The sequence below is a fragment of the Neoarius graeffei genome, chromosome 18, assembly GCF_027579695.1.
Source record: "Neoarius graeffei isolate fNeoGra1 chromosome 18, fNeoGra1.pri, whole genome shotgun sequence".
Taxonomy (NCBI): domain Eukaryota; kingdom Metazoa; phylum Chordata; class Actinopteri; order Siluriformes; family Ariidae; genus Neoarius; species Neoarius graeffei.
The window spans coordinates 45,668,233-45,790,923 of record NC_083586.1 but is presented as its reverse complement, the minus strand read 5'-3'; the positions used below and the strand labels follow the sequence as shown (position 1 = coordinate 45,790,923).

Sequence of the window (122,691 nt, the reverse complement as noted above, 5' to 3'; positions counted from 1 at the left end):
TAGGTGTGAATGTGAGTGTGAATGGTTGTCTGTGTCTATGTGTCAGCCCTGTGATGACCTGGCGACTTGTCCAGGATGTACCCCGCCTTTCGCCCGTAGTCAGCTGGGATAGGCTCCAGCTTGCCTGCGACCCTGTAGGACAGGATAAAGCGGCTAGATATGATGAAATGAAATTTGCTAAATATTAAAGGATTTCTAAAACCTGATAGTTATTGCTGTCAGAAACAAATAACAGAATGGGGACTCGCACCAACATCTTAAGGTGCAATCATTTTTACTCAATCTACTGTTTTTACAATATTACACTATGTTGATGGTAAATTTGAAGTTTTTTCAAGTCCTTGTAGTGAAATTATGATCACGGTAAAAGGCTACACCTATGAAAATTTGAACCACAGAAAAAAAACCCAAATGGTTTTCAGTCAGTTTTATCAAAAGAGTAAGTCATTGTTCTTTGGAATATTATATAAATATTCTTCCTTAATATGTAGCTAGTCAACATACTAAAAATTTGTTGGATATTTTGTTTTATTAATGGCAAGACTGGTGACTCTAAATTGACCGTAGGTGTGAATGTGAGTGTGAATGGTTGTCTATGTGTCAGCCCCCTGTGATGACCTGGCGACTTGTCAGGGTGTACACCCGCCTTTCGCCTGTAGTCACTGGGATAGGCTCCAGCTTGCTTGCGACCCTGTAGAACAGGATAAAGCGGCTACAGATAATGAGATTACATGAGAAGATGTACGTTGTACAATCTTCCTGCCCCAGAAAAAGAATAGTTCAAAGAAATCACTGAAATATTGCCATGAAAATATGTTAAAAAAAGTATGAAAATATGTAAATGTCTGACTGCAACATATTTATTTATATATTCATTTTTTATACTTGCTGATTGTTAACTACACTTATGTATACTCAAGATGCTGTACAAGCGTATTTTTGCAGTTAAAAAAAATACAAACCCAAGCAAAAACCTCTCCTTGTTCCTTGATTCCTCTGAATATATTTAGATTGCAGGATTGAGGAATCAATGAGGTATAAATTAGAGTTTTAGTGTGTGTTGTGCATTCTGCAAGATCAGAAATACATTCGTATGACCATAGTTAAATATGTGTAGAAGCCTGGAAAAACCTTCACATAGTCAACTCTTCCCCTTCCCCAAACTAGCCACACACACATGTACATACACCTGGGAAACTTCAGTCCTAAGCTTCAGTCTGTGCAGTGGTGGTTTCAAGCCCCAGCACGGATGAGTCCTTGAGCAAGGCCCTTAACCCTATCTGCTCCAGGAGCAGTGTGTCATGCATAGTTCGAATTACGGGGGGTACTTGGGGGGTACTATACCCCCCAATGAAGACCCAGTACCCCCCAAAGAGACAAAAATATAAGTTTTGGGGGGGGGTCCGATATTTTTTTCTGATATTGTGAAAAGGATTATATAATTCAAACCAACTCCCATTCGGCATTCTTATTGTAGGAACATCTCATCTCATTATCTCTAGCCGCTTTATCCTTCTACAGGGTCGCAGGCAAGCTGGAGCCTATCCCAGCTGACTACAGGCGAAAGGCGGGGTACACCCTGGACAAGTCGCCAGGTCATCACAGGGCTGACACATAGACACAGACAACCATTCACAACCTACGGTCAATTTAGAGTCACCAGTTAACCTAACCTGCATGTCTTTGGACTGTGGGGGAAACCGGAGCACCCGGAGGAAACCCACGCGGACACGGGGAGAACATGCAAACTCCACACAGAAAGGCCCTTGCCGGCCCCGGGGCTCGAACCCAGGACCTTCTTGCTGTGAGGCGACAGTGCTAACCACTACACCACCGTGCCGCCATTGTAGGAACATATTAATGTAAATTGATTTCAGACAGACACCCCCTATTGTGGACCGTACCATTTTTAGTCACCGCAGCGCTAGAACGCGCTAGAGCAGGGGTTTTTTTAAAGTGTGGGAGAGTCAGCCCCCCTCCCCCCCCGCAGAGAGCAAATAAACAACAGCGCCCCCCCTTACAATTTTGTTGTTGCTATACTTAATGTTACATTCATATTTAAAAAAATGGGTGTTGTACACATTTTTATTTTTTTTCTTTTACACATTTTAAACATCTGTGCTTTTTGAAAGCATCTTTTTTTACACATTTAAAACATATGAGCTTTATTAAAACATCTTTTTTTTTTTACACATTTTAAACATCTGTGCTTTTTGAAAACCTCTTTTTTTTTACACATTTTAAACATCTGTGCTTTTTGAAAACCTCTTTTTTTTTTACACATTTTAAACATCTGTACTTTTTTTTTAAACATCTTGTTTTACACATTTTAAACATCTCATAGCATCGTTAGCTAGCACCTCTTGGCAGACAACACACTGTGGCAGTGGAGCATCTTCAGATCCAGTCCATGAAAATCCAAACTTTAAATAATCGTGGTCATACTTCCTTCTTTTTTTGCTTGGCCCAGACTCTGTCTCCTCACTCACTGTAGCTTTAGGTACTAAAAATCGATCCATTTTGTCTCTGGCAAAGGCTAGCTGAAGTTCGCTAAATGTCCGCAATAGTAACTTATTCTGGCTTATTTTTCCTCACGTTGTGCCCCCCCGAAGAACTCTGGCGCCCCCTAGGGGAGACTCGCCCCACACTTTGAAAAGCCCTGCGCTAGAAGCAACAGCTTCTAGTCCACACCGTATTCAGTTGATTCATCAGATGACAGTCCATGGGTTTGCAGCAATTTATACAGTCTGTGGTTTGCAGCAGAAGACGTGCATTGGTAATGTTAGTTGCTAACCAACTTTTAGCCTGTTGAAAATGTGTTATTTTACAACTTTCATTTATTAAAGTGATTTGTTCTTTCAGCTCATGTCACATCTTTATACGTTGAATTACTTACCCACTGAGGCCAGAAGGCTACAGTGGACGGACATTAACGTTAGTTAGCAAGATAAGCTAAGTCTCTATTTAAATCAAGCTTATTACAGTGTGGTATAGAAACGATTCTCATTTCAAAGGAGAAGAACTCCATATGTTTCCATTCTCATTTTCATCTCATCTCATCTCTAGCTGCTTTATCCTTCTACAGGGTCGCAGGCAAGCTGGAGCCTATCCCAGCTGACTACGGGCGAAAGGCGGGGTACACCCTGGACAAGTCGCCAGGTCATCACAGGGCTGACACATAGATACAGACAACCATTCACACTCACATTCACACCTACGGTCATTTAGAGTCACCAGTTAACCTAACCTGCATGTCTTTGGACTGTGGGGGAAACCGGAGCACCCGGAGGAAAACCCACGCGGACACGGGGAGAACATGCGAACTCCGCACAGAAAGGCCCTCGCCGGCCATGGGGCTCGAACCCCAGGACCTTCTTGCTGTGAGGTGACAGCGCTAACCACTACACCACCGTGCCGCCCCCATTCTCATTTTATCATGAAATAAATTGTGCCCTTCTGAAATTAATTTGGCACATAGGCCCATCCTGTGTGTGTGATTAGGCACAAGAAGTTCTGAATGTAGGCTGAGCTAAGCTATGTAAAATTACAATCAGAACCTCTGGGAACTGGGGGCAACATAAAAAGAGCCAGGTAGTAGGCTAGCCTAGGCAAAATAGCCTAGTACATGGATGTTTTCTATTGTTTTTACTTACATTCCTTTTGTATTATTTTTAAGATAGTCATAGTTTCATCTGAGTACCCTGTTTGAGTTTATTCACAGAGACAGTAGGCCAAACATGAGGAAAAGAAAAGGGACAGACATCAGGCATTTTTTGGGTGCTAAAAGAGTAAGTAGTAAATATTAGCACTAAGATCTACAGACAATTACAGTACAAGTGTAGGTGCAGTTAGGTTTTATACACTGTTCATGTGAACAAAGAAAATGGGTTCCCAGCAGACAGGAGAGGCACAGCAGGACGAAAGAGAGCAAGACATTCAGCAGGACTGTTCTGCATGTGTGTAGTGTTGATACCCAGTTTGTTCTGACAAAGAAGGTTATCAGGTTGTACTGCTGTTTTTCTTCTGTGGTAGTACTGTATGGTTTGTCATGCTTCTTAATGACATTAAAATTATTGTTCAGAGTTATTGTGTTGAGTTACTGACACCGACTTCCATAGACGAGACGGGACAGGACCGGGGGGGGGGGGGGGGGGGGGGGGGGTGATTGATATGATAGTGGACCATGATGGTACCCCCAATTATGGTGGGGTAATCGCACTCTGGTTTCATGTACCTCCTTGTTGTATGTTGCTCTAGATAAGAGCGTCTGCTAAATGGCTGTAATGTACAGTGGTGCTTGAAAGTTTGTGAACCCTTAGAATTTTCTATATTTCTGCATAAATATGACCTAAAACATCATCAGATTTTCACACAAGTCCTAAAAGTAGATAAAGAGAACCCAGTTAAACAAATGAGACAAAAATATTATACTTGGTCATTTATTTATTGAGGAAAATGATCCAATATTACATATCTGTGTGAGCGGCAAAAGTATGTGAACCTCTAGGATTAGCAGTTCATTTGAAGGTGAAATTCAAGTCAGGTGTTTTCAATCAATGGGATGACAATCAGGTGTGAGTGGGCACCCTGTTTTATTTAAAGAACAGGGATCTATCAAAGTCTGATCTTCACAACACATGTTGTGGAAGTGTATCAATGGCACGAACAAAGGAGATTTCTGAGGACCTCAGAAAAAAGCGTTGTTGATGCTCATCAGGCTGGAAAAGGTTACAAAACCATCTCTAAAGTGTTTGGACTCCACCAATCCACAGTCAGGCAGATTGTGTACAAATGGAGGAAATTCAAGACCATTGTTATCCTCCCAGGAGTGGTCGACCAACAAAGATCACTCCAAGAGCAAGGCGTGTAATAGTTCGGCAAGGTCACAAAGGACCCGCAGGGTAACTTCTAAGCAACTGAAGGCCTCTCTCACATTGGCTAATGTTAATGTTCATGAGTCCACCATCAGGAGAACACTGAACAACAATGGTTTGCATGGCAGGGTTGCAAGGAGAAAGCCACTGCTCTTCAAAAGAACATTGCTGCTCATCTGCAGTTTGCTAAAGATCACGTGGACAAGCCAGAAGGCTATTGGAAAAATGTGCTTGTGGACGAATGAGACCAAAATAGAACTTTTTGGTTTAAATGAGATGTGTTATGTTTGGAGAAAGGAAGACACTGCATTCCAGAATAAGAACTTTATCCCAATCTGTGAAACATGGTGGTGGTAGTATCATGGTTTGGGCCTGTTTTGCTGCATCTGGGCCAGGACGGCTTGCCATCACAGATGGAACAATGAATTCTGAATTATACCAGCGAATTCTAAAGGAAAATGTCAACAACATCTGTCCAGTGAACTGAATCTCAAGAGAAGGTGGGTCATGCAGCAAGACAATGACCCTAAGCACACAAGATTGTTCTACCAAAGAATGGTTAAAGAAGAATAAAGTTAATGTTTTGGAATGGCCAAGTCAAAGTCCTGACCTTAATCCAATCGAAATGTTGTGGAAGGACCTGAAGCGAGCAGTTCATGTGAGGAAACCCACCAACATCCCAGAGTTGAAGCTGTTCTGTACAGAGGAATGGACTAAAATTCCTCCAAGCCTGTGTGCAGGGACTGATCAACAGTTACCGGAAACGTTTAGTTGCAGTTATTGCTGCACAAGGGGGTCACACCAGATACTGAAAGCAAAGGTTTCACATACTTTTGCCACTCACAGATATGTAATATTGGATCATTTTCCTTAATAAATAAATGACCAAGTATAATATTTCTGTCTCATTTGTTTAACTGGGTTCTCTTTATCTACTTTTAGGACTTGTGTGAAAATCTGATGATGTTTTAGGTCATATTTATGCCGAAATATAGAAAATTCTAAAGGGTTCACAAACTTTCAAGCACCACTGTAAATCATACAGAGGTGGACAGAAATTGAAGTACATTTACTTGAGTACTATACTTAAGTACACTTTTTGAGTATCTGTACTGTACTTGAGTATTTTTTTTTTTTGGAAACTTATGACTTTAACTTCCCTACATTTGAAAGACAAATATCGTACTTTTCACTCCACTACATTTCTGTCAAGGTCCTCGTTACTATGAAGTGGCTTTGAAAGTGGATGCTTTTTTTCTTTTCCTTGCTAAAACATGATTGTCTTTTCACAGGTGACACTGAGACAGCCCATCAGTAATCACTAGGGTCACGTCCATAGACTGGATAAAATCAAGATCAGTGATTTCTCAGCAGCATTATTTAAACATGATCGGTTGATGGCCGCATGGAAGGAGGCGGTTCTTCTGGGGAATGCACGCACCCATGACCATACAGAAACACCATGTTTCAGTTTTGTGTATGGATTAAAGAGTTGTTTCGTTTTAAATGTTTGCTTTGTTTGCCTAAAACAAACCACATCACAGCCTACAAAAACTCACTGTCCAACCTGCGGAAGTATATTGAGGTATATAAATGTTTTATTCCAAGAGAAAGCTTGCAATGAAGTTTTCTGTGCTTTTAGAAACTAGCGATAACATTGCAATAGCTATGCAGTCTGGTGAGTCAAATGATTTTTATATGGATTTGCCCACCAAGTTGCCGTAGCTTTGTCCACAGCTAACGTTAACACATAGCTAGTTAACTTGGACACTGTTAGTTAGCATGTAAAAATGGAGTTCTGCTAACATGAATAATGTTAACTTGTCAGAAGTCCTTTCAGAAATATGTTTTAGCATAATCTTGCCAAATAAACAGAATGTAGAAATCTTTATTTTCTAGTAGCGTTAGCGACCCAATATGATTTCGAGTTTGAAAAGCGTTTGCTAGCATGTCAGGTGGACCTTCACTGACTAGCTAGCTTAACGTTAAACCACCATGATGGCACAGCATGTGTTCATTTTGTAAACCCAGTAGGTTGCTTCAGAGGCATTTGGTACTGTAAGCGTTGTGGCAATAATACAATGCATTGACAGAAAACATAGTTTTAATACTTAAGTATTTTTAAAAGCAAATACTTCAGTACTTTCACTTGTATCAAAGTAACATTTGACCAGTGGTATCTGTACTTTGACTTAAGTAATGAAGTTGAGTACTTTGTCCACCTCTGAAATCCTAACACTGCATGTATAATTCACTGTACTAAACTGGGAGTTACATATAAGCTTCAGTTTCTTGTTAGCAACACTGCCTTTGTAGCTGCAGTGCAAAACTAATCAAGCAAAGTACAGGATACAAACCTGTGTAAAATAATCATGTTTGGTTAAACTTTTATTTTCACAAAATATATTATCCATACCACAATGACAAAGATATACAAAATCTTTACTTTTCATTCATTCATTCATAATGGTGGCAGACAATTGTACACTTCAGGAGAACGTTTATGGTGTTTATAGAGTTTACACATTTTTTTTAAAATTCACATCCCTTCAAATATAGACAAATTTGTTTATTTATGCAAAAAAAGGCAGACAATTGCACACATGAGCTAACAGTTTATCATGCTGAAAGAATTTATACATCTTTTAAAGATATATTTTCTGTACAGAGATAATCATAGGTTTTCATAAACCGATTCAAATATCCCCTCCTCTACTGGTGAAGGCTTGGCCTGCAAAGGAAACAATGCAATAAGTCAGAACAACTAGAACAACATTTCATATATTATTTAGCACAATATTGGTTGATACTATATTGGGACAGTTTTTAAATTTTCATATTGTCTTCGTTTCTTGCCATTAATAAAACAAAATATCCAACAAATTCTTAGTATGTTGACTAGCTACATATTAAGGAAGAATATTTATATCATGTTCCAAAGAACAATGACTTACTCTTTGATAAAACTGACTGAAAACCATTTTGTTTTTTTTTCCGTGGTTCAAATTTTCATACGTGTAGCCTTTTACCGTGATCATAATTTCACTACAAGGACTTGAAAAAAACTTCAAATTTACCATCAACATAGTGTAATATTGTAAAAACAGTAGATTGAGTAAAAAATGATTGCACCTTAAGATGCTGGTGCGAGTCCCATTCTGTTATTTGTTTCTGACAGCAATAACTATCAGTTTTTAGAAATCCTTTAATATTTAGCAAATTTCATCTCATCATCTCTAGCCGTAGCGCTGTCGCCTCACAGCAAGAAGGTCCTGGGTTCGAGCCCCGGGGCCGGCGAGGGCCTTTCTGTGCGGAGTTTGCATGTTCTCCCCGTGTCCGCGTGGGTTTCCTCCGGGTGCTCCGGTTTCCCCCACAGTCCAAAGACATGCAGGTTAGGTTAACTGGTGACTCTAAATTGACCGTAGGTGTGAATGTGAGTGTGAATGGTTGGCCGTGTCTATGTGTCAGCCCTGTGATGACCTGGCGACTTGTCCAGGGTGTACCCCGCCTTTCGCCCGTAGTCAGCTGGGATAGGCTCCAGCTTGCCTGCGACCCTGTAGAAGGATAAAGCGGCTAGAGATAATGAGATGAGATGAGATCTCTAGCCGCTTTATCCTGTTCAACAGGGTCACAGGCAAGCTGGAGCCTATCCCAGCTGACTACGGGCGAAAGGCGGGGTACACCCTGGACAAGTCGCCAGGTCATCACAGGGCTGACACATAGACAACCATTCACAGTCACATTCACACCTACGGTCAATTTAGAGTCATCAGTTAACCTAACCTGCATGTCCTTTGGACTGTGGGGAAACCGGAGCACCCGGAGGACGGAGGAAACCCACGTGGACAACATGCAAACTCCACACAGAAAGCCCCTCGCCGGCCACGGGGCTCGAACCCGGACCCTTCTTGCTGTGAGGCAACAGCGCTAACCACTACACCACCGTGCCACCCAATCTCATTATCCCTAGCCGCTTTATTCTGTTCTACAGGGTCGCAGGCAAGCTGGAGCCTATCCCAGCTGACTACAGGCGAAAGGCGGGGTACACCCTGGACAAGTCGCCAGGTCATCACAGGGCTGACACATAGACACAGACAACCATTCACACTCACATTCACACCTACGGTCAATTAGAGTCACCAGTTAACCTAACCTGCATGTCTTTGGACTGTGGGGGAAACCGGAGCACCCGGAGGGAAACCCACGCGGACAACATGCAAACTCCGCACAGAAAGGCCCTCGTCGGCCACGGGGCTCGAACCCGACCTTCTTGCTGTGAGGCGACAGCGCTAACCACTATACCACCGTGCCGCCTCTTTAGGCAAATTTATAACCAATAATTCCTTTTAAAAACAGTATGAACAGATTAAATAAAAACTACTTTTATAACATGTGACTAATATATTAAGTAACATTTTATAATTTATTACTTGCAGTAGCAGCATAACAGGATTAAAAAAAACCCCAAATATCATGATCAGTCTCTAAAATTAAAAATATACTCAGTAAAAATCTGTACATACTAAGTAGTATATTCCCCAGTGTACAGTACATCTTATTTTTATGAAGATGTTCCATAAAAAAACATTTAATGCATATGAATCCATCCGTGCACCATTTAACCATAGCGATGAGATGTTTCATTATGCATCCATTACAGTACATCCCTTCAAATTTCCTCTCTCCACTGACCTGCATTTTAAGATGCAATTAACCTGAACCATGCTGTTGAACATGATTACATTATAACTAACTACACTTCCATAAAGGTACACAAACTCATCCTGGCTTGAGCTTTGATCATACCTTTTTCTTTGGTGTTTGGTTCTCTGTACTTGCTCTCCTGGCTTCATCGACATTCAGCACATCATAAACTGAAACAGTCCTGTGCTCGAGTGCCTGGGAGAATGAAGGAGAATGATACACCTTTTATTTTACATATATAATGGAAGATTTGTTTTATGTTATTGTCAATAATTTTTTTAAGCTGCTTTCAATTGAAAATCATTCAGGGTTAGGTCATTTGTCTGTGGGATGTTTTATGTAGAACCAGTGTGGGAAATAAAGGCCGGACTGATGGACATTTACTGGTAATTTTCGCTTTTATCCCCCTGTATTTCAAAAGCATCGGACCGGATGGCCGATAGAAAATACTTAAAATGTGTCCATCTGTATTTCAAAAGCATCAAACCGGATGGCCCATGAAAAATGGTAAAGATATGGGTCTAATCTACTTCTAATTTTCTTCCAGATGTTACACTGGGCAAATACATTATGTTGCAAAACGGCCTGTGAAACGGGGTCCCCTGTGGGTGCACATCACATTCACACACACATCACATTATCTCTAGCCGCTTTATCCTTCTACAGGGTCGCAGGCAAGCTGGAGCCCATCCCAGCTGACTACGGGCGAAAGGCGGGGTACACCCTGGACAAGTCGCCAGGTCATCACAGGGCTGACACATAGACACAGACAACCATTCACACTCACATTCACACCTACGGTCAATTTAGAGTCACCAGTTAACCTAACCTGCATGTCTTTGGACTGTGGGGGAAACCGGAGCACCCGGAGGAAACCCACGCGGACACGGGGAGAACATGCAAACTCCGCACAGAAAGGCCCTCGCCGGCCCCGGGGCTCGAACCCAGGACCTTCTTGCTGTGAGGCGACAGCGCTAACCACTACACCACCGTGCCCCCCCCCGTGGGTGCGAATTTAAAAATTCATAACTCAGCCACTGATGGTCCTAGCCCCGCCAAAATTTTCAGGCACATCCCTCTCCCTGAGCCCTTTTGAAACAGCCCAGGCACAGCCTGGTATGACCCTGTCTTGGCCTGTTTATTTGCCCCCAAAACCCCCCATGCGAGTGCTGCTTGCCGAAAACTTTAATATGAGCCCTGGCTCCAGCCAGCCTTTAAAAATTCATAATTCGGCCACTGAATGGCCCAGCGCCGCCAAACTTTACAGGCACATCCCTCTCCCTGAGATCTTTCAACGAACCTAGACACGGCCCAATCTAAGGTCAGGAGCTAGCCCTGGCTCCAGCTGCTCTTGGGGATTTAAAAATTCATAACTTGGCCACTGATTGGCCAGCCCGCCAGAATTTACAGGCACGTCCATCTCCCCAAGTGGCACACTAAATAAGACAATAATAATACACCCAGTATTCACTGTTATTTTTATTGCACGATGCAGTTGAACTAGTGTTTTTGGGGTTGACAGTATCTGACTGAGATTAAGAATTCAGTTTACATGAAACTTTGCAGTACAGTATTATGTTATGTGCCAAACTTGCCAATCAATGGTTATGTTATTAATATTATGTGCTTTTTTCATTGATAATAAGAATGACAATCCATAGTCATATGCTTTGCAGGATGTAGATTTATATTTTAGAGTTTTTATTTTCTTCTCTGTTCTAAGTTCTCGTCCAGCAGATTTAATCTGAATGCCAAATGATATGACCATGTCTAGTTTTTGAGTTGTTTTAAAAGTAATTTTGTTACAAAGTTACTTGTAATCTTGTACTCAAAATTTTAACTCTTATGTAAGAATAGTTGTATTTTTAATGACTAAATTTCTTATAAACTTATTATACACATAGTATAAAAATTGTCATTGTTGACAATGTTTCACGCGTGTTATTATAGTACCCTATATATGAGTATCAGTAAGTTGTAACCAACTGGAACACCCTTGTCCCCATACTTTTTTCTAGACATGGAACTGACCTTGCTACTGTTTTCTTGGGTGGAACTTTAAGCATGTTTTTCTTGAAACTTCTGGCATTTTCTTGTAAATTATATTCAATTTGTAGTGTAATTAGCAACTAATGTCTAGTGGTAATTTGGCCTTTGAAGATCACAAAAATGTGCCTGGAAATAGCTGAGAAGTCATCTCCCAGGCATCTAAAGCCCTTCAGCTTCTGGGGCCCTAAGGTGGGCCCTGGACCCCCTTGGCCCCGCCATTCGGACAGGCTGAAATTTGGACATTAAACAGACATACATTTTAGACTCGTCTGTCCTGTGACAGTCTGCTTAAAATTCCTTATTTCCCACACTGTAGAACCAGCAGAGTGCTTCCTGATCAGAAAGATTTCCAAATACAAACATTTTCAGAACCATTAATTATCCAGTAAACCCATAAAAGATCACTTTTTCCACCTAAAATTGTAGAGCCAACATTTCAAAACTGAGACATTAAGCAATTTTGTATATATTTTTTGGTCTGTTGGGACATTTTGGAGAGAAAATGGGCTGCTCAGCAAAATAAAAATTCAGATGCTGGCTCAGCGGATCTGAAAATGTGAATTCCTCTTTCATGAAGGACAAAAATGCAACTGAGAATAAATCTGCTGCTGTTTGTGATTTCCTGTATTTAGCTGATGTGCTCTGAATCATGGCATTATTATGACATGCTGATCATGTTGTCTATTAAGTCTGATTTCTTGTAAATAAAGTGTGTATTGGGATTAAGCAATTGAGATAAAAAGTCAAAGATGAAAATGAAAATCAGATAGCAGGAAAACAGGCTCACCGTGTACACTGAATCAGACGTGGCTCCTCCTTCTTCTTCTGTCACAACCGTATTCCTCTTTCTTTTTCCAGCTTTCACTTTATCTCCATTTCTTCAGATGGTGAATGTTTCTACAACAAATATTGCATTCAAACACTTTAGAAGTATAACACTGATTCAAGAAAACTGTAGTAGAGTTTATACAGTATCCAGTTCTTTCCATGATTATTGGCACCCCTTGTATTGATTAATAAAAAGGGTTAGAAAAAAATCCACCTTTTGGTGAAGTCGCTTCATCTCACACTGAAAAAATGAGAAAAATCCAACCTTTATTGAAATACATTTATTCAGAGAAAAACAAATCCCTCACTTCTGCCATTTTGTTTGTGTTCTTTTATCTTTCCCATGTTGATGTTGAAGGAATTTGGCCTCTGTGTCATCTCATATTTGCACTCCAGTTAATCAGGAAGTCATGGATTACAGCTTGAAAGTTCCTACACACTCCAATCAACTCAAAAATACTGTACAACTTAAATGAGAAACATGCTTCAGTTACGTTGTGTTCACTATAATTTCCACCAATAATAGTGGCACATGTGTTTTTGTTGAAAATAATTATTTCTTGATGAGGGATTTGTTTTTCGCTGAATAAATTTCAATTAAAGGTTGGTTTTTCTCATTTTTTCAGTGAGATGAAGCTACTTCACCAAATGGTGGATTTGTTTTCTAACTCTTTTTACTAATCTTTTTTTATTTTGGGGGGGGGGCAATAATTGTGGAGGGCACTGTGTATAGTAGCTTATGTTATATGGCTAGGTAGCAACTGGGCCATCACTACTCCCTTTTGAGTGACTAAAACACTGTTATTTTACTGGAATTGAAAACAATGGCTTGATGAATTATGCAGTGTGAATTTTTCAACACAATATGGTGCTCTGATTGAAAAAGGAGAAAACGTTTTCTAAAAAATATTTACATAAAATTAGAGAATTAGGACAAAAAAATTGTTATCTTTATACATGTTTCTAGCTTGTTGATGTTAAAACACTATTAGGTGTTTCTTACTCACTGAGGGTGTGTTTACTTTAGTACAGTACATTACTGATGAATGGCCTGAATCTGCATATTGAAATGTGATTGGTTCTTTTATTTTATGATGCAACACTTGTATGTTATGTGTACTATCTATCTATCTATCTATCTATCTATCTATCTATCTATCTATCTATCTATCTATCTATCTATCTACAGTATATATAAATTTACTTGTACGGTGAATGATCCACAAAATGAATATTAATTATAAACAGATGATAAAACATTCTTTAACAAAGAAAAACTTATCAGCAATATAGTAAAGTTTCTGTAAGGAGATATTTGGGGTCACATTTCTGGAAGGAGTCCCCAGCGTCAAAGTTTGTAATAGTCAGAGTTTCCTTTAAGTAGGCATATCAGATGAAAATTTAAATTCAATCCAAATTGCTTGGAACTGCTCTCATTGAATTTAGAATTGAATGCAGACCAACATACTTTTTTACAGAATTAAAATATGTTTATCCATTCTTGAGATATTACAACTCAAAGGTTGAAAAAATAGCATAAATTTTAGAATGTAGGAGGATCACATGGTCCAAAATGGGCCTCATTAACCAATGAAATCAAATGTTTTTTCTTAATAACTTTTCTATTTTTCAAGACATTTACATGGAAATTGGCAGGCACATAGATGGTTGTATACTGCATACAAAAATTTGAAAAATTAGTAAAAACAAATTATGCAAATTCATAACTAATTAGGATTAATTATGCTAATTAGGTAAAATGTTAAATTGGTACATTCAAAAAAAGTAATATATAGATTTAGGCACTGCCTAAAAGCGGAGCTCCCATCTGTTTCTGGGTTGTAGAATTTTCTTATATCATAGCCAGTCTCTTTTGTTTTATTTCTTTACTGGCTAGCACTGGCCACTAGGCGGTGTGTATGACTAGTAATTACTAACACTGACCACTAGGCGGTGTGTATGACAGATAATTACTAACACTGGCCACTAGGCGGTGTGTATGACTGGAAATTACTAACACTAACCACTAGGCGGTGTGTATGACTGGTAATTACTAACACTGACCACTAGGCGGTGTGTATGACTGGTAATTACTAACACTGACCACTAGGCGGTGTGTATGACTGGTAATTACTAACACTGGCCACTAGGCGGTGTGTATGACTGGTAATTACTAACACTGGCCACTAGGCGGTGTGTATGACTGGTAATTACTAACACTGGCCACTAGGCGGTGTGTCTCATCTCATCTCATCTCATCTCATCTCATCTCATCTCATCTTATTATCTCTAGCCGCTTTATCCTTCTACAGGGTCGCAGGCAAGCTGGAGCCTATCCCAGCTGACTACGGGTGAAAGGCGGGGTACACCCTGGACAAGTCGCCAGGTCATCACAGGGCTGACACATAGACACAGACAACCATTCACACTCACATTCACTCCTACGGTCAATTTAGAGTCACCAGTTAACCTAACCTGCATGTCTTTGGACTGTGGGGGAAACCGGAGCACCCGGAGGAAACCCACGCGGACACGGGGAGAACATGCAAACTCCGCACAGAAAGGCCCTCGCTGGCCATGGGGCTCGAACCCGGACCTTCTTGCTGTGAGGCGACAGCACTAACCACTACACCACCGTGCCGCCCGGCACAGATCTTAACACAATAAATTTCTTTGGAAAGCAGAGATTATAAGCTTTTTAATGATAGTATTCAGGATAGAAAAGATTCAAGAGTTAAACAATGACAGATTTGGAAACTTAGATAAGCATCTGCGTGCACAATTTTCACAGCATAGCCAGCGAGCGTCTGATATGCCTACTTTAAGTTGTTTTTTTTTTGCCACAGAAAAGCTGGAGGACAGAGGAAGTTATGTTTTGTGGTTTCTCTGTAACAAGCTACATTGTTTTGTCTCATTAACTCAAGAGGAAATGTACAGTTGTTGTAACAGGAATTGACTTGATGCTCCACAACATTAAACATAACTATAAATGGATAAAGTGTATGCCATGACATTCATTAGTAAACAAACTATTACTGTATTTGTTGGCAAATTGTTCTGGTGGAATAAAGGGAATAAAACATACTGTCCAACAGTATGACAAATAATCATGTCAGAGTGGTAACATCACACCATCCCATTGTTGATTATTTTCTTATACTGCATGCTCACCTTGTACATCTTGAAGATATAAACTGATCCAGTGATGTTGAGAAGCAGCAGAACAGTGAGGACAACCAGCAAAAGGATGGAAACCATATCCATATGGGGCATACCTACATAATACTCATCTGGGAAAGAGAGTAAGAAAGACAGAAAGATAAAGAAGGCAGGTGATTATTAGGATGTTGTGAGACTGGCTCTTGAAAATGGTTCAACTTCAGATGCTCTTATCTTATCCAGAGCGACATACAATATACCCAGAGCAGCCTGGGGAGCAGTTGGTGGTTAGGTGCCTTGCTCAAGGGCACTTCAGCCATTCTGCTCGTTCATGGGAATCGAACCGACAACCTTTTGATCCCAAAGCTGCTTCTCTAACCAGTATCTTACAAAAGTATTTATCCCCCTTGGTGTTTGTCCTGTTTTGTTGCATTACAAGATGGAATTAAAATGGATTTTTGGGGGGTTAGCACCATTTGATTTACACAACATGCCTACCACTTTAAAGGTGTGAATTGTTGTTTTATTGTGACACAAACAATAATTAAGATGAAAAAACAGAAATCTGGAGTGTGCATAGGTATTCAACCCCTTTCATATGAAACCCCTAAATAAGAGTTGGTCCAACCAATTCACTTCATAAGTTACATAATTACTTGATTAAGATCCACCTGTGTGCAAAGTGTCACATGATCTGTCACACGATGTCTGTATAAAGCAACCTGTTCTGGAAGGACTCTGACTCTGTAACACTACTAAGCAAGCAACATGAAAACCAAGGAGCCTCCAAACAGGTTAGAGACAAAGTTGTGAAGAAGTATAGCTCAGGGTTGGGTTATAAAAAAAAATATTCCAAACTTTGAATATCCCAGGGAGCACCATTAAATCCATTATAGCAAAATGGAAAGAACATGGCACCACTACAAACCTGACAAGAGAAGGCCGCCCACCAAACTCACAGACCGGGCAAGGAGGGCATTAATCAGAGATGCAACAAGACACCAAGGAGAACACCGAAGGAGCTACAAAGATCCACAGCGTAGATGGGAGTATCTGTCCATAGGACCACTTTAAGCTGTACACTCCACAGAGCAGGGCTTTATGGAAGAGTGGCCAGAAAAAAAGCCATTGCTGAAAAAAAAAAAAACCTAAGAAAACACGTTTGGAGTTTGCCCAACAGCATGTGGCAGACTCCCCAAACACGTAGAAGAAGATTCTCTGCTCAAATGAGGCTAAAATTGATCTTTTTGGCCATCATGGGAAATGCCATGTATGGCGCAAACCCTGATAACACCATTCCTACAGTAAAGCATGGTGGTGGTAGCATCATGCTGTGGGGATATTTTTCATCTGCAGGGACAAGAAAGCTGGTCAGTACTGAAAGAAAGATGGATGGCACTAAATACAGGACAATTCTGGAGGAAAACTTATGAGTCAGCCAGAGGTTTGAGACTGGGATGAAGGTTCACGTTCCAGCAGGACAATGACCCTAAACATACTGCTAAAGCTACACTGGAGTGGTTTAAAGTGAACCATTTAAATGTCTTGGAATGGCCTAATCAAAGCCCAGACCTCAATCCAATTGAGAATCTGTGGCATAACTTGAAGATTGCTGTACACCAATGCAACCCATCTAACTTGAAGGAGTTGGAGCAGTTTTGCCTTGAGGAATGGGCAAAAATCCTAGTGGCTAGATGTACTAAGCTAATAGAGACATACTCCAAGAGACTTGCAACTGTAATTGCAGCAAAAGGTGCTACTTGCAGTGTTTGGCAGCAAAAGGTGGCTCTGCAAAGTATTGACTTTGGGGGGGGGGGGGGGGAGAGATACCTATGCACACTCCAGATTTCTGTTTTTTTTTTCATCTTAATTATTGTTTCTGTCATAATAAAACAACAATTTTCACCTTTAAAGTGGTAGGCATGTTGTGTAAATCAAATGGTGCTAACCCTCCACAAATATATAATTTTTGTCTCCTAAGCATAATTTTATTTGGCCTGTCTTTCACCTATCCACCATGTCTTGCATCTCATTTAATGCAAAATGTCTTCAAGAAAATCTTATGGAAAACTTAATTTGAAAAAAGAAAAAGCTGCAACTGAATCTTAAACACAGATACAAATACAAAAGTAATAATGAATAAAGCAGTTAAACTCAGCCTCCATGTTTGATTTGATACATTCTCAGAAGTACATTATTGTACCTTTAGGGGTGCAGTGGCTTGTTACTGGGGCAGTATCCTCTAAGGTACTTATTTGTGCCCCTTATACACTGCTTGGGAACATATATGTAACTTTTTGGCCCTAAAAAGTTACACATAGTTACTTTGAGTTCCATTAATGACCCCTAGGGGGTACATTAGCCTCGACTGTACCTTGGAAACAGAAATGGACTCCTGCTGTACCCTTATTTCTGACAGTGTAGCTTATATTTTCACCATCTACTCACACCCTTGCTCACAGAATGCAAGCGTCAATAACTTCTGACCTCTTAATAGCAATTCTGTGTGAAATATTACACAATGCTTTATGACTGAAACCAAAAATAGCAGCGTTATTAATATGGAAATGAGGTCAAATATGGTCTGAGTTGCACAATCCAATCCTCCTGCTTCCTCACCTCGTACAAGGACAACCCAATACAGCCTCTCATCCTTGTACTGGAAGTAGTATTCTCCAGAGCATGAGCTGGTATGCATGCTGATATTTGGTGACAAGCTTATAGTTGTTGCACTAGTAGAAGGCTTTTGATCAATCGGATGTCTCCATACCGGTACTTTGTAACTGTTTTGGTAACAAGTGATATTGCTGTTGCTGCTGTTAGCTGGGATGGTGACTTCAAGCTGGTTGGTGACTGTTTTTCCTGCCAGTGCCACAGTGATTCGGTTCTTGAGCGAAAGTTTGGCTGAAAGAGAGACAACACAAAGAGATCCACTGATGGAGCATTTGGAAGTAGCGCTAGGTTTCACTGAACACTAGTTTTTATGTTTTTCCATAAAATGATTGAGAGCAAAAGGACCATCCTAGAGTTCATCCTTGATTCATGCAGAGAGGTATTAATGGTATCATCTCAACAAATGGTCATCATTAATTGAGCTGATTAGCTGAACCAAGTTCATTAAGGAAGTCAGTTATTTTATTTTATTTTGCACAGCTTCACACTTTAGTTCATTTCTGCTATGACAACCACATCTTAAAATAGATGTACAGCGGCGGCTACAATTACCAATGGTCCATAATTATTGACACCTTTTCAGATTTACCAATAAAAAACAATTTTACAAAATTGAGTTTCAGTTACAACAGTTATTATTGGTTAATTAATCAACCGGAAGACCCGCCTCACCCTTTGATCTTGTCATCTGATGACACAGCTTGTTACCTGAGATGGAATTTTTTGAGCACAATCAGCAATCTGAGGAAAACCCGGACGTTATCATCACAGGTAAGCATGGTGGAAAGATCATGGACATGTTTTTACTTATAAAATTCAGTTATTTCATGATCTCCTTGTCGAAACCTACTTTGTTTCTTACTCTTTCATTTGACAGTTGCCATTTTGTATTTAAATGCATGTTTGAGAAGTCACGTGAGGTGTCGATAATAGTGATCACTTTCACCGGTGTCCACCATTATCGACACCCTGTGGAATTAAGTGACATTTACAACTGTTATGGATCTATCTTTGTGTAACATTGTTGAAGTAGATGAAGTACTTTAAAAAATAAAAGTGTTGTGATTTATATATTTTTTTCTTATTCATCACAGAATGGAATGTTTATAGAGTATTTGGAGTCCTATTGCAATAAATAGAATTAGACGAGAATTAAATTCCTAGCATATAAAAAATTACATGCTTGAAATATTCAGATTTTTCGATTCCATTCAGATTATATATATATTGCAGTTTGTTGTAAATCTCTACCACATATTACAATATCAGTAGACATTTTATATTTTTAGATGTAAAAATATAAAGTTTTGGTTCGAGGAATGACATGTGACCTTTGACTTGGATTTCCATGTGGTTATAATGTCAATTGCCTGTTGACCTTTATTGGTAAAGTACAAAACTAGAAATTAATACAAACAACAACAAATGATTAACAAAATGTGATCTACGAAAATACTGAGTGGGTAGAAAATGGAGCAAAAATATTTTCTGACACAGGTTAAACATTATCAGTTCATTTGTTTAGAAACATTAGAATTACTTCCTCATTTATGTACGCACCGACATCCATATATTTATACAAAAGATATTTTGTACTAAATATAAGTCTATGTAAAACACATTTTAAATAAAAACTATGTTTTGTTAACTTCATACCACATACTGATTATTTAAAAAAAATAATCTGGATGTCGATACTTGTGGAACGGTGTCACGTGATCTGATACACTAAGTAATCGGGAATCAACTCATTTTTTTTCCCAGTGGAAGTCTGAGTAATTATTCATGTACAATTTACGTATTGAAAGTCTTTTCTACTTTTGCAATGGCCAAAAGATCATTAAAGTGTCGATAATTGTAGCCGCCGCTCTCTATATATTTTATCATAACACCAAACACTACTTCTCTTCTAATAAGAACACTTCAGTTACTCAGAGTACAATGACCAATGAAACACTAACTGGTATCATTACAATATATGTGTCAGTCCACCAGATTTTCATACCAGATGCTCAGATTATGGATTTTGAGTTATACCTGCTGCATTAAACTACCAAGCCTCTGTATGCAGGAAATACAAACCAAAGTGAAACTGGACCAAGGGAAGTTACTGTAATGCCTGGTGGACAGCAGTGAACCAGCACTTTCACTTGACATCATTACTACATAGTTACCATCAAATATCAAACTTGATATGTCAAACAGTTGTCTGGTTACATCTTTCACATCCATGCGAGCTTGGTGCACATAGCTGCAGATTGCAAACCATGTGCACACCATTAGGAATAATTACCATGCACCTGTTCCTGATTAGAGCGCAATCACAGCATGTACATATAAGGACTCTGAGGAACACACAGACTTTGCAAAAGCTTTGTATTCTGTATTTCTTTTCTGGTTTTGACCCGGTTTGTGTTTTTGGACTTTGAGTATTGTACTACCTCTGATATCCTGTCTGTGCCTCACTTGACCACTGCCTATTTTTCGACTCTGCCTTTGTCTCCGTTTTGGATCTGTTTGCTATTGTGCTTTCAATAAAACTCTTACCACCCTTACATGACAGAAACTGTCAACTGTCCAACAACCTAGTGGACTAATAAAACTGTTTTAACTACCGTAGTTTTATATGAAACTGTTGTGAATATTTTCTGTAAAATGTGTTTGTAAATAATCCCATGTTATTTTTTAAAAAGCAAATGTGGCAGTGGGGGCGTGGTCAAGCGTCTGTCTGTGACCGGAGGGTGGAGTCAGGGAAGGTAAGTGGCAGAATCACTACACCTGATGTTGGTTAATCCGTGTTTGTGTGTCTTCCCCAGTGACCGCGCCCTATATGAGGAGAGAGAGAGCAGAGGAAGGAAGCTCTCTCCCCAACCAGACGACTGGTGTGTGTGTGTGCGTGCATGACTAGAGAGTTGACAACATCTGAAAAGACTAAAATAAAGAGTTTGTGGAACTTAATTCTGGCCTGCCGTCTTTCTGTGCTCCACCCACACAAACTGCTACTGAAACCCGGGATCGAGCACAGGAAAAAGAACAGCCCCATGGAGTCCTCCCCCTTCGCGGACCTGGTCCACACCCTCGCCATGGCCCAGCAGAGCCAGCACCAGGCGCTAGTCACCCTCTGAAAGGAGCAGGAGCACCGGTTCGAGGCCCTGGTGCTGGCGCAGCAAGAAAACCGACAGGTGTTCCGGTACCTCCTCGCATCGGCGGGGTCCACCACCTCCACTGCCGCGGGCCCTTCTCCCCTCACCCTCACTAAGATGGGCCCGCATGATGACCCCGAGGCCTTCCTCACGCTCTTCGAACAGGCAGCAGAGGCCTCAGGCTGGCCGGTGGAACAGCGCGCGGTGCGCCTCCTCCCCCTGCTAACGGACGAGGCGCAGCTGGCCACGCTACAGCTCCCTGCCGACCGCCGGCTGGTCTACGTGGACCTTCGCTGGGCTGTCCTCCAGCGGGTGGGGTGCACCCCTGAACAACAGCATCAGCGCTTCCGCGCTCTGAATCTGGAGGAAGTCAGCCGGCCATTTGTGTTTGGCCAGCAGCTCCGGGACGCCTGCTGGTGGTGGTTGAGGGACGACAACCGCGACACCGAGGGGATCATCGATCAGGTGGTACTGGAGCAGTTCATCACCCACCTACCAGAGGGAACCGCGGAGTGGGTCCAGTGCCACCGCCCTGGACAGCAGACATCCTCTCCTTCCCTCTTCTCTCTCTCTCTCTCTCCCCCCTCCTCTTGTGTCTCGTCCTCGCCCCGTTCCCCCACTGTGGAGGTGGGGGCCAGCCCCACCCCAGCCGGCCCATTGCACCCGCGGTGCCCTCCCGTTTTTCCCTTCTGTGTCTGTGTCTCCCCCCCCCAGGTGAGTTAGCCCCAGAGCGCCGGTGCAGAGAGAAAGCCCGGGCCGGTTTGCTGGCGCTGCGGGGAGCCGGGCCACCTCCAACAGCAGTGCTCGGCTATGGAAGTGAGTGCGGTGGTTCGGATCCCCGACGCGCCAGGAGCCGCCCTCGATCAGGCTGGGGCATATCGCATAACCGGTGAGTATCCAAGGGGATACATATCAGGCTTTGGTGGACTCTGGCTGTAATCAGACCTCAATTCACCAAAGCCTGGTGCAAGACGAGGCATTGGGAGGAGCACAGGGGGTGAAGGTGTTGTGTGTGCACGGGGATGTTCACAGCTACCCTTTAGTGTCGGTCCACGTTCTTTTTCGAGGGGAAAAATTTAGAGTAAAGACGGCAGTTAATCTTCACCTCACCCACTCGATAATCTTGGGGACTGATTGTCTGGGAATTGGGGAGTTAATGAGCCATCTAGTGAAGAGTGGGTCCTGCCATAGTTTAGCAGGGGGAGGTCCCGGTGTTGCTTTGGCAGGAGCAGTTGTCACAGAGCCCTCTACGTCATCTCCGTGTCAGAGTGAGGAGCAGCAGGCTCCTCCTCCCTCTCTCGGGGAATCCCTGGTGGATTTTCCGTTAGAGCAATCGCGATACGAGTCTCTACGGCATGCATTTGACCAAGTGAGAGTAATTGATGGTCAAACGCTCCAGCCAAACGCCACCCCGTTCTTCCCCTATTTGTCTATTATGAAGGATAGGTTATACCGAGTGCCGCAGGACACTCAGACTAAAGAGCAAGTCACGCAGCTTTTGATTCCAAAGAGCCGCTGGGAATTGGTATTCCAGGCGGCTCACTTTAATCCCATGGCTGGACACTTTGGGCAGGATAAGACACTAGCCCGACTAATGGCCCGGGTCTATAGGCCAGGAATTCGCGGCGATGTCCGTAGGTGGTGTACGGCGTGGCGTGAATGCCAGTTAATAAATCCAGCGGCCATTCCAAAAGTGCCTTTGCACCCTCTCCCATTAATCAAGACCCCGTTTGAAAGAATTGGGATGGATCTCGTTGGGTCATTAGATCGGTCAACACGAGGGTACCGCTTTATTTTAGTTCTGGTGGACTATGCAACGCGATACCCGGAAGCAGTGCCTCTTCGCAATATCTCAGCACGCAGTATTGCGGAAGCGCTCTTCCGTGTCATCTCCCGAGTTGGAATCCCGAAAGAGATTCTGACTGACCAAGGCACCTCGTTTATGTCACGTACACTGAATGAACTGTATGGGTTATTAGGTATTAAACCGATCCGCAGCAGCGTTTATCACCCACAAACGGACAGTTTAGTTGAACGGTTCAATCGCACCCTCAAGAATATAATTAAAAAATTAGTTAGTGAGGACGCACATAATTGGGATAAATGGCTCGAACTCTTGTTATTTGCAGTGCGAGAGGTCCCCCAAGTCTCCCTGGGGTTCTCCCCGTTCGAATTATTATATGGGCATAAGCCGCGCGGCATTCTAGATGTGCTGCGAGAAAATTGGGAGGAGGGACCTTCACCCAGTAAAAATCAAATTCAATACATTATGGACCTGCGCGCAAAACTCCACACACTCACACACCTAACCCAGGAGAATTTGCGGCAGGCCCAAGAATGGCAAACCCACCTGTATGACAGGGGTACACGCCTTAGGGAGTTCGCACCGGGAAATAAAGTTCTTGTACTGTTGCCCACATTAAGCTCCAAATTAATCGCCAAGTGGCAAGGACCCTTTGAGGTCACACGGCGAGTCGGGGATGTCGACTACAAGGTGAGGCGAACAGACAGGGGTGGGGCGCTACAGGTTTACCACCTCAATCTGCTCAAACTCTGGAACGAGGAGGTCCCCGTGGCGTTGGTGTCGGTGGTTCCAGAGAAGGCGGAGCTGGGGCTGGAGGTTCAAAAGGGAACATTGGCATCACGTACCTCTCCGGTCCCCTGTGGAGACCACCTCTCGCCGACCCAACTCACGGAGGTCGCCCAGTTGCAGACCGAGTTTTCGGACATGTTCTCGCCCCTGCCCGGCCGCACCGACCTCATAGAGCACCACATTGAGACACCCCCAGGGGTGGTAGTGCGCAGCCGCCCTTACAGGTTACCTGAACACAAGAAAAAAGTGGTTCGGGAAGAACTCAAGGCCATGCTTGAAATGGGCATCGTTGAGGAGTCCCACAGTGACTGGAGCAGCCCGGTGGTCTTAGTACCCAAGACCGACAGGTCGGTCCGGTTTTGTGTAGACTATAGAAAAGTCAACGTGGTGTCTAAATTTGACGCGTACCCAATGCCTCGTATTGATAAGTTACTCGATCGACTAGGCACGGCTCACTTTTACTCGACACTGGATTTGACAAAGGGTTATTGGCAGATCCCCTTGACTCCATTATCCCGAGAAAAAACGGCCTTTTCCACACCATTCGGCTTACACCAGTTTGTCACACTTCCTTTTGGGCTGTTTGGGGTGGTGCCCGCTATGTTCCAGCGACTGATGGATAGGGTCCTCCGCCCCCACACCACCTATGCAGCCGTGTACCTAGACAAAATCATTATTTATAGTAATGACTGGCTGCGGGGGCGGCACGGTGGTGTAGTGGTTAGCGCTGTCGCCTCACAGCAAGAAGGTCCTGGGTTCGAGCCCCGGGGCCGGCGAGGGCCTTTCTGTGTGGAGTTTGCATGTTCTCCCCGTGTCCGTGTGGGTTTCCTCCGGGTGCTCCGGTTTCCCCCACAGTCCAAAGACATGCAGGTTAGGTTAACTGGTGACTCTAAATTGACCGTAGGTGTGAATGTGAGTGTGAATGGTTGTCTGTGTCTATGTGTCAGCCCTGTGATGACCTGGCGACTTGTCCAGGGTGTACCCCGCCTTTCGCCCGTAGTCAGCTGGGATAGGCTCCAGCTTGCCTGCAACCCTGTAGAAGGATAAAGCGGCTAGAGATAATGAGATGAGATGAGACTGGCTGCGGCACCTACAACACCTGAGGGCCCTCCTTAGGTCGCTGAGGTGGGCGGGTCTCACAGCCAACCCGAAGAAGTGTGCGATTGGGCAGGTGGAAGTACGGTATCTGGGCTTCCACTTGGGCAATGGGCAGGTGCGTCCCCAAATTAACAAGACAGCAGCAATTGTGGCCTGCCCGAGGCCCAAGACCAAAAAGGGGGTGAGACAGTTCCTGGGGCTGGCTGGCTACTATCGTGGGTTTATACAGGTACCTAATTATTCGGACGTCACCAGCCCGTTGACTGATCTGACTAAAAAGGGGGCACCAGATCTGGTCCAGTGGACGGAGCAATGCCAGCGGGCTTTCTCTGAGGTGAAGACTGCCCTGTGCAGGAGGCCAATGTTACACTCCCCTGACTTTTCTCTCCCCTTTACGTTGCAGACGGACGCTTCGGACAGAGGGATGGGGGCCATTCTGTCCCAGGAGGTGGAGGGGGAGGACCGCCCCATCCTGTACATAAGTAGGAAGCTGTCAGTGCGTGAGGGGCGCTACAGCACCATCGAAAAGGAGTGCCTGGCGATCAAGTGGATGGTCTTTGCCCTCCGCTACTACCTCCTGGGGTGCTCTTTCACCCTCTGTTCGGACCACGCACCCCTCCAGTGGCTCCACCGCATGAAGGATGCCAATGCATGGATCACCCATTGGTATCTGGCACTCCAGCCCTTTAACTTCAAGCTGGTCCACAGGCCAGGGGCGCAGATGGTTGTGGTGGACTTCCTCTCCTGTCAAGGGTGGGGGAGTCAGCTGCAGGCCGGATGGCTGCCCGGCCTGAGTCGGGCGGTGGGGGTATGTGGCAGTGGGGGTGTGGTCAAGTGTCGGTCTGTGACCGGAGGGTGGAGTCAGGGAAGGTAAGTGGCAGAATCACTGCACCTGATGTTGGTTAATCTGTGTTTGTCTGTGAAGATTCTCAATCATCCAGGTCATAGTAAACTGTGGGTGGTAGAAATGGGCAACTGGACTTGCTTGAAGATTCTTGAAAATGTTTCACCTCTCATCCAAAAGGCTTCCTCAGTTCTGTCTGACTAATAGGGAGTATCATATATTTATCCTCTCCTGGATAAGAATCAGAATTCTGATGACCAGCTCATCTAAGGTGTCATTGAGGCATCATGTTGGTGTGGGTCACTGGAGGCTGGGTGTGAACGGCGAGTCATTAGGGTGATCAAAGGATTGTCCGTTAGGGTGATCAATGGCAATCTGACTCTCTCTGTCCTCCTGTGAGTCACTGAAAACAGCTGGGTCCTGGCGTACACCCAGCCATCTGGGAAGAGTGTCCAATACCGCCTTGTAGATGGTTGACAAATGATGTCTTACGGCCTCTGCATGCTCTTGCGACAAGGCTTTCGCAGATAGCTTTTCGCAGACAGTTGTAATTTATTGTTGAGCGGGGAGTAATAGGCGTGCGCGATGTTATTCACCGGCACAACACAAGGGGGCGCGAAGTTGCTAGGAGTAGTTGGTGGGTGTGGTTAGTGGAGTGTTTATCCTCTGGTTACTTATAATGACTAGAACTTTTTTTAATTTTTATAATGACTAGAACTGGAGTCGTATAGATGTATGTACTTCCTCAATCAACCGCTCTTCGTGCTGCTCCATCTTCGCTCGTGTTTTTAAAAATGCCGGTCGTGAAAACAAAACAAACCGGGAAAGTAGGGAAGTGGAAGTGCATGTACAGCAGATGTAGAGTGGACCAATCAGAGCCCTCTTGTCTGCGACGCTGTCTGTGAGGCTTCTGCGGTGGTCACAATTTTTGGGAGGTGCGCGCAGAGTGTCTGCGAAGGTGGGGGGGCTACGCAGACGCTATCTGCGATGCCGTCTGCGAGGACTGGGTTGTCAGCATAAATTGGCCTTTAGACCCCCACCTCTGTTCAGTGATGGCTGTTCCAGGTTGACAAAAATGGCTTCTTTAACTCCTCGCTCAGGAGGATCGTTGGTATGAGCGAGGAGTTAAAGAAGTCATTTTTGTCAACCTGGAACAGCCATCACTGAACAGAGGCTTTGCATGTGCGAGTAACTCCGCTATGAAAACATTTGCAACTTGCAAAATTGGGCTGTGGAAATACGTGGTTTTCTGTTGGTCGAAAATTAGTTAACTATGCCCGCAAGCATTCTGATGATTACTTCCACAAAATGCATTCTGTGTGAAAACAAAACAAAACAAACCCACATATGGCACTGTTGTGCTTATTGTGTGACGAGTTTTGAAAAAGTGAACTTAGTAAGGATTTTTTTTTTTTAGTGATTGTTAAAGACAGTAAAATACTAAATTATGACTTGGGATTGGTGATATCAAGTTTTCTATGATACTTTCTGTAAATTCTAATAAGATTGATCATTTAATATAGAAAAAAGAAGAAAATAATTATTTTACAGTATACAAAAATATACAGTATATATTTAACCTCCTTGGCAATATGAGTAACAATGATGTCAGTCAGTATTCTAACAGTACTAACACTACCTATAATATTTGAAGAAAGTGACTCATTTTTTCATTATATTATTATTATTATTATTATTATTATTATTATTATTATCACATTTCCCACCACTGATACAATCTCAAAACATCAACACCTGTCACTGAGAGGACAACAACAAAAGCAATATATAATATTCAGTAATAGCCTACCTTCACTCTTTTTACAGCAATACAACAGAACAATCCAGAAGACTCCAAACTGTGTGATAAACATCTTGTGCAAGTCCCAGTTACTGTATATAATCGTGTTCAAGAAGTATCTTAAATGCCTAATCACAGACTACTTGTAGAACAGTCTGGTTGTAGTCAGTCTCTAATCTGTAATTTCAGAAGGATGTGACTATAACATTGACAGGAAGTTGTGTCATAACACTTAAAATCCTGAGGCTTCAGTTAGGCTTACTCAGTCCAGAATTTCCCACATGTGCTCACACTGAGCCTCTTAGACTGACACCAAAGTCCCTTGAACAAAATATACAGGAAATGTACAGGACATTAATTTAAAACAGCACATGACTGGACTTTTCTCTTTCAGCCTCTGTGTCATGAGACTTTATTCTGTTAACCTCTCATAGACTCCTTCTGAAATAAGTTCCTCTCCCCCCCCCCCCCCCCCCCCCCCCCCCCCCCCCCTTGTCATCATAGCCATGCTTCCTTTATTCACTCTTATATTGGTTCAGGGCTACATGACTGATTTGAGCCCATCAGTGCTGGAAACTATGGAGTTTAATGTAAATATGCAAATGCTCAGTAACAAAATAAGCTTCCTGTTTATGTCTTAGAACCCCCAACACATCGTATATTTTTCAAATAGGGGTCAGGCATAAGAGGTAAAACAATGTAAAAAATATGCAGTTCTGCATTCAACCACTAGGTGGGACCAGTACATTAACTCAGAATTATGTTTAAAGGTACAAGAGCCCTTAATCAAAAAAAAAAGAAGAAAAAAGCAGCACAGTCAGATTTAGCCTATCTTGTCACACTATATGCACTATTTACTTCTATCTAATTTGATTATTTTTCTATAACAGCATGTTCCAAAGAGTTTTATCCATCCATCCATCCATTACATGTAGCCGCTTATCCTGTTCTACAGGGTCGCAGGCAAACTGGAGCCTATCCCAGCTGACTATGGGTGAGAGGCGGGGTACACCCTGGACAAGTCGCCAGGTCATTGCAGGGCTGACACATAGAGACAAACAACCATTCACATTCACACCTATGGTCAATTTAGAGCCACTAATTAACCTAACCTGCATGTCTTTGGACTGTAGGGGAAAGACATGCAGGCTAGGTTAATTAGTGGACCTCGCCAATCGTATTGACGCTCGAGTCCTACAACGGGGGAAAAAGAAGAGCCGCTTCAACTTCTCTCCACCTCCTGCCTCATCCGTCGAAATCATGCAGGTAGATCGGTTACGGGTGTCAGCCGAGGAATGACTGCGCCGGTGGAACACGGGGGCCTGCTTCTACTGTGGTCAGCAAGGACGCATCTGCCGAGCCTGCCTGCTAAAAAGGACGAGCCCACCAGTTAATCAAGGGGCCCTGGTGGGCAATGCTTGGAACCAGTCTCTTGCTGACCGACCGTTGCTCGCTGTTATCATGCACAACAACCAGCATCACCATCTTCAGGCACTCTCGACTCGGGGGCAGACAGGAACCTGATCTGCTCCACCACCGCCAAGGATCTCGGAATCCCGTTACTCGCCCTCGAGGTCCCTCTCACTGTCCTGACACTCAATGGCACTGGCTTGACCACCATCACTCACCTCACCACCCCACTCACCCTAAGGATTTCAGGCAATCACTCCGAAACGATACAACTTCACATCATGAATAACCCTCACATTCCCGTTATTCTTGGACTACCCTGGTTAATGTAGCATAACCCGCACTTAAACTGGACTGGTCACACCATCTTAGGCTGGAGTCCTTCCTGCCTGGCCTCCTGCCTGAACTCCGCTTTGCCTCCCGCCAAACCACCACAGCCCTCAGCCAGTGGGTTTCCCGACCTCTGTCATGTGCCTCCGGAATATCTGGACCTCAAGCCAGTTTTTAGTAAAACCCAAGCAGTGCCCCTCCTTCCTCACAGGCCTTACAATTGCGGGATCGACCTCCTGCCCTGGATGGCGCCACCCAAGGGACGTCTCTACTCTCTCTCACCCACCGAATGACAGGCCATGGAGAAATACATCACGGAGTCACTGGCAGCTGGGATCATCCGCCCTTCCTCCTCTCCAGCAGGGGCGGGGTACTTCTTCGTCGAAAACAAGGACAAGTCACTCTGTCCCTGCATTGACTATCGAGGTCTCAACGCCATCATGGTCAAGAACCGTTACCCACTACCGCTCATGACCACAGCCTTTGAACTACTCCAGGGAGCTAAGGTGTTTACTAAACTGGACTTGCGCAATGCCTATCACCTAGTTAGGATCAGGGAAGGGGACAAGTGGAAGACTGCCTTCAACACCACCACAGGCCACTATGAGTACCTTGTAGTCCCTTTCGGCCTGACTAATGCACTCGCGGTATTCCAGGCATTAATTAACGATGTCTTGAGAGACTTTCTTAACACCTTTGTCTTCGTTTACCTGGACAACATCTTGATTTTCTCTCACTCCCTGGAGGAACATTGGGGTCACGTCCAGCAGGTTCTTCAACGCCTGCTAGAGAACAAGCTGTTCGTTAAGGTGGAGAAGAGCGAGTTCCACCAAGGCTCTGTCTCATTCCTAGGGTTCATCATCTCTTCAGCAAAGATCCAGATGGACCCCCTCAAGCTGGAGGCAGTCACCGACTGGCCCACCCCATCTTCGAGACGAGAGCTCCAGCACTTCCTGGGGTTTGCCAACTTCTACAGGCGCTTCATCCACGACTTCAGCACGGTGGCCGGACCTCTCTCAGCCCTGACCTCGACCAAGACCAAGTTCAAGTGGGGGGAGGAAGCAGATAAAGCCTTTTCCAGGCTCAAGCACAGGTTTACCACAGCACCCATTTTCACCGTACCCGATCCAACCAAGGAGTTTATTGTCGGGGTCAACTGCGTATAGGTCCATATGCTGTTCAATGCATTTCTCCTGCACTTGACGCACAGCGAACACCATATCCGTGGTGCTGCGGCCCGGGTGTAATCCTCACTGAGCTTCAGGTAGGTTGTTCTTGGAAATGTTTGTAATGAGCCTGCTGAGAAGGATGCAAGTGAGGATTTTCCCGGCAATGGAAAGTAAGGATATTCCCCTGTAGTTTTCAGTCTGATTTTGCTCCTTTGTTCTTGTATAGTATTACTAACGTGGCATCATGAAGATCAGCAGGCATACATTCCTCCTCCCAGATGGACAGGAGAACATCGTGAAATGCTTTAAATGCTTCCGTCCTGAGTGATTTGTACAGTTCTGCGGGAATACCGTCTTTTCCTGGGGCTTTACCACAGTTCATTTGCTTTATGGCTGTCCCAACCTCTTCACTGGGTGGAAGGTCGAGGTCCTCCAGAACTGTTCCCTGGGGGGTTTGTTCTAGAACTGTCTGATCTACTGTAGATGGATGGTTGAGAAGTTGGCTGAAGTGCTCCTTCCACCTTTCCCTGATACCTTTCTTGTCTTTGACTGTTAAATCATCTGCTGACATCTAGGGGGGCTGTTTTACTTCTGGTGGGACCATAGATGGCCTTGATGGCATTGAACAACACTTTGGGGTCGTTTCTGCATTGTGCTGCACTTCCTCCGCTTTCTGTTCCCACCACTTATTTTGCATGATGCAAAGCTCCTTCTGTACCCTTGCCTTACAGACTTTGTATCTATCATGGCATGATATGCAGTTTGGGTGGTTCTGCCAATCTATGTAAGCCTTTCTCTTCTCATCAAGTAGGGTTTGTACATTTTCATTGTTCATCAAACCAGTCCTGATGCGCTCCTGTTCTAGGACCCAGCACTGCCCTGTCCGCCTCCTTGACGGCTTCCCTTTGGTTCAACCGCTATGTGGGTAATTCCGTCGGCCACGGTGAGCCGACCGGAATGGTTTTGGGCAAGCTTTCTTTGGGCCACCTTTTCTAGGCCCCTCCCTATGTAGGTTGAGCAGTGCTGCCCTAAAGAGGCTGCTCAGTCACCTGGGATGCTGCTGGGGTTCTCTCCTGCCCAATACAAAGAACGATGACCACTTGTCCACAGGTAACCTACGTGCAGGCTTGTGACTAGAACCTCCAGTGGTTACCTCCACCTGTCCCTTTCACCACTTCCCTGTCGCCACAGGCCTTGTTGGTTGAGTACACAGACACCTGTACGGGAGTTGTTTAAAGTGGGAGAGCTGTTGCACAGGGGCAATCCCACTCTTGCGGCAAAAGGAACCTAGGTCCAGTGGCACGGATACCGTTACGTCTGGAGACCCCTCCTGCTGCAGTGGATGGCCAGGACTCCTACGTGTCCCGTCATGCCCTAAGCATTCCACAACACCTGCTGGGACCGTCTTTTTGGCCGGTGGGCCTCAAGTGTCTGACAGCCTCGTATGCCCAGTCAGCCAGGACCAGTCTTCACATGCAGTGGGTGGACAAACCCTATGTCACCCATGGTTTGCGACCCATCGGTTACCCTCACCAGGTTTAGCCGGCCAGTCGAAGCCATTGCCCGGGGTGTGGCCACTGTTGCATTCTAACAGTTACTTGGAGCCATTGGTGAGAGCTGAGTGACAGATGAGGTCCAATTATGGGTGAACTACTCTACAGATCTAGTCTACAGAGTACGACTGTCCATTCTTAAGAGGTACTACCCCTCTCTGACATCCCTAACACCCCTACGTGACTGCCATAGCAACGATAACTACACCACCATGACAGGAGGCAGGTTAAAACAAAATGGTGGCAAGAGAGACTGAATGTGTGCCTTCTCTCCTGAAATATCAGGATTCTTTAGGCCCTGAAAAGCATAAAAATGATTTTTAAAAAAAACCCAAAAGCTGTTGGAACAAGTTTTGATACACAAGTCCAGGACTAATGAGTTCAAGTACAGCCACAAAAAGTGACATGGCTGGTACAGAATTTCACTTTCTCTTCATCTTTCTCCAAACTTTCATGACTCATTGATCACTTCCGACACTAGTTTTTTTTTTAACTATTTCCATATCCATTAAAGTCATGTCAGTTTGCACTCTGACAGAAATAAGTTTACTGCTTTCCAGTGTATCGATCTTACTTAAGATGTTGGATAATTCATCAGATGAATTGTGTTGAGCCTTGTCGATTTCATCCATGTCGGTTTCAAGAAGAACATTTTCTTTGTCATCTTGCACTTCGATTTTTTTTTCCAAGCACAATCTTTTCTTTCTTGATCTCTCAACCAAACAACTGTGTCTCTTGAGAGAAGATTCTTTCAAAGGCAGAGACACAGAGCTCGTCCCATCACAATCGTAGGTGCCCAGTCTGAATGGGTTTCTTTGTAGATGGTTGCAGGTTTTCCTGGACAAATAAAACCAAAAGTTAAATGTAGAAAGTTCAAAAATTGTTTTGAAAAGTAATTGAACTTTTTTTTTTTGAATTCTTACTTTCATGGAAATGAAGTGAGCATACCATAAGTGTTTTTAACCTCTCTGTTGGACACAGAGTCCTGCCGAATGTTTGCGAGTCATTTTCCCTTTCCACGTTTCGAAATTTGTCTCATTTTTCCCCTAATGATGAATTACTTTTGGTAAATTAAAAAAATCAGATGTCTTTGTTTTGTTCAGAATAATTTGCACATCCAAAAATGCAGCAAAACCTTCACATACCGACCAATAACAACTAACTCACCTGAATGAAGCACTACACGCTGCCTCCTGTCATGGCGGCATAGTTATCGTTGCTGTGGGTGTCACGTGATGGTGCAAAGCCTCTACTGTGTGACATTCAGAAAACATTACAAGGAGGTTTGAAAAGTCCTGTATACATCAATAATAATAATAATAATAATAATAATAATAATAATAATCTCTTACAGCAACTACAGTGACAAAAATATGACAATTTTTTTATATTTAAGATTAATATTAAAGTTGCAAATAATAATTCCTTTTTTCATTATTATTCTAAAACACATATTTTACAAACATTAAAGGGGACATATATGGGACATACAGGTATATGCACATTTCCAGGTCGTGTTTTTACTCTGGGGCTCCAAAGATTTGGCTTTACATAATGTCTTGATGAAGAAAAATGCAGGAGGAAGATGCAAACATGGAAATCCTTTAAAAAAAAAACATAAGGTAAACCAAAACACTAGGCAGGAGACATCAGGAGCAAATAACAGAAACACATGAAGTACTAAATACAAGAAATGAGGAGCAACAAACCAGATTTGGCAGCGCAACAGGGGAACAAGGCAATGCAAGACATAAAAGCTAAACGAATCACTGGTTTAAATAAACAGACAAATAAACAGAAATAGGAACTTGGTGTGCATGCCTGTATGATGGCCATGCCCACCAGCCACTCAGTACACTCTGGGACATGAAATTCAAGTTTAAGCTGGATGTCTGAAATGCATAGACCCAAAACATTATGACCATTCAGAGGATGAAAAAATAACACTGTAAATAAATGAATACAACTGTGCTTTATGTCTACTGTAATATAGTGCATTGTATTATATAACTGTTACCATTAAACTCGCATTAAGCCTAGAATTGTAACGGGAAGCCATGGCCTAATGGTTAGAGAAGCAGCTTTGGGACCAAAAGGTCACCAGTTCGATTCTCTGGACCACCAGGAATGGCTGAAGTGCCCTTGAGCAAGGCACCTAACCCCCAACTGCTTCCCAGGCTGCTCTGGGTGTGTTGTACATCACTCTGGGTAAGAGCATCTGCTAAATGCCTGTAATGTAAATGGATGTAAATGCCAGGCCTAGTAGGCTATATACAGTACAAGCGCCTGCCAAATACCTTAAAGCATATACGCAGAACCATGGCCTCACTTCCGTTTATAAATGCCTTGAGACCTCAAGAATGGCACAGGAATAGTTTTAAGCGTTAACAATAAATCTAATATAGTAATTTTTATGATTAAAGTGATTTTATATAGGTAGTGGTCTGAGTGAATGACCTTGACGTCCGTAACGTCACAGCAGGAAGTCTATTGGTCTCATCGCCATTTCCGCTATACTAAAACACAGAGCTGACTGCAACTCCGATCCTCCATTTTGAACCATGCCAAATAGATGTGTTGCACACAGAAATTTATTTAAAAATAAAGGCTCTGCATATCTCCTTTAAACACAATACCAACAGGAGCCAGTAATTTAATATTACCATAAAGTTCCTGGTACATCTCTCGATAGGATGTAATTAAGTACATTTGCGCAAAAATTCAATTTGTACTGTACTTACAGTATGTACAAATTAATTAAGTACATTTGCTCATGTACCATGCTTAAAGGAGATATGCAGAGCCTTTATTTTTAAATTAATTTCTGAGTGGATAGTATCTCCATCCTTGACTCTTGTATGCTGCATAAATGGGAATTAAAAAAATATATATTTTTGAGAGTTAAAATCGACCACAAAGTTGGCATTCGAGCTGCCCCGCTGAGCCAGCCAGCCCTGAGTGCGTGACGTCACTGCAGTAACCAGTTTTAAGGCTGAGACCTTTTACAGCTAAAGACCAAAGTCATATAAATAAAAATTTATGGTGAAAGTAAAAAATAGCATTACCGACTTGCTCAACTAAGACTGATTTGACTTCATTGATTGTGGGTTGACTCTCATTAAAACAGGATAGGGTGTTATAACTTGTGCAACATACATGTACATGCATGCATTTTCACTGATAAAAAATAAAAGGCTAATTAAATAATCAGATGAACTGAGACAATCACATTCTGAAGAAAATTAAATAATCTTATACCGGTAACTTAAACACACAATACAAGTTACATGTATTAATCTAAGTGCAGGTAAACAACATGGTTTTTTTTATCCAAATGAGAGTTGGAGCTTACCTGTCTGCAGAGGTGGGGACTTGAGACTTGGGGACTTGGACTCGAGTCGACTCGAGTCACTGTTTTCATGACTTGTGACTTGACTTGACAAAACATGAAAATACTTGAGACTTGACTCGGACTTGGAAGTTTAAGACTCGGGACTTGACTTGACTTGACACACGATGACTTGAGTGACTTGAGTGTTATTTCCATCGTGTTTTTATTATGAAAATAAAATGTAATATGCACATACTTCAGTAATTTTGATTGCACTGCCGTTGCGTTGTCACCGCCCTGTCCATCAGGCACGCTCTCTGCGTGGGCTATATACCGGCATGCCCCATGCCACGATGTGTTCACAGGTTTCACATCATATCATCATGTCAGCCATCCCAAGAGTCATCACTTTCGGCTTCAAGGGCTACTGCCTAGAAGGTAAACGACGAACGGCGCAGTGCAAGATTTGCAACGTGACGATTTCTGACAGCCAGACCACGACCTCCAATTTCGTCCGGCATTTGAAGATCCATTCTGCCCAGTAAGTTTATTAATGTGTTGTTATTTGGTGATAGCAGCTAAACTCCTCGTTAGCCAATGTTAGCCACGAGAGTGAGCAGTAGGAGGATTTTAGCTGTTGCAGATGTAGCTAGGGATTCAGTTTATTATTGTGAAATTCTTATGTGAATGCTGGTAAGCAATGTAGTTACGTCAAGTTTAATGATATTGTATATCAGTAGTAGTAAGTTGATTGTGCACTTTGCAGTCGTGATGCTGAGTAACATAAGCAGCTTCCTACCCTGTTGTTCTGTTTCAGGGTTAAGCTAATGGTCAGCTTGTGAACATGTACACGTTCATGAGCAGTACAAATTCGTGTAAGTGTGTTCGTGTACATTAGCCAGACTGTCCATAGGGCAAAGAGGCAGGGGAGTTTATCATAGCCGTTTGAAATAACAGTGCAGCAACCTGCACATTTTTTTCGTCACACTACCCGATCAAAAAAGAAAAGAAAACTCCGTCCCACTGCCTATCATGCACTATTGAAAAAAGCGCCACGATTTGGATTCCCCGGCATGCCACTCGCTGTTTGAATGCAGGCTAGCAGCAATACTAAACTCTGCAAAATAGGCTGACTGTGCGCGGGAGTCTCGGTTCCCGCTGTAACACAGTGTTACGAAAATAAATTGTGCAGTCATCCAAACCATGAATTTACATTTAGTATATCAGGCTACCAGGCCGCCAAAACAATGGTTTGAATGACTACAATTTAGAGAGCACAACTCTGTAACTGAACAGGTGCATTGGATATTTCCCAGTGAGGTAATTTAAAAAGTCTCTGGGTAATTGTTCGAGGAAAGATGAATCCCGCGCACTGTCCTTTCCGTATTGTTCCCGAAACATTGCACTTGTGGTAAGGAGGACAGTGCGTTAGCCACAACTGAAACGTTGTAAGCAAAGTTCCTGTGGAAAGGAATGCGCGGGATGCATATTTCATTTAACATTTATTTTCGTAACAATCTATTATAGCGGGAACCAAGACTCCCGCGCCAAAGTCGTTCTATATGTCCCCGCTCCGCACAGGCTGAGGCAGCCTCGGAGAGGGAGAGAGCGAAAGAGCGCTTTTGCACACACCTCTGTAGCTTGTCATATGGGGTAAGATGATGTCACTTTTGCACGGGCGAACAGGTCTTCTTTCTGAGACCTAAATTATGTCTGACACATTTCTCTATCCTTTTTTTTTTTTTTTTTTTTACTGGCGCAAACATACATCGAAGTCACTTCAGGTTTCTCCACGTGTATCTTATTAATAATAATCATCTCGTCTGACGTGATTAGAGATTGGAGGAGCTCATGCCCCTGTTAACCCAAGGTGTCGTCCTACCCTCTTTTAACTACGCACATAACAGAATGCCAATTCTCTGCATGAGTAGGCTACCATAATGGGGTGTTTTTTTCATTAATTTTTGCATTTACTATTTATATGTATTTATTTATATATTGTTTAGTTTTATTTTATTGTGAAAAATGAGACAGACAGCTCCCTGAATTTTTCATCTTCCTTTGCTGTTCTTAAACTTCAGGGTGTACAATTACATTAAACATAGTGTGTACGGCACTAGACACGGTGTTCGACTTCGGCCCCAAAATTTCATTTCGGTGCATCCCTAATAATTAATTAGATGGCCTGTTACTGGATCAAGTAAAGGTGTTAGCAGCGGCTGCTGTTATTCCCATCACTGATCAGAAATAAATAAAATATAAAAATTAATGAATGAGGCAGTAGTGTGTAGACCTGCAATTTGTGATGCAAGGCATCATGGAATCTGTTGTGCAGGCGAGAGTGAACTATGAAACATAATACTTATAACAAGTTAAAGCAGTAAAAAAAAAAAGAAAAAAAAACAGGAGGGTCAATCAACTAGGCTTAAGTTGTGAATAGGAATACATGGTAGAGTGTTTACACTATGGACCTGGCATCGATACCTCTGACTTTATCATAGCAAGCCAAGAAGTTCAAAATACATTACTCAAAATGACTCCTATCGTAATATGTTTTTATAACACTTTGTTTATTTTTCTTGTTGGCTGATGACAATGTGAGAAACTTAGTTGGCTTTCAATCTTGCAATCAATTTTGCCATCAATAAATAACTTTGTGACATTATTACTGTTTTGTTTTATTCCATGATGTCTTTTACAGAACATGAGTATTTAAAATGCAAATATTTAACAGGTTGGGCACATGTGCCAGGGATGTTTACTGACATTTACTTATGTATTGCCTTTTCAATGTATTAAATTCATATTCTGCTGCTAAAATTACGCCAATACGCCTAAGGTGACTTGACTTGGACTTGACTTGACTTATTATAGGACTTGACTTGACTTGACTTGACATAGCCTGTGACTTGACTTGACTTGACTTGACTTGACTTGCCCAAGACAAAAAAGACTTGGGACTTACTTGGGACTTGAAGGTTAAGACTTGAGACTTACTTGAGATTTGCACATGTGTGACTTGGTCCCATCTCTGCCTGTCTGTGTTCTCGCTTCTTGAAGGCCGATCTTGTGGCTGATTGTTTCAAAACAATCTGACTTTCAGTTGTTTGTTCAGTTCTCCATTCATTCACTTCTTCCACGTAAGGGTGAGATGGCAACTTCTGCTGCCTCAGTGGCCTCCTTGATGGCCCTTCGCCTCCTGACTCCTGTGATGCCCAGCATGTTATAGGCCCTGCAGAGGGACTGGCCTGCGAACTCTCTGCATCCCACCTCAATGGGCTCGCACCATGCTCTCCACCCATTCCTCCGGCATTCCTCCACTAGCTCGGTGTATTTTGCCCTCTTCCTCTTGTTGGCCTCCTCGATTCAGTCCTCCCAGGGGATGGTGAGTTCCAAGAGAACAACCTGCTTGGAGGCTTCTGAGATAAGCACCATGTCTGGCCTCAGCGTTGTTATGGCGACAGTTTCTGGAAACTTAAATTGCTTTGCCAGGTCAACTTTCAACTCCCAGTCTTGTGCTGCTGCTAACAGGCCAGAATAGGTGGTCCTGGCAGCTGATGCTGGCTTCTCCCCAGTCCTGACGAAAGCAATGGTGTTCTTCACTGGGCGGAGGCGCTTGCAGTGACTAATCCCACTACTGATGGTATTCGCTATTGCCTTCAGGACTTGGTCATGGTGCCAGTGGTAGCGCCCCTCGCCTAGGGCTTTTGAACAGCAACTGAGGATGTGTTCTAGGGTCCCCCTCTTCAGGCACGAGGTGCAGGCTGGTGACTCCACCTTTCCCCAGCAGAACAAGCTGAATGGGCTTGGTAGAACATCATAGACAGCCTGGATCAAGAATCTTACGCACATTATTATATATATTTATTTATTTACTCTGAGACAGTAGCCACAAAAATGAAGCATAATCCAAAAATGAACAATTTAAAAATCACAGAAGTAAATTATACCAAGTGTCTTTACTTTATATTATTCTACTCTTACCTCTTACAGTTTTCAAAACTGAAACATTCTTACAGCACGATGATGTAGTGGCTAGTGCCTGTATATGAGGCAGTAGACACAACAAAAACAATTTTGACCTTTTTGGTGACCTTGACTGGATGACCCTCAAAATGTTGGAGGTTCTATTTGAGATCAATGTCCATCTATCCTGAAAGTTTCATGAAGATTGATCCAGCCGTTTTCTTGTAATATCGTGGACAAAAAAACAAAGAAACCCGACTGAAAACAATACCTTGCCCCACTACAGAGTAAGCAGGGTGAGGTAAAAATGGTACCTACTATTGTCTCGCAAGGCACGCTGCAATACAGATGCGAATAGGGAAGTCAAACTCTCACGCTTACTGGAGGACTAGCCCCCCACTTTAACCCTAGCTGTATAGACGAGAGGCCGAGGGCTATCAAAACAGAGATTGGCGCCACACCCATTAGTACTGGGACAGGAGACTGTCTGGGAAGACTAGATTCTGATGTGAGAGGGACTTTGACTTGACCTTTAACGGGAATGTACAAATAAATGTGAGCTAGCTAGCCAGCTAACAGACATGCTATAAAGTGAATGTGGCTTCTTCGAGAACTATTTCTACTTGTGGAGCAAAAATAAACAGAACATATTGGAACATCAAAATGTCACTTACTCTATTAATTTCTTGTTTATAGAACTTTAAGGTTGTACTGTTGTATTGAATATTTGCACTGCTGTCATTAGCTGATATTCAGTCCAACAGCAATCCCTCCCATGTGATATTGTTTTAATTAATCAACACCTTCTGACCAATTAGAATCAAGCATTAAACAACACTGTGGTATTAATCCATTCTTGTGCTACAAAATTACTTAACAACTTAAACTACAGCATTACAACAGCTTTTAGGAAGTCCTTCTCTCATGTCTGTTTTGAATTCTTCTTATACAGTCATGCAGTGTTAGATTTATAGGCAGAAGTTTGACTTCCATCTTAATTTAATTTCAAATGAACCATGTTTTTTTTTTTTGGGGGGGGGGGGGGAGGTTGCTGTTCTTTGTTCAGTACAAGGAACATTCTCAAAATCCATGTCTGTGTTAATCATGCAAGCTACAGGCAAGGTCGATAAGAGCTTGAAAAAAATGCTGGAGTACTCCTTTAATGTCAGTAGGTTAGGCTACTATCCCTAGGTTCTACTCATGGGTCATAAATATATTTTATAGTTCATAAAGATCTGACTAATTTCATATCATTCCTGCTATGAAGAATAGTAGGCTTGTATCCTCTATTTTAATCAATTGAAGAATTTATTGGAGGAGTCTGACTTCCAGACTCATAATAAGATAAGAAATGAGAAGATGACTGTTCTTTCTGCTTTACAGGAAAGTAATGATTTCTATTATAGGCAAAGCAGCTATTTTAGGAATCATGATATTTTATCTAAGATCATATTCAGTTGTTATACACACAAGAGATTATACACACACAGACAGTTATCAGGCACTTTGGCTAAGTTTCCTTTCCCTGAGCACATTAAAGAGTAAGAAGGAATCCTGTTGGAGTGATGGATGTGTCATGCTTAATGAGAAACAGGGGCTCATGCGCACTGCAGCCCGGCAACGAATAGTAACAAAGAAGCCAAGACTGATCTCATAAATTAAGTAAAAACAGATCAGAGAGAAAAAAGGGGAGCAGGAAGAAGCAAAACAGATACAACATCTGGATGAATTATTTTCCTTGCATAATCTCACTCTTTTTTATCTTTTCATTTCTCTCTCCATCCTGGCAACCTGTAAAATAGATTACATATGGACCCAATACACACCGTTTAACTCTATTGATCCAACTTGATAAATCATATTTGCTTACAGTGGTGCTTGAAAGTTTGTGAACCCTTTAGAATTTTCTATATTTCTGCATAAATATGGCCTAAAACATCATCACATTTTCACACAAGTCCTAAAAGTAGATAAAGAGAACCCAGTCAAACAAATGAGACAAAAATATTATACTTGGTCATTTATTTATTGAGGAAAATTATCCAATATTACGTATTTGAGCGGTAAAAGTATGTGAACCTCTAGGATTAGCAGTTAATTTGAAGGTGAAATTAGAGTAAGGTGTTTTCAATCAATCTGTTTTATTTAAAGAACAGGGGTCTATCAAAGTCTGATCTTCACAACACATGTTTGTGGAAGTGTATCATGGCACGAACAAAGGAAGTTTCTGAGGACCTCAGAAAAAGCATTGTTGTTGCTCATCAGGCTGGAAAAGGTTACAAAACCATCTCTAAAGAGTTTGGACTCCACCAATCCACAGTCAGACAGATTGTGTACAAATGGAGGAAATTCAAGACCATTGTTACCCTCCCTAGGAGTGGTCAGCCAACAAAGATCACTCCAAGAGCAAGGGGTGTAATAGTCGGCGAGGTCACAAAGGACCCCAGGGTAACTTCTAAGCAACTAAAGGCCTCTCTCACATTGGCTAATGTTAATGTTCATGAGTCCACCATCAGGAGGACACTGAACAACAGTGGTGTGCATGGCAGGGTTGCGAGGAGAAAGCCACTGCTCTCCAAAAAGAACATTGCTGCTCATCTGCAGTTTGCTAAAGATCACGTGGACAAGCCAGAAGGCTATTGGAAAAATGTTTTGTGGATGGATGAGACCAAATAGAACTTTTTGGTTTAAATGAGAAGCATTATGTTTGGATAAAGGAAAACGCTGCATTCCAACATAAGAACCTTATCTCATCTGTGAAACATGGAGGTGGTAGTATCATGGTTTGGGCTTGTTTTGCTGCATCTGGGCCAGGACCTCTTGCCATCATTGACAGAACAATGAATTCTGAATTATACCAGCGAATTCTAAAGGAAAATGTCAGGACATCTGTCAATGAACTGAATCTCAAGAGAAGGTGGGTCATGCAGCAAGACAATGACCCTAAGCATACAAGTCGTTCTACCAAAGAATGGTTAAAGAAGAATAAAGTTAATGTTTTGGGATGGCCAAGTCAAAGTCCTGATCTTAATCCAATCAAAATGTTGTGGAAGGACCTGAAGCAAGCAGTTCATGGAGGAAACCCACCAACATCCCAGAGTTGAAGCTGTTCTGTACGGAGGAATAGGCTAAAATTCCTCCAAGCCGGTGTGCAGGACTGATCAACAGTTACTGGAAACGTTTAGTTGCAGTTATTGCTGCACAAGGGGGTCACACCAGATACTGAAAGCAAAGGCTCACATACTTTTGCCACTCACAGATATGTAATATTGGATCATTTTCCTCAATAAATAAATGACCAAGTATAATATTTTTGTTCATTTGTTTAACTGGGTTCTCTTTATCTACTTTTAGGACTTGTGTGAAAATGTGATGATATTTTAGGTCATATTTATGCAGAAATATAGAAAATTCTAAAGGGTTCACAAACTTTCAAGCACCACTGTACTTCATAGTATACTGGAAATATACTATTAGTTTACTCGTTACACACTTCTAGTCCACTTTTTAGTTTATAAAAGTATACTTTATAGCATATTGGAAATATACTAGTAGTTACTGGTTATATACATCTAGTCTACTTTTTAGTTTTGAAGTATACTGCAATTACCCTTCTAGGTATACTATTAGTTTTCTAGCCATAACCCTTACCTCATGCACACAAGTGCATGACAAGTGCATGACAAGTAGACAGCTCAAGTGTTTTGTACATTAAGTTACAATGAAGTTATAAAGGTAAGAATTCACAAAATAGTAACAGATACTCAGGATTAAGAACATAATTTTCTTTAAAAATCAAAATTTAAAGCAACATTGTATTAAATGCCAAAATATAAAAACATGGCAATGACAACTGAAATTGACATCCAAGCTCTAAAGAAAAAGAAATTAATAAAAAAATTTAATTATCCCACTCAGGATAAACAAAAAACAAAACAAACAAACAAACAAACAAACAAACAAACAAACAAACAAACAAACAAACAAACAAACAAACAAACAAACAAACCCTGATATGGAACCACAGACATACCTAAGAGTCAACAATGCTGAAGCACAACTACAGGGCAAGTACCGGTACATTTAAACAAGGCACAAATATTTTAATACTTTATTACACTTTTGTTAAGTATAGCTTGATCAAAAGTTTAAGTACAAGCTTAATATACTTAGACTTTTCTATATACTTTTCAGTATAAGCCGAGTATACTTATGTATAACTTTATGAAGTATATCTGTGATAAGTAAATAAAAAGTAAACTGAAAGCATACTTTCTTATTTTGAGTTTAAAAGAAGCACACTTGAATAAACTTCTTTTTTGTAAGGGAGGGGCAAAAAAAAGCAAAAACTGTAAAAAACTTGCCATCTGGACACAGCTGGGCTGAGGGAGAGAGAGAGAGAGAGAGAGAGAGAGAGAGAGAGAGAGAGAGAGTTGAAGCATGAATTCTCTCTCTGTCTCAAATAAAAACAAGTGGGACACAGCTATAATCACATCACTGCTGCTCAGAAAAGGAGGGGAACAAACAAGAGATAGACAGCAATTCAGAAACGGAAAAAGGAAAGCAGGAGAGAGCTGTAAACCAGTGACCTGAAGGTAAAAAGAAAAAAAAATCCCACAGTAGGTGTAAGACAACCAGCAGAAGAATACTGTTACCTTCTGAAAGTGTGAGTGTAATGTTTATCTGAATAAAAAAACATTTCTTAAACATTTTCTTATTTAACGCTATCATACTGTAGTTTATGCAAGTTGTTCGGTTTCTTTCACTTTCTCTTCAACAAAATAGTTTAAATGTTATATGGAAAGTTCTTGATGTACCTTTGCTTTTACTGCCAAACCCTTTAATCTCTATGGCACGATGTCCTGAGCCATATTTGGCATCAGACCCCTGTGCATGTGTCCATTTGATGAGTCCAATGGGGAAGGAATTGATTAAAGCTAGTTCAGGAACAGAGTCTATAAGACATCTGTTTTTCCCATTGTAGTATTGTAACTCATAGTATATAGCACCAGCACTTGGGAAGGTCATTGTTTCAATTTCAACTGTCTTGCTCTAACATTTCTTAAAGGTGGAATTTTTAAAAAAAGGTAGAAGTTCTTACATCTGGTACAAGTCAAGAAAATATTTATTCAGAGGAGAAACTCTGGTCTGGGTGTCACTCCAAACTTCATAAATGTGAAATAGAAAAAATATCCTCAATGAGGCTGTAGCTCATACCGGCCACTGCTGTTGTGTGTGAGTTTGAAATCCGATCAATCCTGTAGCAATTTTCGTGAAATTGCACATGACCCCTCTGGAGCCTCATTCGTGGTAGGTGGCGCCACCTGGTGAACAACTCTTGTTGGAATATGTCTTTCGAGTCTTCTGGGTGAATTTCGGTGAAAACATCTCAGCAGTTTATGAAGAGTAGTGTTTAATGTGATGAGTCACCCAAAAATTTCAGACACCCATAAAATCGTAAATATGACAGGTGGTGCCACTGTCTTGACAATTTTTATACATACCAACCTGGGGAACATTCCATAGGAGTTTGATAAGAATCCGATCACTCCTTTAGGAGGAGTAGCAATTTTCGTGAAATTGCACATGACCACTCTGTAGCCTCATTTGTGGTAGGTGGTGCCACTTGGTGAACAACTCTTGTTGGAATATGTCTTTAGAGTCTTCTGGGTGAGTTTTGGTGAAAACGTCCCAACAGTTTACAAAGAGCAGCGTTTAATGTGACAAGTCACCCAAAAATTTCAGACGCCCATAAAATCGTTAATATGACAGGTGGCGCCACCGTCTTGACAACTTTTATGCACACCCACCTAGGGAACATCATATGCGAGTTTGATAGAAATCCAATCAATCCTGTAGGAGGAGTAGCGCTTTTTGTAAATTGTGGACGGACGACAACAACGGATGGACAACGTGTGATTGCATAATCTCATCTGGCCTGGCCTGCAGCCGGATGAGCTAAAAATTATATGGACCCACTTCTTCAAACCAGTTAAGACTCACTTGTCAATTATGTTACCTGTTACTCTATAAAGAGCCATTCCTTGACTAGTATCCAGATGTTCTATCCTCAACAGCTACTATAGATTCAGCTAACTTTGGCATATTAAAACCATTAATATCCCCAAACCCGAGATATTATAAACCTGGTATTCCTTTACTATAATATTTTCTCCTTAGTGTCTTCAAGTGGTATTTTATTGGGAGGAATAAATTCATGTTTGTTATTACATGATGTATACCAAAACCTATGTACAATAGAATTGTTGGAAGTTATATTTTACACACTGGACTTTATTTAGCCTTAATTTCTGAATCGTTCCAACTTGTAGACATGTCTACTGGCTTCCTTGTTGACTTTAGGCAATTCCTCGGCCGTCACTTCACTCTGTTTTCAATTCAGCCAACTCAAAATGTGTCAGAACATCTGTTTTGGCTTCTTTTCACACATGAGCCTCCTTGAGGATCCCAGGTCAAATTTGTTTCTTTTCAAAATCAATTATCAAATTCAGTGCTGATAACTTAAGTCCAAAAGTTACATTAATATTCATGTAAGGAACCTGCACATGTTAGAAATTGGGTTTTCAGGTATGCGAGTTGATTTTCTGGGCTCTCCTTTCAGTTTATGAAAATTACCTGCATGCAGTTCAGGTTTCTAAGATTGCCAGAAAATTTTGTGAATGTAGAATTGCTGAGATGGGGATTTATAATGGCATCTAGAAAACATGCCTTTAAACACAATTGCTTGCCTTTAAACCTGCCAAAAAATGAGGGATAGAAAGTGTGGATGGAAGAAGGAAGTAGCTTTTTTCTCTTTGATGTCTAATGTAATAAGATGTTATAAAATAAAAAAGAATAAATAATACAAGGATATGAAAGAGATGATATATTGTTCTAGGAATAGTTCTAGTTGCAATGATCACATCACTGGAAATTTGGTGCCATTTAACAACATGGCTTCACCTTCACTATGAAACAGCTTATAAAATAGCACTTGATCCAGCACAAATCATTATTTTTAACATTTTAAACACACACACACACACACACACACACACACACACACACACACACACACACACACATTTAAAGTGTGGTATTCCACAGGGCTCAGTGTTGGGCCACTTGAAGAAATTATCTGTCAACATTGCCTTCAATCCATGATCTTTCAAAGACATGCGGTTAGGTTAACATGGGGTGGCCTTAGCCTGAGGTGCCCTTGAGTGAGGTACCATAAACACTAACTGCTCCCCAGGCGCTGTAGTATGGCTGGGTATGTGTGCGTGCATGTGTGTGTTCACTGTTTCAGATGGGCTAAATGCAGAGAGGACTTTCACTATGCTTAAAGTGACACAGGTTGATGTATTCAAAAGATGAATACTACCCTGTGGAGCTAGAATAACCCCTAGGTATTTGAATCACACTCTGTATTTCCTGCTGCCTCATGCCTGTGAAGGAGAATGAGCTGGGAAAATACAACCCCGATTCCAAAACACTTGGGACAAAGTACAAATTGTAAATAAAAAGGGAATGCAATGATGTGGAAGTTTCAAAATTCCATATTTTATTCAGAATAGAACATAGATGACATATCAAATGTTTAAACTGAGAAAATGTATCATTTAAAGAGAAAAATTAGGTGATTTTAAATTTCATGACAACAACACATCTCAAAAAAGTTGGGACAAGGCCATGTTTACCACTGTGAGACATCCCCTTTTCTCTTTACAACAGTCTGTAAACGTCTGGGGACTGAGGAGACAAGTTGCTCAAGTTTAGGGATAGGAATGTTAACCCATTCTCGTCTAATGTAGGATTCCAGTTGCTCAACTGTCTTAGGTCTTTTTTGTCATATCTTCCATTTTATGATGCGCCAAATGTTTTCTATGGGTGAAAGATCTGGACTGCAGGCTGGCCAGTTCAGTACCTGGACCCTTCTTCTATGCAGCCATGATGCTGTAATTGATGCAGTATGTGGTTTGGCATTGTCATGTTGGAAAATGCAAGGTCTTCCCTGAAAGAGACGTCGTCTGGATGGGAGCATATGTTGCTCTAGAACCTGGATATACCTTTCAGCACTGATGGTGTCTTTCCAGATGTGTAAGCTGCCCATGCCACACGCACTAATGCAACCCCATACCATCAGAGATGCAGGCTTCTGAACTGAGCGCTGATAACAACTTGGGTCGTCCTTGTCCTCTTTAGTCCGAATGACACGGCGTCCCTGATTTCCATAAAGAACTTCAAATTTTGATTCGTCTGACCACAGAACAGTTTTCCACTTTGCCACAGTCCATTTTAAATGAGCCTTGGCCCAGAGAAGATGTCTGCGCTTCTGGATCATGTTTAGATACGGCTTCTTCTTTGAACTACCGAGTTTTAGCTGGCAACGGCAAGGCCGGATTAACTATATGGGCCTGCGGCACAGTGCCCAGGGGCACTAACCACTCACAGCCAGTGGGGGGGCACCACATGACAGAAACTTTAAAAATATTTTTCGTGAATGTTTGTACACTTAAAATGGTTATACACTTGACATTGTTAAATAGTCATATATAATTCATTATGAACACTAATTTCATAAGAACAACAACAATAATCATAATTCTGAGCAAGAGTGGCCTATGTGACCATTAACCCCCCCTTTCCTCAACCTGTCAGTTGAGCCAGTCCACCTACGGTGAAATGTATAAATTTTTTAAAAACCGCGGTAGAAATGAAAAATGGACAGACATCAATTGAGTGGTTGTGCAAAGAGAAAATTAAAAAAAGAGAAAGACTCCAAGCGTGTAGCTGGAATTAAAAATGTTCCAGTGTTAGATTGTTTTTTTATAAAAACATCAACAACTGCTGTCACTACCAGCGCTGAAGCCGAAGCTAGTGAAATCAGCGATGCTAGTGAGGGAGATGGCCCTGCTAGCACTAGCCAGGGAGATGCTACAACCACAGCCAGTGTTAACCGAGGGGTCGGCGATGACAAGGATCCCCTTGAGGAAGATGGGAGTGAGGGAGACCCCGGGGAGGAGGATATGTGCGAAGCCACTTTAAGCCAGGTAGAGATCAGTTCACACCATGGTGACGAGAAGGAAGACGAGGGTGTTATGGATGTCAACCCAGCGCAGCCGACGCCAGTAGAACACTTCTCTATTTCAACTGATCTTGCGCTATGGGGAGATCTAATGGAGTTGAAAAAAGAACTGTGGCTATTGCTAATGGTCCTGCCACCTACCACAACCGGGCAGCTAAATATGCAGCATCCACATGGCACGACGGTAAGAAAACCAGATTTCTTACAAATGATCTCTTTCAATGCCAGCTGCCGAACAAACAATCAGTGTCCAGAGATTGGCTAATCTACTCCCCTTCAACCGGCATGGTTTATTGCTTTGTGTGCAAATGCCTGGCTGTGCAGCAAAACACCTTCACATCGGGATACAGTGACTGGAAACAGTAGCCTACTTAATAAATTTTCAATGAGGAAGAATGACCTTGTTTATGTGTACTATTGTTTATGTATATGCTACTATTTTTGACAGCAGAGGGCAAGGTTTGTGAGTGTGTGCAGGAGGTTACTGAACGTGCGTCCAGGGTGGTGGTGGTGGGGGGGCACTTGAGGTATATTGCCCAGGGGCACTGCATTGGCTTAATACAGCACTGGGCAACGGCGGATGGCACGGTGAATTGTGTTCACAGATAATGTTCTCTGGAAATATTCCTGAGCACATTTTGTGATTTCCAATACAGAAGCATGCCTGTATGTGATGCAGTGCCGTCTAAGGGCCCGAAGATCATGGGCACCCAGTATGGTTTTCCGGCCTTGACCCTTATGCACAGAGATTCTTCCAGATTCTCTGAATCTTTTGATGATATTATGCACTGTAGATGATGATATGTTCAAACTCTTTGCAATTTTACACTGTCAAACTCCTTTCTGATATTGCTCCACTATTTGTCGGTGCAGAATTAGGGGGATTGGTGATCCTCTCCCCATCTTTACTTCTGAGAGCCGCTGCCACTCCAAGATGCTCTTTTTATACCCAGTCATGTTAATGACCTATTGCCAATTGACCTAATGAGTTGCAATTTGGTCCTCCAGCTGTTCCTTTTTTGTACCTTTAACTTTTCCAGCCTCTTATTGCCCCTGTCCCAACTTTTTTGAGATGTGTTGCTGTCATGAAATTTCAAATGAGCCAACATTTGGCATGAAATTTCAAAATGTCTCACTTTCGACATTTGATATGTTGTCTATGTTCTATTGTGAATACAATATCAGTTTTTGAGATTTGTAAATTATTGCATTCCGTTTTTATTTACAATTTGTACTTTGTCCCAACTTTTTTGGAATTGGGGTTGTACAGTGCACTAATGTTTACACTTGTGTACAGAAACGGTCGAAGTTTATCCTCATTATAATATTATAATGAGTGAGGTCGCAACAGACATGGCGGAACTGGCAGCCTCTGACATAGAAGCGAGTGCTTGAGAGACAGCAATATTTACTCGGCTTGTCTGTCGTGTTTTTTCCCTCTCTTTTCTGGCATGTTTTGCCATTGACAATGTCAGATACTTCCTTAAAATTGTCATTTATCTCGATTTAGGAGTCTTCGTTCGATCTGGGCGATCCACTATATTTGCTGTGGCTCCACGGTCGCGACCTCTGACCTGCACGTGACCTCACATGACTTTTCTGAACTGGCTTCCGAGCGGTTTGTAAACAGACTAACATGTGGTTAGAACACCCCAGATTAGGAAATAAAATGTACTGAAACAAGATGATGCATACCAGCTATAGGGATGGGTATCAGCTCAAACAATTCAGAAAGCGGAGTGGATTAAATGATTCCTGAACCAGCACATCGACCTGTGTCACTACGTGTTCATGCGATGAATAAAGTTCTTCTCCTTCTTCTTCTTCTTCTTCTTCTACGCTGATGATACCCAAATGTACCTGGTTATGCAGAGATCAGATCAGCCATCATGTCTAGGTAAATTAGAGCTTTGTGCAAAAGACGTCGTACAGTGGATAACTAATAACAAGCTAGTTTGTAATTCTTCTAAGATAGAAGTTACTGTATTCACTTCTTGTCACGTTATCTTCCCCGGGAACCTCAAGAAAAGGATCACATTAATGGCGTAGAGATCAAGACAACATCTAATGTCCGCAACCTTAGGGTAACACTTGATCATTTCCTAACGATGCATACTCACATTAACAATCTTTGCAGGTCAGCATCCTTTGTGCTCAAGCACATCGGGAGTATCTGCAACTATCTCCACCTGCCTAGCACAGAAAAACTAATCCATACCTTTATAACCACAAAACTGGATTACTTCAATAGCCTCCTGGTTTACCAGACAAGGAAATTTCGAAACGTCAATGTATTCAGAACTCTGCCGCTTGTCTTGTCACCAAATCTAAGAAGTCACACCAATTCTGCATTATCTTCACTGGCTCCCTGTATGCAAATGCATCACCTATAAGATTCTGCTGATCACTTACAAGGTCTTAAATGGTATGGCACCTGGATACCTGGCTGATTTGCTCACTCTACTGAAACCAAACCGAATTCTACGATCTAATGCTAATGATAATCTATGCCTATCAAGACCAAAGTTTAATACTAAGACCTACCGGTATGGTTCGCACACATTTTCCATATGTCTGCCTATGCTGTGGAATGATCCCTGGTGAAAAATAAATGTACTTTATTGTATTTAAAGTATATTCATATTTTCAATAGTATATTGAAAATGGGGTGGCACGGTGGTGTAGTGGTTAGCGCTGTCGCCTCACAGCAAGAAGGTCCTGGGTTCGAGCCCCGGGGCCGGCGAGGGCCTTTCTGTGTGGAGTTTGCATGTTCTCCCCGTGTCCGCGTGGGTTTCCTCCGGGTGCTCCGGTTTCCCCCACAGTCCAAATACATGCAGGTTAGGTTAACTGGTGACTCTAAATTGACCGTAGGTGTGAATGTGAGTGTGAATGGTTGTCTGTGTCTATGTGTCAGCCCTGTGATGACCTGGCGACTTGTCCAGGGTGTACCCCGCCTTTCGCCCGTAGTCAGCTGGGATAGGCTCCAGCTTGCCTGCGACCCTGTAGAAGGATAAAGCAGCTACAGATAATGAGATGAGATGAGATATTGAAAATGTACTTACACAAATTGTACTTTTTGTAAATATATAAAAAGTATACTAACATCACGCTTTAAATAATTATACTATATTACACTTTATAGAAATATATTATACTAAAATATACTTTAGGTGAAAGTTATGTGTAATTTAGCACATAAAAGTACACTAAATACACTTCAAGTTGCACTTTTCTACAATTTAATTACAATTAAAATATATTTAGTACAAAATTAGTTGTTCCAAAATAGCATGCCTCAAGTTAACTAATCATAAACACACTTGAAGTATATTGATGATTAGTGTGGCTTCAAGTACACAAAAGTATGCTAAATTTTAGTACACTTAGCACATTTATTTTTCACCAGGGATTTGCCGCTGTCGATAAGAAATCACTCTATCCATTGACACTTGTAATGGAAAACTTAAGACAGACATTCTTATTTGATGCATAAATAGCTTTGCTTTGTGATTTTTTTGTTTTTTTTTAATATTTGATATTATTTTATATTACTATCAGTAATATAACACCTCCCTGGGGAGGTGTTCCAGGCATGTCCCCCCGGGAGGAGGCCCCGGGGAAGACCCAGGACACGCTGGAGGGACTATGTCTCTCGGCTGGCCTGGGAACGCCTCGGTGTTCTTCCCGAGGAGCTGGCCGAGGTGTCTGGGGAAAGGGAAGTTTGGGCTTCCATGCTTAGACTGCTGCCTCCGCGACCCGGTCCTGGATAAGCGGAAGAAGACGAGACGAGACGAGACTATCAGTATTCAATTTACCATTTTATGAGCCTGACATCATGGTGCCAGGCTCTTAATATGTGATAATTCTAAATATTCTTCTTATTGTAAGAGCACTGAGATTTTATGTCATGCATTTAAAGAATAATTTATTAAATTTTTATCAGGCACTGACAGTTAATCACTCACACAAATTAATGAACCCAAGAGACACTAAATTGCAGTCATTAAATTTTGGGATGTAGTTTACGTTCTCATTTGCTATTTTGAATTTAAATAATAATAATATTCATTTGTTGCACTTCGCTGTAAAGAAAACATGCTGATGGTTGAGTGGGGTAAACTGATCGGACATTCATCTGCTGTGTTGTTTGTAACATTATTGTTAAAAGAAGTTCTTATGAAATCCTCAAAATAAATAATATCTTTGATTAAAATGCGTCTACTCTGATGCCCTCCATGTAAAAAATGTGCACTTTAAAGTGACAATACTATTAATTAATTGTGTCATATTTATATATTGGGTGGCACGGTGGTGTAGTGGTTAGCGCTGTCGCCTCACAGCAAGAAGGTTCGGGTTCGAGCCCCGTGGCCGACAAGGGCCCTTCTGTGTGGAGTTTGCATGTTGTCCACGTGGGTTTCCTCCGGGTGCTCCGGTTTCCCCCACAGTCCAAAGACATGCAGGTTAGGTTAACTGGTGACTCTAAATTGACCGTAGGTGTGAATGTGAGTGTGAATGGTTGTCTGTGTCTATGTGTCAGCCCTGTGATGACCTGGCGACTTGTCCAGGGTGTACCCCACCTTTCGCCCGTAGTCAGCTGGGATAGGCTCCAGCTTGCCTGCGACCCTGTAGAACAGGATAAAGTGGCTACAGATAATGAGATGAGATGAGATATTTACATATTGAATATTAGCTTTGAATAGCATTCAATAGGGCTTTTTTTTTTTTTTTTTTTTTGTGTGTGTGTGTGTGTGTGTGTGTGTGTGTGTGTGTGTGTGTTTATTTGTAGCCCAAAACATAAATTTCAGCATGACATAGTCTGTTAGACAGTGGAGCTGGACTTAATACTGACACACACACACACACCTCTGTTTACTCAAACTCTTGTGCATAAGTCCCACATTGTAGTTAAGTCTGTAGTTACATTTGAGTTCGAAACTCCAATGTGTCGAATTTCAGTGTTAAATCTTTATTACACAATTAACTCAAATCTGAATATGGCCTTTAGCCTCTAACTGATTCCTTACTGTTAAATTACTGCATAAAATGCACGTGTAAATGCCTATAGAGCGTTTTGCTTTTTTATACTCCAAATGAGCGCAATTATACTACCAGCTGCTCATGCTCACGAGACTCTCATGAATACCACCCCTGGAGTGAGAATGCTGATCTAGTAGCAGTTTTTGTCTTTCAATGAACACAAAATTACACATTCATCTCAGAGGGATGGAGGAAGCCGATTCGAGATCAGCACTCTTACATTGTGATACAGGCTCCATATGGGCCCTTGTCTTTATAAGTCCTGGGACAGGGGCCATTTGGAGAAATACCATGACACTGACGCACTCTGTTTCAGTTCCCAGTGCCAGTTACATTCCTCTCTGATTACAGATTTGTGTTAAGCTTTAACCTTTACATCCCACATCACTGATGTTACCAGTACAGAGCACTTTACAGGCTTAACACTGTCCAAACCAGAAGGGACTAGTATTGTATTGCGCACTCATTTATTTTTGCCCAAGAGTCCACTCTCCTTTGCAGGCTCTCAACATCTGGGACTCCTGAACAAAGGCTACTTGTCTCTGAAGCTTCAAATGAACTAATTAAGTTTCCATTGAATTATAGCAGTCACAAGACCAGCATTCCATCCTGCCTTTGAAAATAGATACTGTTTTTATCTGTGATTTTCTAAGTAACTAGAACAAAAACACAATGGAAGCACTGGAGAATGAGAGAAGAACAAACACATACATGTTGAGTGTTCTGACATTCTGACTTTTGAACTTTTTTTTTGCTTTTAAAAACACTATCCAACTTCATTTCTCAGATTTGGAACAAAAATGAGGCTAGATTTAAATCATATGAGGATACAAGAACAGGTACAGTGGTGCTTGAAAGTTTGTGAACCCTTTAGAATTTTCTATATTTCTGCATAAATATGACCTCAAACATCATCAGATTTTCACACAAGTCCTAAAAATAGATAAAGAGAACTCAGTTAAACAAATTAGACAAAAGTATTATACTTGGTCATTTATTTATTGAGGAAAATGATCCAATATTACATATCTGTGAGTAGCAAAAGTATGTGAACCTTTGCTTTCAGTATCTGGTGTGACCCCCTTGTGCAGCAATAACTGCAACTAAATGTTTCCAGTAACTGTTGATCAGTCCTGCACACCGGCTTAGAGGAATTTTAGCCCATTCCTCCATACAGAACAACTTAAACTCTGGGATGTTGGTGGGTTTCCTCACATGAACTGCTTGCTTCAGGTCCTTCCACAACATTTCGATTGGATTAAGGTCAGAACTTTGATTTGGCCATTCCAAAACATTAACTTTATTCTTCTTTAACCGTTCTTTGGTAGAATGACTTGTGTGCTTAGAGTCGTTGTCTTGCTGCATGACCCACCTTCTCTTGAGATTCAGTTCATGGACAGATGTCCTGACATTTTCCTTTAGAATTCACTGGTATAATTCAGAATTCATTGTTCCATCAATGATGTCAAGCCATCCTGGCCCAGATGCAGCAAAACAAGCCCAAACCATGATACTACCACCACCATGTTTCACAGATGGGATAAGGTTCTCATGCTGGAATACAGTGTTTTCCTTTCTCCAAACATAACACTTCTCATTTAAACCAACAAAATCTATTTTAGTCTCATCCATCCACAAAACATTTTTCCAAAAGCCTTCTGGCTTGTCCACATGATCTTTAGCAAACTGCAGATGAGTAGCAGTGTTCTTTTTGGACAGCAGTGGCTTTCTCCTTGCAACCTTGCCATGCACACCATTGTTGTTCAGTGTTCTCCTGATGGTGGACTCATGAACATTAACATTAGCCAATGTGAGAGAGGCCCTCAGTTGCTTAGAAGTTACCCTGGGGTCCTTTGTGACCTCGCCAACTATTACACCCCTTGCTCTTGGGGTGATCTTTGTTGGTCGACCACTCCTGGGAAGGGTAACAATGGTCTTGAATTTCCTCCATTTGTACACAATCTGTCTGACTGTGGATTGGTGGAGTCCAAACTCTTTAGAGATGGTTTTGTAACCTTTTCCAGCCTGATGAGCAACAACAATGCTTTTTCTGAGGTCAAGTCTCCTTTGTTCGTGCCATGATACACTTCCACAAACATGTGTTGTGAAGATCAGACTTTGATAGATCCCTGTTGTAGGTGCATTTGGGTAATTGAGTGATCAATCTCATTAAATCTGAAGGTTAATAATTAAAATTGAATCAGTCTCATTTGAATCATTTTCAGTGAATCATTTTCATTGAATCAGTCTCATAAATCAGTCTCATTAAATAATACCATTAATTTTGGTGCTTTATAATAAATTACCAAACAGCTAAATTATGCTATATTCCAAATTATTATGATCACTTATCATATTACATAAATTATATGCACCTTTTTGAATTCTTTGGGAGATTGTGTGACTTCATAAACATTGGAACACAAATAAAACACACAGTTTCAATAATAAATTAATTTATTATAACAAAGATAAAAATGGATAATGGCAGTTGAAATATATGCAAACAGTGAGGTGTGTGTGTGTGTGTGTGTGTGTGTGTGTGAGAGGCCTTGTGTGGGTGTGGCCTACACAAAAGAATTAGCTTTGGTTGCTAAGACAAAAGAATGTTATCTAAGTAAAACAAAGAATTAGCACGTGTTGCTAATGTGTGCTTGTGTGTATGGCCTGTGTGTGTGAAAGGCCCTATGGCCTGAGCAGAAGGCTAGCGTGGGATGCTAGCTAGGTATGTCTGTGTGTGTGTGTGTGTGTGTGTGTGTGTGTCAGGCCTGGTGGGGCCTGGTGACCACGTGTTTGACAAAAGATTAGCTCTGTGTAGCTAACTCCACATGGTGGGGGCCTTGTGATCCCTTGAGACAATACAATTAGCCCTGGAGGCTAATGGAACAAAATAATTAGCCGTATGTTTAGCTAAGGTGTTTGTGAGGCCTGGTGAGCTAGCTTTGGTTGCTAATTAGACAAAGAATTAGCCGTATGTGGCTAACTAAGGCCCAAGGATCCTACCTCGTGGAGTTAAGACAAAAGGGGTGTGTGTGAGTGTGGGGGAAGGACCGCCACGTGTTTGGGTAGGCCTATATTAACCTCGTGTGGCTAAGCTAAGACAAAGGGGAGCTAGCAAAAGGTGTGTTTGTGAGTGGTAAGGCCTAACAGTCCTTTGGGGACAATACAGTTATCTCTGGATGCTAATAAGATAGAAGAATTAGCCATAGCAGCTAATCCACTAGCTTTATAACATTACCAAATTCACTGAAACCTTGATACAATCAAAATGTGTAATAAGGAAATCAAAATGTTAGTAAGGGATAGAGAGAAGCATGCACAGCCTATCTATTAAATAATTGAGAGATTAAAACAAAATAAATCATGTGGCAGCGGGGGCGTGGTCAAGCGCCGGTCTGTGACAGGAGGGTGGAGCCGGGGAAGGTGAGTGGCAGAATCGCGACACCTGAGGATAATTAACCTGTGTTTGTGTGTGTGTTTTCCCAGTAACCGCTCCCTATTTAAGGAGGCAGAGAGAGAGGAGAGGGAGCGCAACCCGGGACCAGACGAGTGTGTGTGTGTGTGAATAAACAACGAATAACTAAGATTTTTAGACTGAAAAGTTGTAAGAATAAATCACCTTGTCTGCCTCCAAACGCTGTCCTGCCGTCCTCTGTGCTCCACCCACACTCAATACACGCTACAGTGGTGCCGAAACCCGGGAACAGGTGGAGCACCAACACAGCAGCCCCATGGAATCCTCCCCGTTCACGGACTTGGTCCACGCCCTCGCCACAGCTCAGCAGAGCCAGCACCAGGCACTTGTCACGCTCCGAAAGGAGCAGGAGCGCCGCTTCGAAGCCCTGGTGCTGGCCCAGCAGGAAGATCGAGAGGCGTTCCGGCGTCTCCTCGCGTCGGCGGGGTCCACCAGCGCCCCGGCCGTGGGCCCGTCTCCCCTCACCGTGACCAAGATGGGCCCGCAGGACGACCCCGAGGCTTTCATCACATTGTTCGAACAGGTCGCCGAAGCCTCGGGGTGGCCGATGGAGCAGCGCGCGGCGCGCCTCCTCCCCCTCCTGACGGGAGAGGCGCAGCTGGCCGCGCTACAGCTCCCCGCCGATCGCAGGCTGGCCTACGCCGACCTTCGCCGGGCTGTCCTCCAGCGCGTGGGGCGCACGCCGGAGCAGCAGCGCCAGCGCTTCCGCGCGCTGCGGATGGAGGAAGTCGGCAGCCCGTTCGCGTTCGGCCAGCAGCTCCGGGACGCCTGCTGGCGGTGGCTGAGGGCCGAAGATCGCGACGCCGAGGGAATCATCGACCAGGTGGCGCTGGAACAGTTCATCGCCCGCTTACCAGCTGGAACCGCGGAGTGGGTCCAGTGCCACCGCCCGGCGTCGCTGGATCAGGCCGTGGGACTGGCGGAGGATCATCTGGCGGCTGTTCCTGCAGCAGGACAGCGGACGACAGCATCTTCTTTCTCCTCTTCTCTCTCTCTTTCTCCCCCCCCTCCTCCCGTGTCCCGTCCTCGCCCCATTCCCCCACCGCGGAGGCGGGGGCCGGCTCCACCCCAGCCGGCCCGCCGCCCCCGTGGTGCCCTCCCGTTTCTCCCTTCTGTGTCTGTCTCTCCCCCCCCTCAGGTGAGTGAGCCCCAGAACACAGCTGCAGAGGGAAGGCCCGGGCCGGTTTGCTGGCGCTGCGGGGATCCGGGCCACCTGCAGCAACAGTGTGCAGCGATGGAAGTGGGGGCGTTGGTGCGGATCCCCGACGCGCCAGAGGCTGCCCTCGATCGGGCCGGAGCGTATCGCATACCGGTAAGTGTACAAGGGGCTACATATCAGGTGTTGGTGGATTCAGGTTGCAATCAGACCTCAATCCGCCAAAGCCTGGTGCAAGGGGTGAAGGTGTTGTGTGTGCACGGGGATATTCACAGCTACCCGTTGGTGTCGGTCCACATACATTTCAGAGGGGAGAAATCGATAGTGAAGGCGGCGGTTAATCCTCGCCTTACCCACTCTTTGATCTTGGGGACTGATTGGCCGGGATTTCGGGGTTTAATGGCACGCCTAATAAAGAGTGGGTCCTGCCGGTTAACAGGGGAGGGTCCCGGTGTCGCTTTGGCTGGAGCTGCGGTCGCAGAGCCGTCTACGTCATCTCCGCGACAGAGTGAGGAGCCACCGGCCCCTCCTCTTTCTATTGGGGAATCCCTCGCGGATTTCCCACTGGAACAATCGCGAGACGAGACTCTGCGACACGCGTTTGACCAAGTGAGAGTAATCGATGGTCAGACGCTCCCGCCGGGCGCCACCCCGTCCTTCCCCTATTTTGCCATTTTGAAGGATAGGTTATACCGAGTGACGCAGGACACTCAGACGAAAGAGCGAGTCACCCAATTGCTAATTCCAAAGAGCCGCCGGGAATTGGTATTTCAGGCGGCTCACTTTAATCCCATGGCTGGACACCTCGGGCAGGATAAGACACTCGCCCGGATAATGGCCCGGTTCTATTGGCCGGGGATTCGCGGCGACGTCCGTAAGTGGTGTACGGCGTGCCGCGAATGCCAGTTAGTAAATCCAGCGGCCATTCCAAAAGCGCCCTTGCGCCCCCTACCATTAATCGAGACCCCATTCGAAAGGATTGGGATGGATCTCGTCGGGCCATTAGATCGGTCAACACGAGGGTACCGCTTTATATTGGTTCTGGTGGACTATGCAACGCGATACCCGGAAGCGGTGCCTCTTCGCAATATCTCAGCACGCAGTATTGCGGAGGCCCTCTTCCACGTCATCTCCCGGGTTGGAATCCCGAAAGAGATTCTGACTGACCAAGGCACCTCGTTTATGTCACGAACACTGAGCGAACTGTATGGGCTACTGGGTATTAAGCCGATCCGCACCAGCGTTTATCACCCACAGACGGACGGTTTAGTTGAACGGTTCAACCGCACCCTCAAGAATATTATCAAAAAATTCGTAAGTGAGGACGCACGTAACTGGGATAAGTGGCTCGAACCCTTGTTGTTTGCAGTGCGAGAGGTCCCCCAAGCCTCCACGGGGTTCTCCCCGTTTGAATTATTATATGGGCGTAAGCCGCGCGGCATCTTAGATGTACTGCGGGAAAATTGGGAGGAGGGACCTTCACCGAGCAAAAACGAAATTCAGTACGTTATGGATCTGCGCGCAAAACTCCACACGCTCACCCACCTAACTCAGGAGAATTTGTGGCAGGCCCAGGAACGGCAAACCCGCCTGTACAACAAGGGCACGCGCCTTAGAGAGTTCACTCCGGGAGATAAGGTACTTGTCCTGTTGCCCACGTCGAGCTCCAAATTAATCGCCAAGTGGCAAGGACCCTTTGAGGTCACACGGCGAGTCGGGGACGTCGACTATGAGGTTAGGCGAACGGACAGGGAGGGGGCGCTACAGATCTACCACCTCAATCTGCTGAAACTTTGGAACGAGGAGGTCCCCGTGGCGTTGGTGTCGGTAGTTCCGGAGAAGGCGGAGCTGGGGCCGGAGGTCCAAAAAGGGTCATTGGCATCGCGTACCTCTCCGGTCCCCTGTGGAGACCACCTCTCCCCGACCGAACTCACGGAGGTCGCCCAGTTGCAGGCCGAGTTTTCGGATGTGTTCTCGCCCCTGCCCGGTCGCACTAACCTCATAGAACACCACATAGAGATGCCCCCGGGGGTGGTAGTGCGGAGCCGTCCTTATAGATTACCCGAACACAAAAAAAAGGTGGTTCGGGAAGAACTTCAGGCCATGCTCGAAATGGGCATCGTCGAGGAGTCCCACAGTGACTGGAGCAGCCCGGTGGTCTTGGTTCCCAAGGCCGACGGCTCGGTCCGGTTCTGTGTGGACTATAGAAAAGTCAACGCGGTGTCTAAATTTGATGCGTACCCAATGCCTCGTATTGATGAGCTGCTCGATCGACTAGGCACGGCTCGCTTTTACTCGACACTGGATTTGACGAAGGGATATTGGCAGATCCCCTTGACTCCATTATCCCGGGAAAAAACGGCCTTTTCCACACCGTTCGGCTTACACCAGTTCGTCACACTTCCTTTTGGGCTGTTTGGGGCGCCTGCTACATTTCAGCGGCTGATGGACAGGGTCCTCCGGCCCCACGCCACCTATGCCGCCGCTTACCTAGATGATATCATCATTTATAGTAATGATTGGCAGCGGCACCTACAACACCTGAGGGCCGTCCTTAGGTCGCTGAGGCGGGCGGGACTCACTGCCAACCCGAAGAAGTGTGCGATTGGGCGGGTGGAAGTACGGTATCTGGGCTTCCACTTGGGCAACGGGCAGGTGCGTCCCCAAATTAATAAGACGGCAGCGATTGCGGCCTGCCCGAGGCCCAAGACCAAAAAGGGGGTGAGGCAGTTCCTGGGGCTGGCTGGCTACTATCGTAGGTTTATACCTAATTATTCGGACGTCACCAGCCCGCTGACTGACCTCACTAAAAAGGGGGCGCCAGATCCGGTCCAGTGGACGGAGCAGTGCCAGCGGGCTTTCTCTGAGGTAAAGGCTGCACTGTGTGGGGGGCCACTTTTACACTCCCCTGACTTCTCTCTCCCTTTTGTGTTGCAGACCGATGCGTCAGACAGAGGGCTGGGGGCCGTTTTGTCCCAGCAGGTGGAGGGGGAGGACCGCCCGGTCCTGTATATCAGCCGGAAGCTGTCGGTGCGTGAGGGGCGCTACAGCACCATTGAAAAAGAGTGCCTGGCGATTAAGTGGGCGGTCCTCGCCCTCCGTTACTACCTGCTGGGGCGCTCTTTCACTCTCTGTTCGGACCACGCGCCCCTCCAGTGGCTCCACCGCATGAAGGATGCCAACGCGCGGATCACCCGTTGGTATCTGGCACTCCAACCCTTCAACTTCAAGGTGGTCCACAGGCCGGGGGCGCAGATGGTCGTGGCGGACTTCCTCTCCCGTCGAGGGGGGGGGGGGGAGTCGGCTGCCGGCCGGACGAGCGCCCGGCCTGAGTCGGGCGGTGGGGGTATGTGGCAGCGGGGGCGTGGTCAAGCGCCGGTCTGTGACAGGAGGGTGGAGCCGGGGAAGGTGAGTGGCAGAATCGCGACACCTGAGGATAATTAACCTGTGTTTGTGTGTGTGTTTTCCCAGTAACCGCTCCCTATTTAAGGAGGCAGAGAGAGAGGAGAGGGAGCGCAACCCGGGACCAGACGAGTGTGTGTGTGTGTGAATAAACAACGAATAACTAAGATTTTTAGACTGAAAAGTTGTAAGAATAAATCACCTTGTCTGCCTCCAAACGCTGTCCTGCCGTCCTCTGTGCTCCACCCACACTCAATACCCGCTACAAATCAATTCAACATGCTGCATGTGTATAGTGTAACAATTAAACGTGAGTTTAAATTCACGCTACTTCAATAAAAGCTAATTCCTAAGACTAGGTTTTGCCCAAATGCCAAGTCTTACTCAGTATCTTGCCTCTAGCAAGATTATGAAGAGATGTTCCGAGACTTTGGAGTTCCATTGTGGAGGTCTCTGTGAATCAATTCCGTGGAGCAGAGAACTTGATCCGACGCATGGTCGCTCGTGATGAAAAGAAAGTCTCTGATTAAATAATGTGCACAGCTCTTGAGTTAAAAAGGGTTCAATCGCTTCTTAACTTTAAAATAACTGCCTGGTCTGCAGTAGTATGTACTTATAAGGAACAAATGAAAAACCGGTTGTAAACTCAAGCTGAGTTTGAAATCGCACGATCTTAGAGTCTACCGTGGCCAAAGGTAAACAAAGAAAAGCGCGAAACTCTGATTCTTGCAAGAAAGAAAAGAAAAGACGTCTTTTTGGGTTTGCTCGCGGAGCGAGCGATTCCTCCTTGTGTCCGTGTTGAATCACGGCGCCAAAAGAGGCGGAGCTAGGAGTTCCTGGGTTTCTTATGCCTTCATGTAGGATGTGACGTTGGTGATCCCGCCCACGCTTGACGTAGGTCAACACGGAAGTTGGCTGATGGGAAATATAGTTTCTTAAAGAGACGGACTGAATGTACCTACACTGTTCTTTAAATAAAACAGGGTGCCCACTCACACCTGATTGTCATCCCATTGATTGAAAACACCTGACTCTAATTTCACCTTCAAATTAACTTCTAATCCTAGAGGTTCACATACTTTTGTCACTCACAGATATGTAATATTGGATCATTTTCCTCAATAAATAAATGAGCAAGTATAATATTTTTGTCTCATTTGTTTAACTGGGTTCTCTTTATCTACTTTTAGGGCTTGTGTGAAAATCTGATGTTTTAGGCCATATTTATGCAGAAATATAGAAAATTCTAAAGGGTTCACAAACTTTCAAGCACCACTGTATTTTGCCCCCCCCCCTTACACATTTATACCCCATAACATTTTTCACAACAGTAACGATCTAATATACAGTCAGAAATAGCCAATCCATCAAATATATTAATGATATAAACTGATGGACACCTTCATTTTCTTAGGGATCCAACATGCTTATACATATGCTTCTGTAAACAAGAGACAACTACAGTGTTTTGCAAAAGTATTCATCCCCCTTAGTATTTGTCCTGTTTTGTCGCATTACAAGCTGGAATTAAAATGGATTTTTGGGGGGTTAGCAGCATTTGATTTACACAACATGCCTACCACTTTAAAGGTGCACATTTTTTTTTATTGTGACACAAACACTAATGCCGCTTTTCCACTACCAACGTGGCTGAGTTGAGCTGAGCCGTGCCGTGCTGAGTTGGGCTGAGTCGAGCTGAGTGGGGCTGTTGGAGTTGCATTTCGACTACAACCATGCTGAACCGTGCTGGCTGGAAGTGGGTGGACACATTGGGTGGAGTTAGCGAAAGTGGGTGGACGTCACGTGATGTCGTTAGGCGGCGCAAACAGTGACATCAGTGATCTTTTAAGTGGTAGTCTCACGACCCGGATAGTAAACAATAAACATGGAGGACATGGAGTCGTTAGTGTTGCTGGTCTTGGTGCTGTGGCTTGTTGTCACCGACAACGCCAACAGATACTGGCAAGAGCGTATAGATGAGGCGAGGCGCATAAGGCTTCAGAAATTCTCGTAATTCGTAATTATTCTTCTTCCGGGTTTACGGTGTTTACCGATCCCAGCGTGCTCGCGGGGCGTGTGTGGGCATGTGAGGACACTCCTCCTCACCAATCAGTGCACAGGGGAATGTCTCCTCACGCCCCTAGCCCCACTCGGCTCGGTTTGGCTCGCTTCAGCCCCACTCCAAAACCATGCGAGTTTTGGGTGCTGAGTAGGGCTGAAGCGAGCTGAGTTGTGCTGCTCTGAGGTAGTCGAAACGCGAGCCGTGTCGGGCTGAAGTGAGCTGAAAAGCTGAAAAAGGGTAGTGGAAAAGGGCCATAACTCTCAGGTCGCCGACCCCCCATAGGGGACTTTTAGGAATGTTAGTAAACACACATCTAAAGCTCTGCGAGATTTTGTGCTAGAAACATTCAAGTAACACCACTAAAAACCTTGAATCTTCTAGTTTTCAAATATCTCATCTCATTATCTGTAGCCGCTTTATCCTTCTACAGGGTCGCAGGCAAGCTGGAGCCTATCCCAGCTGACTACGGGCGAAAGGCGGGGTACACCCTGGACAAGTCGCCAGGTCATCACAGGGCTGACACATAGACACAGACAACCATTCACACCTACGGTCAATTTAGAGTCACCAGTTAACCTAACCTGCATGTCTTTGGACTGTGGGGGAAACCGGAGCACCCGGAGGAAACCCACGCGGACACGGGGAGAACATGCAAACTCCACACAGAAAGGCCCTCGCCGGCCCCGGGGCTCGAACCCAGGACCTTCTTGCTATGAGGCGACAGCGCTAACCACTACACCACCATGCCGCCGTTTTCAAATATATATATTTGAATCTTACGAATTTCAGTACTTCAGCCAGCAGCAGCCTCTTAATGACACATCCATCAGCTATTCACATATTAAGCGCATGGAACATCAGTGTCATCATTCGCTCATTGTGTATAGCAAGGGGAGGTGAGAACACGCCTCATTTCACCGGTATAAACAAGTGCACATGTTCACTTGTTTCCATACCAACTAAGAAACTTTGAGGAAGTGCCTGGTGAAGACAGTCTGTTCCATGCCCCAAACCCGTGGTAGAGTACAAGTTAATGGGTGGTGTGGACTTGTCTGACCAGTTGATCCAGTACTACACAGCACAGCACAAAACTGTGAAGTGGTACAAGAAGCTGTTTCTTCACTTCCTAGACATTGCTGCAACAAATGCCTTCATCCTCCACAAAGAACTCATGCAAAACATACAGAAGAAAAGCCTGAGCCACAGGGATTTCATGGAGGAGCTCACGGCACAGCTGTGTGGTGTGCCACTGCGTTTTAAGGCCCCAAAGGCTCCTCTGAAGAAAGTTGGCAAAGCTCACAAACCAGTTTGTGGGATTGAGCTGAACACAAATGGGAATAGGGCCAGTGATGGTCGCATAGCCTGTGTGTACTGCAGGTTGCAGGGAAGGAAAACAAAAACCTTGTGGAAGTGCAAAATGTGTGATGTTTTCCTTTGCCTTCAACCTGACAGGAACTGTTATGATGCTTGGCATCCAGATGAGGACTGCGATGAGGACCCACAGCAGAGAGACACAATCCAGGGATGATCATTTGCTATTGAACATTTTACAGTTGAAGAGGGCATATTTATTATAAGATTTAGAAGAAGCCAGAATATTTAATCTGTGACTGTGATAGCTTTGGTTTTAGGGCTTCTTTTCTTTGCAGTAACTTTCCAAGCAGAGAGGTGTGGGGGCAGGGAGGTACAGTGGCCAGGGCCAGGGTCTCTGTCTTTGACAAATGAACTATTGACAGTGACAGGGGGGATTACAGGTGAAATACACCTACCTCATCAATATTCATTTGAAAGGGCAACTGGCTTTGGGGAAAACAAAGATAGTCTGAAGTTTCTACAATTAGTATTGAAACTACATAACATTTCTGCATGCTGTTCTTACTTTTATGTAGCCAACACCTATGTTTACAAGGTTCAGACTTCAAAAGTCTTGTGCAGATATAGTGTGTTTTTTACAAGGTTTGAAGACTCTGAAAATAGTTTTTTGTAAGGTTGTGTTTGTGTTTGCACTTAATTTAAATAAAAACAAATTTCATTACATTCACTTTACTCATATTATTATTGCTGAGGGTGTCCAGAATATAACCGTGTGTGTCACTTTTGCATGGATGTTTTTAGTTAGATGAAATACTTAAAAATGTCAAGGTTTATCAGACTGCCACAGAGTGTCTGACAGTCCCAGGACCTCAGAGTGTTAATATGAAAAAACAGAAATCTGGAGTGTGCATAAGTATTCACCCCCAAGTCAATACTTTGTAGAGCCACCTTTTGCTGCAATTACAGCTGGAAGTCTCTTGAGGTATGTCTCTATTAGCTTAGCACATCTAGCCACTGGGATTTTTGTCCATTCCTCAAGGCAAAACTGCTCCAATTCCTTTAAGTTAGATGGGTTGCATTGGTGTACAACAGGGGTTCTCAAACATTTGCAATCTGCCCCCCCAACTGTAGCAAAATGTATTTTGAGCCCCTCTGAAAAAAGATAGATAAGCTATTATTATTATTATTATTATTATTATTGGGCTGCTTTTTATTGTTGCATATTATTGTATTACTACAATGTTAGACAACACAGTCTGAGACTGAAAATGTTCAATTTTGCCTTATATCCTTTTAAATATTTCTGGATTCAGATGCAGTTCCGCCCCTCCTAGAACTGCCACCTTATTGTGGTGGAGGGGTTTGTGTGCTTGAATGATCCTAGGAGCTATGTTGTCGGGGGCATTACGCCCCTGTTAGAGTCTCCCAAGGCAGACAGGTCCTAGGTGACAGGCCAGACTAAGAGCAGTTCACCAAAACCCTTATGGATAAAATAAAATCAAGGACCGTGACGTCGCCTGATATGGCGCAGCCGGGGCACCACCCCGGAGCCAGGCCCAGGGTTGGGGCTCGTATGTGAGCACTTGGTGGCCGGGCCTTTCCCCACGGGGCCTGGCCGGGCTCAGCCCTAAGCGGTGATGTGGGCCCAACCTCCTGTGGGTTCACCACCCACAGAGGTAGCCGTAGGGGGCTGGTGCAGTGTGGAATGGGCGGCAGTTGAAGGCAGGGGCCTCGACGACCTGATCCCCGAACACAGCGGCTAGCTGTTGGGACATGGAATGTCACTTCGCTGGAGGGAAAAGAGCCTGAGCTTGTGCGGGAGGTTGAGAGGTACCGGCTAGAGATAGTCGGGCTCACCTCCACGCACAGCTTGGGCTCCGGAACCCAGCTCCTCGAGAAGGGCTGGACTCTCCACTTCTCTGGAGTCGCCCATGGTGAATGGCGGCGGGCTGGTGTGGGCTTGCTTATAGCTCCCCAGCTCAGCCACCATGTGTTGGAGTTTACCCCAGTGAACGAGAGGGTCGCCTCTCTGCGCCTTAGGATCGGGGAGAGGGCTCTTGCTGTTGTTTGTGCCTACGGGCCGAATAGCAGTATAGAGTATCCGGCCTTCTTGGAGTCCCTGGGAGAGGTACTGAGAGGTGCTCAGACTGGGGACTCCATTGTTCTACTGGGGGACTTCAACGCTCACGTGGGCGACGACAGTGACACCTGGAGGGGCGTGATTGGGAGGAACGGCCTCCCCGATCTGAACCCGAATGGTGTTTTGTTATTGGACTTCTGTGCTAGTCATGGTTTGTCCATAACAAACACCATGTTCGAGCATAGGGGTGTCCATAAGTGCACGTGGCACCAAGACACCTTAGGTCGGAGGTCGATGATTGACTTTGTTGTCATTTCATCTGATCTCCGGCCCTATGTCTTGGACACTCGAGTGAAGAGAGGGGCTGAGCTGTCAACTGATCACCACCTGGTGGTGAGTTGGATCCGCTGGTGGAGGAGGAAGCCGGACAGACCTGGCAGGCCCAAACATATGGTGAGGGTCTCCTGGGAACGTCTGGCCGAGCACTCTGTCGGGGAGGTCTTTAACTCCCACCTCCGGGAGAGCTTCTCCTAGCTTCCGAGGGAGGCGGGGGACATTGAGTCTGAGTGGACCATGTTCTCTGCCTCCATTGTCGATGCGGCTGTTCGGAGCTGTGGCCGCAAGGTCTCCGGTGCCTGTCGTGGCGGCAATCCCCAAACCCGGTGGTGTACACCGGAAGTAAGGGATGCCGTCAAGCTGAAGGAGTCCTATCGGGCCATGTTGGCCTCCAGGACTCCTGAGGCAGCTGATGGGTATCGGCAGGCCAGGCGTGCCGCAGCTCGGGCAGTTGCGGAAGCAAAAACTCGGAACTGGGAGGAGTTCGGTGAGGCCATGGAGGAGGACGATCAGTTGGCCTCGAAGAAATTCTGGCAAACCGTCCGGTGCCTCAGGAGGGGGAAGCAGTACTCTGCCAACACTGTTTACAGTGCGGGTGGGGAGCTGTTGACCTCGACTGGGGACATTGTCGGGCGGTGGAAGGAATACTTCGAGGATCTCCTCAATCCCACTGTCACGTCTTCCATTGAGGAAGCGGAGGCTGATGACTCAGAGGTGGACTCGTCCATTACCCAAGCCGAAGTCACTGAGGTGGTTAGCAAGCTCCTCGGTGGCAGGGCACCGGGGGTGGATGAGATCTGCCCCAAGTATCTCAAGTCTCTGGATGTTGTGGGGCTGTCTTGGCTGACATGCCTCTGCAACATCGCGTGGTGGTCAGGGACAGTGCCTCTGAAGTGGCAGACTGGGGTGGTGGTCCCTCTTTTTAAGAAAGGGGACCAGAGAGTGTGCTCCAATTATAGGGGAATCACACTTCTCAGCCTCCCAGGGAAGGTTTACTCCAGGGTACTGGAGAGGAGAATTCAGCCAATAGTTGAACCTCGGATCCAGAAGGAGCAATGCAGTTTTCGTCCTGGTCACAGAACACTGGACCAGCTCTATACCCTTCATAGGGTGCTCAAGGGTTCATGGGAGTTTGCCCAACCAGTCCACATGTGCTTTGTGGATTTGGAGAAGGCATTCGATCATGTCCCTCGTGGTATTCTGTGGGGGGTGCTTCGGGAGTATGGGGTTCAGGGCTCTTTGCTAAGGGCTGTCCGGTCCCTGTACGAATGGAGCAGGAGTCTGGTTCGCATTGCCGGCAGTAAGTCAGACCTGTTCCCAGTGCATGTTCGACTCTGGCAGGGCTGCCCTTTGTCACCGGTTCTGTTCATAATCTTTATGGACAGAATTTCTAGGCCCAGCAAGGGGCCGGAAGGAATCCTGTTTGGGAACCACAGGATTTCATCTCTGCTTTTCACAGATGATGTTGTCCTGTTGGCTTCTTCAAACCAGGACCTTCAGCATGCACTGGGGCGGTTTGCAGTCGAGTGTGAAGCGGCTGGGATGAGAATCAGCACCTCCAAGTCAGAGGCCATGGTTCTCGATTGGAAAAGGGTGGCTTGCCCTCTTCAGGTTGGTGGAGAAGTCCTGCCTCAAGTGGAGGAGTTTAAGTATCTCAGGATCTTGTTCACGAGTGAGGGAAGGATAGAGCGTGAGATCGACAGGCGGATCAGTGCGGCCTCTGCAGTGATGCAGTTGCTTTACCGGTCCGTCGTGGTGAAGAAGGAGCTGAGCCAAAAGGCGAAGCTCTCGATTTACTGGTCAATCTACATTCCGACTCTCACCTATGGTCATGAGCTTTGGGTAATGACTGAAAGAACAAGATCACGGATACAAGCGGCCAAAATGAGCTTCCTTTGCAGGGTGGTTGGGCGCTCCCTTAGAGATAGGGTGAGAAGCACAGTCACTCAGGAGGAGCTCGGAGTAGAGCCGCTGCTCCTCCACATCGAGAGGAATCAGTTGAGGTGGCATCTCTTTCAGATACCTCCTGGATGCCTCCCTGGGGAGGTGTTCCAGGCATGTCCCCCCGGGAGGAGGCCCCGGGGAAGACCCAGGACACGCTGGAGGGACTATGTCTCTCGGCTGGCCTAGGAACGCCTCGGTGTTCTTCCCGAGGAGCTGGCCGAGGTGTCCAGGGAAAGGGAAGTTTGGGCTTCCATGCTCAGTCTGCTGCCTCCGCGACCCGGCCCCGGATAAGCGGAAGAAGACGAGATGAGACAGATGCAGTTCCGGATCACCTCCAAAATTTAAGTTCTTCATTGGGCCAAGACACATATCTAGTAAAATTTTCATGAAAATCCATCTGTACATTTTTTTCTGCAAAGTTGCTAACAAACAAATGCAGGAATGAACAAACAAACTCTACCGGAGTACCGGAGGTAGTGTTAATGAATGTCTGTGTGACACGAGCCTGCTTTGTTTGGCAGAGTTCTCGAATTCTCAGCTCAATTTTAGTTAAACAGCCTCAGGTCATCCTCAATCTGTGTGTGATTGCGGTACTTAGTTTTGAGCGTGATCAGTTTTGAAAAGCCTGCCTCACACAAGTATGTTGACACGAAAGGTAGGAGAATTTTTAAGGGAACGTCACAGAGCTGGGGGTACTCCTGCATCAGTGTTACCCAGAAGGATGTAAGAGAACAGGTGCTAAAAAGGTGCTTCTGCCTGTTGTCACTCTTCAGCTCAATAAGCTGCTCTTCCATTTGCAGTGACAAATTGTTTGCGGTGCAAACAAATGGGTCCCGAACCCATGAAAATAACTGGTAGTCTTCCTTGAAATAAGAAACTAACTGCTGCTTAAGCCCAGACAGGTGATCTACAGCTGATTGAAAAATAGAGGAGAAATCACTGCTGCGTGCCTCAGTGATGAAGTCTGCGAGGCTGGGGAACATGCCACAATTTCCGACAATTATGCGGTCATGCCGGAGGACAAGTTTTTGGATGAAAGCATCCACTCTGTCAGCAAGGACCAGCACATTGGAATCTCGGCCTTGCAAAGACAGATTCAAACTATTCAGTCTGTTAAATATGTCGACCAAATACGACAAGGAAGCTAGCCACAGGGAATCATGGAGATGCTTGACCAGTTCCGAATTGCTTTCGGTCAAAAACAACTTCACCTCTTCTCGCAGCTCATACAAGTGCTGTAACACTCTCCCTCTGGAATGCCAGCGAACCTCTGTATGCAAGAGCAGCTGTTCATGCCCAGAACCCATTTCCTGACAGAGGACCCCAAATAACCGTGAGTTCAATGGACGCAACTTAATGTAATTTATCATCTGAACTGCCTGTTGAAGCACAGACTGGAAGAGCGTCGGCATTTTTTTTAGCTGCAAGTGCCTCGCGATGGATCATGCAATGAGTTCATCTTGCTAACAGAGCTACCTGTTGAAGGCATGTCACTAGGCCACTCTCATGTTCTGTCATTGATCGCGCCCCATTGGTACAAATACCAACACACTTCTCCCAGATCAAGTCTGCATTTTTGACAAACGAGTCAATAAGATGAAAGATTGCTTCCCCAGTTGTACAGGTTTGACAAGGAAGACAAAACAGAACATCCCCTTCAATCCCCTGGTCTTTCACAAACCTTACATAGGTAAGTGTGGCCTTGGGGAGAAAAGCGAAGCGTTGACCAAATTGGACCTTAAACAGAGCCAAAAAGCAATTACTGACTACGCCACCAGGGGACTTTCACCCCAGGAATATTAACCAGAAAACACTTCACTATGTTGACACGCAAGGTTTGTTTGACTAAAGACACCAGAGACCATCTCATCTCATCTCATTATCTCTAGCCGCTTTATCCTGTTCTACAGGGTCGCAGGCAAGCTGGAGCCTATCCCAGCTGACTACGGGCGAAAGGCGGGGTACACCCTGGACAAGTCGCCAGGTCATCACAGGGCTGACACAGACAACCATTCACACTCACATTCACACCTACAGTCAATTTAGAGTCACCAGTCAACCTAACCTGCATGTCTTTGGACTGTGGGGGAAACCGGAGCACCCGGAGGAAACCCACGCGGACACGGGGAGAACATGCAAACTCCACACAGAAAGGCCCTCGCCGGACCCGGGGTTCGAACCCAGGACCTTCTTGCTGTGAGGCGACAGCGCTAACCACTACACCACCGTGCCGCCCCCACCAGAGACCAAAGTTATGAAAATACAAAAAGGCTATTTTATTTTGTTACAATGTTTACAATGTTTACAAAATAATTATTTCCTTTACTTCACAATCACTTTCATTCACACTTCAAAGGACTAACCAACATGCATGTGGGACAAGGGTAAGGGAAAAATCAATATTAACAGGGCCGAGGCCTACCAGCAGGGGGCAAGATACCAGGAGACGGAGAAGAGATCCAAAGAGGCACACCATGCAAGTCCACGTGTCACACTCACTACAAACCAAATCAAAATAAATCAAATCAAATAAAAAAAACATAAAAGGAGAATTCCACACAGGCACACGTGAACACACACACGGACAATAGGAAAACACCACCACCTAAGGAATCAACTGCCACCCCGCCTTGGGCACACAGTACCTGAAAAGTAAATAAACAAAAAAAAAGGTATGAAAAGAGAAAATCAAACAAAGAAATAACACAGCTAGATCACAAACTAACCAATTAAAATGCACAACCACACACGATGTAAACTAAGGGAGGGGAACTACGTGGACCACTGATGATCCACAGCTTGCAATAGCCTCCCACCAGTACTGGCATACAATCGACAACCAAAGGCTGTTTGCCACGGCAGAAAAGGTTGGCAGACGTGGTTACTAGCCACACACAAATTCACATAAAATAAGCTCTCGTGAGCATTAAACCAAATAAACAAAATAAATTAAAAAATTAAAAAGGCATTAACATAAATCAGGCCCAATAAGATAGCCCACTGGCTATCCACAGCTATAGAAAAAGAGCCTCCTGCCAGCAGATGAAGCCTGAGCAGGACTAAAACAAATAAACAAAAATACCCAATTTAACAGAAAATATCCCTCATACCACACTCCAAACACACACATTGATTATAAATGAATGATGATCAGGCACACAAACAGTCTCACACACATACACACACACACACCCTACAAAAGTTAAAACTAGTGTTAAAGGGCTGTGGTGGTTTCGCAGCCCTCCTCATGCAGGCAGCTGCATCAATCAGAGAAAACAGCACTTAGTAGAAACGCGCTGGCAAGAACAGCAGCAAACCCGGACCAAAACCGGCAACACCTAAAAAAAACCACGCAAAATACTCAATTAACGCCACGCTTAATAAACTCAGAGTAGTAGGAATTCAAGGGGGAAGGGGCACATACCACACTATCCAAAACTCCTCGCCTAATCCCAGCGAGGCTCACAGAATTCCATGGGTCATCTGCACTTAATACAGACGCCAAGAGAACATTCGGAAGTCGCTGCACACAAAATGCACAGCTGGACAAGACCGGGGGAAAGCCAAACAGTGGATACACTGAAAAGCAACCAAAGCCGGTCACAAATAAACCAAACGAAAGTTAGCCAGAGTAACAGAGTTCCAAACAAGCGTGTTTACCGGCCACAGGTAAACGGGAAGGGGTGTGACAAGAAACAGCAAGGGAGGGGGTCGTCACACCTCCAGAGATCAAAATCACTCTACCATAAATAGGCTCGTGACGCACGCCATTGATTAATTGGACTGGCCCCTCCCAATGCAGCCAGATCCCAAGGAAACTGCGAAGCAAGAGGTAATTCCACCTGCTACATTCGCACCTGAGCCTGCCTAGCAATATCAGTCAACTCATCTAACTGCAATGTATAGTAAGGTCTCTGTCTAACTAGTTGTAGCAATTGCTCCTTAACATCACTGTCCAAATCAGAGATCCTGCAAGCTACAGTGTCATTGGATAGTGGAATGTCACTAAGTTTAGCGGCAGCGCTTCCCCCAGCATTATTCTGCAAATATCCTGTGCTGCAGGCAAAATATGGCCCTTTTCCACTACCCTTTTTCAGCTCACTTCAGCTCGCTTCAGCTCACTTCAGCCCGACATGGCTCGCATTTCGACTACCAAAGAACAGCACGACTCAGCTCGCTTCAGCCCTGCTTAGCCCCTAAAACTCGCACCGTTTTGGAGTGGGGCTGAAGCGAGCCAAAGCGAGCCGAGTGAGGCTGGGGGCGTGAGCAGACACTCCCCTGTGCACTGATTGGTGAGGAGTGTCCTCACATGCCCACACACGCCCCGCGAGCACGCTGGGATCTGTAAACACCGTAAACCCAGAAGAAGAAGAATTACGAATTACGAGAATTTCTGAAGCCTTATGCGCCTCGCCTCATCTATACACTCTTGCCAGTATCTGTTGGCGTTGTCGGTGACAACAAGCCACAGCACCAAGACCAGCAACACTAACGACTCCATGTCCTCCATGTTTATTGTTTACTATTCGGGTCGTGAGACTACCACTTAAAAGCTCACTGATGTCACTGTTTGCACTGCTTAACAACATCACATGACGTCCACCCACTTTCGCTAACTCCACCCAATGTGTCCACCCACTTCCAGCCAGCACGGTTCAGCACGGTTGTAGTCGAAATGCAACTTCAACAGCCCCGCTCAGCTCGACTCAGCCCAACTCAGCACGGCACGGCTCAGCCCGACTCAGCCGCGTTGGTAGTGGAAAAGCGGCAATAGTGTCTCGGCTATAGTATGTGGCTTCCCAAGTTTAGCTATTCTTTGGGAGACCACATATGAAGCTTCAAGACACTGACTAGACATGGTGGTATGTTTGGTTATGGTGGACTTTTGTAGATGAAGCGCATCACGCTTTCTTATAATCCACCGGTTTGTTTTTCATGTCAGGGTGCTTGGTGTCTAAATGCCTCTTTAATTTGCATGGTTTCATGCTGTCATTGGCAAGCACCTCCGCACAAACAACACATTGCGGACATGGTTCCAGTGTGCCAGTAACAGAAAAACCATATTGTAAATAACTTTCATCATATTTGCAGAGTTTTGGTTTTTTGGGAACTGGTGCATCAGTGGGACCAGCTCTTTTTTTTCATGAATTAGAAATTTGTCCATATTGTTTATTAACCCAATAAAAGATCATTATGCTGCAAGTGTGAACGTAGCAAAGGAACTTGCTCAGCTAAGAAGGCTTGCACCTTACCACCACGCACCAGACTTCGAGCCGCTAAAATGAGCAATCTACAAACCATGCTTAATGTAATCAAGTAAAGATATAATTAACTGTGATATGGTGTTGGACCTTACAATTTTTAATCGAAGAAAAAAGGTGGAGGAAAGAGAGAAAAATGTAGGAGAAAGATTAAAGAAAGGAGAAAGAGTAGGTTGACAAGTAGGCAAAGGAGACAAAGGAGAAAGTAAGTTGACAATTAGGAAAGAGAGATGGTAAGATCAGATTTAAATGGAGTTTTAAAGCGAGAAAAGAGGGCTGAAATAGTCTTTAAAAAGACTTTAAATTATTACTGCAATAGCAGTGCTGGAAGGCTAGCTATATATGCAAGGATATAGCCTTTAAAAAGGCTGATGGTAAAAGCTAATAGTAGGCTATATGAAAGCTGCAATGGTACGAGCTCGACTCAGTTGCACAGTGGTATTTTTACGATGTCTGATCTCTTATGTACTTGAGGTGTGTCTATAAAAGTTCCTTGCTGAGATTTCAAATAATAATTCTCCTTTTTCATTGGCTGGACTAAAGATGAAGACAAAAGTTATTTGTTGGTGCAACTGTAAACCAGCCCCTTGCATTTGCCACTGAGCGGTGTGTGACCACACGCCCCACTTGCCGAGTGTTCACCCACCCCCCAGTTTGAGAACCACTGGTGTACAGCAATCTTCAAGTTATGCCACAGATTTTCAATTGAATTGAGGTCTGGGCTTTGATTGTCCATTCCAAGACATTTAAATGTTTCCCTTTAAACCACTCCAGTGTAGCTTTAGCAGTATGTTTAGGGTCATTGTCCTGCTGGAACGTGAACCTTCATCCCAGTCTCAAACCTCTGGCCAACTCAAACAGGTTTTCCTCCAGAATTGCCCTGTATTTAGTGCCATCCATCTTTCCTTCAGTCCTGACCAGCTTTCCTGTCCCTGCAGGTGAAAAATATCCCCACAGCATGATGCTGCCACCACCGTGGTTCACTGTAGGAATGGTGTTCTCAGGGTGTTGGGTTTGTGCCATACATGGCATTTCCCATGATGGCCAAAAAGATCAGTTTTAGTCTCATTTGACCAGAGAATCTTCTTCCATGTGTTTGGGGAGTCTGCCACATGCTGTTGGGCAAACGCCAAACGTGTTTTCTTCAGCAATGCCTTTTTTCTGGCCACTCTTCCATAAAGCCCCACTCTGTGGAGTGTATGGCTTAAAGTGGCCCTATGGACAGATACTCCCATCTTCACTGTGGATCTTTGCAGCTCCTTCAGTGTTATCTTTGGTGTCTTTGTTGCATCTCTGATTAATGCCCTCCTTGCCCGGTCTGTGAGTTTTGGTGGGTGGCCTTCTCTTGTCAGGTTTGTAGTGGTGCCATATTGTTTCCATTTTGCTATAATGGATTTACTGGTGCTCCCTGGGATATTCAAAGTTTGGGATGTTTTTTATAACCCAACCCTGATCTATACTTCTCAACAACTTTGTCTCTGACCTGTTTGGAGTGCTCCTTGGTTTTCATGTTGCTTGCTTAGTAGTGTTGCAGAGTCAGGGTCCTTCCAGAACAGGTTGATTTATACAGACATCATGTGGCAGGTCATGTGACACTTTGAATGCACACAGGCGGATCTTAATCAACTAATTATGTGACTTATGAAGTGAATTGGTTGGACCAGCTCTTATTTAGGGGTTTCATATGACAGGGGTTGAATACCTATGCACACTCCAGATTTTTGTTTTTTCATCTTAATTATTGTTTGTGTCACAATAAAACAACAATTCACACCTTTAAAGTGGTAGGCATGTTGTGTAAATCAAATGGTGCTAACCCCCCAAAAACCCATTTTAATTCCATCTTGTAATGCAACAAAACAGGACAAACACCAAGGGGGATGAATACTTTTGCAAGACACTGTATTACAACCACCTTTCTACTTCAGATTTACATGATTATTTTATCGTGATTGCTCTTAGAGGGATTTTTCTGTCCTAAAATGAGAGAAAGATTTGCTGGTTACCTTTACACCATCCACCTTCACTTTCAGAATGTAAACATTATTAGTAACTTGAATTATTTTTCAGTGCACCATTGGTGACTCATTCTTCCTGAAGTAGCTTGCAATAGCATATGTGTGAGAGAGTGTTGAGTGTAATACCATTTAATGATGATAGTGCTGAGATGTTTTTGGGAAACTTGGCTCTGTTTGTTTATGTGCCTTGTTGACAGTACAGCAGTTATAATTAGCTAATTAGCAGTATGGGGTCACCATAATATGAGACATCACAGCGATGAGTTAAGAGTTGGATCATCCGAATAGCACGAAATTCAGTCCTTTCCTCATTCATACTTTGAGTTGACAGTGAGTCCCTAAGATCAGTCTGCTCTGTGAAGCTTCCCATGGAGGTCAATGAAGTTGGCTTATTAACTCAGTTACACTTCCTTTTTTATCTCCTTCTATGCATCTGTAATCTTCCTCTTCTTCTTCAACCCTTCCTTGCCTCTATCCACTAGCTGTGACCATTCTGCCAACACTTGGACTAAAGTACTGGCAGGATGAAGGTGCAAATCTGTTTTCCATTAAACTTTAGAAATCCCCCTCCTCTCTCTCCAGGCCTCTGAGAAGTCATGCCCATTCCCATGGCAACGAGGACAGTAATGATGCTGGCTGTCATCTTGATGTTTTTGGCTTCGTCACATGCGATGAGCAATGAGCTGGAAGATTATGGCACCTGGAACTATAGAGAAGGAGGTAAACATTGAAAAAAAATTATTGTATGCAAATGAAATGACTCAGTGGCTTTAGTGACTTAAGTGTGTCAGAATGAAAAGACTTAATAGATGCAGGCGAAAGGTTCAAAAGTTCCTGCGTACTTCATTTTTAGTAAACAATTTGCAGCAGTGTTGCATCATGCTAGCTTGTTTCCTCATACTTCCTACACATAAGTGTTAAAAATGACCAAGAACTGAATTAGTGTTAAAAACAGTGCAATATGTCAATTCCCATTCAACACAACTTTCTCATGTGTTAGTGCATGTACTGTATACATGTACTGCTATGGTATTGTCTATGTGTTACACCATAGCGCTGAAGACACAATATTTCCCCTCACCATAACATTAAAACCACCTGTCTAATATTGTGTAGGTTCTGGTTGTGTCACCAAAACAGCTCTGACCCACTGAAGCATGGACTCCACAAGACCTCTCAACGTGTGCTGTGGTATCTGGTGCAAAGATGTTCACAGCAGATCCTTTAAGACCTCTAAAGGCTCATTTATGCTCCCTTTACATACAAAAAATAAATATGTCTATTTCAAACAATGTAACCATGACTGCGCACATACTTCCATGTGCCCTTAATGTTGACAAGGATGTTAAACAATACATCTAGCTCAGAGTCAAAAGTTTCTGACAACAGCAAATAGGTGGGCTGCATCCGAAATGCCTTATTAGATATGCCAGACATGAAGTGGTGGTCAGTTAAGCTCACTGTTCACAAAGCATTACTGTCACTGGGGCGCCTTGCTAGTTGTTAAAATGCCCTATGCTTGCATCATTTTGTGCTGTTTGAATCAATCAAACCGTGAAATTGATAAAAGTTTCTTCTGGGTTCCCCGTGAAGTGATAAAGGGTGAAAGAGCAAAGGATTTTACCAAAAGATGATGAGAAAGGTGACTCTTGAACCTTTCGCTGCGATGGAAGGGAGCCGAGCTAAAGAATGCTTGAAGTTACAGTAATCACTTTGTGAAAGGTTTATAAATTCCTCTGATTTATTTCATTTGGATTCGCAAATCACTTTCCTCACCATTTTCCGTTATTCCGTGATGTTTTGAAGTTCAGGAAATGTTCAAGTCCTCAGATGTGTTTTTGTTTACTATTTGATCATGGTCACCATATTGTAAACTAACATGCATGTTTTCACTTTATTTATCAGGATGTCTGAGCAATCTTTGCAAGGACGATGATGTAGATTGGGCTCCTACACTGAACTAGATAGAGAAGATAATCAAGACAATCCACGTAAACACAAAAGCAGAGCTCACAAGTTAACACCATGAAACTGCTTCCCCGGCCATGCAGTTGCAGTGAGCTGTGATAGCTTCTCTGTCTAGTTTCACCAATACCCAGGTCTTTAAAGGGGTTTCTGTGGACCTTTGTGAAGGATTTACCTGGAAGAGAAGAGCAGGGAGGATTGAGAATCAAGTGGCTGTGATTTGTTCACACCTGATCCTACAACTTGTAGCGTCCTAGCAACCATGACAAAGATGCATACAAAAAGCCCAAAAATGCCTACTTACCCAGGCATAAATGATACAGGATTTATCTTGTAGTGTCTTGATCCTCAGATTTTTAACCCAGCCACATATAAAAAGTTGTACGTCTCCATGCTCTTCCAGGTTTTCATCGGTTTGTCCATGTAGAACGATATTTGCAGCACCAGGTAGTTTGAGAGGTCAGGGAACTCAACGGATGGGTAATTTTCCAATTCATAGGAAAAATTCTTCTTTGTTAGCGTATAAGGAGCTATCCCATCACAAAGAGCAACTTTCTGAAGGTATCTTGACTGTGCATTAGTCTCTAAACTGCGAAAATAGTTGAAGATGGTTTCATTAGGTCTTTGCATTATGACAGCCAAATTGGTTTGTCTGACCACCACTTCATTCACTGGAAGTAAACTCGCAAGCAAAAGTCATATGACTGAATACAACCTAATCATATCGAACCTCTTCCCAGGTGTTCTGTAACAACTGTCCCTGTGCCTGGGTGAAGTAACATCATATAGATGTTTAAAATTTCTTAATAAATCGCATAACCTCTCCTCAAAAATTCTGCCATTTAAAAAATGTCCTTGTTGTGTCTTGCGTTAATGACATTGCCCCATGATTTCCAGTGGGACTGTTCTGTTTCATCCGTATCTGTATGCTTTCAGAAAATGTACATAAACATGGATGAAATGAACACAGGATATAGACAGAAGGCTCCATCCATATTCATATACAACACTGAGCATAAATGAGCCTTAAATTGCAAGGTGGGGCCTCCATGAATTTGACTTTTGTCCAGCACATCCTACAGATGCTTGATCGGATTGAGATCTGCAGAATTCGGAGGTCAAGTCAACATCTTGAACTCTGTCATGTTCCTCAAACTATTCCTGTAAAATTTTTGCAGTGTGGCAGGGTGTATTGTCCTGCTGAAAGAGGCCACTGCTATTAGGGAATACTGTTGCCATGAAGGGGTGTCCTTGGCCTGCGACAGTGTTTAGGTTGGTAGTATGTGTCAAAGTAGCATCCACATGAATGTCAGGATCCAAGATTTCCCAGCAGAACATTGCCCAGAGCATCAGGTTGCCTCTGCCAGCTTGCCTTCTTCCCATAGTGCATTTTGGTACCATCTCTTCATTAGGCAAATGACACACAAGCATCCAACTATTCACATGATGGAAAAGAAAATGTAATTCATCAGACCAGGCCACCTTCTTCCATTGCTCCATGGTCCAATACTGATGCTCATATGCCCATTGTAGGCACTTTCAGCAGTGGACTGGGGTTAGCATGGGTACTTTGACCGGTCTGCGGCTACACAGCCTCATGTGCAGCAAGGTGCCTTACGCAGTGTGTTCTGACACCTTTCCATCATACACAGCATTAACTTTTTCAGAAATTTGTGCTACAGTAGCTCTTCTGTGGGATCGGATCAGATGAGCTAGCTTCTGCTCCCCTCATGCATCAGTGAGCCTTAGATGTCCATGACCCTGTCACCAGTTCATTGCTTGTCCTTCCTTGGACCACTTTTGATAGGTACTAACCACTACATACCATGAACACCCCACAAGATCTGCGGTTTTGGAGATGCTCAGACCCAGTCATCTAGCCATCACAATTTGGCCCTTGCCAAAGTCGCTCAGATCCTTACGCTTGCCCATTTTTCCTGCTTCCAACACATCAACTTTGAGAACTGACTGTTCTCTTGCTGTCTAATATATCCCACCTCTTGACAGATGCCATTGTAATGAAATAATCAGTGTTATGCACTTCACCTGTCAGTGGTTTTAAATGTTATGGCTGATTGCTGTATATATCATAAGGATAGATTTATCTTGTTTATTAGCTTAAATGTAACCAGAGCCAAAAGATTAAAATTCACCCTTCACTCGACCCTACCACAGATAATTCCAGTACATAATAATAATAATAATAATAATAATAATAATAATCATAAATGTAATGTCCTGCTCAGCACAGAACTGTCTCAAAGTTTGAAAGTCATTCGGGCAGAAATGCAAATTGTATTGTTACTAAGGAACAATCAATACCAAATCAAATTATAATTACAAATGACCCATTTTCATATCATATTACAATCAGATTGTAATTACAAATGACTTCATGATGTCTGTGCCTCATTTAGAAATGTGCAAGAGGACAAACAAGGACAGCCATCTGTTCTAATGCACCCCAGTTATTTAAGAAAAGTAATATCCTTGATGTAAAATTTGTTTAAGTCTGGGAAAACTCTTCATATAGTAAAATTTTGGTGTTTTCTTCCACATGAAGTTGTGAAAACTAGAGATGAATTTCTTGTCTTATTTGTACACATATCTCAATCATAATTAAGGTTATAGCATTTTAAATTCTGGTTAGTCCAAAAAATGACAAAGGAGAAATTGGATGTAATGGTTTCATTCCAAAGTCTGTTGAAAAAAAGACACTGATACACCATCCATCCATTATCTGTAACTGCTTATCCCAGCTGACTATGGGTGAAAGGCAGGGTACACTCTGGACAAGTCTCCAGGTCATCACAGGGCTGACAACCACTCTCACTCACATTTATAGTCAGTTTAGAGCCACCAATTAGCCTAACCTGCATGTCTTTAGACTGTGGGGGAAACCAAAGCACCCGGAAGAAACCCACGCAGATACGGGGAGAACATGCAAACTCCACACAGAAAGTCCTCCCATCATCCACTGGGCTCGAACCCAGGACCATTTTGCTGTGAGGCAACAGTGCTAACCACTACACCACTGTGCCACCCTCACTGAGACACCAATTGTCTAAAAGCTACTTTTATACTCTCAGAAAATAAAATACATTCTTGTACCTTTAGTGATACAATGGCTTGTCACTGGGGCAGTACCCTCTAAGGTACTTATTTGTACCCTTTATATACTGCTTGGGAATATATATATATATATATATATATATATATATATATATATATATATATATATATATATATATATGTGTACCTTTTTGGCCCTAAAAAGGTACAGCCCCGATTCCAAAAAAGTTTGGACAAAGTACAAATTGTAAATAAAAACGGAATGCAATGATGTGGAAGTTTCAAAATTCCATATTTTATTCAGAATAGAACATAGATGACATATCAAATGTTTAAACTGAGAAAATGTATCATTTAAAGAGAAACATTAGGTGATTTTTAAATTTCATGACAACAACACATCTCAAAAAAGTTGGGACAAGTCCATGCTTACCACTGTGAGACATCCCCCTTTCTCTTTACAACAGTCTGTAAACGTCTGGGGACTGAGGAGACAAGTTGCTCAAGTTTAGGGATAGGAATGTTAACCCATTCTTGTCTAATGTAGGATTCTAGTTGCTCAACTGTCTTAGGTCTTTTTTGTTGTATCTTCCGTTTTATGATGCGCCAAATGTTTTCTATGGGTGAAAGATCTGGACTGCAGGCTGGCTGGTTCAGTACCCGGACCCTTCTTCTATGCAGCCATGATGCTGTAATTGATGCAGTATGTGGTTTGCCATTGTCATGTTGGAAAATGCAAGGTCTTCCCTGAAAGAGATGTCATCTGGATGGGAGCATATGTTGCTCTAGAACCTGGATATACCTTTCAGCATTGATGGTGTCTTTCCAGATGTATAAGCTGCCCATGCCACATGCACAAATGCAACCCCATACCATCAGAGATGCAGGCTTCTGAACTGAGTGCTGATAACAACTTGGTTGTCCTTCTCCTCTTTAGTCCGAATGACATGGCGTCCCTGATTTCCATAAAGAACTTCAAATTTTGATTCGTCTGACCACAGAACAGTTTTCCACTTTGCCATAGTCCATTTTAAATGAGCCTTGGCCCAGAGAAGACGTCTGCGCTTCTGGATCATGTTTAGATACGGCTTCTTCTTTGAACTATAGAGTTTTAGCTGGCAACGGCAGATGGCACGTTGAATTGTGTTCACAGATAATGTTCTCTGGAAATATTCCTGAGCCCATTTTGTGATTTCCAATACAGAAGCATGCCTGTATGTGATGCAGTGCCATCTAAGGGCCCGAAGACCACGGGCACCCAGTATGGTTTTCCAGCCTTGACCCTTATGCACAGAGATTCTTCCAGATTCTCTGAATCTTTTGATGATATTATGCACTGTAGATGATGATATGTTCAAACTCTTTGCAATTTTACACTGTCGAACTCCTTTCTGATATTGCTCCACTATTTGTCAGCGCAGAATTAGGGGGATTGGTGATCCTCTTCCCATCTTTACTTCTGAGAGCCGCTGCCACTCCAAGATGCTCTTTTTATACCCAGTCATGTTAATGACCTATTGCCAATTGACCTAATGAGTTGCAATTTGGTCCTCCAGCTGTTCCTTTTTTGTACCTTTAACTTTTCCAGCCTCTTATTGCCCCTGTCCCAACTTTTTTGAGATGTGTTGCTGTCATGAAATTTCAAATGAGCCAATATTTGGCATGAAATTTCAAAATGTCTCACTTTCAACATTTGATATGTTGTCTATGTTCTATTGTGAATACAATATCAGTTTTTGAGATTTGTAAATTATTGCATTCTGTTTTTATTTACAATTTGTACTTTGTCCCAACGTTTTTGGAATCGGGGTTGTACACATAGTTATCTTAAGGTACAGTAATGAGCCCCAGGGGGTACATTAGTGTCGACTGTACCTTGGGGGACAAAAATTGAGTCCTCCTCTACCCCCATTTCTGACAGTGTATCTAGTGATTTGGATTTAACTCTAAATACTGTGTTAGATATACATATTCCAAATATGACCATTAGATTTCTTTCCATCTTGACACCAGCCTACAGACTAACAGGCAAATCATAAAACAACAATCGAGGCAAACATTTTATATATTATTACAAAACATATTTACATTATAAGACTATTTTAAGAGTCCTCACTAACCCACTATATCGTAAGTTACAAAGGTACCTGTGGATCTGTGAGACCGAGGGATGACCGTCACTATGGTCTAAAAAAAGGAATGATCACCTTCGTTCTGCCTATCACTGAGACCATATGTCAACAAAGTCATGTCCATGACCTCCGGAAGCAGAATGACTCGTGTTATAAATAGCAGAGATTGCTCCCGGTTCAGTCTCCTACCTTGAGCGCCTCAGGATGGTCCAAGCGACAAGGATAGTGACGGTCATCCCTCAGTCTCACAGATCCATAGTTACCTTAGTAACTTACAATCTGCTTTGACCTCGCTCTGACCATCACTACGGTCTAAAAAAAGGGATGACACATACCAAAAGAGTTGCGAGGAACCCAGAATTAATCATTAGAACCTCGCTCGGTCATGGACATGAGGGCGGCGTCGCTGACCGGAGCTGGGCAAGTTACGTCCACCCTGTAAAATCTGGTAAAAGTGCATGGCGTAGCCCATGAAGCCACTGCACAGATCTCGCCTGCTGTCACACCCCTAAGGGCAGCCCAAGACGTAGCTACACTTCTGGTAGAGTGAGCCCTCGTACCCGAAGGGACCGGTATCCCCTGAGCCCTGTAAGCGTGGGAAATAACCTCCACCAGCCAATGAGACAGCCTCTGTTTGGAAAGTGGCAGCCTGCGCTTCGCTGCCCCATAACAGACAAAAAGTTGAGAGTGCGTTCTCCTCAAGGACTGTGTACGGGCCAGATAAGCCCTCAAGGCCCTGACTGGGCACAAAGTGAGCAACTTGTCCTGCTCTGCCTGCGAGGCAGAGGAAGGCTGGAATTGGGACACCTCCAGAACCTGGTTGATGGACTGCTGATTAAGAACCTTTGGCAGAAAAGCTGGATTTGGCCAAAGCGACACGCCAGTGCCTCCTGCCTGCCACCTTAGACAGTCGTCGCTAATGGAGAGAGCACACAGCTCTTCGACCTGCTTTGCTGAACAGAGTGCCAAGAGAAAAGCAGTCTTAAGGGACAAAGATCGCAAATCTGCATCTGAAATAGGCTCATACGGACCTTCAGTGAGCGATGTTAAGACTGTAGGCAGATCCCAGCTTGGCGCCCGCAAGGTGAGACCTGGACGCAACTGGTGGGCTCCCTTCAAGAACTGGCCAATCAAAGGATGCCTACCCAGGGGTCTGTTGTTTGCGCCCTGGTGAAAGGCTGAAATGGCCGAAGCATAGACCTTTATTGTACTGACTGCCTTGCCTTGATCCAAATGGGACTGCAAGAAGTGTAAAACACGTGGCACAGGGCAAGCTGCTGGCTCAAGACCCATGCCGGCACACCAATCTGAAAAGATCCTCCATCTGGGTGCATAGCAAGCTCTACTAGATGGAGCCCTGGCATTATTGAGTGTCTCTTGAACAGACTCGTCTAGCCGCTCAGTGATGGACTCTGCAGGGGCCAAACCCATAGATGTAGGGCACCTGGGTTCAGATACCAGATCTGCTTATCTGCCTGTGACAGAAGATTCACTCTGCATGGTAACTGCCATGGCTGCCCCGTGAGGGAGTACCATTCCGGGCAGTGTGTTGTCTCTGCTGACGTAAAGAGATCCACTTGTGCAACACCGTACCGCATCCAGATCTGGCTGATGACGTCCGTGTTCAGTCTCCATTCTCCCAGGAGTGGTCCCATCCTGGAGAGAATGTCAGCCACTCTGTTATTCACACTAGGGATGTGCACTGCCCTCTGTGAAGAGAGTCATGGCCGTGCCCATGTCAGCAACTCCTCCGCCACCTGGAGGCACCGCTGGGACCTCGTGCCCCCTTGGTGATTCACATGATACACTACCAAGGTGCTGTCAGTTCTCACAAGAACATGTTAGTATTGCAACACCAGCAGGAACCTTTGAAGAGCGAGATGGATGGCCTTCAGTTCGAGGATGTTTATGTGCTCCAACATCCACAGGGGTTGCCTCCAAGGACGTAGAGCTTGGATGCAAGCCCGAGACACACGCAGCCTCACCTGTCTGTCATCTTTTGGATGGAGATGGAAAGTGTTGAACCAGCACCGCAGGGGGCGTGCCCTCAGCAGGCCAAGAGGAATTACTGCTGCTGCCGCGGCTATCAAACCCAGCAGCTTCTGGACTCTGTGAGCCATAACAAGACTGCCCAAGCGGAAATACTTCAGCATTTCGATCAAGCTGTCCACTCTCCATGGAGTGAGAGATGCAGTCATGCCGACTGAGTTGAGGAAGATGCCAAGGAATTCCACCTGTTGGCAGGGTTGCAGGTTGCTCTTCTTGTGGTTGACAGTGAAGCCCAAGGATTGGATGTGGGCCAGAACTGTGTCAGTGTCGCGCACTACCTACTCTCAGGAGGGGGCGCAGATGAGCCAATTGTCCAGGTAGGGTAGGATTTTCAGACCTCGAGCCTGGAGGGGGGACAGCGCGGCTGACACCACGCGAGTAAAAACCCTTGGGGCCAGGGAAAGGCCAAAAGGAAGGACCTGGAACTGGAACACCCTGCCCTGGAAGGCAAAGTGCAGGAAGGGCCTGTGTTCTGGGCAGATTGGGACGTGGAAATACACGTCCTTTAGGTCCAGAGATGTGAGCCACTCCCCCTGCCGGATGGACTGCATCACCACTCTTGTGTGGACCATCTTGAAAGGCAGCACCTTGAGATATCAATTCAAGGGCCTGAGGTCGAGAACTGGCCGATGACCGCCGTCTTTTTTGGGAACAATAAAATACTTGGAGTAGAACCCAGTGAGCTGCGCGCTGGGCGGTACTTCTGAGATGGCCCCTTTTAGAAGTAACTCTTGAACCTCCTTGATGAGTATGGACATCAAAGCCGGGTCTTTTATGGATGTTACCCTGACCCCTGAAAACGTAGGGGGTTGCCGTCGAAATTGCAATAGGTAGCCGCGAGCCACCGTAGCCACGACCCAAGGGTCTGGCGCAATCCCCTCCCAGGAGCTCCGTGACAGCTGGGAAGGACAATCGACGGGCGACCCAAGACTCCTATGCAGGACCACTGCTGCAGCCTGCACCCCTACCTGTGCCATGCTGCAGTCCTCTTCTTCCCCTGGGTCAGGGATTTGGGGCCGTACTTCGGTCGGGTGCATGAAATCGCCAGTCCTGTGGGGCCACCAGGTCGTTGCCCGCCGGCGGAGGCTGGGTGGGCTGCCGCAGCCTATACCTACCCATAGGCACCTGGCTGGCTGTTGAAGCTGACTTACCGCACACACGCTGGACAGCTTCCCTAGATGCCACAGTGCACTCAGCGCAATCAAGCACCTCCTGGGATCCTGGGTGAAAGACGTGCCCAGGCGCCACAGGGAGGCTCAGCAGCTCCTGCTTGATGGCTTCCAGCAGGGAGGTTTGTGCCAGCCAAACCTGTCTGTGGCACAGCACCGCAGAGGCCATAGCATCCCCCACGTCTTGTGTCAGCTGGGAGTGGGAAGAAAAAGCGGCATCCACCAGGGCCCTGGCGTCCTGATCGTCTGGGCTCAGTGTCTTCCGTAGAGCCACCAGGGTGATGGCTAGAGTGTTACCCATTCGGGCCGCTCGTGCCGATGCATTAAAAGAGCGAGTGGCCAGGCGGTCTGTCTTGGTGCACTCCTTACGAGGGCAACGTGGATTGGGGGATACGCGGGCTAGGCCCAGGGATGTCAATGCGGCCATTGATGGCTCAACTGGTGGCATGTCCCCCAGTCCAGTCTCAACTGGGTAACCAGCTGTTGCCAGCTGGCAGCAGCCTGCATGAAACCAGGGGCATTGCAACGACTTACCCCATGTTGACTTGAGCATTGCTGCATAATCATCCACCACAGGTATAGGAGGTGGTGGGGTAGCGTAAGAGGCACCCTCCCAAACTCCTCCCAAAGGAGCCAGGGCAGGTGCAGGCAGGGAGCTGACAGGGGCCCCTTCTGTCCCCGTGGAGCCATCAGCCGGCTCTGCAGAACCAGAATGCAGGTCTCCTCCGAGGCCGTCCCTACCTGTTGTGTTGTCCATCGCTGTGTGGGGAGCGTAGAGGGACAGCACATCCACATCACCCCACCCATCCTCCTCACCATAGCTCTCAGGCCTGGATGAGAGGGTACCCCCCTGGCCCAGGGGCAGGGAAGTAGATGACGAGCCCTGGTGACCTTCCAGCCTGTCCATCCTCTGTGACAGAGCCTGGAGAATCGAGAGGATCTGGAGCGACTCTGCGTTATCACTCTCCGTCACCGTAGCTGAGGCAGGGCGCTTAGCAGGTCTGGGCACCTCTCTTTGGGCAGGCCTGTGGGGGGACTCCCGCTGCCGGTCACATGAATGCTTGCGTTTGTGCTTATGCCCATGCTTACTGGAGAGGGACAGCTGGTCGGGGGAGCATCGCCTCTCTCTCCAGCTCTTGCGCACATGGCCGCCCACCTGGCTGGCCCGATGCTGTCTTTCCTTCCTGGAGAGGTCCTCCAGCATGTGGGCAGCTCCAAGGCACATTGGACACTCCCTGTGCCCATCTCTGGAACTCATTGAGGCTCTGCAAATCCTGCAGTAGTGGGAAGCCATCATAGCCACACAGAGGCCTAGGTGGTCTGAAGTCTGGAGTCCTCCTCGAGTAGTCCACCAAGGTATTATGGTGGCCCGCACCAGCGCGCGAACGCACTTAGCGGGCGCACACTAGCCCCACTGGCTGAGAACAGCAGTATAGGGTATGTCACAGGATCACGATGGTGGCCCGCACCAGTGCACGAATGCACTTAGCAGGCGCACGCTAGCCCCACCAGCTGCGAACAGAGGTATAGGGTGTGGCAGAGGAGGGCGTCGCAGAGGAGCACTGTCGCAGTCTGCACCTGAATGCACCTGATGGAAATAGGAAACACACAACACACAGTATTATGATGGCTCGCACCAGTGCATGAATGCACTTAGCGGGCGCACACTAGCCCCACCGGCTGCGAACAGCGGTATAGGGTATGCCACAGGATCACAATGGTGGCCCGCACCAGTGCACGAATGCACTTAGCAGGCACACACTAGCCCCACCAGCTGCGAACAGGGGTATAGGGCGCGGCAGTGGAGGCGTCGCAGAGGAGCACTGTCGTGGCCTGCACCTGAATGCACCTGATGGAAACAGGAAAAACACAGCACACAGTATTATGATGGCCCGCACCAGCGCACGAATGCACTTAGCAGGTGTACACTAGCCCCACCAGCTGCAGACAGGGGTATAGGGTGTGGCACGGGAATACTGCCAAGGCCTGCACAGTGTGCAAACGCACCTAGCAGGCTACACCAGTGAATAACAACAACAACAACAAAAAAGGCACGACACAATAGCAGGTGCACACCAAAACACAGTATGAAACTCAAATAACAAATCCACTTAGCGTGGCAATATAGGACAATTCAAACAAATATAGCGCTAGGTGGCCTGTAACAGCAGTCTGACAGGCTCACACGATTTCCGGCTGCGACAACAGCAGTAAAAAAACCCCACAAACATAGGTATTACGGCGGCCCACACCAGTGCGCGAACGCACTTAGTGGGCTCGCACTAAGCCCACGGCTGCGAACAGTGGTATAGGCACAGAGTGGTAAACTCAGATTACCCGGAAATCTAGTGCATATAACATCAAACAAAAAGGATACCTGAAAAAAACAAGCTTACAGCCTACCGGCAAATTAAGCTAAGCACGTAGCTCAGAAATACACAAACCACAACAATCCTCGGGGACACAAGGCACCTGTACCGCGCAGGTAATGAATTAGTGGAATGTGAAGCAAAGAAATCAGGATTTCTTACCTTATGGGTCTCTTACTTATGGTCTCGAATGAGGCGATCAAGGTGAGAGACTGAACCGGGAGCAATCTCTGCTATTTATAACGCAAGTCGTTCTGCTTCCGGAGGTCATGGACATGACTTTGTTGACATATGGCCTTGGTGATAGGCAAAAGGAAGGTGATCATTCCTTTTTTTAGACTGTAGTGACGGTCAGAGCGAGGTCAAAACAGATCTCTATTTATGTCAGTTGAAAACGTAGCCTGATTTTTGCCACACAAATAGGATTTGACCTTGCCTTTTGTACAAAATCACTGAAGTAATTTTGGATTCCTGACCTAACTTTTGGTTAGTTCAGGATTCAAAAGCCCAGGTAAAGCAAGTCAGAGCACATTACCCCAGTCTTAGTCAATTTACTTTGTCTCCACATTGATTACAGAGTCTTGCTGATGACATTTAAATTTCTAAATTGTTTATCTCTGCCATATTTTGTGATCTCTTGGAGTAATATAATCCAACTAGAGCAGTTTGAGATGAAGGCACTCACAGACCCAATATAAAAAATGTAAAAATCATAATCACAACAACGACAATTCATTATTTTATAGTTAGTAATATCTGTGGGAAAAAGCTAGTTAATTAGTGACCATATGAATTTAATATCTCATAATAAGGAAGTGGATACCTCCAATAGTCACGTGAATATTAACTAATAGCTTATTGACCTAAGGACAAATATTAAGTGTCCTTTACAGCAAGGAATCCCAAATGAATAACTAGTCAAATAAGTGTTTTAAATTATATAAAATTTTCCCCAGACATGAACATCCTGATTTTTCTTACTCCCTCTTACTTTCTTATAATGCTCAGTATGGAAACCTTGTGGAAAATATAGTGAAACTAGAAAGGCACTCAGTAGAGTCCATACCTCCACCCAGCTACATATTTGGATTTGCATCAAAATCTCATCAATTGTTCCTTGGCCAATGGACCACCTTTCCTCAAAATTTCATCAAAATTCGTTCACTACTTTTTGAGTTACGTTAGGAAAAGACAAAAAAAAATCCTGGATCTGCATACATACACTGTCTTACAAAAGTATTCATCCCCCTTTGTGTTTGTCCTGTTTTGTTGCATTACAAGATGGAATTAAAATGGATTTTTGGAGGGTTAGCACCATTTGATTTACACAACATGCCTACCACTTTAAAGGTGAAAATTGTTGTTTTATTGTGACACAAGCAATAATTAAGATGAAAAAACAGAAATCTGGAGCGTGCATAGGTATTCACCCCCCAAAAGTCAATACTTTGTAGAGCCACCTTTTGCTGCAATTACAGCTGCAAGTCTCTTGGAATATGTCTCTATTAGCTTAGCACATCTAGCCACTGGGATTTTTGCCCATTCCTCAAGGCAAGACTGCTCCAACTCCTTCAAGTTAGATGGGTTGCATTGGTGTACAGCAATCTTCAAGTTATGCCACAGATTCTCAATTGGATTGAGGTCTGGGCTTTGATTAGGCCATTCCAAGACATGTAAATGGTTCCCTTTTAAACCACTCCAGTGTAGCTTTAGCAGTATGTTTAGGGTTATTGTCCTGCTAGACCATGAACCTTCATCCCAGTCTCAAACCTCTGGCTGACTCAAAAAGGTTTTCCTCCAGATTTGCCCTGTATTTAGTGAAATCTATCTTTCCTTCAGTCCTGACCAGCTTTCCTGTCCCTGCAGATGAAAAATATCCCCACAGCATGATGCTGCCACCACCATGCTTCATTGTAACAATGGTGTTCTCAGGGTGTTGGGTTTGTGCCACACATGGCCAAAAAGATCAATTTTAGTCACATTTGAGCAGAGAATCTTCTTTCATGTGTTTGGGGAGTCGGCCACATACTGTTGGGCAAACTCCAAACATGTTTTCTTAAGCAATTACATTTTTCTGGCCACTCTTCCATAAAGCCCCGCTCTGTGGAGTGTATGGGCTTAAAGTGGTCCTATGGACAGATACTCCCATCTCCACTGTGGATCTTTGCAGCTCCTTCAGTGTTCTCCTTGGTGTCTTTGTTGCATCTCTGATTAATGCCCTCCTTGCCCGGTCTGTGAGTTTTGGTGGGTGGCCTTCTCTTGTCAGGTTTGTAGTGGTGCCATATTGTTTCCATTTTGCTATAATGGATTTAATGGTACTCCGTGGGATATTCAAAGTTTGGGATATTTTTTTTATAACCCAACCCTGATCTATACTTCTCCACAACTTTGTCTCTGACCTGTTTGGAGGCTCCTTGGTTTTCATGTTGCTTGCTTAGTAGTGTAGCAGAGTCAGGGTCCTTCCAGAACAGATTGATTTGTACAGACATCATGTGACAGATCATGTGACACTTTGATTGCACACAGGTGGATCTTAATCAACTAATTATGTGACTTATGAAGTGAATTGGTTGGACCAGCTCTTATTTAGGGGTTGAATACTTATGCACACTCCAGATTTCTGAGTTTTTTTCATCTTAATTATTGTTTGTATCACAGTAATAATAATGAAAAAAACAATTCACACCTTTAAAGTGGTAGGCATGTTGTGTAAATCAAATGGTGGTAACTTTCCAAAAATCCATTTTAATTCCATCTTGTAATGCAACAAAACAGGACAACCACCAAGGGGGATGAATACTTTTGCAAGACACTGTATCTGGATCCTGGATCCACATCTGGATTTGTATCAAAATCTCATCAATTATTCCTTGGCCCATGGCCCATCTTTCCTCAAAATTTCATCAAACAGAGGCGAAAACAACCTCTTCCAACAAAGTTGGTCGAGGTAACAATGTTTTAAGCATTTAAGCATAAAATAATCAGCAATGTAGGAACAGGGCATAATACATAGAAACAAAACTAAACAGAGACTCTGTTTTACATCTTCCTGGTATCTTACATTTTATAAAATGCATCATCACATACACACAAAAAAGCCCCACTGCATGATTAAGTAAAAGTCATTATAGTTTGTTATAATTATATGCAATCATTACATGTGTGTTTTTAATTACTAAAGTAACAACAACAACAACAACAACAACAGTTAAAACAGGGAACATGTGATATTCAAAACACTAATAATGCATAAGCTATAATATATTTATTGTAATACATGTAGTTAAATTGTCTGTAGATTAAATTGTGACTATTGATTGCTGCCGTCATTGAAATATCTTGGGAAGCCTGTTTCTTGTTTTGAAACCCTGTTTTACAGACTTTACCTCCTTTCAGAAAACTGAGATAACACAGGCAAGCATGTTCTACATTCTCTCAGTATGCCCATTCACATGATTAATTCTATTGAAAAATACAAATCATTAGTGAGCAAATTTTATACATTCCAGAGCTCTAAATCTGTTTCTATCTAAAATAATGAAGTAGCCCCATGGGCTGGAGAAGTTACTGAATTTACGATAATGACAGAAATCTAATGAATGATTTTCTTCTCCATTAGATTTAAAGATCTAAAGTAATTAAAACCCACACAGAGATGCAGCAGATATTACGTAGAATGTGATTGTACAGGACTAAAAATTACACCATGATCTTGTCACAGTCTGCAACAGCAAACATAAATTAACTTGAGGACATGAGGACACCAAATTAATGATCTCATTATCTCCATGACCTCTGAATTGAGGTCACATGTTGTCTCACTAAACTCGTGAGTATTTGACTTCGTTATTTTTTTTCCTGTTTGGTCTCATGTTGTCGTGATAGCGGAGCACGTGAACGTGGCTAATGTTCGGAGTGTGACGAGAGTGCTGGACACTTGGGGCAAGCGCATCTTTAATGAGATAAAGACGTTGCTGCACTCCCAGCCCAATACTCTCCTGCCTGACTACTCAAGGTAGTGCTGTGCTTGCACACTTGCACATTACATTTTTTCATTACAGCATTATGACTCCCAGGAGAACTCGGACTATGTCCTGGTTAAACAGGGGACCAATGATTAGCCAAAGCTGCATGTCTTGATAAAGCAGTGGAGGTTATATTGGAGGACAATGCATCATTTGAGATGTGTAGTCCAGTAGTCTGGAGACTATGCGACGAGACTGGTCACACACTCCTGGAAAAAGTTTTTTGAATGGGGTTGTATTTGGAACCTTTTCTGAAAAGGAAATGCTCTGTTCTACATTGAAAAGGATAAATGTTCTACATCAAGGGATTAACTGAAAACTGATTTTCTACTTCGAGTTCATTGCATTAGATGACACATCACTGAGGTCTTGACCTTTGTTATTTTAATCAAATTATCTAAATCATACAAAAAAATGTGTGTAGGAATGTGTCGGCAAACATTTAAACATTTAAAAAAAGAAAAAGAATGTATGCTATTATATGTGTATTAAAGGTGCAATCCATAACTTTTACAAATGTTCCTACATCTATAATAACAATATAATTTAATGATATGATAGAATAATAAAAAAGCCTCAATGAGGCTGTAGCTCAGACCGACCACTTGTGAATTTGAAATCCGATCAATCCTGTAGGAGGAGTAATTTTTGTAAAATTGCATATGACCAGGGGTTAAATTGGACCGGGGCTGTCCGGGGCTGAGCCCCGGCACATAAGCTCGGAGCGGATGTGATCACGCACACATCAAAAGCAACAAACCCTTTTCACGATTTTCAGTTCTGAATAATTAAATATCGTTTTATTAATCAATAAACCCATGACTTTTATGAGAGAGATCATAGTTTTCCTGATAACAAGACGACCTGTCAAAGCTATTTAGAACAGAACTTGCGATCAGAGATTCTGGTTTCTGGAACACTGCGTGGGTTGCCAATTCCGCTTTTTATAAGCGACTTTGGGGTTTCTTTTTTTGTGAGCTCGCTTTAAAAAAAATTTTTTTGCGGGTTTTTGGGCTTGTGTTTCAGCGTTGTGACTTGTTTATAATTTTCTCCGTACACCGTCTTCCCTTTTACCTGCATACGATCCTAATCCATCAGAGGTGCTTGAACGAACTGTCTGTGCATTTGGCGAGTTCAATTTCCATAGTCCCCAGTTATCGACAGAAATTAGCCAGGGGGAAGGGGGAGATGTCAGTTAAAGTTAGCTACTGAGATTGACCAAAAGTTGAGCCTAACGTTGCCTCAAGTTAGCTACCTTTGGCAAACATAAACAAAACACTAGTCTTGTGCTCTAGTCATTATCATATTTTTTATTATTAAAAAGAAAATATCAAATAATACTGAAGAGGGGAAAAATAATACTGATCTAAATATGTTGTGTTTTTATTTTTAGACAGTATGTGTTTAGCAAAACACATACTGTCTAAAAATAAAAACACAACATATTTAGATCAGTATTATTTTTTCCCCTCTTCAGTATTATTTGATATTTTGTTTTTAATAATAAAAAATATGATAATGATTATGTTCACTGTATTGTTAATATTATTAGTGTTTTATTATTTATTGTTAATATTTAATTTAATGTTAATGTATTATTAGTTATTGTTAATATTATTAGTGTATTATTAGTGTAATTATTATTGTTATTATTATGTATTCAATTATTTATTTGGCATGTGGTGCTTTTTGTATTGTCTAGAACATACATAAGATGAGCATATTATAGCAGCAAAATAGAAGCACAATCATTTGAATGCAGCAAAAGTTTTGCTGCATTCAAATGATTGTGCTTCTATTTTGCTGCTATAATATGCTCATCTTATGTATGTTCTAGACCAGGGGTGTCAAACCTGATCCATAAAGGGCCATGTGGCTGCAGGTTTTCATTCCAGCCATGCAGCAGCACCCTGATTTGGCTTATTCAATCAACTGACACACCCACCCTTTAATCAAGGGTGGGTGTGGCTGCAAGTATTTGACTGTGTGAAGACAGTTCAGTTGATTGAATGAGCCAAGTCAGTTGTGCTGCTGCATGGCTGGAATGAAAACCTGCAGCCACACGGCCCTTTATGGATCAGGTTTGACACCCCTGGTCTAGACAATACAAAAAGCACCACATGCCAAATAAATAATTGAATACATAATAATAACAATAATAATAAATGCTTCCAATGTTATAGTGTTGTTTGTATTTGGTTACATTCACTGCATGAATATATTTGATTGACAATTTGACTGACAGTGTTTTGGCATATTTAACATTTATCCTCCAAAATAAATCAACTGTTTTGGTTTAAGATTGTGCAAGCCTTCAAATTTTCTCACTGAACATTTCTCCTTCACATTTTTCACCTGTAGGCATGTGACAAGATTTAACATGATATTGCTCAACCTACCTCTGTAAAGTCAGCTACCAACTTATTAAAATGCACCAGAATTCAGCAAATAACATGTATGATAATAAAAAACTTCTGGGGGAGGACCCCCAGACCCCCCACTAATCATTTCCTTCAAACCAGTGTACAACAACCTGTACAATCTGTTACATTGGCCAACCAATCTACATTCAAACTGCCATAATGTGTAGGGGGGCACTACAAGACACACATAGGCCTACAACACACAGATAAGGTGTATATCTCTGTGCAATATGATATAGTTATCAAATTAGAGGGTTATTTTCCAAAAAGTATATTGGGGCAGGGCGGCGGGGGCAGGGGCGGGTACGAGGCAGAGCCCCCCCACATAACCAATCCCAATTTAACCCCTGCATATGACCCCTGTGTAGCTGCATCCATGACAGGTGGTGCCATCTGGTGAACAATTCTTGTTGGAATATGTCTTTAGAGTCTTCTGGGTGAGTTTCAGTGAAAACATCCCAGCAGTTTATGAAGAGTAGCGTTTAATGTGACGAGTCACCCAAAATTTTCAAATGGCCATAAAATGTTAAATAGGACAGGTGGTGCCACCATCTTGAAAACTCTTATACATACCCACCTGGGGAACGTTCCATATGAGATTGATCAAAATCTGATCACTCCTGTAGGAGGAGTACTGATTTTCGTGAAATTACATGTGACCCCTCTGTAGCCTCATCCATGTTAGGTGGCACCACCTGGTGAACAACTCTTATTGCAATATGTCTTTAGAGTCTTCTGGGTCAGTTTCAGTGAAAACATCCCAGCAGTTTACGAAGAGTAGCATTTAATGTGACGAGTCACCCAAAAATTTCAGATGCCCATAAAATCATAAATATAACAGGTGGCGCCACCGTCTTAACAAATTTTATGCACACCCACCTGGGGAACATTGTATGCGAGTTTGATCAAAATCCAATCAATCCTGTAGTAGGAGTTAGCCTGGCAAGCCAGACTAAATGTGAATATTTAGTCTGGCCTCGATCCGTAGACATTTCCGAAGCAGGTAGGAGGAACAAACCGCTGTCTTTCAAACTGTCTCTGTGCGTATAGGCCAACGCTCTGACCAATCAGCGCAACAGTGACTGTGACGTAGTCAGAGCGACAGAAAGCAGTGGGGGAGGCCTTGAAATAAATAATTTTTCAAAATGCGTATTAATTAATAAACAGGTTCTAGATATTAAGAACTTTGGAGATAATGACCACAAGTTTGGAGTCTGTACCACATACACATTTTTTTCCAAGTGTTTTTCAAGGGTTTGCTTAAACTGTTTTTGAGAGTTTTTATTTAGTGGTGTTTGGTGAAATAATTTCCCTTAAATTTAAAATAACGGGAAAATAAGAAACAATCAAAAAGTAATGTTTCAAAGCTGTTTATTAATTCTTCGTACTGCACAAATAAGCCCATCCTTTTGGCTACCAGTGGAGCCAGCTGGTAGATCAGACTTTTGCCATAGCCGGTCGGCAAAACAGCGAAAACGTCCTTCTTGAAAAGGAATGAGTGGAGAGCCTCTTCCTGCTCATATTTCAATGAAAACTCCAAGTCTAATTCTTCTAAAACTGATTCCAAAGCGGAGTCAAGCGCGCGCTGTTCACTAGCCCGTAGCCATCTTTCCTGTTGCGCTTTCTCCAGCGTCGCGCAGCTTTGTCGTCACTCCTGCAAAAGCCCGCCCAAAGAATCCAAACAAAAACCTTGCGTTGTGATTGGCGGGCACGATTTGATGCCCGGGGTGTTTTTGTTTATATGGTGCGAGGCTAGACCCAGGCCCTGTACTACGAAGCGGGTTTTCTGGCTTACCAGGGTAACTTCGAGAGTAACTTGATCATGTGCAGCGTAACTTCCCGATTAACCCATACTACGAAAGTTGGCTATGTTCAAACCGAGGTATGCTGCCATGGCAACTTGCGCTGCATCTCAAACCTGCTCGTCTCAGGTTATGTTCTTGGTTAACCCGAGGTTTCCGATTAACCACACCCTTTTTAAACACCACCTCTCCACCGACATTTCCTCTAGAGACAATGCCAGCGTACCTGGATGACCCGTGCGATATCGGAGCGCAGATTAGAGATGGGATTTATGGCTCTTTGATGGGATCCGCATCTTTGTGATCCGTTCTTTGAAAAGAGCCGTTCAAAAGACTGGCTCATTTGGCTCTTTTTAAATATTTATTCAGTTTTAAGAAGACAGCATCTAAAGAAGCCAGATCCCTCTGCTTAGACAGTGACATCAATATTTCTGGACATACCTTTTATATAAAGCAACCTAGACTTACATTACTGTAACCCCTAAACGCTCATAAATAACCATTAAAAAACAATGAGGGCTTCAATGAATGTCCATGCAGAACGGCTTTTCTGTAAAAAAAAAAAAAAAGAACCCACTCAAGAACATAGTTATCAAGAACGCAAGAATATTTTATAGAAAAACACTTGTTTTACAAAAATATTTAAGTCTGAGATATAAAATAGATACAACTACAATAAATATAACAAGAACATTTTAATAGAAAAAAACTTATATTAAAAATATTGAAATTGTAACAAAAATAGATACAACTAAACAGTCAGATAAATAGATAAAGTTAACAAGAACACAAGATTATTTTAATAGGAAAAAACAATCAATGCAAAAAATATATTAGAAAAATAGATACAACTAGACAAACAGATAAATAAATAAAATACACAAAAATAGAACAAACAAAATGACGATAGAATAAATTAAATGAACGTCCGTGCAAAGTAGTTTTCCCACAATATTATCATTAATATCACACAACTACATTATAAACTATATACAAAACAATTTGAACTATAAACAGATAAAACTTGAATAAATAAAAGGCAAATGCTGTTTAGCCTACTTCTTGTCCTTGGGCAAAAGCTTTTTCACCTGAAACACAGTACAGAAAAAGAACGACACACACACACACCATTATGAATGATGTTTTTATATTTCATTTTCACCTGTTGCCAGGTGTGTTTGGCACTGCTGTTGCCTCTGAAATGTTCACAGGACATACACCAACTTAGTCAAAGGGACTGAACAGTCAGTCATCCTAATTCATGTGACTCTGTGCACATATCAGCTTAAGTAGGCTACTCCATGAATTTACCATACCAAATTTTATTCAGGATTTTTCGGACATTAAACAAGCTATATATGACTGGGGCCACGTCGAAGGACCATTTTCTGTGACTTGTGATTGATCATGAAGCTTTCTCTCATCATATACTTCTGTTCTGGAACATGTAGAAGGGAGAATGTACTTGCGCATTTACCCGATCGGCAATTCGTTGCCACTTGCCAACATGCTTGCCGCTCCTTATTGGCAGCCGCTGTGTTAGATTTTGCTCTTAATGTTGTTTTGAACTCCTCGTAGCTTTGCATTATGACAGCGCATTCTTCCTCCGTGAAGTACGGCGACCGTGCTATTGTGAACAGTGGTGATTTGCGCTGATAACCTCCCCTTTAACGTGAACGCGCATTAACCCTGATTAGGTTAAACCAGGTTCAACAAATCAACTTCATAACTGGCGTCGTAGTACCGTTTAACCCCAAACAAGATAACCAGGTTTTGTCAACCCCGGTTTAGCGGGGGAACCCTGGGTTACTTCTGGGTAGGTTAACCTCCGTTCGTAGTACAGGGCCCCATTCGCTAGGCAAAAAATATTTTTGGCCGCTAGGCGGGTGGGTCTAGTTTACTAGGCTAAGTAGGAGTAGCAATTTTTGTAAATTGTGGACAGACGACGATGGAAAGGACGATGCGTGATCACATAAGCTCATCCGGCCTGGCCCATGGCTGGATGAGCTAAAAACTGCATTTCACCATATTACAAAATAATGGATCTAAATAGTTTTTTAAAATTACTATTTCAGGCTTCTGTTTACATTTTTCTGGCCTGGAATTGGCTCCGCCCCCAGCTGAAACAGCCGGACAGCCCCCGTCCTAAAAACAAACAAACAAACAAACACTACGATATCTTTCGATTACGTTCATTATGTCTTATATTAAATATAGTTAGTTTTTTTTTTTTCTTTTTTATCAGACATCTAATTTATTGGGTTTGTTTACCTGACATGTTTCGACGTACAACTTCCGTCTTCCTCAGAGTGTCACCGGATGTTAATTGGTGACGCATCTTTTATCAGCTGCTGTTTCTGAAGGCGTGGCCTTCCTGTCTGGTTTGACAGGTCGGTCACGCCTTCTACTGTCTGTTTGTCCCCTGCAAGATGGCACTCCAGGTGTGGGAGAGCATGTATGCTCCCTCATCCCGGTTGATGGTCCTCGGGCTTCGCTTACGGATCTCCATGGCCTCCCTGATCCAGCGCTGATGTTTGTTATCTTCTGTGCGGATGACTCTGGCATTCCCCCAGTCCATAATGTGATTTTCCCTTTTACAGTGATCTGTTATAGCTGACTTATAATTTTCCTGTTGTGCCTTTTCTTTTATTGTTCGGGTTTGTCTTGTAGCTGTCTCCTTTTCGCACTCTTTCTTATGTTCATGTTTTCTTGTGTTGAAACTCCTTCCTGTCTCCCCAATATAAGTTTTATTGCATAATTTACATGGAATCTCATATATGGTGTTGCATCTGTTGTCCGGATGTATTCTGTCTTTGGGATGCACCAGGATCTGACGGAGTGTTGTGTGTGGTTTGACAGGTGTGTTAACATTGTGTCTCCTCATTACTCTTTGAATGCGTTCAGTTATTCCCCTGATGTATGGTAATGTAACTACTCCCCTGTGTTCTTGTTTGTTAGTTTGTTTTTTCTCTTTCTTTTGTGTTTTGTTGTTTTTAACCTGTTCCGCCCCTTTGGATATTGCCCATTGTGGATATTGACATGCTTTCAGTGCGTGTTGTATATGTTGTTCCTCCTGTTCTTTGTCCTGTGGATCTGTAATTATTGCTGTGCGTTCATGTAATGTTCTAACTACGGATATTTTGTGCATTATGGGGTGTTCGGAAGTCCAGTTTAAATATTGGTCGGTGTGTGTGGGTTTTCTGTGTACTTTTATTTTGATATCCCCATCTTCTGTGTGTTGTATTTTTAAATCCAAAAATGCTATTGACTGCTCCGTTTCTTCTTCATGTGTGAATTTTATATTGCCGGTATTGTCTATGGTGTTAAGATGGTCGGTGAGTTGTTGAGTGTGTCCCCTCTTTACTTTTTCCAATATGTCGTCCACATACCGTTTCCAGAGTGTTGGTCTGTATTCCGCTGGTATTGTGGTGAGTGCTTTTTGCTCCAGATCCTCCATGAAAAAACCGCACATGATGGCTGATAGTGGGTCTCCCATGGCAAAACCTTCCTTCTGTCTGTAGATTGTATTCCTGAACTGAAAGTATGTGGATGTGGCGATGAATTGAAGAAGCTGAGTGATGTCTTGTACGGTGAGGTTTGTACGTTTCTTGAGCGTCCTGTCTGTTTTTAATTTGTCTTGTACTATCTGTATGGTGGCTTCCGTGGGTGTTCTGGTGAAAAGAGATATGACATCATGTGAAATGAAAACTTCATCTTGCTGCATTTTGATGTTTTTTAGTTCTTCTGCCAGATGTTTTGAGTTTTTGCAGTGTTGGTCTGTGAGTCCTAGTAATGGTTTAATTATTTCGGTGAGTGCTTTTGATAAGTTGTATGTGACTGAACCAATGCTATCTACTATGGGGCGTAATGGTGTTCCTGGTTTATGTATTTTTGGTGTGCCGTAAATCCTGGGGATGACATTGGCTGTGGGTACTAAGTGATTGTAATCCTGCTTATCTATTTTATTTTCATTGAGTAGTGGTTTTAGTAGTGCTTTAAGTTTCTTTTTCTTGTCTTCTGTTGGGTCTTTTTTTAATATTTCAAATGCGTTGTCGCTGAGTAATTCATTCATTTTTCGTTCATATTCATCAGTGTCCATAATAACTGTTGTTCTGCCTTTATCTGCTGGGAGGATTGTGATGTCTTTATTTTTTGCTAACGTTCTCATGGCTTTGGCTTCCTGTTTTGTGATGTTACTGGGTGGTGGTTTGGCCGTTTTCAATATACCAGCTATTGCGTTTCTTAGTGCTGCTTTTTTGTCCCTGATCCTGTATTTACAAGGATCAGGGACAAAAAGCAGCACTAAGAAACGCAATAGCTGGTATATTGAAAACGGCCAAACCACCACCCAGTAACATCACAAAACAGGAAGCCAAAGCCATGAGAACGTTAGCAAAAAATAAAGACATCACAATCCTCCCAGCAGATAAAGGCAGAACAACAGTTATTATGGACACTGATGAATATGAACGAAAAATGAATGAATTACTCAGCGACAACGCATTTGAAATATTAAAAAAAGACCCAACAGAAGACAAGAAAAAGAAACTTAAAGCACTACTAAAACCACTACTCAATGAAAATAAAATAGATAAGCAGGATTACAATCACTTAGTACCCACAGCCAATGTCATCCCCAGGATTTACGGCACACCAAAAATACATAAACCAGGAACACCATTACGCCCCATAGTAGATAGCATTGGTTCAGTCACATACAACTTATCAAAAGCACTCACCGAAATAATTAAACCATTACTAGGACTCACAGACCAACACTGCAAAAACTCAAAACATCTGGCAGAAGAACTAAAAAACATCAAAATGCAGCAAGATGAAGTTTTCATTTCACATGATGTCATATCTCTTTTCACCAGAACACCCACGGAAGCCACCATACAGATAGTACAAGACAAATTAAAAACAGACAGGACGCTCAAGAAACGTACAAACCTCACCGTACAAGACATCACTCAGCTTCTTCAATTCATCGCCACATCCACATACTTTCAGTTCAGGAATACAATCTACAGACAGAAGGAAGGTTTTGCCATGGGAGACCCACTATCAGCCATCATGTGCGGTTTTTTCATGGAGGATCTGGAGCAAAAAGCACTCACCACAATACCAGCGGAATACAGACCAACACTCTGGAAACGGTATGTGGACGACATATTGGAAAAAGTAAAGAGGGGACACACTCAACATCTCACCGACCATCTTAACACCATAGACAATACCGGCAATATAAAATTCACACATGAAGAAGAAACGGAGCAGTCAATAGCATTTTTGGATTTAAAAATACAACACACAGAAGATGGGGATATCAAAATAAAAGTACACAGAAAACCCACACACACCGACCAATATTTAAACTGGACTTCCGAACACCCCATAATGCACAAAATATCCGTAGTTAGAACATTACATGAACGCACAGCAATAATTACAGATCCACAGGACAAAGAACAGGAGGAACAACATATACAACACGCACTGAAAGCATGTCAATATCCACAATGGGCAATATCCAAAGGGGCGGAACAGGTTAAAAACAACAAAACACAAAAGAAAGAGAAAAAACAAACTAACAAACAAGAACACAGGGGAGTAGTTACATTACCATACATCAGGGGAATAACTGAACGCATTCAAAGAGTAATGAGGAGACACAATGTTAACACACCTGTCAAACCACACACAACACTCCGTCAGATCCTGGTGCATCCCAAAGACAGAATACATCCGGACAACAGATGCAACACCATATATGAGATTCCATGTAAATTATGCAATAAAACTTATATTGGGGAGACAGGAAGGAGTTTCAACACAAGAAAACATGAACATAAGAAAGAGTGCGAAAAGGAGACAGCTACAAGACAAACCCGAACAATAAAAGAAAAGGCACAACAGGAAAATTATAAGTCAGCTATAACAGATCACTGTAAAAGGGAAAATCACATTATGGACTGGGGGAATGCCAGAGTCATCCGCACAGAAGATAACAAACATCAGCGCTGGATCAGGGAGGCCATGGAGATCCGTAAGCGAAGCCCGAGGACCATCAACCGGGATGAGGGAGCATACATGCTCTCCCACACCTGGAGTGCCATCTTGCAGGGGACAAACAGACAGTAGAAGGCGTGACCGACCTGTCAAACCAGACAGGAAGGCCACGCCTTCAGAAACAGCAGCTGATAAAAGATGCGTCACCAATTAACATCCGGTGACACTCTGAGGAAGACGGAAGTTGTACGTCGAAACATGTCAGGTAAACAAACCCAATAAATTAGATGTCTGATAAAAAAGGAAAAAAAAAAAAACTAACTAAACACTACGATATGTTTTCTATATTTTAATGTCTTAAATATAGTCACCATATTTTTTTTAAAATACCTGATTTTTACCAAATCTTCAAAACCCCCACAAAAACAGCCACCTTGAACATGTATTGAACAGCCATTTATTTTAAAGCATGTTATTTATTAACTCCTATAAATTAATTAGTTTGTAGTCACAAGAATGAGGAATGTACTGTAAGCTTGGATCCACTGATGGGTCCTGGGATTTTAAGGAGTTAAATACTTTGTGCAGGCTTTATTCACATGCACACTGGAGCTGATCACAAAGTCTCAACTGCTGGGAGTTATGACACAGCTGCACTTTATCAGGGAACATTGCAAAATAAAAACCTACAGTACGGTGCAAAAGTCTTACCCGATTGTTTTTTAGTACAAACTTTGCTATAGATTTTTATTTTATGACTTATACATTATGGAACCAGTACAAAACACTTTATGATGATGATGGACTTATAACACACAATTTCTGCGAGTTCAATAGCGCTGGAGACAAGTTACAGTTCAAAGGCCTGATTAAACAAATGCGCCTTGAGTTTTCGTTTAAAGCAGCTGATGTTAGCACAGTCCTTGATGTCTTCTGGTAAGCTGTTCCACAGTTCAGGAGCAGCAATACAAAATACAAAAAGCACGACTTCCATAGGTCTTGAGATTGAAGGAAAGTTTCTTTAAGGGATTCCTACTGGAGGAACGGAAGGGACGTGATGGCTTGTAAGGAGTAATTAGGTTCTTGAGGTAGTTAGGTACCATGTCATGAAGTGTCTTGTAGGTCAGGATCAGAATGTTAAACTTTACATGATAGTCCACAGGGAGCCAGTGAAGCTCCTTAAGGATTAGTGTTACATGATCAAACTTGGAAGACAACGAGACAGGCTTGTAGTACTCAAGTCTGATTCGTGCCCTAATTTTAAGGACCCGTGACTTTACTTGGACTTGAGCACTGATGACTCGTGTATTAACTGCATTCGGACTCATAAATTGGAGACAAGGACTCAGATTTTTTCTTTATTTTTTGTAACATGCCATAATTATTTGGCATACGATATTTATATCGGGCGGCACGGTGGTGTAGTGGTTAGCGCTGTCGCCTCACAGCAAGAAGGTCTGGGTTCGAGCTCCGTGGCCGGCGAGGGCCTTTCTGTGTGGAGTTTGCATGTTCTCCCCGTGGCCGCGTGGGTTTCCTCCGGGTGCTCCGGTTTCCCCCACAGTCCAAAGACATACAGGTTAGGTTAACTGGTGACTCTAAATTGACCGTAGGTGTGAATGTGAGTGTGAATGGTTGTCTGTGTCTATGTGTCAGCCCTGTGATGACCTGGCGACTTGTCCAGGGTGTACCCCGCCTTTCGCCCGTAGTCAGCTGGGATAGGCTCCAGCTTGCCTGCGACCCTGTAGAAGGATAAAGCGGCTAGAGATAATGAGATGAGATGAGATATTTATATCTACATTAATTTTTATACGAAAAGAGAATGCACATTCACCTGTTCATACGCCATGTTCAGTAACAAACTAACGTTAATGGCGCTAAAATGCCTGGAGAGAAGCCCCTAGGATTGTCTGCTTTGCTTATACAGATTTCTCGTGCAGTGAGGAAAAATGCACTGCTATGTGTTCCATATGTAGAAGAACTATCGAGGAGACGACGGGGACAACCTTGAACTTCAATCGTCATTCGGTAAGACTCCACCCAGAGAAGGAAGTGACACCCTATGTTCATTGCTCTGTTGATAGCGGGGCTTGCTTGCTGACCGATGAACTAACTAGTGTTAACCCTCTCTCATGTTATTTGCCCTGTTGATAGCGGGGCGTGTGTCGGACTCAACTTGGATCAATAGTGGACTCGACTCGGACTTGACTCAATTTTCTTTAATGACTTGAACACTGGGGACTTGAGACTGGACTCAGTTGTGCTGCAGCTTCTTAAAAGATTTTTAATTTCCTAAAACACTTTAGATTTCCAAATAGTAGTTTTCCAGCACCAAATTAAATGTTACAGAAAAATGTTTGCATGTCAGTAAAGAAAGCAGCATATTACATAACACACCACTTTTCAGACATTTCATAATGAAGGCTGCTGGGTTTTGTTGCAAAATTATGAAGCAGAAGAACTGTGGCTGGTTCTGCAACATGCTCAGTAAAACCTACAGCTCATTTCCTTATAAAACTGCACTAATTGTACCTGAGACTACTATTGTTTTAAGCAAAAGGTCATCTCACACCAAACCTTGACTTTTTTCATGCATTACTGCTTACTGATCTTTATGGCATGTTTAAATATAGAAACATTTAATTTCATTACTTTTGAAGGCATCTTTGCTTGACAGCATTTCATTGCATGTGCCTAAGACTTTTGCACCGTACTGTACATATCTATATATCTGCTCTTAGATTGAAAAGATTACATTTGAGTTAAAGTCAGCTATTTAGAAAAGAAATTCAAAATGGATGGAACTGCTCTATAAAAAGGACTACAAAATGATTCAGAAATAAAAATATTTGGTGTCATTTTGACATTGCTTATAATGTTTGTCTTTTTGCAAACATTAGCTGTGGTTGTGCTCAGGTCTAGGCAGCTCGGCTTTACAGGTTGATGTGAAATCGTGTGTTCGGTTTGCTTCAGAGTATTGATTTCTTTTTCTAGATCTGAAACAAACCAAACCTTCAAACATTTACTTACACACACACACACACACACACACACACACACACACACACACACACACACACACACACACACATTTGCAAACTTTTTTTCCCTCTATAACACACATGGACTGTTACCCACATACTGCCCACACTTTTTCCTAGCTACTGAAGCACACACTCCCACAAACAGTTTTAATCTCTCTCTCTCTCTCTCTCTCTCTCGCTCTCTCTCTCTCTCACACACACACACACACACACACACACACACACACACACACACACACACACACACACACCACTCTCTCTTAAACTTTGTTCTCTGACTTCACAGAGTACGTCCTCTCTCTGAGTCCCTCAACGATCTTTTTAGAGAAGTCTCCCACTTACAGAGGCGCATCACAGACCTTAACAATCGCCTAGCAACCTTGGAGCCCTTTCTCCGTCGTCATGGCTACTACAAGGAAGACAAGGAGGCCACTGAAGAAGACCCCCAGAGCCTAAAGGATACAGGCACGAGTCTGGCAAAGCACCCGCGCCGGTACAGGGCCCGAGTGGCCCGACCCATGAACAGGATGGCTCGAACCAGGAGGGTGAGGGTGTACAAGGATGAAAACGGGAAGGTCAAAGTAAGGGAGATAGAAAGATAGGTAGAAAGGAGAGATAAAGATATATGACAGACAAAGATATACAAATATATTAATATTTTTAAGGATATTAATGATATGCAAATATTATTAATAATGTATTGAATGTAATCAGAAAATTGTCTGTGTCGAATTGTCACTCATAATCAACCTCATATAAATGAATCAAATACAGTACCAGTCAATAGTTTGTACACCCCTACTCATTCATAGGTTTTTCTGTATTTTAAATATTTGACATTGTAGAACAAAACGGAACATATATGGAATTAAACAAAACAGTGTTAAAAAAACAAAATACGTTTCATATTTTAGATTCTTCAAAGTAGCCACCATTTACCTTGATGATGCTTTGTAAACTATTGGCATTATCTTAACCAGCTTTATGAGGTAGTCACCTGGAAAGGTTTTCAGTTAACAGCTGTGCCTCGTCAAAAGTTAATTAGTGGACTAATTTCTTACCTTCTTAATGTGTTTGAGATCAACCAGTAAATAGTAAATAATAAACCTACAGTAAATAGCCCTATTCCACAATTGCAGTAATCCATATTATGTCAAGAACCACTCAACTAAGTAAAGAGAAATGACATCCATCATTACTTTAAGCTATGAAGAAGTGTCTTTTAATTAATAAAAATAAAGAAAAACTACGTATTGAATTAGAGGGCGGGTACAAACTTTGACTGGTATTGTACATGATATAATTTACATGTGCTCTCTCTGCTGGCTGCACTAGTGTAAGCTCAGATCTCAAAGGTCTAATCAGAGTTCTCTCACAGAGCAAACTTTAAGCAGCTTTCACTGGTCTGTAACTAACACCTCCAGCAGAGAAAACTTTGCTTAGCCTGTTACCAGTCCCCTGGTGATCTAACTTTTTGACCAAGTTAAGATTAATCTTAAAAACCCTCAAAGAAAATGTTCTCTTTTTATATTGTTAAGTTTGTTTGGACTTTTAGGATGAGGACTCAACTTATAACACACAAGTGACAGAGCTCCAGCTGAATAAACTGCTTCTCAATAAACACATGCTGAAACTCTTTGGCTCTATGAGTGATCTTAATGTTTATATCATATACCATATTAATTATCCAGGACAAATTCACTGACTCACAAGACATACAGTACTGTGCAATAGTCTTAGGCACCCTGATTTTTTTTCATACAAACTATTACAGATTTCTATTTTATGACTTCTACATTATCGAGTCAGTACAAAAACATTTTAGAGTTCCAAATGTTCATTTTCCAGCACAAAATTAAATGTTACAGAAAAAAAGAATGTTTGTATTTGAGCAGCATTCCTTCCAAAAAAGTTTATTCAAGTGTGCTTCTAGTATACTTCTTTTAAACAAAAAATAAGAGAGCATGCTTTCAGTTTACTTTTTATTTACTTATCAGAGACATACTTAATAAAGTATACAAGGTACTTGGCTTATACTGAAAAGTATATAGAAAAGTCTAAGTATATTAAGATTATACTTAAATTTTTGATCAAGATATACTTAAAAGTGTAATAAAGTATTAAAATATTTGTGCCTTATGTTTAAGTGTACTTGCCCTGTAGTTGTGCTTCAGCAGTGTTGACTCTTTGGTTTGTTTGTAGTGCCATATAATTTTTTTTTTTTTATTTCTCCTGAGTGGGATAATTAAATTTTTTATTCATTTCTTTTTCTTTAGAGCTTGGATGTCAATTTCAGTTGTCATTGCCATGTTTTTATACTTTGACATTTAATACAATGTTGCTTTAAACTTTGATTTTTAAACAAAATGAATATGTTGTTAATCCTGAGTATCTGTTGTTATTTTGTGAATTCTTACCTGTATAACTTCATTGTAACTTAAGGTACAAAACACTTAAGTTGTCTACTGTGCATGAGGTAAGGGTTAGGGCTAGAAAACTAATAGTAAACCTAGAAGGGTAATTGCAGTACACTTCAAAACTAAAAAGTGGACTAGAAGTATAAAACAAGTAAACTCATAGTATATTTCCAGTATACTATGAAGTATGCTTTTGTAAACTAAAGAGTGGACTACAAGTATAGAACTAGTAAACTATTAGTATACAAGTTTACTTGTGGTATACTTGCAGTACAAAATAAAAAAAAACATACTAGTTGTATACTCAAAGTTTACTTCTCTTCGACTTAAAGTATACTTTTTATAAACTAAAAGTGGGCCAATTTAGTCTCAAGAAGTATTAGATTAGTTTACTTATAAGTATACTGTAAGTACATTGATATCGGTATACTTGGTACACAAAAGTATACTTCAGGAAATATACTTTAACTTTACTTAAGTATACTTAATAAAATGAACTTGAAGCATACTTCTTTTTGATAAGGGATATTACATAAGATAACACTTTTCAGATTAAAAAAAACATAATGAAGGCTGCTGGGTTTTGGTGCAAAATGAAGAAGTGAGTGTGACAGTCAACGTGTCCAGAAGAAGTGTGGCTGGTTCTGTAAGATGCTCAGTAAAACCTACAGCTCATTTCCTTATAAAACTGCACTCATTGTACCTGAGACTACTGTTTTATTTATTTATTAAGCAAAGGGTCGTCCCTCACTAAATATTGACTTTGTTTCATTTATTATGGCTTACTATTTACAGTATTTTTTTTAAAGTTGAAACATTTAATTTCATTATTTATAAGCCATTTTTTGGTCCACAGCAAGACTTTTGCACAGTACTGTACATCAATTTATAGAACAGCTTGTTTAACTGAATGAATTGTTTACTATACATCCATAAATACATCAAAGCATTTTCAAATATAAAACATCATCTGAATTCATTTGAATTAAATACTTTATACGAGATGGCTGAGCAGTGTGGGAAATAAGGAATTTTAAACCACTCCAGTGTAGCTTTAGCATTATGTTCAGGGTCATTGTCCTGTTGGAATGTGAACTTTCCTCCCAGTCCCAAACCTCTGGCTGACTCAAACCGGTTTTCCTCCAGAACTGCCCTGTATTTAGTGTCATCCATCTTTCCTTCAGTCCTGACCAGCTTTCCTGTCCCTGCAGATGAAAAATATCCCCACAGCATGATGCTGCCACCACCATGCTTCACTGTAGGAATGGTATTCTCAGGGTGTTGGGTTTGTGCCACACATGACATTTCCCATGATGGCCAAAAAGATCAATTTTAGTCTCATTTGACCAGAGAATCTTCTTCCATGTGTTTGGAGAGTCTGCCACATGTCATTGGGTAAACTCCAAATGTGTTTTCTTAAGCATTGACTTCTGGCCACTCTTCCAAAAAACGTAATTTTTTTCCACCAATAAATATCAAACACGAAGAACACTATTACTGACATGACCTGGATAATTAATACATAAATCATATTTTAAAGGTTTATATATCACCAAAACACACTGCTATAGTGTTAGTTACATCTGTATTCTCTGTTCTTGGTTAAATTTAGGGCTGTTTTCCATTTACCAACTTTCATTTTTTTTATCTTGAAACCAATTGAAATATTTTGTTTTATTTTAATGATTATTTTCATCATTGTTGTTGTGGGCTGTCCATCGCTAGCGATGATGGCTTCTTCATTAGGATGCGCAGAAATGCAGATGGGCCACGAGGCCCGAACCAGAGTGACAGAGTTGCCCGCAGCAGTGGTACAAGTGGCCTGGCCGAGCCGCCACGGAATGTCTGGTCTCGTGAGCTCTCACATACTATTCTCCTCTCCTAACAAAGCACCTTGCACAGTAAGGTAAGACAAATGAGGTCATGCCTCTATTGTGTTGTCTCTCTAGACCACCAGACCTAATGCAAGTGATACCAAGTGTTGCACAAAAGTGCCACAAACCTGACGGGTATGGAAGTTGCCCCGCAGTGACAACTGGCTTGCCGGGTGATGCCATCCATTGGCCATTTGAGTGGCTCTTCTGCATGCCACCTGGTGGTGTGCCATTGACCCTGTTGGGTTCATCTGCCACATTGCACTGAAAGGCACCCTGCTGCCTTATTGGTGATGTACTATTTAACCCATAGCTGGAACCCAGGCAGGTGCTACCACTCCGGGTCAGAGTGGACCTGGGAGCAATGGTGATTAAGGGGTGACTCCACTTTCCCCAATACTCAAGTCCTCCTGGACCTGAGACTCACCACCGGTTGCAGTTTAGTCATAGCCAGGACTATAATTTCATAATAAGAATAATATCGAATAATAAATTTAATATTAATATTGATATTCAATGAATACATATCATGAAAAGTGCAAAATATATTTGCTGTAATATATTGAAATTCCAAATGTTTTCCTGTATGTTGACATATATAAAAGATATATCAAACCCAGTATTTCTAGTTGTGTGTTGATTCAGTGTCAAATAGGCTATATAGAAGTTTACATCACCCATAGATTTTAGGGGAAAAAGAAAGTGTATCTATAAATCTACAAAAATGTATTACAGTATATTTATATGAAATTTAGAAAGGGAGTCGCAAACTGCCACACTTATGTCATATTGATTTTCTCACTATCTAATATCATAATATCTATGAATTTCCCATTTTTTAAAACTTCTCATCTCTCATCTCATTTTCATCTGCTTATCCGGGGCCGGGTCGCGGAGGCAGCAGTCTGAGCATGGAAGCCCAAACTTCCCTCTCCCCAGACACCTCGGCCAGCTCCTCGGGAAGAACACCGAGGCGTTTCCAGGACAACTGAGAGACATAGTCCCTCCAGCATGTCCTGGGTCTTCCCCGGGGCCTCCTCCAAGGGGGACATGCTTGGAACACCTCCCCAGGGAGGTGTCCAGGAGGCATCTGAAAAAGATGCCAGAGCCACCTCAGCGGATTCCTCTCGATGTGGAGGAGCAGCGGCTCTACTCTGAGCTCCTCCTGAGTGACTGTGCTTCTCACCCTATCTCTAAGGGAGCGCCCAGCCACCCTGCAAAGGAAACTCATTTCGGCCACTTGTATCCGCAATCTTGTTCTTTTGGTCATTACCCAAAGCTCATGACCATAGGTGAGAGTCAGAATGTAGATCGACTGGTAAATCGAGAGCTTCGCCTTTTGGCTCAGCTCCTTCTTCACCACGATGGACCAGTAAAGTGACCGCATCACTGCGGAGGCTGCACTGATCTGCCTGTCGATCTCATGCTCCATCCTTCCCTCACTTGTGAACAAGATCCCAAGATACTTAAACTCCTTCACTACCCCTTTTCCACCAAATCAGTTCCAGGGCTGGTTCGGGGCCAGTGCTGATGCTGGTTCACAACTTGTTCAACTTGTGAGCCAGCTGAGAACCAGTTTGCTTTTCCATAGCTCGTGGTGCTAAGGGAAGCCATGTCATTACGTCGCTGTATACGTCAGTTACGTTGTTGTATACATCAGTTATGTCGCTATGTTTGCATAAACCTTGGCGTGAATATCGAAGCAAAAACAACACGGAAGAAGCAGCAGCAGCAACAACAACAAGAATAATAATGGATGACTTCACGTTTGTACAGCTGCTGCCTCTTGTCGCTTAAAAATGGTGATCTTTCACGGTCTTGTTATTGTTGTTGGTCTTAACAACTCCGCCCCCCCGCTGACATAAGCAGTTCTTTCCTCTGGCCCAGCAGAGAGTTGGTGCTAGCCTGGAACCGGTTTTTCTGGCCCCAGAGCCAGTTCTTTGTCAGTGGAAACAGAAAACCCGGTTCCAAACTAAGCACTGGCCCCGAACCAGCCCTGGAACTGCTTTGGTGGAAAAGGGGCACACTTGAGGCAGGACTTCTCCACCAACCTGAAGAGGGCAAGCCACCCTTTTCCAGTCGAAAACCATGGCCTCGGAATTGGAGGTGCTGATTCTCAGCCCAGACGCTTCATACTCGACTGCAAACCGCCCCAGTGCATGCTGAAGGTCCTGGTTTGAAGAAGCCAACAGGACAACATCATCCACAAAATGCAGAGATGAAATCCTGTGGTTCCCAAACAGGATTCCCTCCGGCCCCTGGCTGCACCTGGAAATTCTGTCCATAAAAATTAGGAACAGAACCAGTGACAAAGGGCAGCCCTGCCAGAGTCCAACATGCACTGGGAACAGGTCTGACTTACTGCCGGGAATGCGAACCAGACTCCTGCTCCGTTCGTACAGGGACCGGACAGCCCTTAGCAAAGAGCCCTGAACCCCATACTCCCAAAGCACCCCCCACAGGATACCACGAGGGACACGGTCGAATGCCTTCTCCAGATCCACAAAGCACATGTGGACTGGTTGGGCAAACTCCCATGAACCCTTGAGCACCCTATGAAGGGTATAGAGCTTTATAGGGTGAACTAGAACTGCCACCTTATTGTGGTGGAGGGGTTTGTGTGCTTGAATGATCCTAGGAGCTATGTTGTCGGGGGCATTATGCCCCGTTAGGATTTCCCAAGGCAGACAGGTCCTAGGTGACAGGCCAGACCAAGAGCAGTTCACCAAACCCCCTTATGGAAATTAAAAACTCAAGGACCGTGAGGTCGCCTGGTATGGTGCAGCTGGGGCCCCACCCTGGAGCCAGGCCTGGGGTTGGGGCTCGTATGTGAGCGCCTGGTGGCCGGGCCTTTGCCCATGGGGCCCGGCCGGGCTCAGCCTGAAGCGGTGACGTGGGCCTGACTTCCTGTGGGTTCACCACCCACAGAGGTAGTCGTAGGGGGCCGGTGCAGTGTGGATTGGGCGGCAGTCGAACACAGGGGCCTCGATGACCTGATCCCCAAGCACAGCGGCTAGCTGTTGGGACATGGAATGTCACTTTTTAAAACTTGTACTTTGTAATTTAAAACTTTGTAATAATATTTGGTATTTGTTAGTTTGTTACACAGTAAATTGCAGAAATTATATTTGTCTTCTTCATTTTACTATATGCAAAACTTAGCATTCAACTGTGTATGAATATATTTTTGAACTGTATAAACATATTTATCCATGATCTATATGCTTATCTGTCAAGGTTATGGGAGCTAGAACCAATCCCAGCTGACTATGTTTTACCTCATGAATTTTATTGTTATTGTTTTTCAAAATAAACTCATTACAATTTTGATTCTTAAAACACATTTTTTAAAAAGTTGGGACAGTAAAGCATTTACCATTATATTATGTTACCATACCAATTGATGAAGTGTTTCAAGTGTTAGTTTGTCCCTGCAAACAAACTAATGTGTGTAACAGTATGGGATCGTTGTCATATTTTTCATTTTAAAATTCATCACAGAAGAGGGTACAGGCACCCTCTCCTTCCACAGCCCTATCTTTGTAATGTGTGCAGAATGTGGTTTTGCATTCTCTTGTTGATATCTCCCTGGAAAAGATGTCATCGTGAAGGCAGCAAATGTTGCTCCAGAATCTCAATGTACTTTTCTGCATTAATGCTGCCATCACAGAAGTGTAAGTTACCTTGTACTTTCTAAGGGCACCGACACAACCCCATACCATGACAGACCCTGGCCTTTGAACTTGTTGCTGGTAACAGTCTGGATGGTCCTTTTCATTTTTGGTCCGGCGCACATGGTGAATATTTCTTAAAAAAAAGACCCTGAATACTGATTTGTCTGACCACAATACATGTTTCAACTGTGTGATGGTCCATCCCAGATGCCTACAAGCCCAGAAAAGTTGGCGGCGCTTCTGGACACAGTTAACATAAGGCTTCCTTTTTGCACAGTAAAGTTTTAACTGGCATTTGTGGATGCAACTCCGTATTTTAGTGCTTGACAAAGGTTTGCTAAACCGAAAATCCCAAACCCATGTGGTTATATCAGCAATAGATGAATGACTGTTCTTGATGCAGTGACGTCTGAGGGATTGGAGATCACGGGTGTTCAGCTTAGGTTTGCGCCCTTGCCCTTTATGCACCGAAATTCCTCCAGATTCCATGAATCATTTAATTATATTATGCACCGTAGAGGGTGAAATATTCAAATCCCTTCGTATCTTTCTTTGAGGAACATTATTTTGAAACATCTCAATAATTTTCTCATGCATTTGTTGACAAACTGGAGATCCTCGGCCCATCTTTGCGCCTTAAAGACTAGGCCTTTCCTGGATACTGATTTTGTGGCAAATCATAATTAGAATCACCTGTTGACATCACCTGTTTCAAATCACATCATTATTTAATTGTTTTAACTCATTACTCGCCCTAAATTGCCCCGGTCCCAGCTTTTTGGAATGTGTTGCAGGCCTGAAACACAGGAATGAATGTATATTAACAAATGAAATGAAGTTGACCAGACAAAACATGAAATATCTTGGGTCCATGCAGTCTGCAGTGAAATACAAGTCAAAGTAAATTTAGAAATCATTGCTTTCTTTTATATATATATATATATATATATATATATATATATATATATATATATATATATATATATATATATCAGCATTAACATTATGACCACTAATAACATTATAACATTGATTATCTCCGCACAGTGGCACCTTTCAAGAAGTGGGATATATTAGACAGCAAGAAAACAGTCAGTTCTTGAAGCTGATGTGTTAGAAGCAGGACAAATGGGCAAGCGTAAGGATCTGAGCGACTTTGACAAGGGCCAAATAGTGATGGCTAGATGACTGGGTCTGAGCATTTCTAAAAATGAAACATCTTGTGGGGTGTTCCCAGTATACAGTGGTTAGTACCTACCAAAAGTGGTCCAAGGAAGGACAACCGGTGAACCGGTGACATGATCATGGGTGTCGAAGGCTTACTGATTCACATGGGGTACGAAAGCTAGCCCACATGGTCCAGTTCCATAGGAGAGTTACTGTAGCACAAACTGCTGAAAAAGTTAATGCTGACACTTTTCTGTTTTAGTCAGCATTAACATTTTCAGCAGAAAATGTTTTTATTTACAATATTTACTGTTCATGAACTGGTTAATACAATCCCTATGCTGAAGCATGGTAGCAGCAGCATCATGTTATGGAGTTTCTTCTCAGCAGCAGGGATAGGAGAAACTGGTCAGAATTGGGTGAAGAATGTTTGCAGCCAAATGCAGAGAGGTTCTTGAAGAAAACTTGCTCACAACCCAGACCACATGACCTTAGATTGAGGCAAAGACAGCATGACAAAGACCCAAAACATACAGTCAATACAAAGATTGACTTTGGAACAGAGTCTCTGAATGTCCTTGATTGGTCTAGCCATAGTCCAGACTTGGACCTCATATCTCCACATCTGTGGAGAGACCTGAAGATGGCAGTCCACAAGTGCTCCCTGACCAGCTTGATTGAGCTTGAGAGGATCTGCCAGGAAGAATCTTCTACAGAATACTAAATACTTATCTAAATGAAAGATTTCAGTTTTGGATTTTTAATAAATTTCACAAAACAATTTAAAAACTTGTTTTTGTTATTATGGGTAATTGTGTAGATTAATTCATCTTCTTCTAGGGCTCTGCCTGATGGCAGGTCTGGCTCTGACATCCATCAGAGTGTCTTGGGAACATTACAGTAGTGGTTTCCCATTGCCTTCTACTGGATTATTATAGAGGTTTTCTCCTCTCAACCATTCACACCTATGGACAATTTAGAGTAACCAGTTAACCTAACTGCATGTCTTTGGGCTGTGGGAGACACTGGAGCACCCTGAGGAAACCCATGTAAACACGGGGAGAAGATACAAACTCCACACAGAGAGGCCCCCATCGACCACTGGGCTTGAACCCAGAACCTTCTTGCTGTGAGGCAACAGTGCTAACCACTACACCACCGTGCCACCCAGATTAATTAAGTCATTTTAATTTATTTTAAATTAAATCTTTAACACAATAATATGTATAACAAATGAAGGGATCTGAATAATTTCTATTATTGAAAACATATGTACAGTTGTGGTCAGAAGTTTACGTACAGTGACATGAATGTCATCTTGTATATGAATGTCATGGCAATATTTGGGCTTTCAGTGATTTCTCTGAACTGTTCTTTTTCTGTGGCAGAATGATCGTACAGCATACATCTTTAAAAAAACAACTAGAATTCAGTGTACAATTTTCTTTGGGTTTTCTGAAATCAACACAGGGTCAAAAGTATACATACAGGGTCAAAAATTCACATACGGCACACCTAATATTTGGGTAAAATGTCTCTTCGCAAGATTCACCTTGCCCAAACAATTTTTGTTTACTGTTAACAAGCTTCTGGCAGAATTCTGGTTGGATATTTCATGACTCTTCATGGTAGAATTAATAGAGTTCAATTAATTTTTTTTTTCTTGGCATGGGCTCAACTTATAAGCACGGTCCATATATTTTCAATAGGGTTGAAGTCAGGACTTGTTTTAAGCTTAATGTTGGCCTGCTTTATCCTCCACAACCAGCTCTGATGCATGTTTGGGTTCATTGTCCTGTTGTGACTCCCAATCATGTTCAAGTTTCCAATAGTCTGAGGTTATGCTGAAGAATTCTGAGGTAATCCTCCTTCTTCATTATTCCATCCACTTTGTGCAATGAACCAGTTCCACTGGCAGTAAAACAGCCCCAGAGCATGATGATCCTATCACCAGCTGGTACAGTGTTCCTCTGTACATCATGGTAATTGTAGCCCAACAACTCAATCTTTGTCTCATGTGACCATACAGCTTTACTCTAGAAGGCTTTTTCTTTGTCCATGTGGTCAGTTGCAAACTTTAGTTAAGCTTGAAGGTGTCAATTTTGGAGCAAGGGGTTATTTCTTGAATAGCAGCCTCTTAGTCCATGGTGATATAAAACTCACTGAACTGTAGACAGTGATCCATCAACTTCCAGTTCATGGCTGGGCTGGGCCATGGTGGTTCCTGGGTTGTTCCTGACCATCCGAACCAACTTCCTTTCAGCTGAGGGTGACGGTTTGGGTTTTCTTCAAGCAAAGTGGCTTGGCAAAGTGACTACATCTCCCAGTAACTTACATACAATTGTTTGAACTGATCTTGGGCTCTGCAGTTGTTTAGAAATTGCTCTAAGAGACATTCCTGAGTTGTGTACATCTGTGATCCTCTTTCTCAGATCTGCACTGAGCTCCTTGGACTTTCCCATTTTACTGTGCGTTGATCAATCCAATGAGTGTTGTAAACAAACCCTTTTTATGAAGGCACAGAGAAGCTACCAGCTACAGTCAATCATAATCACTAACAGGAAGTTAAGAGGCCTTGCCCTTGGCAAGATAAGAAACAGTTTGGAAGTCTCGGCACCTCTGAATTAATAATCTAAGTGAGTGTATGTACATTTTTGACCATGTATGTATACTTTTGACCCTGTGTTGATTTCAGAAAGCCCAAAGGAAATTGTGCACCAAATTCTAGTTTTTTTTAAAGATGCATGCTGTACAATCATTCCACCAGAGAAAAAGAACAGTTCAAAGAAATCATTGAAAGCCCAAATATTGCCATGACATTCATATCCAAGAGGACATTCATGTCACTGTACGTAAACTTCTGACCACAACTGTACATATACATCATTTGCATATAGATGGTGTGTTTTATATCTATCTATCTATCTATCTATCTATCTATCTATCTATCTATCTATCTATCTATCTATCTATCTATCTATCTATCTATCTATCCACACACACACACAATTACACACTCATTCAGTGATGTAAAAAAAAAAAATCTGGCCTTTTATAATTGCCTTGAGAAACAAGTGTGGCTTATGTGCACTATGATCATAGTGTGATTACTACACCTTAATGTCCACACAGTGGCAGGCTTGTGTTACTTGGGTATTTCTGCAGCTTGGCATGTCTGTAGATAATTGTTTCCAATCTTAGAATCTGGTGAAATCAAATAACGGCCAGCTAATTTAATATAAGGTTCTAAGGCAGTGTGAGGATCAGACTGCAGTCCAAATAAAAATCAGATGAATTTATATGATAAAGTACCTCCCATCCACAACATAAGTAAATGTGATATCAGATGAACAATATGTGATCACATGTAAAAATCAATGAATCATGTGAAAAATTATGAAAACGTGAAAAAAAAAATCAACCACAAAAGCACTACAGATGCAAAGAAATGTGAATTGAGCCAATGTGATTATTTCACATGTGAAATTTGTATGACTTGTGTCAGAAAAAAAAATAGACTCCAAAAAATACACTGTTGTTGAAACAGAGACCTGTAGGTCTATAATATCCTCACTGGAACACTGCATGTGTGTACTCGAAGCCTTCAGAAGTGCATCTGCTCTGAGTTATGATCAGGTTGTGTGAATTTTTCATATTTGGATCAGTGTATGTGTGTGTAGGTGGGTGTGTGCCTAGGGTATAAGATGCATTCATGTAAGATTATTATAGATCATCAGATCCCTACACTCTGAATGGCTTTCATTTTATTTCTCACTAAAATTGCTTTTTGATTGTGTTTACAGTATTTGCTCATTGTTCAGTCATAAACAATGTACTATTAATCATCAACTGAAATTTAAACATGTTAATGACATGATCTCCAGTCATGCGACATCCCATAATATTTGTTTTTGCAGGTTCAATGTATTGCTTTAGTGCTGTAATGTAGATGTGTTCAGGTGTGTGTGTGTATAAAAGAGTGCGTGAGTGTTGTGTTCTACGTGTCCTCATTAAAACTTAAGCTCTAAAATGCTGCTCTCTGTCTCTACGGCAACGCTCTTCCCTCTTTGCTCTCTCCTCTCTGCAGACATGATCTTCAGTGTCTGACTCTGCTCCCATTAAGAGCTCTTTCACTTTATCGTCCCTCCATCCTTCTTTCCATCAGTAGCACATAACTCCACAGTGTCCTCTCTTCCTCTCCATCCTTTCCCCCTAATCTCTGCCCAAGTCATCTCCTCTTCCACTTTGCCTCTCCATCCTTCTCTTTCTGTCTTTTCTCTGATGAATGTGGGTGTTGAGCTCACGCTGCACTTGCCATTTCTGCATTGTGTGTTGATTCATTGTAGCATCCAATCCACCAGGATGTGAACACACCAGATCTCTCTCTCTCTCTCTCTCTCTTTCTCTCCATTTCTCCTTCAGGTCTCTCTCTCAAAAGATCCAGTTGCTAGGTAACAGTTAATTGTCAAGAAATAGTTACATGTGTTGCAGTGTATTTCAGGATTGGCTCTGTGTGTGTGTGTGTGTGTGTGTGTGTGTGTGTGTGTGTGTGTGTGTGAGTGAGTGAGTGAGTGAGAGTGAATAGCTTCGTGGGATGATGAACCTGCTACTATATTTTTTAAGCCCAAACGACAATGATAACTGTAGGCACCTCTGAATATTTTATAGACACTCATATCAGCTGTGACGGCTTGTTTCCTGTCTCTAGGCGCCGCATAATTTCAGCCAAGCAAAATGTTTAAAAAAATGAAAACGAATGAATGTTTTCTCTTTTTTTCTCTCAAGTCAACATTTGACATTGATGTCCTGCTAGCTTGTGGAGGTGCTGCAACATTTCCATGGAAACCACAGCATATGCCAATCATACGCTTTCCCGACATTTCAAGCATACTATTGGTCTTTCTCCCACTCTACCCCATAATTTGCGGACTAGTTAGTACAGTAGTATGGTATTTGTTTTCTTCACTCTATCTCCCCTGTGGTTTGTATGCCACATTAGGTTGCATATTGTTCATAGTAGAATAGTCATACTCAGAAATAATGGTTATCTGAAGCTACAGTGGACGCAGGTTCACCAAAATTGGACAGTTGAAGATTGGAAAAACCTTGCCTCATCTTTTTCTAATCTTCTATTGCCCATTTTCAGTGAGCCTGTGCCCACTGTAGCCTCAGATTCCTGTTCTTTGCCAACTGGAGTGGAATTCAACGCTGCTCTTGCAGGCCATCCTGCACGTTTCAGCATCTTGTGCTGTAAAGTGTACTGTAAAGGGTACCATAGCCCATAGCCTTCCTGTCAGCGAGAACCAGTCCAGACATTCTCCTCTGACCTTCCTCGTCATCTTTAACTAAAACATCACAAGACATTTCCACCCATAGAATTGCTGCTCACTGGATGTTTTTGGTTTATCACACCATCCCGTGTAAACTCTAGTGACTGTTGAGTGTGAAAATCCCAGGAGATCAGCAGGTTATGAAATTCTCAAAAGAGTCCATCTGGCACAAACAACCATGGTTTTCCCCTACTCGTTTTTGTTGGTTTGATGTGAATATTGACTGAAGCTCTTGACCTGTACCTGCATGATTTTATGCACTGCACTGCATCCACATGATCAGCCAATTCTACCATGGCCATCTCAGTCTGCTGACCTGTACCCCATTGAAAACCTGTGGGGTGAGCTGGACAGGAGAGTGCACAAGACAGGGCCTCGGACCCTGGATGATCTGGAGAGATTGTGTAAAGAGGAATGGTCTCAGATACCCTGCTTTGTATCCCCAAGCTTATAAAATATTATAGGAGAAAACTCAGGGCTGTTTTAGAGAGGTTGTACAAAATGTATTAAATGCAGGGGTGCCAATAAGAGTGGCATGCATTCTTTTGTTGAAAATAATTAGTTCTTGATGAGGGATTTGTTTTTCTCTGATGAAAATGTATTTCAATTAAAGGTCGGGTTTTTTCTCATTTTTTCAGTGTGAGATGAAGCGACTTCACCAAATGGTGGATTTTTTTTTCTAACCGTTTTTACTCATTTTCACAGCGGAGGCCAATAATCATGGAGGGCACTATATTGATGAATATTATTTATTATGGTTATATACAGTTTAGGATGTGGCTAAAAAGGAAGAAGTTGAAAAGAAGAAACACAACGTGGGATTTCTCCCTTTTATTTATTGTCAACACTGTTTTGTACAAAGAGACAGAAGAATATATTTTAGCACTTATGTTTCACACATACTGTGTCTGTATTCTCAATAGCTTAAGTATTGTGAAATTTCCTGTTAAATTATTATTGTAATCTTAAACACAGGTAATCTCTCTCTATACAAAAAATGGATTAAGAGAAACCATTTGGTCATATTTACACAATCTGTACATTTGTAATTTGTCAGGAACATTTAAAATAAATGTTGAAAAAAAACAAGGAAAAAAGAGAATTAGAAATATCAATTTATATGAAAGACAACAAAGGTGTACGTTTTATCCTTTCAATATCTGGTCTACTCTTGGTCACATGATCATGTTGTACATCTATGGTGGTTATAAAACCTTCTTAATAAAGTGTTTGCCAAATTACCCCATCTTAGTATCTGTATCTCCATATATTAAAAATTATGGAAGGGGGGAGTCATTTATTTACAGCAGAACTTCAACGCATGTGCAGTGCGTCTCACACATACCCACACACAAATGTAATCAAGCATGAATTCAGGCACATGTATTTTTCAAATACCTGTGACATATAGTAGCAGAGGAGGGATTTTGGGAACAAATGGAAAACAAGGACCGATAAGCCTACACTCAGTA

The 122,691-nt window shown here is 43.1% G+C and overlaps 2 protein-coding genes and 1 long non-coding RNA gene across 4 annotated transcripts; 1 reads left to right on the top strand and 2 right to left on the bottom strand.

The window, feature by feature from the left end:
- Positions 1–7,244: 7,244 nt before the first annotated feature.
- LOC132866752 (uncharacterized) lies at positions 7,245–12,512 on the bottom strand. Its single transcript, XR_009650621.1, has 3 exons — positions 12,415–12,512; positions 9,681–9,773; positions 7,245–7,605 (listed from the first exon to the last, which is right to left on the bottom strand). It is a non-coding gene; the product is annotated as an uncharacterized LOC132866752 (long non-coding RNA).
- A 3,069-nt stretch (positions 12,513–15,581) lies between these two features.
- Positions 15,582–28,073, bottom strand: si:ch211-243a20.4 (uncharacterized). The gene is made up of 3 exons (XM_060898289.1): positions 27,776–28,073; positions 18,234–18,518; positions 15,582–15,745 (listed from the first exon to the last, which is right to left on the bottom strand). Exons 1-3 carry the CDS (start codon positions 27,837–27,839, stop codon positions 15,582–15,584), a joined length of 513 nt encoding a protein of 170 aa, XP_060754272.1. The 5' UTR covers positions 27,840–28,073.
- Positions 28,074–43,950: 15,877 nt separating this feature from the next.
- si:ch211-243a20.3 (uncharacterized protein LOC100151507 homolog) lies at positions 43,951–108,393 on the top strand. 2 transcript variants are annotated; one of them, XM_060899532.1, is made up of 4 exons: positions 43,951–44,120; positions 77,281–77,418; positions 93,340–93,469; positions 107,044–108,393. In XM_060899532.1, the coding sequence occupies exons 2-4, from the start codon at positions 77,295–77,297 to the stop codon at positions 107,357–107,359; spliced, it is 570 nt and encodes a 189-aa protein (XP_060755515.1). In that variant the 5' UTR covers positions 43,951–44,120; positions 77,281–77,294; the 3' UTR covers positions 107,360–108,393. The 2 variants fall into 2 exon arrangements, with proteins under 2 accessions (XP_060755515.1, XP_060755514.1); XM_060899531.1 differs by having other exon boundaries at positions 43,952–44,191.
- The last annotated feature ends 14,298 nt before the right edge of the window (positions 108,394–122,691 follow it).

What these genes read in the sequence shown, in the direction of transcription:
- si:ch211-243a20.4 (XM_060898289.1), bottom strand. Translation starts at nt 27,839, where the DNA reads ATGTTTATCACACAGTTTGGAGTCTTCTGGATTGTTCTGTTGTATTGC. An exon ending in TTGCTGTAAAAAGAGTGAAG is followed by an intron (nt 18,519 to 27,775) that starts GTAGGCTATTAC and finishes TCTCTCTTTCAG; the next exon opens with CCAAACTTTCGCTCAAGAAC. An exon ending in TTGGGTTGTCCTTGTACGAG is followed by an intron (nt 15,746 to 18,233) that starts GTGAGGAAGCAG and finishes TCTCTTTCCCAG; the next exon opens with ATGAGTATTATGTAGGTATG.
- si:ch211-243a20.3 (XM_060899532.1), top strand. Translation starts at nt 77,295, where the DNA reads ATGCCCATTCCCATGGCAACGAGGACAGTAATGATGCTGGCTGTCATC. An exon ending in CTGGAACTATAGAGAAGGAG is followed by an intron (nt 77,419 to 93,339) that starts GTAAACATTGAA and finishes TTGTCGTGATAG; the next exon opens with CGGAGCACGTGAACGTGGCT. An exon ending in CTCCTGCCTGACTACTCAAG is followed by an intron (nt 93,470 to 107,043) that starts GTAGTGCTGTGC and finishes CTGACTTCACAG; the next exon opens with AGTACGTCCTCTCTCTGAGT.